This window comes from Wolffia australiana, chromosome 1, assembly GCF_029677425.1.
Source record: "Wolffia australiana isolate 7733 chromosome 1, ASM2967742v1".
NCBI classification, from domain to species: Eukaryota; Viridiplantae; Streptophyta; class Magnoliopsida; order Alismatales; family Araceae; genus Wolffia; species Wolffia australiana.
In genome coordinates this window covers 27,156,370-27,300,548 of record NC_135835.1, presented here as the reverse complement: position 1 = coordinate 27,300,548, position 144,179 = coordinate 27,156,370, and the positions used below count along the sequence as shown (strand labels likewise).

The following is a 144,179-nucleotide window of genomic DNA, read 5'->3' as shown; positions in this document are numbered from 1 at the left end:
TCCCCCTCTTCTCTAATGCTCTTCCCACACACACAAGGCATCCAGACACACTTGATAGATCTCAAAAACTCACTATCTTTCAATCAGTCGACATGAGTTGGAAGCAAGTTGAAGGGTGAATTTCAAAGTGATCTAGGCCTCTATTTATAGATTAGAGGGTATGGATGGAAAGAGGAGGGGGAGACGAAGCAACCCTGATAATTTTAATCAGACCTGTGGATCGTCAGCTATCGCAGTTTGAATTTGGAGCCATCCTAGCCCTTGATTTCTTCTCTCTCCTTGGCAACGGCGCTAAGCTTACTCTTTTTCCATTTCGGTTGAACTATCAAATCATTTTTATTCCTCGTCGCCTCATCTTCCGTGCTCGCACCTTCAAATCTGCCATGTGCACCTGCAATGGAAAAGGATAAAAGATTATTTTTATTTCTTAATTGGTTATTCCATGACATGGAGTCGTGTCAATGCGCGATGCCATAGAATATTCCCCCCTTTTCTCATTTTAAGTGAATGATGTCAGTCTCTAATGCGGCACATTTTTCGCGTGTTGCATCATCATTTTTTCCTTTTTCCTCTATTTTAATAAATTTCGGTGGCACAAGTGAACGCCACATGTACCGCAGCACTTTTCAACTTTTATTACATCATTTTTATATTTTACTTCTCTTGATTCTTGTCAGCATTTATTGCAAAAAATGACTTTTTTATCATTGGTCCATCTTGCCCCCTCTGAGAAAACATGTCAACGAGTCAGATAATGATTGGCCCGTTATGGCATTGCAATCCATGATGACATAATTGCACCTTTTTGCAATGATTAGGGCATCTAATCATTTTGGAAGGGCATGATTGGTCCTCATTTGATAAATCGAATGGTTACATTTGGCTTTTGCATTTTAATTCTTCAAAAATTAATTTACTATTTTAAAATAATTGCAAGTCATATAAATATAATAAATTTATATTTCAACTTAGAGAATTCATATCTCTTTGAATATACGTTCAAAAATTTATAAAAATATATTCTAAATTTAAAATTAATTTCTTTCAGCATATGATGTCAAAAAGATCCTAAGAAGTTCTCTTAAATCTGCAAAAATCAGAATATCAATCTTAAATTAGATTTAAGTCTCTTAATCTTGATAACACACTTATTTAATATGTTAATGCATAAAACATGTAAATATCATAAAATTAAACTCATAATTTGTGTGTTATCACCAGCCAACTATTTCACAAAAAGTGCTCAAGCTAGCCCATTGGCCAGTAAGCGCAGCTGCACTAGAGGCAACAATGGTCACCCAATGCCCGTGCATGTCAGCAAGTGCAGTGCAGCATAGCAGTAGCACAAGGGCCCAATAAGATCAGGTGATGAAACAGAGTGGGCCTTGTAAGTCCCTCGAAGAGAACCCAATATTAAAGACGGTGCTCACGCAACGTAAAGGGGATAGGGTCTTGAAATTTTGAAACATAGTAGGTGAGAAATAAATGTAGGTATTCAAAATTTTGAAATGTCCGATATGGAATTTATGTTATTTTATTTTCTTTTGAATTCAGCATGAGCTAGACCAATTAAGATCAAAATTTTGTATTGCGGAAGAATGGGCCACAATCTAAAGCAAACATGAGATAAAAAATTGAATTTTCTTTGAGCCAACCCGGCCTATAGCCAGCACCTTTATGGGTTATCTTTAAAAAGAAATGATATAATTTAACATGTCAATCTTTCAAAGGATGATAATATGATAAGATTGAATTATCAAAATATTTATTTTTTATTTCATATTTTTTTCTAGTTCACGCTCCTGGTTGGGTGGTGGGCACTAACTAGCACGATGGATGAATCAAAAGGCCCTCTGCCGATAGGGATGGATGCTGACAAAATATGGGGGTTGTGGTGGTACGGTATACCAAAATTAAAGGCTTCATGAATGTGACTTAATTCCATCCATTGGATCCTCTATTAGGGAGATCCGACGACCAAGGGGTAAAGCCTTCCTCCATCCCGGCTATCATTCCTACACTCGACCCATGAAGTCTGGTGATTGGAGGTCTTGATTCAATGACTCCTCTAGACATTTTGTGGTTTTACATGCCATCTACAATCGAGTAAGGTCCCTCTCGTACCCTTAAAGGGCCTTTTCTTGCCTTTATTTTACCATATTTCATCCTAGGAAAAGCAACAATTTTGGAGTACCCGTTCTTCAGCAGCTCAACATGTTCTATGGTGGTGACAGCCTTTTAGAAGCTTTGGAGCCTTGGGACATAACAGTATGCACTTCAACAATAGAACCAGGATGAAAGGGTATATTTAAAGATGATTAACCCTAAAGTAAGGTAAAAATACAGATTAAGTCCTCTCATTTGTGGAAGATAATTTATAAATGTTTCATTAATACATCAACAGGGTAGTATCCACATATAACAGGTAATGAGATAGACCATGCTCAATAAAAAAAATATTTTTGTGATTTGTTTTTACTATTTTGAAGATAAATATAATCAAAAGTAAGAAACTAATGAAAATAATTGAACCATGAGAAATAAATATTGAATATATATAGTTTTTTTAAAAATTTCATAATATTTTGGTCATTTTCTAATAAACGTTAGAGTCAAAAGGAAATTAAAATTAATAAAATAATCTTCATCATTTATTGTTGATGGAGAGTGTTAAGCACATGGAGACTGGTTGACGTGCATTGACAAAGGTGGTTTTTTAGTCTTGAACGGATTCAGTTGGTTGATTGGTTTGGCTGATGATCAGATGTTTTCAAATGTGGTTGGAATTTACAAAAAGCTTAGTGTCGATTATATCCAAGATAACAATAGCATAATAAAAAGGGAGATTAAGTATGATGAAAAAGAGGGAAGGCCACTTTAAGCTTGTTGCAACACGCGTACCAGACATAAAGATGCATTTAAATCAAAACTCTGAATCAACTCTCTAATTGCACTTCATTAATCTTATTAAACAAGAATAAAGTAAATTATTTAATAAATCCAAAAAAAATCAGGAGAAAAATCAAAGAATCAAAATTACAAATGATATAAATGTGTCTTAATCGAGGTGTTCCAAAGCTCAGAGTCCTTGGATTTCATCAACTGATATTTGGAATTCTAGGATGACTTATCTTTAGCATTAGATCCATGTCCTTGATTCTCTGTTTCTAGAAAGTAATTTCCATATCAGAATTTTTAGGATCCACAAAACTTGTCTCCATTTGGCTCACTTTTTAATTATGCTTTACTTAGATCCTAAATTTCATTTCAGGGGTATGGTCCTCCTCAATTGTTCCATGCCCTGATATATGCTTAATACTTATGTCCAAGAAATGGTTTGTCTTCCGAATATATTCTCATTTCATCCACCTATGTTATCAATTAATTTGTATAAAGTTTCACATCTCAATAGACTGCAAACAAATGATATAATTTTATCCTATTAACTCAAAGTAGTCAATTGGGACTAGTCGTACAAATCAATAAATGTAAAAAAATTAGGAGCTAATAAATATTACATTTTCCTATTTTAAAAAAATGGTGAATATTATGAATACAAAAAGCATACAAATCATAAATGCATAAATAAAAGTACAAAACATTAGGTATTTATTTGATGTCCCTTAACAATCACCATTAGGTTCTCTTTTGGAACTGAATTATATGTTCGCTATGAAAATATTCATATGAACTGTAAGATATATCAATTTCATTTCTAGATTGATTCAATCCCATGATATTCATAAACACTAACCATTTTCAGAAATGTGTGAAATCAATCCATCATGGTTTGGGAAAAGCTAATGAGAATGTGCAGACTACTTCTTGCCAGGTATAATATTATGGTCATGGAATATGCATATTGATCACAATTAATTGGTAGGACTCACATCTATCCTAGTAGGATTCCTCTTTCATGGGTTGAGACTATTTTGTATGTGGATTTCCTGCTGACCTTTCTCCTATCGAGCTGTAGAGCTGTAGAGCTGTAAATCATAAATGTGTGAAATTAATAGAGCTGTAGGACGGATGAGGTTTTGTCATGCGTCCGTTCAAAAAGCGTCATCTGTCATCATCTGGAGCGATGGACGGATGACTGAACGGAGAGCTAGAATCTCGCATTCTTGATCCTCTTGGAGACCCAACAATAAACTACATAGCTGTCCAAACCAAAAGGGATTATGATTTTCTGTTTTGTATCATATCAGTCTGAAACCATGTGAGTGTATATATGTACACACATATTTTAAGACCTCCAATGGCCAAAGTGAAGAAATAGCTCCGATTCCAAGCATCTCTTTCTACCAGTCTATAGTATATTTTCCTCTGAATATCCACAACACCAGCCCTACAAAAGCAAAAACCAACCCATAAATGTCAAACTACTCCTAGAAAATTTCTCTGCTTAGAGACCCCTGTGATAATCGACTCATTGAACTGAAATAGCTCATCATAAATTACTAGAAGTTCATATCGTCCCTATTTTAAATACATTTCTAGCCTCAATCTTTCATCAAGACAAGATAATTTCCTCTTGGAAAGTGCAAGTCGATGTAAACAACAAATATTATAACAATTTTAAGACCTTTTTCTACAACAATCAAGATCTTTCTCATCAATTCGTCGGCTATGATTCCAAGCATCCTCTCCAAGACTCTAAGTTTCCAACGAGTCAGTCTACTACAGTATAGTGGGCGATCTCGGAAGAAGAGAATGAAGAGCTGGAGCGGAGGAATCCTCGCTTCAGCTCTCGCCCTCTTCCTCTTCGTCAGCTACGGAAGCTACACGATCTTCGTTCCGGCCAAGTCGCCACCGATCGCCGCCGCCGAGTTCTTCCCCCAGAAAACGAACCGCCGCCGCGCCTCCGCCAAGCGACCGCACCTCCACCGCCGTCTCAGAGGCCTCGACGTCCTCTTCCCTTCTTCGGCCGGCGATAATTCAAAAGGCTCTCCCGGAATTGGTGAGATTTCAACTGGGTCGCCTGAAAATCGAGAGATTTCAAAGGGGTCGCCGGGAAACGGAGAGATTTCTAATGGGTTGCCGAGAAACGGAGAGATTTCTAACGGGTTGCGGAGAATTGAAGAGATTTCAGATGGGTTGCGGAGAAATGGAGAGATTTCAAATGGATCTCTGGGAATCGGAGAGATTTCAGATGGGTTGCGGAGAAATGGAGGGATTTCAAACGGGTTGCCGAGAAATGGAGAGATTTCAAAAGGGTTGCCGAGAAATGGAGAGATTTCAAAAGGGTTGCGGAGAAATGGAGGGATTTCAAAAGGGTTGCAGAGAAACGGAGGGATTTCAAAAGGGTTGCGGAGAAATGGAGGGATTTCAAAAGGGTTGCGGAGAAATGGAGGGATTTCAAAAGGGTTGCGGAGAAATGGAGAGATTTCAAAAGGGTCGATGGGAAATGGGGCAAGAATGGCCTGGCCTCACTTGCGCGACCTCCTTCTCCGCTCCGACGCCCTGCCGGAGACCGCCAACAGCATCAGAGAGGCCGCCGCCGCCTGGAAGGTATCGAAAACCGTCGCCGGATGACGATGACGATGTTCATACTCGTTAACGTCATCGTCTCACGTCCCGTCAATTCAATTTCTTTCATCTTCATCGCCAACGTGATTAGACGACGTCGATCGATTCATCGATTTTTAACCAAAATTTTCCGTCAACCGTTCGTCATCGTCATTTTCAAGTTTCAACTTTGGGCGTTGACGTTGATGGGACGGTTGACGTGGGCTGAATCGCAGGTTCTGCATGCCAGATTATGGTGGTGTGACGATGACTGAAGGTTGTCGTCAACCGCTCGTCATCCATGCTGTTAATGCCGTCGTCAGTCTCAACATCGGTCGATGACGATGACGTTGGGGCTACAGTTGGTGTGTGAGAAATGCAGAAATGTTCTACATGTCCGGATGATGAAGATAGCATCAATGGCAGCATCGCCAATTGAGAACACCTCGAGCTCGTTCACTCAGGGTTAAGCAAAACCCTTATTTTTACAAGGGCAAGCTTCTGCATTTAATCAATATAACTTGGGGTGTATTTAGGGAATTATTTCTTGCCCTTGTAAAAATATGGGTTTTTCTCAACCCCGAGTAAACGAGCTTAACTTCGGGTGTATTTAGGGAATATAGCGCACGTCTACATTTTCCATCATCATCAACATGGGTCAATGATGCCGATGCGGTCGTTTATGTAGTGAAAACAAAGATGAACGGTTGAGTTTGACATCAGTCAACCGTTTGTCATTAAAGGCATTGTTATTTTCAACATGGGTCAATGAGGTTGACGTTGACTTGATGGTTGACGTGTGCTGAACTCTGCTGGAGAAGGCAGGTCATCACCAGAGCCCCACAGCTGACCCGTCCCCGTCTCTGGGAACGTCACTAGCGGTGCTATGATAATCCCCAATCCTACGATTCGGTGCAGTCATTGTCAACGATGGTTGATGATTATGATGCAGTTGACGACTTTTTAACCAAAATTTAACAAAATTACTGATGCCAACCGTTTGTTATCTAAATGTGTCGATTGTATCCTCATTTCGAACGTGGGTCAATGACGTTGACGTTGATGAGACTGTTGACTTGTGCTGAACCCTGCTTAAAGGACTTGCTTTCCGCTGGAGACGAAGGCCGGTCATCACTGGATCGGCAGGGCTGCCCCATCTCCGTCATCGGGAACGTCACAGGCCGTGTGATGAACGTTCCTTGCGGGCTTGTTCAGGGCTCTGCCGTCACTGTCGTCGCCGTGCCTGCTGCAAAAAAGGGTGGCTTTGTGGTGGAGATTTTGATGTCTGAACTCGCAGGCGTCAGGAACGGCTCGGGGATAATCCAATACAGAGTGAGCTTTGGAGGTGGAGAAGAAGGCCTGAGGATCTCTCAGAACTCATGGACTGCTAAGGGAGGATGGGGAGCTGAAGAGAGATGCCCTTCTCTCTCTCCCATGGCCAATGTCACCGGTGACTTCCATCTTCTACATGTTTCTTCTTCTTACACCTGTGATTCTTCTATTACTACTTGTTTCTTCTTACTCTGCATCTTACACTTGCTTCTTCTACATGTTTCTTCTTGCTCTGCATCTTCTACATGTTTCTTCTTGCTCTGCATATTCTACATGTTTCTTCTTGCTCTGCATCTTCTACATGTTTCTTCTTTCTCTAGATCTTCTACTTGCTTCTTCTACATGTTTCTTCTTGCTCTGCATCTTCTACATGTTTCTTCTTGCTCTGCATCTTCTACATGTTTCTTCTTGCTCTGCATCTTCTACATGTTTCTTCTTTCTCTAGATCTTCTACTTGCTTCTTCTACATGTTTCTTATTTCTCTAGATCTTCTACTTGCTTCTTCTACATGTTTCTTCTTGCTCTGCATCTTCTACTTGCTTCATCTACATGTTTCTTCTTACTCTGCATCCTCCGCTTGAATTTTTATACATGTTTAATCATCTGAGTCCTCTGGATGTTATTCTTATTCTAATGCATCATCTGCATGTTTTTTCGTCATGTTTCTTCTTATGCATCTACTGGATGCTTATTTTTCTGATGTATCATCTGCATGTTTTTCTTTGTCATGTTTCTTCTTCATTAGCATCTTCTGCTTCTTTTTTCATGGTTCTTCTTCTGCAACTTCTACGTGTTTTATCTTCATGCTTCTTCTTCATCAGTATTTTCTTCTGCGCCTTTTTACATGTTTTTTTTCATCTGTTATTCTCATTATGACAAGTATTCGGTATGTTTTTTTCTTCATGTTTCTTCGCTTTCTGCATCTTCTTCCAGATTTTTCTTTTTGTTTTTCTTTCTACATGTTTTTCTTCATTTTTTTTATTCTTCCTCTCTTTCCTCTTCTTCTTCTGTATCTTCTGCGTGTTTTTTATTCATGGTTCTTCTTCTGCATGTCTTTTCTTCATGTTCCTTCATCTTCTTCAGCATGGCTTTCTTCCTATTTCTTCTCAACCTGCATCATCTGCATATTTTCGTCATATTTTTCATTCTGCATCTTCTGCATGTTTATCCTTCTTGTTACTTCTTCTTTTACTGAATCTTCTGCCTGTCTTGTACCCATGTCTCCGCTTCTTCTGCATATTTTCTCTTCATTTTCCTCCTCTTCTCCATTTGGTGTTTTTTCCCCCTTAATTTTCTTCCTTCTTCAGCTTCTGCGTATCTTTTGTTCTTATTTATTCGACTTCTTCTTCAATATCGTCTGCATGTTTTTTCTTCATTTTATTTTTATTCTTTATATTCCATATGTTAATTATTCTGCCATCTATGCGCAGTCGATGGGCTCCGCCTCTGCAACGAGCCTGCAGGACAATCTCTACTCAACTCCAGCTCCAGCGGCCATGGTAATGGGTCCTCTTCCATGGGCGCAAACTTCCCATTTGTGGAAGGCCATCCCTTTACTGCAACTCTCTGGGCTGGGATCCATGGCTTCCATATGACCATCAATGGGCAGCATGAAACGTCTTTTCAATACAGAAAGGTGACTCTTTTAAGAGAGGATTAAGGTTTTGATGATTAAAATCATCATTTTCATCCATTAGTCTCCGATGTTTCTCGTCATGTCTTTATCACTGTCATTATCTCTCATCCACATTTTGGATGACAGGGACGATTTTGTTTCATCATTACTTCTTGTCACTCTCCCTCTATTAACCTCACCCAGATGATGAGAGGCGCTGATGATATCATCATTGTCATTAACATGTGGCCAGGATTTTGATGACAATGATAATATTTTCATCGTCTCACATCATCCGAGTTAGGTTAACAAGGAATGGTCTGATCATGGGCAGTTGTGTGGTATGGTTTTAATTTTTAGCGGCCTTTTGCACAGTTGCGTGCAACTGCCCACTGAGCACAACACTTTAGCCCGCTGAGCATTCACCCTGCTCACCGCCTGGGACCTGGGCCAGAGCAAATGGACAGTTTTGATCTGTTATGTAGAGGTTCAGTCTGCGCGCCGAGGTTGGGGTTCAAAACCTGTTCAAAACATTTTTTTTGCTGAATTTTTAGTCTTCTGTAGGCACCAGTGCCCGACTATAATGACAACTTTTTCTCATCACTCCTCGCAAAATAGGGATGGTCGGATGGTGTGCTGCGATGCAAAACCACCTCGCCATCATTTGTCCTCATCAGGATGACAAAAATGAAATCATGATAATCATCATCCTACCAGGGAACAAGGGATGCTGATGATGATGATGACAACGACGATGATGATCATGATTTCATCTTCATCATCCTGATGACTCATCATTTCTCTCTCACTAGCAGTGATGGCAAACACTAGAAGAAGGGTTGCTCTCTCACTGAGACGTGGCCTCTTTGCGCAGGGCCTGGAGCCGTGGGTAGTGAAGGGGGCGAGGGTGGCGGGTGATGTGGAGCTCCTGTCCTTGCTGGCAAGCAGGCTGCCTGCACCGGAGGACATTGACTTGCTTGCTGATGTGGACAAGCTCAGAGCTCCTAGGGCTAACAAAAGTGAGCTTCTTTTACTGGTTGGGGTGTTCTCGACTGGGAACAATTTCAAGCAGAGGATGGCGCTGAGGAGATCCTGGATGCAGTATTCCGCAATAAGATCTGGGGAGGTTGCTGTCAGATTCTTCGCTGGCCTTGTAAGTCAACCCTCTCAAAATATAATTCACCTAATATTGCGTCAGCAGCTGCCTGTTGCTGGGCTGGGTTAAGGGGTTTTATTCATCTGGTCATCTGATTTGTTCTTTCTATATAAACTGAAACCCTTGGAAGGAGTTTAGCTTGGTTCGAGCAATTTTTTAAGCATTTAGATTTATTCACTTTTAAGACAACTGGATTGTTTCGTTCAATTTTGATCTACAGGCCATTGAATTTCGTCATTTCATGATATATATTTAATAGGATAAAACAAGGCAAGTTAATCTTGCGCTGCTGAAGGAAGCACAGACTTACGGGGACATCCAGCTGATGCCATTTGTGGACTATTACAGCCTGCTCACCTTGAAAACAATTGCAATCTGCATCTTTGGGGTACTTTTATTGTTTATATTTTGGAACATCATTGTATATTTTTCTCGGTGTAATTTTACCAACCATAATACCATCATCATCAAAAACTGAAAGAAAAGGAGGGTATACATATAAATATATTTGATGCATTTCTACTTTCCTTCATTTTGGGTTTTTTCCAAATTCTTTATAGACAAAAGTTATGCCTGCCAAGTACATAATGAAGACAGATGATGATGCGTTTGTGAGAATTGATGAGATAACATCTGCTCTACGGTCTAGAAAGCCCTCAAGTATCTTGTACGGCCGCATCGCAGTCGATTCCAGCCCACACCGTGACCAAGATAGCAAGTGGTTCGTCAGTGAACAGGTAACAACAAGTCGCCATTCTCTCTCTCCCTCTATTTCTGTTTCTGTCTCATTACCTCGTCAGGGTTCTACTACTTCGATGATCATATCTATCTCCATGAGTGTTTACTTAATCTGTTGATGGGTTTATAAATCTATTTCAATTTCCTTAAATATCAACCAATATATCCCTCTGTTTGTTTACATCTTTTTTCTCAATTTTTATTTCATATCCATACCTTCCTCTAATCCCCTCCCCCCACCCTTTCGATCTTCATGTCTCACTTTGAATGTGCATGCATGAAATAGGCCTTTCCTTCCTCACCCTCCATTATCTCCTCTCTGCTTTGACCCATATCTATTGAAAGATCCATCTCTTAACCCTTCATATCCACGATCTCTCGCTTTCACTCTCTCTCATGCATGAACACGCTCTCTCTCTCTCTCTATCTCTCTCTCTCTCTCTCTCTCTCTCTCTCTCTCTCTCTCTCTCTCTCTCTCTCTCTCTCTCTCTCTCTCTCTCCCTCTCTATCTCTTTCTCTCTCTCTATCTCTATCTCTTTCTCTCTCTCATTTCTCTCGTTCTCTCCCTCTCTTTCTCTCTCTCATTTCTCTCGTTCTCTCCCTCTCTTCTCTCTCTCCCTCTCTCTCTCTCTCTCTTATTTCTCTCGTTCTCTCCCTCTCTCTCTCTCTCTCTCTCTCTTATTTCTCTCATTCTCTCCCTCTCTTCTCTGTATCTTTCTCTCCTTATTCTCCCTCGCTTCTCTGTATCTTTCTCTCCCACTTCTCCCTCTCGTCTCTCTATCTTTCTCCCCATCTCTTCTACTCTATTCTCCCCCTCTTCTCCCTCTCTTCTCTCTATCTTTCTCTCCATCTCTTCTACTCTATTCTCTCCCTCTTCTCCCTCTCTTCTCTCTATCTTTCTCTCCATCTCTTCTACTCTATTCTCCCCCTCTTCTCCCTCTTTTCTCTGTCTCTTTGCTCTCTCTTCTCTTTCTCCTTTTCTCTATCTCGTTTCCCTCTATTCTCTCTCTTCTCTGTCTACTTCTTCTTCTCTTATCTCTCTCTTCTCTGTCTCTTCCTCTCCATCTCTTCTCCCTCTCTCTTTTCTGTGTACTTCTCTTCCTCTCTTCTCTCTCTCTTCTCTGTCTCTTTCTCTCCATCTCTCTTTTCTGTATACTTCTCTTCCTCTCTTCTCTGTCTCTTTCTCTCCATCTTTTCTCCCTCTCTCTTTTCGGTATATTTCTCTTCCTCTCTTCTCTCTCTCTTCTCTGTCTCTTTCTCTCCATCTTTTCTCCCTCTCTCTTTTCGGTATATTTCTCTTCCTCTCTTCTCTCTCTCTTCTCTGTCTCTTTCTCTCCATCTTTTCTCCCTCTCTCTTTTCGGTATATTTCTCTTCCTCTCTTCTCTCTCTGTCTCTTTCTCTCCATCTCTTCTCCCTCTCTTTTCGGTATATTTCTCTTCCTCTCTTCTCTCTCTGTCTCTTTCTCTCCATCTCTTCTCCCTCTCTTTTCGGTATATTTCTCTTCCTCTCTTCTCTCTCTCTCTTCTCTGTCTCTTTCTCTCTATCTCTTCTCCCTCTCTTCTCTGTCTCCATCTCTCCATCTCTTATCCCCCTCTCTTTTATGTATACTTCTCTTCCTCTCTTCTCTCTCTCTCTTCTCTGTCTCTTTCTCTCTATCTCTTCTCCCTCTCTTCTCTGTCTCCATCTCTTATCCCCCTCTCTTTTATGTATACTTCTCTTCCTCTCTTCCTCTCGTCTCTCTTCTCTGTCTCTTTCTCTCCATCTTTTCTCCCTCTCTCTTTTCTTTATACTTCTATTCGTCTCTTCACTCTCTCTTTTCTATCTCTTTCTCTCCATCTCTTCTACCTCTCTTATCTCTTTCACACATGCACATACTCACTTTATCTCACTCTCTCCCTAAATCTTTCTCTCTCACACCCTCGTTTCTCGCTGCTGTCTCACACACACACCCACTCTCTTGCTTCTCTCAAACTTCTCTCTCTGTCCATCTATCTATCTCTCTGGGAATTTTACTTGTTATAACCCTTGCTCTACAGGAATGGCCGGATTTCACCTACCCTCCATGGGCATATGGTCCTGGATACCTAGTCTCCCAGGACATCGCCAAATTTGTAGTCAAAGGCCACCAAGATCTGTCTCTCCAAGTAAATATCATACCATTTCATCATAGTTTCTGATCTGCTTTTCAATTGTGCACTGACCCAAATCTATGCTGCAGCTGTTCAAGCTGGAGGACGTCGCCATGGGCATCTGGGTTGATCAGTTCAAGAACTCTGGAAGACAAGTGGATTATGTTAATGATGATAGAATTTACAACAATGGCTGTGATGATGGGTATGTTCTGGCCCATTACCAGTCCCCCAGGCTGTTGCTGTGCCTTTGGGAGAAGCTCTTGGCGCGGCTCGATCCATCTGCAATTCCCACTTGCTGTGAATATTAGGGTTTTCTAGGGGCTATGAGCTGCATGGGTTTTGTAAAATGGGCTGGCCTTGAGAGAAGGTGCTTCATTTTCCTCTCTTTCATTATTTTCAGAGGGGTGATATAGTGTAGAATTATTCTTTTTTTTTTAACCCATTCAATGGAGTTGGGATCTGTAGTCATGGTGGTCTGAGTTTGAGTGTGCCTGATGATCAGGAGCAGAATTCGGCGATCAACCCACATTGGATGTTTTGAAGTCGAAATGAGAAAAGATTGTTTTTAAGAACTTGATCGAAGAACAGACTGGCAGAGTAGCCAATGAGTTAAGTTGGCTCATTGGATTGGCTTTGTTGTAGAGTTTGACAATTCATCTGGATCAGCCCATTCGAGGCAAGGCAAAGCTTCCTATCAATTTTACATTGTGGAGTTTATTTCTGAGATTAAGGTTTTTTAGAAAAGAGGGTAAGATTTTTACCTTTCATCTGCCAGCTGCTGGGGAGGCAGAAAAATGTCAAAACTGGAAGGAGATTACAAAGGACATGTAATAGAATTTCCCTTTTTTATTTTTATCTCCCTCCAAGCTCTTTAAATTTCATGATATTATGGGAAAGACTATAAAACAAAATATCAAATAATTTTATTTCCACAATAGTGGTATAGGATAATTGTGAATATGTGTTTTCAATGATTTAGTAGTGCTCTATATAATTGTGAATATGTGTTTTCAACACAGAATTTTCCACCAGTTTGCCACAGAAATTTCTTTATATGCAAATGCTAAATATAAATGAAGTTCAAGCCAAAAAAGTTTATTTTTTCAAAGTCATTAAAATAAATGGGTCAATGGCTAATTATTTGTAGAGAGGTGTTCCAAAAAGAGGTTTCGACTCATGTTTGGATAAAAGACAAACATCTGAGACCAGTAATTCTAGAGAGAGAGGGGAGAGAGAGAGAGAGACTAAATAAATGATTTTCTGTAAAAAAAACTTGGTTCTGAGGTAAAACGTTATATTTTTAAGGGGTATTCTGAAATATCCATGCCTGATACCATCTGATGTGATGTCCAGCCATAGAAACAAGGTCAAACCAGCGTCAATGTTTCCTAAATTACAATTATACCCTCTTATCTATCCAGAAGAGTCTTCCTCCCGACCTTATCTTAAGGAGATACTAAAAATCTGCAAATGGACAATAAAATTATTAATTGCGTTAAAATTTTTGAAAAATCACTAATAATATTATAAAATATCTTTATTGGAATAAACACTGGGGAAAAATAGTCGACAAGGCATAATTTAATGTCAATATACTCTTTCTCTTAAACATTCAAGAAAAACAAGATATTCCTCCAAATAAGAATTCTTTTCTCATAAAAAACAGGATCTTGAAAAAAAGTAGTTTTAAAAAAAAAGATACTTATTTTTAGTGGTAAATGCCAGGAAAAGTCAAACATACTCTTTGTATTTATTACCCTTGATTTTTCCAAAATATTTCGACTATATTTCGTAAAGGGTGACGTCAGCTGACGTCACGGTTAACACGTGTTAATTCCCACGCGTTTTCACACGTGTCTTCTTTATATACTTCGTTCTCTTCTGGTCAACTTGGAAGAGTTTAGAGAGAGAAAAGAAGAGTTTAGAGAGAGAAACAGCTAGCGAAGAAGAAGAAGAGAAGAGAAGAAGAAGAAAAGAGAAAGAACTGATCTTGAGAAGAAGATCGAAGATGGGGGCAGAAGTGGAGGTCTTGCGCAGTAGTTTTTCAGAAGTAGAGATCGTCGCGGCGGAGTTGGATTTGGTGATTTCTGATAACCCTTTACTTTCTGTTCTTGTATAATCTATCTTTCCAACGATTTCTTTTGCGTTTTTGCGTTTCGGGTCTTTCGTTAGATTTCGGAATTTTTATTTCGTTTTGATTTGTCCTGTTCAATTTTCAATTTTTGTGTTTAATTCTGGTTCTTGAAGCGGATTTCCGCCGGTTCAATCCCCAGATCTTCCTTTATTGTGTTTGGTCTCGGATTTCGAGTGGACGCTTAGAATTCTTGAGAATTAAAGAATTCTGTGCTTAGATTTTTATTTTTTTGTGATTTTGAAGTTGGGGCGGACATTTGAAGCGTTTCTTTGAATGAAATTGGGCAGGATTTGAGGTCATCCGATGAAGCCACGATCTTGTGTGATGAAGAGGAGCCGTCAGCGAGCGAGTTCGTCCCGTTCGTCCGCTCCGGCTGCTTTGCCGACGTCGGCCCGAGGAGGCTCATGGAGGATCAGCACATAATCATCGACGACCTTGCCGGCCAGCTTGGCCCCTCCTTCACTTGTCCTAGCCCCTTTGCCTTCTACGGGGTACCCATCATTACCATCATCATAATCATCATCATAATCATCATCATAATCATCATCATAATCATCATCATGATTATTAACTTTATTATCACCATTATTATCAGTTGCTTCCATACCATAATAATTATTGTCATGAATGTGTCCAAAGACAATTATCATCATCATTATTTCATCGTGTTCATCACCATTTTCGGCAGATTATCATCACTACTATCATCATGGTCATCACCATGGTCGTTATCATTACTATCATCATCATGTTCATCGTCATTATCGTCCTCACTCTCATCATCATAGTCATCACCATGGTAGTCATCATAGTGTTTACCATCATCATTATTTCAAAGTCAATTATCATCATCATTATTTCATCGTGTTCATCACCATTTTCCGCAGATTATCATCACTACTATCATCATCACGGTCGTCATCATTACTATCATCATTATGTTCATCCTCAATCTCGTCATCAGATTCATCACCATGGTAGTCATCATAATGTTTACCATCATGGTCATCTCCACTGTCATCATTGTTATTGTCATCGCACCCATCATCAATATTCATCGTCATCACAATTATCATCATCATCATAATTATCACTGTGCTCGTCTCAATTATAATCATCATTATAACTGTCATCATCATTTTCTTCAAAAAAAAAACATTATCTTCATCATTACTATCACTGTGCACTGTCCTGCCTATGAAGCTTCTGGGAGGTCGCCATACTGAATTTTTCCGGCCTATTCATGCTTAACTGTGGAGTTTCCTGTTCCTGATATTCACTCTGACCAGCCTGGTGGAAAATTTACTCCAGATAGTCCATAATTATCATTTTCATTTTGGTCATCACCAATGTCATCACCATTTGCATCATTAAGGTCATCACCATGATGATGATCATCATCGTCGTCATCGTCGTCATCACCAATGTCCATCTCCATCATCATCGTCATAGCTATCAGCTGGTTCATCGGTGATACCATAATCTTCATTTTTACGCTTAAAAAGAACCATCTTCATTATTTTCATCGTGTGCATGCTGTGGTATTGGTTCAGGTGTTTGACGGGCATGGAGGCGCCGACGCGGCCGAGTACGTGAAGAAGAATGCACTGAGAATCTTCTTCGAAGACGCGGAGTTTCCGCGGTCGACAGAGGCAGATGAGGAGTTCCTCGACCATGTCACGAGCTCCATCCGCCGTGCTTTTCTTCTAGCAGATGATGCCCTTGCAGACGACTGCTCTGTCTGCTCCTCCTCTGGCACCACCGCCCTCACTGCTCTTGTCCTTGGCAGGTCTCTCTCTCTCTATCTCTATCTATCAATCTATCTAGCCATCTCTCTCTCTCTACATCTATCAATCATTCTACCCATCATCTTTATGTATATACCCGTCTCTCTATCTATCAATCTATCCAACTATCTATCTCCCTATCTATCAATCTATCCAGCCATCTATCTCTTTATCTAGGCATCTCTCTCTCTACATCTACCCATCATTCTACCCATCATTCTACCCATCGGTCTATATGTATATACCCATCTCTCTTTATCTATCAATCTTTCTAGCCATCTTTCTCTCTCTCTACATCTACCTATCATTCTACCCATCGGTATGTATGTATCTACCCATCTCTCTTTATCTATCAATCTTTCTAGCCGTCTCTTTCTTTATCTATCAATCTTTCTAGCCTTCTCTCTCTTTATCTATCAATCTATCCAGCCATCTCTCTCCCAAACTATCCATCTATCTACTCATATCTCTCAATCTATCTATCCATCTATCTTACCTTTTTTCGGTCTATTTATCTATCTCTATGTATCTATCTCTGTGTATCAATCCTTCTTGATCTATCAGTCAATCTATTCTACGCATCTTATTTATATATCCCTCTTTAAAACAAAATTTATGTTAATATTCAGTTGTCTCTATTTTTTTACATGTGGATTCAGTTGTCTCTTTCTTTCCAAACTTTTGCCAAGGGGAGTCCTTCTGATGAAGTTCCTGGGAGGTCACCCATGCTGAATTCCTCCCTTTTTAGCATCCTTAACTGTGGAGTTTCCTACTCCCGATATTCACTCTGGAAAGCCTAGTGGATCTATATCTTTCTCTATTTAACATCTCTCTTTATCTTTCTATCTACCCGTATCTATCTCTATTTATCAGTCCATCTCTCGATATACAAGTCTATCTAGACATCTCTCTCTATATCTACCCGTCTCCCTAATGTCGCTATTCACCCCGTCTCATCCTTCCTCTACATCAGTCCTGCATCATCTGGATTACATCTCTCGTCATCCTCACCCTCATCATTATGACCACCGCCATCATCTCTCGCAGGCTCTCTTTCTCTATACAGTTTTCATACCATTCATCTTTATTCTCATCCCATTTTTTTCTTCCTATTCTGTCTTCTTCTTCTTTTCAACCCTTCTCATAACCATATCATCATCACCACCACCTCCTCCATGACCATCTTTATCAGTCTCTCTAGATTTTAAAACATTCAATCCATTCGTCCATCTGCTACCTACGTCATCATCAAACCCTGATGTTTCTGGTTATCATGATCATCATCGTCGTCGTCATCATCATGCTCTGATGCTGTGCAGGGCCCTGGTGGTGGCAAATGCAGGGGACTGCCGGGCAGTGCTATGCCGCGACGGCGAGGCAGTGGAGCTCTCATCGGACCACCGGCCCACTGATGCTGCCGAGCGCTGCCGCCTCGAGGCTGCTGGTGGCACTGTCGATGATGCCGGCTACCTAAATGGCGTCCTCTCCCTGTCGCGCGCCCTCGGCGACTGGGACCTGAAGCCGCCACTTACTGCCGAGCCAGAATTGCGACATTTCCTCCTTCGGCCCGGGCACGATGAGTTCCTTATCCTTGCCTGCGACGGCGTCTGGGATGTGATGAGCAGTGCCCATGCAGTCGGCATCGTCCGCCGTGGCCTTCGCCGCCACGACGACCCATCCAAGTGCGCCAGGGAGCTGGTCATGGAGGCGCTCCGCCTTCGGACCTTTGACAATCTCACTGCCATCGTCGTCTGCTTCACCCCTGAGCACCACGAGAGGGCAGCTGCCACACTGCGGTACTGCTCTCTTTCAGCCCAGGCTCTTTCTCAGCTCAAGACCTGGATCTGCGATAACGCCCCTAGCCGCTAAGTGTTTGACTTCCATCATTCCATCATTCTCTTTCTCCATTGTTTTTCTGATGGGTGTCACTGTATGTCTCTCGCATCATCCATTTGTCTAGTTTAGTCTTCTTTATGTAAGTAATTGTGGCGCCCTTCTCTGTATTGGTCTATGGCTAATATTGTCTCTCCAGTTCTGTCTTCCTCTCTCTTCTTCTTTCCAATGGCATTTTTTGAACCGCACATCATCCATTTTTTCCAGTTTAGTCCTCTCCAGGTACGCAACTGGGTTACCCGTCTCTGTATTTGTCTATGACTATCTTTATCTCTCCAGATATCTCTTTCTCTCCCTCTTTACATTGTTTCTCTGGTTGTTGTCACTGTATGTCTATCACATCATTTTTCCAGCATAGTCCTCTCCATGAACAAATTTGTGTTACACTTCTCTGTGCTTGTCCATGATTATCTTTATATCTCTCTCTTTCTATTTCCATTATTTCTCTAGTGGGTGTCAATTTGTCTCTCACATCATCCATTTTTTTCAGTTTTGTCCTCTCCTCTCCTTGTAAATAATTGTGTCACACTTATCTGTATTTGTCCATGACTATATTCATCTCTCCAGCCCTCTCTTTATCTCTATCTCTTTCTCTTACCATTGTTTCTCTGATGGGTGTTACTGTATGTCTTTCACATCGTCCAAGTGATTATGTTACCCTTCCCTGTATTTGTCTATGACTATCTTTATCTCTCCATATCTTTCTCCATCTCTTCGTTTCATGATGCCTCTGATGGGTGTCACTGTATGGCAGTCATCATCCATTTGTCTGGTTAATTCGTCATCTCCTTAATGTAAGTAATAATATTATCTGTCTCCTTAACTGTCTATAATTATCTTTTCCTCTTGCACGTTCCCTCTATTTCTCTCTCTTACTCTCATTCATGTAAGTAAGAGTGTTAATCTCTTTCAATATTTGTCAACTATCTTCATCTCCCTCTCTTGGAAGAGTATGTACAAAATACATGCTCTTTCAAGAATTAACCTTTCGCCAGTTTTCCTTTATTACTCTGTAGGGTACTGACGGAGGCAAATTGTGTAATTAATTTTAAATGCCGTTGTTATTAATTTGCCTTCAATCAAATAAATTTATAAAAATATAGAAACTTACTCATGTATAGCGTGAGCAAGGTCGTCTCCTCAGGGACTGGCCTTTAGGTTTAAATTCGATAGTTGAGTTATCTTTATTAAATTGTAATAATGATACTAAAGATAATAAGAAGTGTTAAGTAATTAATAACTATATAGTTTAATAGGGTAGTAAGAAGAATAAGAGGAAGAAGAAGTATACTTAGAGAAGATAATATTATAATAAGATAGGTATAAAGGGAAAGTATTAGATATATGGCTATGTACTTATGGCTACTAAATGGGAATATTAGATATACGGATCATATTTTATAGCTACTAAGAGTAGGAAAGAATTAAGGTTTTAAGTATTATATTTAAGAATAGAGGTAATGTAATTAGTAAAGAAATATAGAGTACTTAATAAGATTACTTAGTAATAAGAAGATAGAAGTAAGAAGAATTATATAGATAGGTATCTAACTATAATTTGACAACTAAGAATTTAGGTAAGTATAGAGGGATATTCGGAAGGGCTGAAGGGGTAGAATACTATTTAAACTTAGTTTATATGTTTATTTATATGATTTATACTCTTATATATATAGTTTATATCATCGATTCCAATATTAGTAAGTCTATTTAGTCAAACACCCCAAAGATGTTCGACTCAATGCTTGATAGGGGTCGACGCTAGAGGAATATGCTTAGTATTTACGTATTAGTAAGTTTTATATATGTTTTATATATGTTTTATAAGGGGATATCGATTTTAGAGGGGTGTTTCTGTCGAACACCTGAGAGGTGTTCGACAGAATGTCTGATAGAATACCAATAGTAGTAAAGATGAGATAAGAGAGCAGATTGTGTCGAACCCCCGTGAGGTGTTCGACAGAATTCTCAAGAGAAAGCATGCTTAGTATATAAATATATATATATATATATATATATATATATATATTTTATAAGGTTTAATGGCGTAAACTTAGGAAAATCGAGTATCGTTCATCGAACACATTAGGTGTTCGATGAAATGCCAGAACGAGCATGCGAGTCAGAATTTAACTAAATTACGATCACGGATTATGTTGAGTGAGGATTTAATTGTCCAGTTTGATATGAAAACATGTGAAGATGAGGGAACACTCGAATTGACCTGAATCGCCCTGATTTGAAGACGAGATGGGTGGCGCCGATCGTCGCCACCGAGCTTCAGTTTAAGGTTTCTCTCGGTCTTCTCCTCCGTCCAGGTGCGAATCCAAGCTTCTTCAAAGCTTCCTCGGCTCCTCCCCCGCTGGCCACAGCCGCCTGCGCTGTCACGACGCCGCACCCTGCTTCCAAACGCGGAAGGGATCTCCGCCGCCGCAAAGGGCTTAAGGTCGAAAGATGATCGAATTGGGGCTCCTCAACCCCTCTTATCGGCTTGGGAGGGCTTCCCTTGGCCGTCTGATGGATAGGGGCTGCTCGGGGGGTCTTCCTGGGCCGTTGGATCTCCCAGCGGTCCCCCCTCGCCGGTCGAGAACCGCTCCGGCCGGCGGAGTCGACGGCCAGGGGCCAGATTGGATGGGAATGCCCCTGGCCTTCCGATCGTCCCTTTAAAAAGGTTCAACGGCTGCGATTAAATCGCAGCCGTGAACCCGCTCTTAAGGTGCACCCAGGTCCTCACCACGTCAATGCCTCGTCAGCTTGCCTTATCAGCTGCCCCGTCCTATCGAATTCAAATAAACTACTTACCTCTCTCCTTGCGACCGTGGGCCTGCGCGGGCTCTCCGTGTGCTCGACTTTTATGGGCCTGCTGTTTGCGCGGTGTTGGGCTTCCTTGTTTCCTTGTGCATGGGCCTCGCCGGCGGCTGGGCCGGCTTGAGCGTCGTGCGCTCGCTGGCCTGGCTGCTAGCTTGAGGCCCTGTGCTTGAGATACCCCATAGCCCATAAAAAGCAATTTTTTTAATTTTTATATATAATACTTCTCTATCTTTTCTGCAAATTCAATACATATTTTTCTCCTGCGATTTCATACAAAACATACTAAATAGAACACGAGACAATTTAATATGTATTAAATGTATATTTCAACTAAAAAATATTTAAGTTGTATAATGTGCATAAAATTGATATTAAAATGCATCATTTTCATAATTTGTTCTATTTAGTGCATGACATGCAATATTTCATGAAATAGAGTTAAATACACATGAATTTATCCCAAAATGCCCTTAAAATATGTATAAATACATGACATATAATAGGTTTATCAGGTACCAATCTATTTCTCGTGGTTCATATGCTTGTTCTACCTTTAGTCAATGACTCTTTATCTATCTCTCTGGATTTCATGTACATATGATTACTTTTTAAATAATATTGATAAAAAGATAAATTAAATTAACAAGATCAAAGAATGATTAGGAAATCTGTTTCAACAACCTGTATATATAAATCTAGCTTATCTTCAAGAAATAAGTGGAACCCCACAGGACCTATTCAGCAATAATATTTAAAGATTTATTATTTGACAAAAAGTGCCAGTATCAAAACATGTTTTAATGATGTTAAAATTTTCAGCATATCAGAAAACCGGAAGGAACCTCATTTCACATTTTTTTCTTCAAAATTTTCAAAATTAATTAATTTTTCCAGTACCAAAATACACTTGTCCAGTGGAGAAAATATTCATGAAGTGAGGGGAATTTTAAGAGGTTTTCTTAGAGTAAGAGAGAGAAAAAGGGGGGGGGGATAAAGGAGATATCATTTTGAGATGAAGAGGGATAAATATAAAATGGAATCTAGCTGAAGATACGGTATGGCTATCACGGGGGAGGGAAGCAGATTGCCAAACTAGAGTGGGCTGACGATGATGAATTCATCATCTTCTCTGACATCCCCCGATTTCTTCATCTGTCTTTGGTGCAAGGAGAATGATGCTATGACGACATAATGATAACAAATTTGTCATTAAGATGATTGGTTTTTTTTTAAGTAAAAGAGGGAAGACCACCCGGAACTCGGTGGTCAACCCAAATCATTAAGATGACTGGTAAAAAATAAAATTATGATGATTCATCATCGCTGTCGTCCATGATAAACCCAAAATATGGCATGCAGTCATACACATTTTAAAAGTCATTTTGGGATCATTTCATGTGTACTATCTTAAACTTTATACAGATATTCATTTCATGCACTAAATGGAGAAAATGATAAAATAATGCATTTCAATGTTACTTTTACATATTTTACAATTCCAAGTATTTCTTAGTAAAAATGTATTTTCAAACATTGTTAACTTTATTGAGATTAAAGCTCCCTCTAGTATGTCAGTTTATATATATATATATATATTTGTGGGGAAGAAATCAAAGTTGAAGAAGGAAATAAAAGGGAGAAAGATAGAGGAACAAAAGATGTACATATATAAAAAGAACAAAAAAGATTGACTTAGGTGGGCACCTAGGCGGGCTGAGCCAAGGCACAACAGTGCCCAAGCCAGCCACAGGCCGGAAAATGCACGGCGCTCAAGTCCACCTGCAGCCAGCAATGGGCAGCACCAGGCACAACCAACAAAAGAGCCCACCAAGGAGTCACGAGGGCCCCACGAGGAACTCGCGAAGAATCATGCATGTGTGTGAGGTAAGTCTTTAGTTATTTTAACCAATAATATTAGTCAGAATTTTTAACCGTTCTCTGAGTTAACCTTTTCTGATATTGGATTAGATTTGAATGTTTCTTCCAGCTCTGTCTCGGGCCGGGATCAGAAATATAAAAACAACTGAGGCCCAATGGGCCGCAATCTTAAGAAATGAAAAGATAAATTGTAATGGGGCTTCGAGCCAACTCGGCCCCAAGCCCATGTAATTTCAGGGCCATTTTAAATAAATGGACCTACCTCATTAGATTTAAATTGTTTTCTTTCTTTTTAAGGCCCTCTGATTGGCCATGATGGCTGATGTGGACCGGGCGCCACCCGAACAAGTGAATCACAAGGAAGAATATTGATGGGACAGCTGACGGGGAAAGCTGACATGGCTCAATGGGTGCACAATATTAGTCAGGGTCCGTGACTGCAATTTAATTGCAGCCGTCAGACCCCAAATGAAGAGGATTGGACGGCCAGGGCCAGTTCTGTCCATCCCTTCCCTTGCCATCAAGGCTGCTGCTGGACAGCAGTTTTCGGCGGGGGCGGACTGCTAAGGCTATGCGATGGACAGGGAGGACCCTAGGGCCGTCCCCTCCATCAACGGCCCTGGGAGGTCCTTCCCAAGCCATTAAAGGGGCCCTAAGGCCCCTAATTTCACTAGCTTCCGATTGAGATTTCAGAACAGCGGAGGACCCTTCTTGTGCCTATGGGAGCAAGAGGAGGGGCATGACACCCGTCTGACCACTCTTAGAGTTCAGGACGGCACCAGAGAGAGCCTAGGGAGACAAGGATTTGTGCCAGGACGGAGCAGAGGAGCCAGGCAGCTGCACACCAAGGTTAGACGGCAGCGATCGGTGCCTCCACCCTTGCTCATCGACTCAGGGAAAATCAGGTTGAATCCCTGCTCGATTCAGTAGAAAATCATTTGATGCACACTATTGTTTTGATTAATTTTGATTTGAATAGAAGAGAATATCAATTTTGTTAAATTTTCGTGAATCGCTTTCAATTAGGCATTTTTTCAAGCATCTAGTGTGTATTCAAAGATATCCATCGATTTATATAAGTTCTTCCTCGATTTTACTTATGATAAGTGTATATGTATGTACCTAAATATTTAAAAAACTCTGTTTTCAGTCTCTTTCGGGCATTATGTTGAACACCTCTCTGGTGCGAACAGAATTTCCCTTATTTCTCTTGAATTTTAGCCATAAAATATTATATACAAATACATATAGCTATATAATAAACACTGCATCTATATAAGCCATAATCAACTTATTAATCATATGGATTTACTCTTAATTACTCTTATTAGTGCCCTTATCTTCTTCTACTCCCTCTATCTCTCTCCACGTAGTTACCTAATTATACTATAAATTAAACAATTCTTGCTTTCTTAACTATCTATATCAATCTTAATCTTAACTTCTTAACAGATATAAATATTTTCTCCAGCTCACTAATCTACACTTAAATAACATATCCTTATCTATCAAAGTTACACTCCCATTGTTCTTCATTCCTCTTATTAAAGTAACTCCTTATAAAGTATCAAAGTAAGACTTAATATCCGTTCTTATTATACCTATCTCCTATATAAGGTATAGCATATTAATAATTAAGTATATAATCTCCTATCCTCTATCAATAGTACCTTATTATTCTATATATATACATATAGATCTATTCTTCTCTACTTCTTTCACTATTTCAATTAACATCCTTCACTAGTCATTACTATTAAATATTATCTTAACTCTCTTATTCATTATATTCTACCTCCTACCTACTAAATTACTGGTCTTCTATTATGTTCACGTTCTTCATTATTATTATTATTATCCCTTAACTACTCAATTATTAAATACATCTCTAAAAGCCATTCCATGTGGAGACAACCTTGCTCTAAACTATATGTATGTGTGAGTTTATATCTTTTATCAAATTTATTTGATTTTAGGCAAATTAAAAAGACAACGGCATTAAAAATTAACACGCAATTTTCCTTCATCAGGCCGTCATCATTATCATCCTGAATAAATCAAACCCTACGTTGAACAGACAAGGGGGGTTAACCACATGGAATTTCAATTTCAACTCATTCTTCTTTGCTGTCCATCTAAAATTAAAGGGACACATTCAAAAATGAAAAGACTGGAGTACCCTCTGCCTGCCACCCCCAGAAGAGTAAAATGACCAAAATACCCTTGTTGGGGATATGGGGATGGAATCATCATCAGAAGCAGTTGCCATAATTATTGAAGACGTTTGAGGCACTCCATTAGGATATCTGTGTGTTCAGGTTTCCCAACAGAGATCCTGACATAACCCCTGAGCTCCTTGTTCATGTAATGACGAATCATCACTCCCATTTCGGCAAGATCTTCCTGAAAAGGATATTATTATAATTTGATTCCGATATAATTTCCAATTTTTAAAATTTAACGATTTGAGAAAGGAAAAAAAGTTATTGTGGACGTGCCAACATGAATAAGCAGGAACTGAACGAATACATGGGAGAGTAAAGAAACTAAACAAATTTCCATGATTTGATTTAATCTGACAAGAGGATTAGGTAACTATCCCTTCTTGAGAATGGAAATCAAAAATGGGTTTTTATGAGGCAAAAAACTTAGCCTTTGATTGTCATTTTTTCCATTGAATGATGAAATACAATTGGATTATTTTAATGTTTCAACTTTTTAGTAAATAATAACATTAGTAGACAAAGATCAAAGAAGGAGCAGCAAGCCAGACCACAGGAGTGGGTAATTATGACCTCGAAAATTGGAATAACTTGTATAGAAGTAATGTACAAAAAATGGAACTATAAACCACTGGGGAACAGCGTCGTCTGTGATTATAATTTTCTCCACTTAGTCATGCAAGCTGAGTTAATTATTTTTATTTTGGAATAATATTTTTTTTTGAAGAAATTATTTTGGAATAATATAACAGGCAAGAAATATTTGGTAGATGAAGATAAAAAAATAACAGCACACAATAACACAGGACTAGGTACTCTGACCTCCTTGAAAATTGGAATAACAAATCGGTATCAAAGCCATGCACAAAATATTGAAATAGTGAACCCCAGTAGTGTAATGTCGTCTTTGACTACTAAATATGAGGTAACTATGCCCTTTTCTTCATTTAGAGATGAAATATGATTTAACTAATTTAATATTTGGATATCATAATAAATATAAATAATTACCAGACAGAGATAATTAAAAAAAGGAGCAGAAAGCGTGAACCTTGAGCTTCTTGGGGTCCTTTCCGGAGGTTACTTCACAGAGAATAAAGTTTGAGAAACTGGGAAATGGCTTCAAGAAGGGCACGCCCTGGAGAAGACCAAACAGCCTCTCTCTTTCATCCACTAGAGCGTTCTTCACCTCCTAGGGAGAGAAGCAAAAGACAAGAACATAGGCCTAAGCTTTGATGCAGAAATCTAGAGAGAGAAACTTGGTGGACTTTTAACCCTACCTCCAAGTACGCCTGGTTCTGCAGAGCTGCACAGGCAGAGATTTCAGCAGCAACTGAGACGTTGTATGGCTGCTTAGCACGCCATAAAAAAGGAATTATACTGAGAGGGAATGCTCCATATCCCACTCGAAGTCCAGCCAAACCTATAAAAAGAAACAATTTAATCAGTTTAAAGTCTAATAGAAAAGAGAGAAAAAATTATACCCAAAACAGGTAAGAAAAGGGAGAAAAAACAAAGAATGAGTAGTTTGAGTTGATTTCCAACAACTCAAACTATAAATTATTTAAAGTCTTTTTAATATTTTTTAAAGCGTGGTTCAAAAACCACGAGATGTCACAGTATCATGGAAATGCATCTAATTACTGATGTTTAAATTTTGAAATGGAATCACTAAAACTTAAAAAACATCTTAAACAGTGGAATTGGTACATATACATAAAAAAACATTATTTTGATATCATGACCTGACCTGCCCTCTTGCTGAATGTCCTTAGAATGATCAAATTATCATGCTTCTTCACCCATCCCATCCTTGAATCCATGCCGGAAAATTCAATGTACGCTTCATCCAACACAACTAACACAGGAAGCTCAAGAACCTTCAAAAGATCTTCATCACTAATGATACTGAAAGAAAGAAAAGTAAAAAATAGGATTAAAAAAATTAGCACTGGGTTTTTCAGGGTAAGCCTTTAGCTGATGAATCGAACCTCCCATCAGGATTGTTCGGAGAAGTCAAAAAGACGCATTTGGGCCTTTCCCGTTCCACGGCTTCAACAATCCCAGAAAGGTCAAGAGAGAAATCAGATCTCCTTGGAACTACACAAATGATAAAGTTTGTCATTCCTCAAAAGTTCAGGATAGGGGTAAAATTTTAAAAATATCATGAGTCATCCATTAAAAAGGGAAAAAACGACAATAGTTTCAATAATGTGTCTCTTAAAGTTGACGATCAACATTCCAGGTATGTTACAGGATTTTTGGCAGGTATCAGAGTGATGATGAAGCCAGTCAGATATCAAATGCAGGGTTATAGCTAATGAAAAAATGTCCGCACAATAATTGTGAAAAACCTTGATGCAATACGGAGACGCATATAGGAATGGAAAGTCGCCCTCGGCCCAAACAGGGGGTTAGCGGCCCGGCCCATGACAGGCCAGGCCTCAGTAGTTCTTAAGCCCTCCAACGCCAAAGAGAGGGCAGCTTTTGGTGATCACTCGAGTACAGTGATCAACCTGATGCTATAAAAATGATGGACGTCAACAACACTGGATTACTAGAATCCTCCCCTTCACTCCCGTCTCAACCAATATGAAAACAAGACTCTCCATGTCATGAATAACGCTGTCCATGAAAGCAATCCATCCTTTGAAAATCACTTCATTACTGTGCACACATGTCGCCCAAAGCACTGCTAGAGGTCTTTCATATTCTGTCCTCCCAGATCCGCCTTCCCTGAGAGATCCCCAGAAGGCCTCGTCTGAGTAGACTTCCAACTCTGAGATCTGCTGTGAGGCCCATATTGCCTGGGTGAACTGTCATGCAAATAAAACGTGGAAGCAGTCTTCCTGTCCCCTTGTGCACAAAGTGCATTCTGTTGAGGCTTCCGGGAATGTTCTCTTCCGGAGGGCTCCAGTCACAAGTCACTGCCTAAGCAACAATCATCCCAAAAATCCACACATTTATTGGAAATTTCTGTTCCCATTGAAGGCTACATGCGTTGATGGTTGTCGAATCCTCTAACAATCCCCCTCTAAACTTCATATACGCATTCCCGGCTGAAAAAGAGGTGTCTATGCACTCCCAGCCATATTGTGCCTTGCTTAAAGGTTTGAGATGTAAGAGCGACTATTGCATGCCCACTAACCTTTCCACCCTCTGATCTGACAGAGCACCCTCCAAGACCGAATTCCATTTGCCATTCCAGCATTCCCTAACTGTGGCATGGGGATTCCACGCAAGGTCGAACAGGCATGGAAACCCCCCATAGGATGCCTCGAACCGACCATTTGTTCAACCACTATCGAAAAAAGATCCATCCTTGAGTTTGGCGCCAAAAATTTCTCCAGCTTGAGGGAAGGTCTGTCTCATGCTGGACCAGAAAGTAGATTCCCTTCAGACTACAACTACATGCCTGTCTCAGTTCAGCCATGACCCATAACTATCCTTCAGGATGTTCAGGACCAGGTCCTCCTCTGAACTCATGATTCTGGCCGCCCATTTCATCAACAGCGCAAGCTTCATACATTGGATACGGAGGAACCCCAACCCCCTCACTCTGTTGGTCAGCACACAACATCCCTGGAGACAAATGATATTTCCTTGTCGTTCCCCGACCTGGATCCTTTCCAAAAAGAACCTCCTCATCAATCCTCCCAGTCGCCTTCCGACACATGTAGGTATCTTAAATACTGAGAGGTAGAAGATCAATATAGCCGAATGGATCAGTCGCAACAGCACCAAGCAGTCCCCTTGGACATCACTCTGTTCTGCCACCCTCCAATCTCCTCCCTATCTTCTCAATCACCCATTGATAATCTGTGTTGGAGAGCATAAGTAATGGCCCAATGGTCATCCCCCATAATGGCAGGCCTAAGTAGCACACAGGTAATGGTCCGATGGTCATCCCCAAGGAGTCGGAGCACTGAGTTAGTCCTCAATCTATTTGTATTAGTCCTGCTCATTAGGCTTTGATTATAATTCAGAAAATTCATCAAATCCCTAAACCCTATGTGGAATATTTTAAGGCATTTTCTCTTAGAGAAGTTCCCATTAAATATGTGTAGCCCTCTCAAAGGGGAAAACAAGTCTAGAATTTTCAGTTGAATTGGCTCCAAGATCCTCCCAAAGGAGAATCAGGTGCGGACCAGAGCCCGTCACCATTTGGTTTATTCTCTCTGTCTCTCCCTTCCAATATCACATATGAAATGTCTAACATAATGTAACTAAAATTTAATTAACTTATACTACATAGCAATAGGACAACGAAATATTTCATGAGTCATCTAAAAGAGAAGATAAGCGTACCCTTAACGACCAGGGCACCATTTACAGCTGCATCAAATTCATACATCGTAAATGTTGGGGGGCAGTCCAATATTTTATCGCCTGGATCAAGAACACATCTGCAGTACCTCAACAAGAACATTTATAAAATTAACAGAATTTGGTAAAAACGGTTTTAGTTTTTGAAGGAAATCAGCACCAACCTCATAATGAGATCAATCAGCTCATCTGCCCCACACCCCACTAGTATGTACTTCGCATCAAGTCCAGAATCTTCAGCAAGTGCCGCGCGCAAGCGTCTACTCTCTGGGTCAGGATAAATGTATGGGAATTTCATAGATCCCAAAGCTTCAGCGACCTATACATGATCTAGACTGTGATTTCCACTTAAACACCTCCTTATAAGCTGAAAAATCTATAATTCTGTGGTAAAGAATCTTATACTAGCTTTGTTTGGACTCCCTGAGCAGTGTTTTCTTAAGCTGCACTTCAACAGAACAGAGGATGAATTCTGTTCCATTCAATGAGCTTTGAATTAGGATGTGATGTCTTCCCTTGTCGACAATGAATGCTGACATTGATGAGATAAGTAGCGGAATTGACCATGACATCAGCAACTGTCATACAAATCTTTCTTGCTGTCAACCTCAACCACCCATGGGTTAAAATTTTCTGCTACTCCAAACATGAACATCCAGGTCTTGTCATCATCATTATCAATGAGACAGGTGGCTGAGGTTATTATCCCCCACCAATTAAGTGTATCTTTAAAATTAAAAAAATTATTTTTAATATAATTTTTATCAGGGCTGATTGATATTATATATTTCACTCTTCTCTCTCTCTCCCTCCCTTCCCTTCTCCCTTGCTTTCTCCCTATCCCTCATCTTCACTCTCTCTCTCTCCGGACTAACTTTTTTCTAACCATCAATGCCGTCATCACAATAGACAGTACCTCAAGTGTCCATGATATCCCATCAACCGTACCACCGTCAATGCCACTGTCAACCATCCCAAATGGCATCAATGTCAATGGCAATGATTGATGTTGACGTTTGACAAGACGTTGCCAGCCGAAATTCTACGTTGAATGATGATTGGCCTGACTTTTCCTCAAGGTCTATACAGTGATGTTAGCTGAGGCAAACCCCAGAAAGTAAATCTTACTTTTTCCATTTCCATACTGCGGTGTGCCAGAGATTGATATTTCATTAAAAATACAGATTCAGAGGAAATTTATCTTGCCTCAGGGGGAGGACCATAAGGGTTCTCATTGGCATCAAGTTTAATGATGTCCTCTGGTTTTCTTCCAAGTTTCGTAGACAAGACCTACAAAAAATTGAGAAGCACCAGATCAAGTACATATAAAATTGTCAATAGAAACAGTGATATTGAGCATCGTATTGTGCAATTAATTTGGTATGCTTCATCTGTAGCCTATTCTTAAAGGTACAACGCAAAATAAAATTTAAACAATAATTGTTCAAAAATATATATATAAACGAGAAAGAACCAGTTGCAATGCTGTACCTGGGCAGCGATTGGAGAAAATAGAAAAAGCTGAAACACTAAAAGGCTATACAAACCCTCTCTTATAGTAAGCCTACTAGGGGCCTTATTGGCTTTTCATTTCCCTTTGAAACATGTACCTCTCCTTGATGGAGGTTACAATTTTGGTCATACATGAATCTCCCCTTTGGTAATGATGATCCCACCAACATGGTCCACTCTACCAACTCTCCTTGCCCTTGACTCTCTTCAGCAGTGTCAATCACACTGGAGTCCCTCTCCCCCTCTCTTGTTTACAATACGTCTCGGCAAGGACCGTATCATTGGTATCAGAGCCATAGTGTGCGGCCACCATGGCCCATTTGCCATTGCCCTCAGCATCAGTCCATACTCCACCCATGTCAAGCGAAGCTCTGCAGCTCACTGTGGAAGACCTGGCAGTCCAGGTGGCTGCCCTCGAGACTTCTCAGACCACCACTCTGAAAGCCATAGAAGAGGGCCTTGAGCGACAGTTAGAGGCATCCTCTGAGAAACTCACCACACTCATGACCCACCTGCAGGCGTTCGTGACGATTGTCGCCATCCAACTGGCATCCCCCACCTGCTGCGTACCCGCCGTCCCTGCCATTTGAACCATCCCTGCCACTCCCCTCTCCACCGTTAGAGCCTGCACCAGCGCATGGCCGACATTCCAATCTTTACAGGGGTTGAACCTGAGTGTTGGCTGAGACGTGAGGAGCAACGCTTCTAGATTTACCCAGCGGCTGACCCGGACTGGATCCATTTGATTTCAAAGGATGTGGACGGAACAACCCCTCCCGGTTTTGCTCTTCCTTGACAACTTTATGGGATTTCAGAGCTGGACTAATTTCACATGCCCGCCTAACCGACGCTTTGGACTCAAACCCCGGGACGCCTACCACCACTTGTTCAACCTGTGCCAAGCCATCAAGGTGGATGAGTTGGAGACTGAATTCATGGAGCTTGTAGGCTTTCTCCCGGAGCTAACCGAAGAGACAGCCATTAACATTCTCCATGCCACTTGGCATCCCAAGATCTGAGTCAAAGTCAACTGCTACAACCCTCAAAACACAACAACCTCATCAACTGCACCTTGGCAGCCGAAGCCATTTTGCAAGAAATCGATGAACCTTCGGCTCTGTCCCATGGGATCCCCTGTGCAAGCAATGGACAACATTCAACGAGCAAACATCGCGCACTCCTGACGCCTGAACCTAACCAAAGAGGAATTTCTTGCACACAAAGCCCAGGAGCTCCGTTATCAGTGCAACGAGAGTTTATGTCCAGTCATCGTTGCCAGAAAAACATCTATATTCACATTGGCATGCCAGATGGCAAGCTGCAAGACAGAGACATCACATACAAGAATACACCAGTTTGAGGACAATCTTGGATGTTGATAGAGGGAGCAACGATTCGACCCGTCTAGTACTGTAAGCCCACTAGGGGCCTTCTAGTTTGTTCATTTCCCTTTGAAACATGTAGCCCTCCTCATTGGAGGGTAGGATTTCATTCATACATGAATCTTCCATTTGGTAAGAACAACCCCACCGACGATGTCCACTTCATCTGTCCTCAAGCTGGGGACACTCTCCCTCTCTCTCGCTCACAATATGCCTCTGTAAGGACTGCGTCATGTTTCACCTGTAGCCTATTATTGAAATTACAACACAACATAACCTATAAACGAGAAAAAATCAGTATCAATGACGTAGCTGAACAGCCATTAGAGAAAATAGAAAAAATTGGAACGTTAAAAGGCAAAGCCTGATTCCTGAAAATTTTCGATCCTAAAAAATTCAGAAGCCAAAAGAATAACTTCCTGCAAAAGATTTCCAACCAAAGGACAGGATAATGCCCCGTTCCAGAACTGAAATTCAATAAATTTCACTCTTAAAATTTACCACCCAACCGTGAGAGGCCAAAGAGCAGCTCCAACCTACCATCAGTAATCAAATCACAAGAACAGAAAACAAAAACCTTATCCGCAAAAACCATTCACCGAGATCATCAGAATTAACCGTTCCTAGACTGCTAATTATTCAAAAAAAAAAAGGAACCCCATTGGCGGTGGCATACTTCGAAGGGCAAAATAGGTTGGTACGGCGCCAGCTTTCTCAAATGATTCCGAATGAAGGAATCACCAGTAATTCCAGCCGCAGCGCCTCTATCCTCGGGCTGCTGTTCCTGCTGTCGCTCCGTCGTCGTCGTCGCCGACGCCGTGCAATTCCTGCGGCCACCCCGAGCAAATTTCAAGCAAGGGATCGACATTCCAGCAGAGATTGCGCTGGAAATGCTGATCGCATCCATGGATAACCGCGAGGAAGAACTGCAACAACGCAGAGAAGATGAAAAGAGTAGATTTTTTCTGGAAAAAAATTATAGAACGAGAGTAAGAACAAAACAGGCCAGGTATTTATGCATGGTCGGAAGTACGGACGCGGACGGGACGGTAATTTCGTCCTGGGACGAAAAAATCGTCCTATCACGGACGCGGACACGTGACGGTGACGGAGTGCCCAAGACGCGTGACACGATGGAACGGCCATCACGGATGACGGCCATGACGGAATTTTTGAAAAGTTAAAACGGACAGAAAATATGTATCAAAATCATAATTTTTAGTATTTCAGATGGCTGAGATTTCGCCACGTGACATGGCCGTTTCGATTTCCTGGCATTTTGCACAGAAGTCCTTGCTTTTTTTTCGCGCGCAAACTGACGCCGCCTATAAATAATCAGATATATACCCCTCAGTTCAAGTAGGGTTTTATTCATGTCAACGTCCGTCACGTTTCGTCTTCCGTTCTGTCACGTCCAGGGCGTCGCGTCCCGGACATGGCGTTCCCTATTAACAGGACGAAGAATCATCCCACGGTCCCTGGACGGGACTATTGTTTCATCCATTAGACGAAATAATTGCCCCGTACAGGGCCTTGGACGGCAGACGGGACAGTTTCTGCGTCCTGCGAGAGTCGTGTAACAGCATGAGAGCTCCATCTGAAATGTGACACGCGATGTGCCACGTATCAAATTCCGAGTGGTGTAATGTGCTACTTCATCCCAGACGTGGGGCAGGACGAGAATGTCTTGGATGGGACAGTTTTTGGACGGGACGGGACGTGGACGAAAGTATTAGGGATGGGACGAAAGTAGTTTTGTCACCGAAAAAATCGTCACATCCTGGAGTTCAGACAATTGCCCGCACGAAGAATCGTCTGCCAGTCCCCCGATGGGACGATTGTTTCGTCCATGGACGAAATATCTGTACCCTCCAGGATCTTGGACGGCGGACTGGACAGTTTCTGCGTCCTGCAAGAGTCGTGTAACAGCATGAGAGCTCCATCTGGAATTCAACATGTGCTGTGTAGGGAAGGTCGTGCGGTCCGGTCCCATTTTTTCGGCCGGCGTGCGATTTTTTTGATCTATGTGCGGTCCAAATTTGTGCGACGAAATCAGACCACACATCGCACAAAATCGGACAAAAGATGAGCGGGCCAGAAGAATGTGAGAACGAGAGAGGACCGAGCTGCATACTCAAGAGAGGGAGGGAAGAATGAGCAGAAGAGAGAATAGTGAGCAAGAGAGAGAAGAGAGACTGAGAGATAGAGGGAGAGAGACAAGAGTGAGAGAGAGCGAGAAAGAGGATGAGAGAGTTGAGCGCGAGAAAGGGATAAGAGAGAGAGAGAGGAAGAGAGAGAAGAGCGCGAGAGAGAGGAGCGTCGTTCTATTGTCTTAAACGAGAAAAACAGAGTGGAACTAGAGAGAGAAGAGCTCGAGAGAGAATCAGAGAAAGAGGGAGAGAGAGGAACGAGAGAGCAAGAGAAGAACGCCAGACGAGACGACGAGAGTGATAGAGAGAGGAACGAGAGAGAGAGAGAGAGAGAGAGAAGAGCACCAGAGAGAAAGAGAAGAGCGATAGAGTGAGTAACGAGAGAGAGAAGAGGGAGAGAGAGAGAGAGAGGAACGAGAGAGCGAGAGAAGAGTGCCAGAGAGAAAGAGAAGAGTGATAAAGAGAGGAACGAGAGAGAGAGAGAGAGACAAGAGCACCAGATGCCACAGCATGCAGACCCTTAATCCCTTATTCAAAACCTTAGAAAAAACCGGCCCAAAATCGCACAATCGCACCACACACGACCTTGGCCGATGTACGGTGCGATTTAATATAACGCTGTCCGATGTGCAGTCCGAAAATTTGAACCGGACCACACATCGGCCTATAATCGCACCGGTCGCACCAAAGGACCAACCCTAGTGCTGTGCCATGTATCAAATTCCGAGTGGTGTAATGCACTGCTTCATCTCGGACATGGGGCAGGACTGGAATGTCTTGGATGGGAAGGTTTTCGAACGGGATGGGACGTGGACGAAAGTATTAGGGATGGGACGAAAGTAATTTCGTAATCGAAAAAATCATCACATTCCGGAGTTCAGACAATTGCCCGCACGAAGAATCGTCCGCCAGTCCCCGGAAGGGATGATTGTTTCGTCCATGGACGAAATAACTGTACCGTACGGGCCACTTGGACGGCGGACGGGACGGTTTCTGTGTCCTGCGAGAGTCGTGTAACCGCATGAGAGCTCCAGCTGGAATTCGACTCATGCTGTGCCATGTATCAAATTCCGAGTGGTGTAATGCACTGCTTCATCCCGGATGTTGGACAGAATGAGAACATCTTGGATGAGACGATACGGACGAACTTCTAAAAAATTGGGACATAGAAGGGAACGATCTTCGTCCTGTCTTGTCCTTGGCCTTTGTCCTAGAGGATCGTGCACTATAGATGGAAGTTCTTATTTCTGACTTAACTAACCTCATACTTCTTGAAATTGGAATTTTAAGTTTTATTCAATTATAATGAGAGAGGAGTTTTATTCCAATTTCAAGAAGTTTTTGTTTGTTTAAAAAAAAAACTTCTTGAAATGGGAATAAAACTCCTCTTTAATTATAATTGAATGACTATGGGTAAAGAGGTCCCCTAGTTATTTGAATTCAGTTACATGATATTAGTATAACTATGTCAAATGTACTGCAAAGGCTATTTTTCATCAGTATAGAATTTATTGAAGTTGGTTTATTGTTTTGAGAAGACATTTTGAAATTATTCTTGGATTTTTAACTTGTAAACTGCCTGGTTAGTCTCTGCATGTTAAATAAAATAATTTGGCTAATCTCAAAGAGTTTTTTCTATGATTACTATAGAGCATGAGGAACTTTTATATAATTTTGACGCAAGTATTCTCAATCTCACCAATGCTTAATCGTTCAAATTTCTTGCCACTGAATAAATTTTCTGGGTTTGGGCACCATGGAGTAAATATATATGTTGCTGATGATTTTTTTACTACAGTTACGATGTCTAAACATTGTAGAATGACTGTTTATGCCATTACGAGTCAATTCATTGTGTTCTAATAAATCCAATTATACTATTTGAATAGAGGCGAGTCCCAAGTGATTGATAACATGAGGTTTACAGTGCTAATCTACATGGATCATTATTTGTTCATTCAAAAAATTAATTCATTCATTATTTATTTGCAAATTAATTATAAGAGATATGTATTATTTCCTATTGTCCATAGTTGAGGAGATGTGTCAAAAAATCAAGCATATCCCATTTCATCAGCTTGCAAAAAAATTGTCTCTGCAGATAGCCGCTTATATTTTCTCCTCTTTGTGAATCTACACGCGATAAACAATAATTTAGGATTAAAATGTCATTTTAAGGCTCTTATTTCTTCAACAAACTTTGAATATTTTCATTAATCGTCATTGAGTGAGTAAGAACATGAATGGAGAAAGTAAATTTACAGCTAAGATAAATATGTGTGTGTGTAGTTTTAATATACTGCATTTTTAATGATTTACAAAGAATTAATTGAATAAATTGTAATGAAAGACTGTTAAAAAAATGAAAAAAATACTAATTCTTTATTTTAATATTTTAAATACAAATTTTGAATCATTAGTGAAATATATTAATGGGAAATAACTAAAATGCACCCACTATTGTATTGCAAGCCATAGTTGCGGGTTTTTGTGCACAAGGCAGGCGACAGTTGGTGTCGGCAGCATATGGCGAGCAGCAGAATTTGTTTTTGGTGTGTGATTTATGCAAAAACTATTGCTACATGAGGAATTTTGAGATGTGGTTGTTTACTTCCTAAATGATAACCTAGAGACAATATGATGCAAACAAGTGAAAAATTAGATTGAGCATACTGACATTGTTGTCACACTACGTGGGACATTTGATAGATTGTTGTTTTTATTATTATCTAGATAAAAAATTTGGATTTTCTGCTCTATCAAAGTGTGAAACCTAGAAAACTGATGCGCTAAGGCCAAAAACAATGTATTCGATCAGAACTTAATGATAGGAAACAAAAGGGGGAAGGTAGTTTTAAATTGGGGGCCCAAATGTTCTTATCCTATGGATCAAACCCCAGAAAATTATGGACTGCGATAGAATGATTTTATTAATTATAACTTGTGAATGTTTAAGAGAATATGTCACATCAGTCCAATTCGAGTTCCTAATCTCACTGATTTCCATGCAAGTGTATTTAGAATCTATTACAATTATTAGAGTATTTATCTCAACTTCATAAAATTCAACAAAATGTACTAACTGAAGAACATTCTTATTGTCATGTGGGCAAGAATTACAAGATTTAATTGTGAATTTATCTATATTGTAGCCACCTTATGTAAGATAGAAGATGATCTAGCGGGAGAGTTAGGCAAAGGATCGGAAGCAAATTTGGGTTTTAAAGGAGAAGTTAGACAGCTATGAACCGCAACCTAAACCGACCTATTAATATTACCATGTTCCTTCTAAATGTGGAGTGTGAAATTGAAAATATGGAGCTATTAGCTAATGCAAAAATGAGATGCAGAGGCAAAGGTAATATATTAGGGAAGTTGAGAGGGGAAATTTTATAATCATGCCTGATATATGGCTATTATCACAAATGTTTTTTTTGGATCTAGGTTTATACACTTGGTTGAGGTCTGAGTTTATGCAATATTTTCTGGATTATTTGATTCAACTTAAATAAAAATATTATTGGCCTCTAAAAAATACTAAGACCTAAGGTTGAGTCTCATGATCTAATAAAGCCATTTACCATCTCATTAACATATTTGTATAATATAAAACAATCTCTCATCATTTTTATTTTCCATTCTTCAAGAATCTTAGAATTTTTTCCATCAACACCAGCATTGATCGTCGCCAATTACCAACCTTCATATTTTAAGCAGAGAATTATGTGCCGCCTTGGTACCACGTTCTGCTATTCCAAGCACTGCCTTTTGGTGTGGATTTGCGTTTTACACCTTCATGTGTGTGTCCAGCCTTTTCAGACAACTATCACAATTTCAGTCACCTCCTACTCCTGACCTAATTATTTTGTGTTTCTAGTCCTAAATATAGTAAGGAATCATTTTCCAACATCCATGTGGATGGGCTTTACTTTCCCTATATTTAATGTATAATACCTCAGGTACATTTTATGTAAATATTTTTACTGAATTTGGACTTTTTAGCGATTCTACAACTCACGGATCCTAATTACTTAAATATAGTAATATTGGACCAATTAGTGTGAGACATTGGGTAGCATTTCAAAATCACGAACCAACTTGGTGTGAAAGAAGATAACTATTTGTGAAGGAGATATATGGGTACAGCAAGCCAATCAAAAATTCCATGAATCATTTAAGGTTCATGATATACATTCGTTATAATGCACACGGGATGTTTATAATGAAGTTTATGTATGCATTATCTGATTAATTCAATTATTATGATATCATATTATGGAGATCACTAGTATTTCAGGTAATCTAAATATTCCCGTTCAAATGACAACGTATTCATTTCTAAATGATACTTAAGATGGACATCAAAATATATAGTTATAATGACACCATTTAGTCACATTCATATGATGAATATGTCAGCTTATAGAGCTTTTGGTGTTGGGAAGCTACGGACATATAGGGGTTGCTCTTTAGGGACATAGTTCGATGAATTTATCCATAGGGATCCCTTTTTATACCCAACTATCAGTCATGTTGATTCACATCATGATCGACTAAGAGATCCTTTGGCCTAATACACCAACAACATCACATGGATGGGTTGTTGTGTTTTGATTATGGCATGTGATTTCATATTAATGGAATTCCAAAACACCTTAGTTCAAATGCAGTGAGAATTACACAAAGGCGATTGAGTGATCAAGATTTGATTATACAACCTTGGTATAAGAGAGGAGAGCTCAAGGAAGTGATGTGATCAAGTCCTTAGCCAAGTGGAATACCAAAGAAAATTTATCATCTTGTATCAATACTAACTGGGATGCTTGATTTGTGTATAATAATTAACCATATTCTAAGTTGTTCTAAAATCAACAGTGGATGAGGGACTATATGTACGCAGAAGCCTGTGACAGTAAGGTTCTATGAAAGAGTCGATCCTTTTTATCTTCAAGAGCTCAAAGCATAGGTTGCCACCCCACGGGCTAAAATCATAACCTATCTATTGTCTTAAATTAATCATTTATTAATTAATCTATATGTTAATAATAATAAGACTGGCAAGTAAATGTTATTGAACCATTAAATAAATGAACTATATAAATACATGGCCTCAAGGGTCACACACAAATGGTATTTGGACGTTAGAATACATAATGTTTAGGTGCTATATTATAAATTCAAATTAAGTGTAAATCGGAGAAAGCCTTAAATGAAATTCACTTAAGGACAAATTCTTAAGATAATCATCCTTCCTCTCCTTTTTTTATTAGGTACCCTCCCTCCCCAATGTGATCAAAATGATGTAATAATAACAGTAGTTCGAAAATGGCTCTCGTCAAGATGGATAAGATTTCACGTACTAATGATCGATTGGATATATATAGGGTATGGACACATGAACAAAACAACATGTTTCACTTTAAGGAACTGATAAATTTCAGATTTGATCCATGCCAAGATGAATTGATAATTGATTTTAAAGGTCCATTGTGATCTTGTTATATGTCTTTGATTGTGAGAATCATTAAAGTTTCATTCCAATCACAACATTGAAACCCAACAGTTTGGTGTTATTGTTTTTACTATAGTCATCATGTGAATGTCCTTTTACTCTATTTTTTTATTTTTTAAAATTTATAATTTCAAAACATTATGCACCCTTTCTCGAACCCTCCTCCCAATAACAAATTAAACGTCTCTTCTATCTCTCATAACATTATGTTATCTCTCAAACTTTTTCTCCTGCTTTCAATCTCTCTCATAATAATATGACATATCTCCAACTTTGTCTGATGCTCTCTCTCTGTCTCATAAAGTTGTGGCATATCTTTCCAACTTTGTCTCATGCTATTTCTCTCCCTGCCTCATAATTTTGTGGCATCTCTCAAAGGCTGTGTATTACTCTCTTTCTCTATCATAATATTACAACGTCTCTCTCCAACTTTGTCTCATGCTCAATCTCTTTCTGTCTTCTCACATTATGATATCTCTCTCTTACTTTGTCTCAAGCTCTCTCTACCTCGTAAAATTGTGGCATCTCTCTCCAACTTTAACTCCTACTCCCTCTCTCTCTCTCTCATAATAGTGAGGCATCTCTCCCCAACTTTGTCTCCTACTCTCTCTCTATCTCATAATACTGAGGCATCTCTCTCCAACTTTGTTTCCTACTCTCTATATCATAATACTGAGGCATCTCTCTCCAACTTTGTCTCCTGCTCTCTCTATCTCATTATACTATGACATCTCTATCCTATTTTATCTCTCGCTCTCTCTATCCCATATGTTATGACACCTATCTCCAACTTCATCTCTCTATTTATCTCACAATACTGTGACATCTCTCCAGATTTATCTCTTTATATCTATTAATCTCATAATATTATGACATCTCTCTCGAACTTTATATAGTTTTCTCTATTTATCTCATAAAATGATTACATCTCTCTCCAACTTTATATAGTTTTCTCTATTTATCTCATAATATTATTACATCTCTGTCCCATTTTATCTACTGTTCTCTCTATCTTGTAATAGTATGACATCTCTCTCTCCAACTTTTTCTCATGCTCTCTCTCCATCTCCCTCTCTCCCTCTCTGCCTGAAGGGGTCTTTCATCGAAATCTAATGAATTTAGTCTCTCTCTCTCTCTCTCTATATATATATATATATAAATGGGTCATTCTTATTCTAAATCTAACTAGGGGGGCCCGCTCGCAATGCTCGCATGACTGTGTCACTATCTTGTCAACCAATCGGCCTCACTTTCTTATCTGTGCACCGCGGCGTGGGGTGAATAGACAGCAGTTGACTCAAGTCCCCCACCGCATCCCCCCACCCGTAGTGAGTCTCAGCCCTTCCACACAAACATATAGAGAGATATAATAATGAAAAGTCAATGACGCAAGCCTGAGATGTTGACTGACTCGTCGTGGGTCTCCTCGTCGACGATAATGTTCCGGCTCTCCCCCGTCATGTTCTTCACGCATTGATGAACATTTTGCGAATGGAGAAGCGCCATGACTAACTGAAAACCTAATCAAGGATATGGACAATCAGCTGGAAGATAGAGAGAGAGATATATATGAGAAAAGATGGAGTTAAAAAGCAGGAAGACACACATATAGAGAGAGAGAATAAAGAAAAAGTCAACGATGCGAGCCTGAGATGTTGACTTACTCGTAGTCGGTCTCCTCATTGACGATAATGTTCCAGCTCTCCGCCATTGTGCTCCTCCCGTAATTGTGAACATTCTGCAAACAGAGAAGCTCCATGACTAACAAAAAACGTAATCAAGGATAGCGAGCCAAGGAGCTACCCATTTCCAAGGTGCTCTTCTCCTCAAGCTCTCGACCACCCTAGAGATATTTTAAAAACAAATTATTACTCAATATTCATGAACCAGTGGAGGAGCGTACGGTCATCGGTGGGAGATATATGTCACGTCTTTCTTTTCCGGGCGCCAAAGGCAGAGAAGAATCTCTCTTCCCACTTGTCCCCCCACTTAGTGCCGGTTTCTGATTCCGCTCCTCTGTAATCAAGGGAATTTTAAAAATCATCTGTCAGCATATTATCGGATAAACTATTTTGTTCTCCTTTGATTCAGAGCATGAGCCGGATCCACGTTAGGCAATTTCAGCTTTAATGTCTACATCTTTTGAGAAATTTAATGAATTAAAAACTGGGAAAAATTTAGAATTTGGAATCCTCAATGACATTGTTCTTCACTGCATTTCATATGCACAATTTCGCACAAAAACTCACATAGTATTCATTAGTAATCCCTAAATTGTTGTATTATTATGCATTAACCCTTCTCAGTCTTCTGAGCTGACTATTTCTAAGATCTTGCTTTTATGTCAAAAGACCTTTGAACTTTGGGTTCCATAATATTTAGATCTTGAAATACCATTATATAACTTTCTAACTTCTTGGATAACGTTCCACTCATTGATGCTCTATGTTTGGCTACTAAAATTAAAACGGGAAATTACAAATAAAAAGAATAAAACAGGAAATAGGAAATAAAAGTTGTCTGCATCTTGAAAATTGTATTACTCTCACTTTGACGCTGCCACTAATAGGCATACATAGTGACAAATGGGTCTCTGTTTCATCTCCTCTAGTATAATTGAAGTCGAATTCTTCACTAAAGTCAACTGAATTCCACAATAATTCAATGGCAAAGAAAAATCCACCGAATCAAATCCAAGAATCTAACGAAGAATAAAAGAGAGCAGGATACAAAACCCGCCCACCATTCCAACCACTTGCTTCAATTAAATTCCACAATAACTCAGTTGAAAATAAAAAACCACCAAAATCGAATCCTATGATTCAACGAAGAATAAAAGAAAGAGCAGGATAAAAAAAATGCCCACCATTCCAACCACTCGCTTCAAGTGAATTCGACAATAGCTCAATGGCAAAGAAAAAACCACCAAAATCAAATCCAAGAATTCAAGGAAGAACAAAAGATAGAACAGTGAAAAGAAAAAAACGCCAACGTTTCCAACCACTCTCTTTGACCGAATTCCGAAACAGCTCAATGGCAGAGAAAAAACCGCCAAAATTAAATCCAGTGATTCAACGAAGAACAAAAGATAAAAAAGTAAAAAAAAAAGCCAACAGTTCCAACCACTCGCTTCAACAGAATTCCCAAACAGTTCAATGGCAAAGAAAAGACCACCAAAATTAGATGGAAGGATTAAACGAAGAACAAAAGATTGGACAGTTAAAAAAAATGCCAACAATTCCAACCACTCGATTCAACAGAATTCCCAAATAGCTCAATGCAAAAGAGAAAACCCAGCAAATCAAATGGAAGGATTAAACGATGCACAACAGATAGAACAATTAAAAAAAACGCCAACAACTCCAACCACTCGCTTCAACAGAACTCCCAAACAGCTCACTGGAAAATAAAAAACCACCAAATCCAATCCAATGATCCAACGAAGAACAAAATACAGAGCAGGGAAAAAAAATTAAAATACGCGAACAATTCCAAGGTCAGTATCGCACTCACCTAGCGAGTCGATGCAGGCCTGAATCTCTTCTCTCCAGGCCTCCGCGGCCAGCTTCATGGCGGCCTCGAGAACAACCTCCTTCCTCAGTATCGCCTTCTCTCCGCCGTGGGCGACGCCCTCTCCGCACCGCACTCTATCTTCCTTGTCCAGCGCGCTGATTCTGACCTTGTCTCTCTCTCTTCGCAGTCCGAGCACCTCCCTCCCCAAATTCAAACTCTTCTCCCCAAATTCCTTCTTTTTGGTTTCCGAACAGAACAAAAACGAATTCGAACAGAACGAATAGACCCGTGTGCGGTTCTTTTGTTCGCTTTGTGCGAATTTTAGTCTAATTTTGTGCGAATGTGCGAATTTGTGCGAATGTGTAAATTTCGTTCGTTTTTGAAAAAAAAAAAAACAGAACAAAGAACAAGGCCTTGTGCGGTTCTTTTGTGCGAATTTTCTGTTCGTTTTAAATGAACAGCACATGACGACCATGTCTACTCGCCAACAAATTTCGTTTGTTTTTGAAAAAGAAAAATAACAGAACAGAACAGGCCTTCTACGTTCTGTTCGGTTTTCCGAGCAGAACAAAAACGAATTCGAACAGAACATCTCATAGACCCGTGTGCGGTTCTTTTGTTCGCTGTGTGCGAATTTTTGTCTAATTTTGTGCGAATGTGCGAATTTGTGCGAATGTGCGAATTTCGTTCGTTTTTGAAAAAGAAAAATAACAGAACAAAGAACAAGGCCTTGTGCGGTTCTTTTGTGCGAATTTTTTGTTCGTTTCAAACGAACAGCACATAACGACCATGTCTACTCGCCAGCGTAGCCTCCCCCCCATGGTCGCCTTCTCGAGCTCGGCCTCCGCCTTAACTCCGTTCACCTTCACCTCCTTTGGCGCTATGGCCAGAGCACCTCGCTAGAGAGAGAGAGAGAGCAGAGGTAGAGAGAGAGAGGGAGGGAGAGAATGAAGAAACACAGTAGTCGAGTTTGGGTTACGTGGGAATGATACGCGGGTCTCTTCTTCTCACTCACTCTCTTTCTTCTCTCTCACTCTCTTGTCAGCCAATCAGCGTTGAAAAGGGTACATGAATTCCTATTATTAGCAGTTGAGATTAGCTTTCACCTCTATCTCTGTCTCTCTAAGAGGGTCATTCTTATTCCAAATCTCGCTCTCTCTCTCTTTGTGGGTCTCATTCTTATTATAAGTCTCACCGAGTTTTGTCTCTCCCTCTCTTTCAGTGGGTCATTCTTATTAAATCTGACCGTCTCTCTCTATCTCTTTTTTTGAGTGGAATATTCTTATTATAAAAATCACCAAGTTTATTCTCTCCCTATCTATCTCTCTTTGAAGTGGGTCATTCTTTTCATAAATCTATTCAAGTTTAGTCTGACTTTTCAGTGGGTCACTCTTACTCTAAATCTCACTAACTTTAGTCTCTCTTTCTCTCTATGAGTCGCTCATTCTTATTCTAAATCTCACCAAGTTTATTCTCTCTCTCTCTTTCTATGATTGACTCACTCTTATTCTAAATCTCACCAAGTTATCCTCTCTCTCTCTCTATGAGTATCTCATTCTTATTCTAAATCTCACCAAGTCTATTCTCTCTCTCTCTATGATTGACTCACTCTTACTCTAAATCTCACCAAGTTTGTTCTCTCTTAGTGGGTCACTCTTATCATATATCTTACTCTTTCTCTCTCTCTCTCTCTCTCTCTATCTTTCTAACTTCAGTTGAACTTGCTCTTCTTCTCCTTAAACTTTGCAGGACTCTCTCTCTCACTCTGAAATCTGAATACATCTCGTTTCCCGCCACTCCCCTCTTCCAGAATCCAGTTTTTCTTCATCTCTTTTACTCAGAAGAAGAAGAAGAAGAAGAAGCTGCAGTTTGAGCTCTTACAAGGGTTGAAGGAGGCTATGGAGGATGCCTTGTTCTTGGAGATTGCCCGGCTTTTGGATGACACGCTCAGCCCAGATAAGAACCTGATATCTTCAGCAACGGAGGGCCTTGATCGTTTTACTAGAACACCCGGTTTCCCGGAGACCCTCATTGCTCTATCTATAGGTGCGTGGAGAGATTTCCTTTTTTTTTTTAGTTTTTGAAGATCGTTTGGGACTACCCTTTAGATTGGTTGCTTGAATGCCCGAAAGAAAATAAAGAAGAATAAAGCGAATATCATGGAATTCGTTCATGAAAAGCCCAATCTTTTGTAATTTTATTGCTATATCTATTGGTGCGTGGAAGATTACTTTTTAAAGTTTTTGAAGATCGTTTGAGACTACCCTTTAGATTGACTGCTCGAATGCCCGAAAGAAAATAAAGAAGAATCAAGCGAAGATCATGGAATTCGTTCATGAAAAACCCAAACTTTTGTAATTTTATTCCGGTAAAGAGGAAACAGTCGGAGAGAGGACACTTAGATCTCCAAATAACACGTCCTTTAGAAAGATGACCCACTTAGGCAGAGAGGTAGACAGTTAGAGAGAGATGCTACAATGTTATGAGATGGAGAGTTCATAGATATCCGAATAACATGTCTAGTTTTTCAATGATCTTTATTTTTAGCAATGAGATACTAATGTTCCTCTGCAACGGAACGTATGATTTATCATCAAGTTTGGGTATCTATGATCTGTCCTCTCTATGAAGAATCTGAATTACCTTGCTTATGTTTCATTGAGAATTGCATTTGCAGAGAAGCCAATGCAACCCAGATAAGCGTCTCGACTGGTTTTATTAAAGCTGTTGTTTTTGCTATTACTTGATTGGAAGTTTTAGTTACACATAATTGGAATTTGTTTCCTACTTTGAAGGAAATATCACAAAATCATATCTATTGGGTAATGTTCACGAACTGTTTCAAATTTTATGCATAAATCTTCTATGCAGATATATCACTTAAAATATTTTTGTCAAAATCAGGTGGAACGACGGGCAGCCAGAGAATGGCGGCAGCAACATATCTGAAAAATTATACGAAACGTTTGATGGCTAGAGATAATTCATCTCCCGAGGGTCGTTTTGCGTACAGGAATCAGCTTGCTCAGGCATTGCTTCAGAGTGAACCTGCCATTCTGAAGATTTTGGTTGAGGCAGTACGTGCTTGATATCCAACTCTGCATTCATTCTTCAGATATCTATTACTAGAAAGTGCCATTTTCTTAATCTGGGCGTGTGGAAAGATGTCAGAAGGCGCTCCTTTTCTTTTTACTCTTTTTCTCGCTTTTTTTTTTTTGAAGAATTTTCGTACTAAATTTTGTATCTCAGTATATTGTATAACTATCCTTATGAGATCCGTTTAGTTCAGATCCACCATATGGGGTCCTTGGAGACCCAATCAATGCAACGCGGTATAAGGACCGGGTAACTGTCCTTAATCAAATATAAGTCATTTTCTGGTTGAGTCTCTCTCTCTTTCTCTTGGCGGTTAGTGTTACGACAGCTAGAGGAGGCAGTGGGAAGAACAACAAGTCTCACTTGCTGATCCTTCTCCTCAGTGATCAGCTGAAAACTGACAAAATACTAGATTTTATTTTTTGATATGAGTACTCAATCTATGAACTTCCTCCTGCCATGTTACTTTAACGTCACCCTTAAATTCCTCTTGTATTTTCAACTCACTTGATGTTAAGCTGGATGCAGTTGGTTGTAGGATTAAGTTTAAATATTTGCTTATGCCAAAAAATATTCTCACTATGAGAAATTCGTTTTTGCAGTTTCATTTTGTTGTCCTCAAGGACTTTGTTGAGAAAAACTCCTGGCCTGAACTTATTCCGCAAATGAAAGCTATCATCCTGAAAAGCCTTTCAGCTTACCCCACTGGATCAGAATGGAACCCCATAAATACCCTCGAAGTTCTTAAATCGATTATCAAGCCCTTCCAGGTGTGCATCACTCTCCCTTGTGTTTATGTAGTTGATTTTTCATTTTAAAATGGTTCATCATTTTGGGTTTCATGAAGGGCTGCGTTTTGTTCAGTATAACTTTTATCGGCATTCATCTTCAGGTAACGTAGTTTGCATATATGACCCTCACGTCATGTAATTATAGAATATTATTGGTTTTGTTGAACTCCATAGGGGAAGGAGATAGAGTGCAGAGTTAGACAAAAAAATGAAGAGGGGGGTAAGAAAAGAAAAGAGCTAGGTGGTTGGAACACTTTGGTCCTGACAAATATGCAGATTCTTCCCAAGGATGCAGAGACTTGAGACATTTACCGCATAACATATATCTGGTCTCGTATGTGAGAAATATAACAATTCCTACAATACTCTGATATGATCTAATTTCTATTCTAGGTTCTTCCTCATTAATAGTTAACTTATGGTTAACCTCAATTGGTGTCTCATTGACATGGCAGTTTTTATGTTTAGTTTCATCAAGGAGATCAAATATATATTTCTGCAGAGTCATTAAAATACCTTCATTTGATCGCATAAATTCAATTCCTAAGAAATAATTAAGGGGTCCTAACTGTTTGACTCGAAAATTCTTATCCAGATGCTTTCCTAGTAATCCTATTTCTTCTAGATCATTTCCAGTAATTATAATATCATCTACATATACTATCAAAATAGTAATCAGATTTAAATTCTGATTCTTGAAGAATAATGTGTGTTCCCCATTACACTGTTTATATCCCGACACTTTCATAGCTTGAGTGAATCTTCCAAACCACGCCCTAGGAGATTGCTTTAAACCATAGAGTGCTTTCTTAAGTCTACATACCTTACCTTGTTTTTCTTCATCTTTGTATCCTGGGGGAACCTCCATGTAGATCTCTTCCTTTAAATCTCCATGGAGAAAAGCATTTTTAATATCATATTGGTTTAATGGCCAGTTTAGATTAACTGCTAGGGAGATTAATATTCTAATAGTGTTAATCTTTGCTACTGGAGCAAAGGTTTCTTGATAATCAATTCCATAGGTCTGAGTATAACTTCGAGCTACAAGCCGTGCCTTATATCTGTCTAGACTGCCATCTGATTTGCATTTAATTGTATATACCCATCTACAACCTATGGGTCTTTTGTCTTTCGGACATTCAACTACTTCCCAAGTATTATTTTCTAACAAGGCTCTCATCTCTTCATCCATTCCTTCCTTCCACCTAATGTTCTTCATTGCATCCTTGGGATTCTTTGGAATGGGAACATCTTGGACGTTCGTAAGAAATACTTTGTGTTCAAGTGGAATATTCTGATAATTCAGGTAATTTACCATGTCATAAGGTACAGGTTTCACACATGCTGTAGTTCCTTTTCTCAAGGCAATTGGCCATTCATTTTCTTTACCATCAGCAATCTCTCCCCCTTCTGAAGCTATTACTCCCCCTACTTGGGATATTCCTCCTCCTTAAGCAGGAAAAACAATCCATGGAAGAAGCATATTGATAAAACTAGATAATCAGCGTTAACATAAAGGCTGACTGGATAATCAGACCATACATAAAAATACAACAAATGATGCGCAACACAATAAAAACATGACATGCTCAAAATAATTTGAAGTTGTCGCAAGAATCGGCCAGAACTAGCAGACAAAATAACAGCAGGGAACAGAAATCAGGAGGCAAAAGGGAATAATGCACATGAAAAGGGGATATGTGAAAAAAGATCATCTAAAAAGAAGACTGCAAATAATGCACAGCATGCAAAGATCATTTACCTCACACCACCTTCATTCTGACCAGGCATGTTGGTATTACAAATGTTGCATTTCAATTGCTTTAGCCCAATTAATGTTTCCACACATTGGGCAGGGCCAATCATTTGGGCCAAAAAGGCCAGTAGGCCCACCAACTTCTTTACCACGCCCTCCAGCATCGCTGCCAGGTTGAGCCCTTCCTAAACCGCCTCCCGAAGCTTTACCTCCGTGCCCAGCAGACCGAGCAGTCCCACATCGATTGCAAACGCCATGGAAGGCAAAAGTCACATTTCCACAGCTTGTATTTGGGCATGGCCAATCCCCATCTTGCTGCCAAGGTTTTCCTTCTCCTCTCCCTCTCCCTCTTCCTAAACTACATCCCTTCAAGTCCCGGTTCTCTTCTTGTCCACCGAGCGAGCCAACAGCCTTCGAAACTTGAATATTTTGATGATCAAATGAGTCTTTTCCCTTTGAATCGGCAATACAAACTTCAATATTGTTCCCATGGAATTCCTTGTCATGTGACGAATATGCAGATTCTTCCCAAGGATGCAGGGAATAAAGCAAGAGTATAGAGAAAACACACAAAACGTCAAACTTTCATTTTACACAAAGAGTACATTATATAGCCTGTTTTATAACGGCTAGTCAACGGCTATTAATGGCTAGTTTAAACTAGCCGTTACTTATCCGTTATTGGACTTATCCAATACAGGTGGACGGCCCAATCTGGTAATGGGCCAAGTAACCCGACACATGACTGAACTTGTACAAACACCATGTTTTACATACATATATATATATAAATAGATATATATATATATATTCAGCAGGTCCCGAGAGCATGCTATCAGATCAAAGACAAAACCCTGCCATTTATAGGGATAAAAATTCCAAGAAAGAAAAAATACGGCGATACACCTACTGCTAATCACTCCCGCTAGCTGATGATTGTTGTTCCGTTTGAATCTTGGAGGACATACAAAGAAGAGGGATAGAAGAAAGAAAAATCTCTAGAAGGCTGAGAGAGAATGAATGCCGTGAGAAGATCACTTGAAGAAGACATCCGATCAGAGGAAGACATTGGATCATGCATGATATATTTGAGAAGTTTGTTTCGCATAGTACCTAATCATCATGTTGGACGATGTTTGGTGCTCGTCCATTTCTAGTTCAGTCAAGCCTCAAGTGTCTCCATTCCTGCCAGTGTGGGATTAAATATTACTCCTTGTGCCGCATCTCCCTAAACGGGTTCTTACCCACTGTTCAGAGTCTTCTGATCTCTGAAATAGGCTTTTGCATGACTAAATTTGACATCTAAGAAGATGTAGAATCTTCTGTTAACTGGATTAAAACATCTTTACCGCTTGTGTGTAAATGAGTATCCCACCATAACACACCTCACTGATCGTGTACATATACCACAGCCAAATTTTGGAGGCCTCAATTCAGTCCTCAACTTCTCATGGTGGTGCGTTGCGTCCATCAGCTCCAGTGAACTTCTTAATGACAGGGCTGCGGAGGGCATCCTGTTAATCAGATGTGTTATCGTTATAACAGCTTCTTCTCAAAACATTTTGGGAGCATGTTTCTGGAAAAGCAACACCCGTGCAGTCTCAACTATATGACCGATCTGCTGCGATCCCAAGAAAGAATACTGAACGAGTCAACATGATTGTCGATTCTATATTGATGCCTTGAGAAGAGAGTGAAAAAGACGAGAAGAGTAGAGGAACAGAATCGCGAAAAGAACATTTCATTAAGATGACACATGGTCTATGATACGATCCTTGATCTGGGCTCGTATCGGAGGGACGATAGAGGACAAGAAGAGGTAGAAGTTCCCGGGGTAGACAGGAGAAACGGGAAGGATCGGAGAGGAGGCCGAGCAGAGGAGGTGGGGATCAGCCTGGGACGAGCCGCCCGAAGACGCGGTGAGGTAGAGACGATCTCGAGAACGGGGATCGTAGAGGGAGAGAGGGAGACCAGGCCTAGAAGAGGAGAGGAGAGACAAGGGACTACTTCATTCTTCTTCTTCTTTCTTGGCTGCCCTCCTAAAGGGAGGGCATCCCTATTTCAAGGGAAATACATAACAGCAAATGGCTAGAACGTCCCTGTGGGCTAACATGACGATATTATCCCTAGATAGGTTGAGGATCCTCTCAAGGATCTTATCAGTCAATATATACATGTTTCAAAAAAAAAATCAGTCTATATATACAAGTGCCATACTGGCTCGCCATAATGGCTAATTTGTAACAGCTAGTTTGACTAGCCATTACTTACACGATCTGGCATTTGAGCCGATCGGCTAATGTGATAATAAGCCCATTACACAGTTAACTAATGTGCCTATTAAAAAACACTTTTACATCTTTATTGGCATATACATTCATCAATGACCAATGGTTGTAACGCCCAATAAGGTGGGAAAATGTACCGCCAATGAACCTATATAAATAAAGGGAAGATGGGGATTATGGGGGCATCTTCTTGGAATGTACCAGAAGAGGAGAAGGGAAGGCCGATGAGGTTAGGGAGAGGGCGGCGCTTGGTGATTCCGATTATGAGCACGAGAGACAGCATTCTTGAGGCAAGAGGCTGCATCGGGATTGCTTGTTCGAGGAGACTGTATCAGTTGGCGATCAACTTCATCAGTGGGGGTTCTTCCTAGCTTCTTGAAGAAGATTTGGATGCTTTCTGTAAATCGATCTTGAATTGGTACGTACTATTGCATTATATCTACCATTGGATTCATGCAGATTGCGGTTGGTTTGCGTCGCAATCTTCGTGTTGGGAATCCATTCTGCTTCGGCATTTATACGCATGATGGCTCATGCATTATCCTTTTTTGATTAAAATACGTTGAGTTCATTCAAAACAAAAATTAAAATACGTTGAGGTGGTGTAACTAATAAAGTCGTGTGCATTATCCAATCTGAAATGTCGGACAACCACTCCAAATTGGGTACGTCTCATCTGCACGAATCTTACAGTAATGTCCCCCACTTCTGACTTAGACTTGAGTAGATACACCCATATGAACTTGGTGTCTATCATCAATGAAAATGGATGTCCGGATACTTTTGTAATTGGATAGGACACCGTACATTATTATGTATCTGATACAGAGGAACCTTACTCTTCTGCAATTTCATAAAACATTTTGACCAACCCGCTACTCATTAAACAATTTCGGGAACCTGTTTTTCAAAATATAAGAAGGATGTCCAAGTCGACTGTGATAAAGGCAAATACACTCCAGCTTCGGCTCCGTTCTGCATCCTGCCACCTCATCGACCAACAGGTTGACTCATCTTACAGGTACAGTAGCCCATTGTCTTTTAGCATGCCCACTCATCTGGCCCTGATCTGTCACGATCAATCATAAGTTTATAGGGACTATCGTTTGCTAATCTCTGTGACACAGGTGCGTTTCATTCATTCTTTTCAAGAATGGACTGCATGAGGCACAAGAGGAAGGTCGTCTGCTGGACACATGTGCGGATAAACTGGCACATGTGGGAGAACGTTTTAAATAAAGCATGGGGGGAAGAAGAAAGTCAGAATTTCGTTTTCAAGACGTTTTTAAAGTCATTCCATGCAATCAAGAGACTAGAGCAGCAGGAGCAGCTGCCTCTTGGAGGAGATCTCTTGATGGAGATATCATTTAGTCTTTTGTTTCATCGTGTAGTCATGATCTGTACAAGAGATACATTGTGATTCTATTTGAGATCCTAAGCCAAATTTTCATATTTGGAAACATTGCTCCAAGGTCAAATTTCATAGATCTTTTAGATGTAAGGAAAACAAGAGTTCCAAGGGAAACAATATCTCACATGCCAGCAAGGTTAAACTGATTCTTCAGATTTTTCAGCTCTTCCTTTATCTTCATGATGTCTTTGACCCAACCTTGGCCTCCTGTTCCTTCCTTCACCCTTGATCGTCCCTCTGACTTCTCTGGAGGTTGAGTTACTGCCACATAGACCTTTCCTTAGTGATTTAATATCCCATAGAGCTTCCAAAAGTTATCCTTGACACATCTTCTTTTCTTGAAATGAAGACGCCACAAGTTGTCTTTGGCATCACCTTTGAGACCTTTTGCCTTGTTTTGCTCCATTGCAGATCTTTTCTTCGGATTGCTCAGCATCCCGTGTGGTTTCCATCCGCCTTCTTTGTTACAATTCCTTCCATTGAAGCATAGTTTCTCCCGGATACTTGTCAAGGTAACAAGCACATGCTCTTTCTCCTCAGGTGCCGACACTGAGGAGATGGCAGGGAGCAACTCCTGCTATGCTTCCTGCTATGCTTACATGCTCCCATGCTCCATTTAATGCTATCCTTCCATGCTCCCAAAGTCTCTAAACTACCAGTTGCCAAACAAGAGCAACTCATGTGCAATAAAAAACAGCCAACCACACCTTAATGTCATGTGCAGGTTCCATCTACCTCTTCCACTTGCAGAGATGATACAGGCAAAGAAGAGGATGAAGACAAAGAAGTCCTGATCAACCGGCTTTAAGCTCTAAAACCATGTCAGACCCCCAGGGAGCTGTTTTCACTCTCTCTTCTCTCTGGGGAACAGATGCCGATGCCTTTGGGTCGCTGAATGAAAAATCTCACTCTATTAATTTTAGAAGACCTGTATAAATACAAGTTACAACAAAACAGGCCGGCCCCAGTTATATCTGTATGTAGACCCATAAACAAAGTTAAGATATTCATAAGGTATATCTCGAAATACCCAAACTTCAGGGTTGTAAGATAAAGAAGATAAAAATCCTGCACATGAATGTACAGGAAAAGGAGCATGGACGGAGCTGCCTAACATTAACACAACTTCTTTTAGAATATCTATTTTCTTATGTCATATTTTCTTATCTAGTTTGCTTGATCTGTAGTGGGAAAACTTGGGCATGTTTGAGTCTAATATAAACGTTAAATATCATTTTTTTCCTTGATGAAATTTTCAGTACTTCCTGAATCCAAAACTTCCCAAGGAGCCCGTGCCTGTGCAGCTAGAGCTTATCACGAAGGAGATCATTGTGACGCTGCAACCATTATTTGGTCTTCTAATTGATAAGGTAATGGAAGAAAGTTTCTATTATGCCTTTTCATTTCTTTGTTTTCCTCAGTTTAATAAAAAACACGCTTCGCAGGTTTTGTCAATTAGAGGACCTAGCATGAAGGAGGAGGAGCAAATGATACTCATTATATGCAAGTTCTTGTATTTCACTGTAAGTTTTCATCAAACACCCAGTTAAAAATTTATTTAAGATTTTCTTTTTTAGGTTCTTGATGTGTTATTGTTTCTTCCTCTCTGGCATTTCCTCTCTCCCTGACATTTTCTTCCTTAGATGCGCGATCTGTTTGACACTCTCCCTCTTCATGTCTCTATCTAATTTTTTCTTGTAACTCTCCTTTTAATCTTTTCTATCATAGTTTGCTCCCTTACTGTCTGCCTCTCTTCCTCATGTCTTTTTACTTCTTTACTTCCCATATTTCCCCTTTTCTTATCTCTCAGAATATTTGGTCTTTAACTGGTTCTCCTTTGTATCATCTCTATTTGTCGATCATTTTCCTCAATTCATCCTTCCCTTCTGTGTCTCCTCTGGCCTTCTTTTTTCCTCCTCTTTCTGCTTTCTTTCCTTTCCTTTTTTCAAAGAAAATGAAGAAGATCACCTGAGATCATTGATCAACCTGATGCTATTAATACATATGGACTTGCAATGCAACAGATGACCAGAAAGTATTATCACACAAATCTCTCCAGGTCATGAAGAACATTGTCTGTTGAGGCAGCTTGGCCTTTAATAATGACCTCATTACGATGCAGCCATATAACCCTAGCATCGCGAGGAGCCTTCTCACTTTGTTTTCCTCCTGGACCTGCCTCTTCTGAGAGAGCCCCAGAAAGCCTTTCCAGAGAAGACATCCACCCGTGGGATCTTCTGAGAGGCCCATTTCTCATGGACAAATTAAAATGCAAAGAAAGGGTGAGAGCAGTCTTCCTCACCCTTGTGCACATAGCGCATTCTGCCGAGACATCTGGTAACATTGTCTTCTGGTGGACTTGTATCACAAGTTCCCACCTAAACAGGAGGTTTCCAAGGATCCACTCCTGTATATGCCCACATGTGTTGATGGTTTGCGATTCCTCCATCAGTGACACTCTTAATGTAGACATCCTGGATGAAAAAGGAGGTGTCTCTCCACTCTCATCCATCTCGTGTCCTGCTCAAAGGTCTGAGATGTAATATTGACTGCAGTAGAACAATTCACCCACCCTCTGGTTCGACAGAGCACCCTCCAAGATCAGATTCCATGTGCCATTCCTACATTCCTTAACAGTAGCATGAAATTCCATGCAAAGAGAAAGGTGTGAAAAATCCATTTGTAGGATTCTTCGAACTGACCAGTCGTCCCACCAATATCCACATATGAAGACATCCTCATGTTTGGCACGGAAAAGTTCTTGGGTTTGGGTGGAAGATCTGTCACCTGCCCTGCCAAAAAGAAGATTCCCCCTCTCTAATCCATGGGTCTACAAATCACGTCCCAGGAGACCAAGGACATCCCCTACCATTCCCTAACCTGGATCCTTTCTCAAAGGGTCTCCTCATTGATACATTCCTCACGGGATGGTTGTTGACGTAATTCTGATAATAAAAATCTCAAATGGATAGAGATGGGAAGAGGTCAGGGAAGACGAGGAGGGTTCCAGGGATGGAGAGGGAAATGGGAGTGATCAGGGAAGAGGACGGACAGAGGAGGTATGGATCGACCAGGGACGAGCTGCCTGAGGACGTGGTGAAGAGTTGACGAGCACGAGGACGAGGATTGTAGAGGACAAGTGAGGGACTGAGATGGCGAGGGGAGAAGAGGCAAAGAGGTCGAACTTCGTAATACTTCCTGCTTAGTGCCCTTTCCGCAGCATAATGCCCTTTTCTCAGAGAGAAGAAATAGGGGGGCTGCCCTCTCTGATGTTGTCGACCACCAATGGCCAATATGCATCGTCCTCTCCTCTGATGGCCCCTCCGTAGCGTCCTTTCGTCCGATTGCCTGCTACAGCATCCTATCCTCCGATGGCCTCTCTGCAGCATCCTTTCCTCTGATGGCCTGCCACTGCATCCTCTCCTCCAATGGCCTCTTGGCAGTAACCTCTCCTATGTCCTTTCCCCGGACTATTCTTGCTACCGTTAACCCTTCCATCAAAATTCGTCACATGTCATGAAGTTAGATCCAAATGAAGTCCTAGGATAGGTCCCCCTGCAGGCCCAAGGAAGGGGACTTGTTCAGGCCCAGCCAAGGCCCATGAGGGACCTTATGCCTGCCTCGCAGGGCCCTCGATTAGGCTCAAAGCATGGGCCAAAGAAAAAGGTGCTCTTGGGTTCAAACCTGGCAGCCAGTAACCATAGGCAGGGGCAGTGTCGTTATCTGTAGTAGAGGCCTCAAGGCCAGCACAGGAGGGTGCTGACACAAGAAAAGAGTGTTGTGAGAAAAATCTTGTATTCCTGTGCTCTGCGGTCAGCACGCCTCCAGCTCCCGGCTGCTAGGGTTTTGACAAATAAAAGGAATAGAGCCTCATTTTTCCATTTAGGTGAAAACTGGTTTGAAAACCAGTGTACATAAAATTGGGCCCGGGCCCTCTAGCTGAAGTCACTTATTCCTCATGTGGAGAATAAGTGGCTGAAAGAAGAAAAGTCTCATGAATCTCTTAAGATATGCGACCCATGAACCTGAGTTTGTTTAAAATTGAATTAAGGTTGTCCGCTAATAACATTGATATGATACCATGCCGGTATCACACTAAATGGCGGCCCGATATCGTGTCATGACCCGTCTATCAGCGCAAGGAGGCCAAGGCCCGTGACTTCGCAACTGTATAAACACTTAAAAGTAAATTATCCCCAGGCAGAAAAATCATCATGAGTTATCCTTCCCTTGTTTTCTTTGATTCCCTCTTTGTTCTCTCTCTCTCTCTCCATCTCTTCCTTCTCTCTGTCTCTCTCTACATTTGTTGGAGTTCTCCCATCGATCAGTGGACAACTGCACCATGAGGGCGATCACAAGATTCTCTCTTTCTCTCTTGCTTGGTCACTCCTCTCCTCATCTCCTCCTAGCTACATCATTCTGTCAATTGTAATTGACACTTTGATTCTGGATATTTCAAGAATCATTGCCAATATTTCTGTTACATTCTGCAAGATCAACAGATACAATTCAATATCATGTCACACATGGCCCGCTTAGATAAAATAAATATTGACTAAGAACAGGAAAGGGCCCAAAACTAACAAATGCCATCACAGTAACGAGGCGACAGTTGCAGCAGAGGTGGTGACAACAAGAGGGGAAGCGTCTACATTTGCTTCTATGAGGATTATAATGGTGATGGAGGCTCGGTGCAAATGAAAGTGGCCATGGCAGCATCTGAGCCATGGTTATTGTGAGAATGGCCACGACAGCTTGGTAAGCCGAACTCAGCCAGAGAGAGAAACTCCAAAATATGATGCTAATAAATAAATAAAAATCACAAAGTCCACAATTTCCAGTATCCTTCCCTCACTGACGAGTGACAAACGAGTAAGGAACCATCTGAGTGATGGAACCCCCACGTGGTGCGTGTATGTGAGAGATCAAGAGAGGTGGAGGGAGGGATACAGGGGGACAGGGAGAGAGGGCCAATGGACCTTGGTGTCGACCTGATCTTCCTGTCTACAATTTCCTTCCAGCCAGATGCCACCCTAATATCAGCCCCCTCACCCAATAGCCTCCCCTCTTAAAAGCACTGGCCCAGACTGGCCCACTCCCCTGGCCGGCTGCTGATAGGTTATTATCAGGGGCCTATCAGTCTGGTAATAACACATGGTTCACTTAGAGGAAATAATGACTAAAAACAAGAAATGACCCAAAACTAAAAAATGCCATCACAATAAAGAGTCGTCAGTCGCAGCAGAGGCAGTAGCAGTAAGAGGGAAAGCAGTAAGAAGGAAAGTGTCTGGATTTGTGGATTTAAGGACTGCCAAGATATAGGGAAGATAGATGCAGACGTAGAGAGCTATCGAGAAGGAGAAAGAATCTTAGGGCAATGAGAGAAAGAAAACCAAAGAAGAGCAAACTAAAAACCATATGAGAGTATTTGATTTCAGGTGAATATAGATACAGGTGTCGTTGTAATGGCTAGTTTCATATTTCAGATGATGTATCACGTGACGTGCATGTGATACACTTTAACAAGGACTATAATGGTGTTGGAAGCTTGATACGAACCTGTTGGTTCGTATCAGGGAGAAGGCGGGGAGGGAGGGAGAAGGCGCCGGGATGGTTGTTGGCGTGCCGGGATGGATTACGGCAGGTGGGGGCAGGCGGAGTGGACGTCGCCTACGGAAGGGGTCCGGCGGAATCGACGTCGTCGGTGGGAGCCAGAAACATTCTTTGTGATACTTGGCGGGCTGCCCTCCTCAAGGGAGGGCTGCTCTATTTAAAGGGATTGCAAAGGTCCAAATGACCTAAATGCCCCTATTGTGCTAAATGGCGAAAGAGGCCTAGATACGTCGGGGTCGTATCAAAGCTCGATTTCAAATGAAAGTGGTCGTGGCGGCATCTGAGAGTAGTTGAGTGTGGGAATAGCCACAAAATCTGTGCAGACAGTGAAAGATGAAGTGGATCGTGGTAAAGGAGGCAGAGAAGGGCAACATCAGGAGTGACACATGATGTTGGACATTTCATGGATTGGTAATATGAGAGTATTGTTTCAATTTAAGGTTGTGGTCCATGTCTGTTCACTGGAGTTTGGGGCTTCATATTGTTTCCTTTTTTGCTCAAGCTATTTTATCAAATATTTTGTTTTTGTTATCTCATTTACCAAGTGTTGTTTCCATGAAACTAAGTAAACTTTAACATGTTGAATTTGATTTCAGGTGAGATCATATATGCCATCAGAGTTGATCCCAGTTTTGCCTTTGTTTTGTCGGGACCTATTCAGGATCTTGGATTCTGTGGACCTGTCGAATGAGGAATTAGTTGGTACAAACATTCTGAGGCTAAAAACTGGAAAGAGGATTTTAATTATTTTTTCAGCATTAGTTACAAGGCACCGGAGATATTCTGACAAGTAATTTCAAGTTGTCATTTAAAACTTTCCTTTTGATTATACAAACATGTGGGTCTTCATTTGATTCTAATTCTTCCTTTTTTCCCAGGCTGATGAGAAATATTATCGACTTGGCTTTTAAGATAGCAAGATATACTCCTAATGTCTGTGTAAGTTTCTCTTTTCTATTCTACAGTTAGCGGCCAAATATATGTTATTTCAAGTTAAAGTATTTTTACTATTGTATTTGGTACAAATCCGCTGGTTCGTATCGGTGAGAAGACGTGAAGGGAGGGAGATGGCGCCCGGGATGGAGGTAGGCGTGCCGGGATGGACTACGGCAGGTGGGGGCAGGCGGAGTGGACGTCGCCTATGTTAGGGGTCCGGCGGAGTGGACGTTGCCGGAGGGAGCCAAATGCATTTCTAGCGTACTTCTTGGCGGGCTGCCCTCCTCAAGGGAGGGCTGCTCTATTTAAAGGAATTACAAAGAGGTCCCAATGACCTAAATGCCCCTATTGGGCTAAATGAAGAAAGAGGCCTAGATATGCTGGGGTCGTATCAGTATTGCCTATAAAAATGGAAACATGTGTCTCAAATAATTATGTCACATGGGAAAACTTCATATGTTAGTTTGAAACACTTTCTCGCCGTGTTCCACCCACCCACCACTAGGGAAACGAGGATTTGAAAGTAAAATCCTATGCATTAATAGAAGAGACAACTAAACTGGCTGAAGTACCGGTTACACAAATTGGCTGTGTACGTAAGCCTGATAAGACAAATTTGCTGTTAACAGTGTAACTAGCATAAGCATAATGAGGCTTACCTGAGGATGCATTTGGGGGTGCCACTGGTGCATCCAGTCAAGTTCTTGTCACACCGTGGAAAATGGGAGATGGTGGGCGATCCCAATAAATGACCCCTGTGGTTGTCTGATGGTGCTTGCCAGAGCTTGCTCCTGTGGGAACCTCCATGCGAACTCCTGATGCGTCTCACTTCTTCTGACCAAACAAGGGCTTCGGATGCAGTTTCCAACAAGCCTCTTTAATGAGTCGCCCCATTTTGCAGAGGCTACACCATGAGTCCACCTCAGGATCATCATCTGTGGGGGATCATCTGACCTTTGGAGAGATGGGACCTCTCTGACACGTTTTCTTATTTATTGCCTTGATCCCAAAGACAGTGGTCTCTTTTATAGGGTCCTCTGTCAAAGTTTGCTGCTGGCTCTCCTCTCTAATGGCTAGGCCACCTCTTAAAATGTTGGGATCCTTTTTTTGTTGATTAATAGAGTCTTGAGGGTATCAAACTGTGAGTCAATCATAAGTCTCTCCCGAGGATATATCAAACAAAGAAGAGGAGGTTGGGAAATTCCACACGTGCGGACTGATCCGACACGTGAGAGCATTTGAATAAAAGCATGGGAAACATCGCGGAAGGCAGAGGCTATAAATAGAAGAGAAGGATCTGAGAAAGGGGGTATGAAGAAAGTCTAGAGTCATCTGTAGCGTCGGAGATTCTCCCAGCCTGCTGCGTCGCCGATCTTCAGGGCAGTTACTCGTCAGATCTATCCTTAACTCCATCTATTCTTGTTTTGGTTGTATAAGCTTGAATTGAGTCATCGAACTGTCCAATTCTTGATCATCAAATTGAAACGTGAATTCTTGTTACATCAAGTGAGGAAGCAATATATCCGTCATACTACGTTTTGGTGAGTTAAGATTCGAAATCTTAACAGTCTAGTCCTGAAATAAATTTTGTGAACAGTCTTCTAAAACATAAGTTCTCTCCTCTGGGTCAAGATTTTTAATGGGCTGCTACTGCTTAGACATATTCAGGCCTTTCATACTCCCATGAATGAGGGTAATTTCTTATGAACAGGGGCTGCTATTTATGCTTTATCATTGTGTTTGGAGTTTGTCTGGTGCACTTTTTCCCTTGCAACCTTAGCATCAGGTGAATGTTACAGGTTCTGGCTGACGGCAGGTTCATCCATCTCAATGAGCCTCACCCTATGTCATAATGGCCTCACCTGGGCTTCCGACTCTGATACCATGTAGAAATAGAGATTCTTATAGGGCATCAAACCTGGAAATGAGCCTCAGATTTTCACAGAAACCTTGACAAAGCAACAACTTGAAGCAGGGATCTCCTAGGCTGCCAAGCAAAGGGTTTTTGAGGGAGAAAGAGGCCAAAAAAAACGAACATTTTGTACCTCAGGTTATTGGATCCACTATCCATTGGTGAGGTCTGTGTGTTATGAGTTACAAGGCACATCAGTCAAAAGAATGGCATAGGTTTCAGGGTAAAAAATAAAGCAATATTATTTATCTTCTCTAAGAAGTGTCATTTCAGCCAAAGGGATTTTGAGTTTTCCTTCGCAATTACCTTCTCTATTTCTAACCTAAACATGTGGCAACACCATGAAAACAAATCTCTTTTGATACTCATGTACCAAGGCTTTTTGCTCTGGCACGTAACCCCAGTGCTGTAGTCAGGGAATGTTGGGACGGGGCTTGGGTCCCCAACCTCTCGGGGTCACTATCAGATCTCCGGTTCGGGGAGTTTGTGGGGAGTTTTTGGGGATGCAATGCAGTGGATTCTCGTGACAGTTGGGTATGGAGGGGGCCAGTCTTTCTCGGTAGAAGACTCTAATTTGAAGATCCGAGGGAACGCGAGGGACGACACAGCAACCGGTAGGACATGCCATCTAATAATGAAGCAAATGCTTCCCCTTAAAGTGAGACTCTTCGGGTGGTTGTTGAGGAGACGGCGACTGGTCATGTGCATCTATCGTCAGAGATGGGCACCGACGGAACCCGTTGTTTGTTCGATGTGCGACAGGGGCGAGGGCTCACACTTATTCTTCATGTGTCCTCTTGCCCAGGGAGTATGGGCATCACAGAAGATTTCAGGGGTGAACATCTCCTCAGACGACGATTTCTGGGCATCAGTCATGACTGGTCGATACCGGAGCAAAATGGAATGGGGCAGACTACTAGCAGTTCTTTGGGCGGAATGGCTGCACCGAAAGGAAGTGGTATTCAAGGGGGGGAAGGCTTCGGTGGAGAATATCATGTCTGACGTCGAGGCCCTTGTATCTTTTTGGGGTTTAGGGGGGTAAAGAGAAGGCCATAATGGCCATGGATGTATATGGTATGTACATAACTTTGTATTTTTAATAGTTACAGGTGGGCCACCGGTTCCGGGTGGTCTGCCTACTTTCTTCAAAAAAAAGGAAAATTGTTCCAAGGATCAAAAAAATGATACTCATGTACCAGTATTCCTACCAGAAAATATTTAAAGGTTAAGCTTTTATGAAAAAGTTTAAAATTTATCATGTGACAGATGATTCCTCAATTGGATATGAGAGTGAAAATCAAAATAGTATTTCTCTATGATATGACTGATTCTTTCGTAAATCTTTAGATTTCACCTTAGCTCTGCGTTGTATACTGGTCAAAATATTGTGTCATAAGACCAGAGAACACTATTATTTTTTTGGTTCATTCAATCCATCTGCACATGCTTTCATTTGTTCTTGTACTCTTATATTCTAGAGTTTTTTGTTGTGGACCACTACTCAAACAATGTTTAACCTGTCTTCAAATTTTTTGACAGAGGATGGATGCCCTATCAGAGAGGGTTGTTTCATTGGCGCTCGATCTTATCTCAAATGTGTTGGAGACGGGTCCTGTGAGTTCAAATTTGATTAAATTTTAGTCCGAGCTGCTTTCTTTTTTGTGCTGAAACTATTAACAAGTCTTCTGGTCAATTTTCATGACTTAGGTTATGGAATGTTAGTTAATTCTGTCAGTGTATCTACATAGGTGAACCCTTTGGAAGTTTAGGAGTCCCTGTGATTGTCACTTTCTTGGAACTGTACATATATATTATTATGTTCCAAGGCTTTTCCATAAATGCTGAAGCTTTTGATCTTTAGTCTAACAGAGCGAGATTTCAACTAGTCAAGAGAGTGGACACATCTCTCTCTGTCAATATCTGTGTTACACTATTCCTAATGTGGACTAGGATTCTACAGAAAGAAACAGAATTAGGTTCCAAAGGAGGAATAGCACATTTTTCTCATTTTATTTATCTTGTTTTCATGGGACTATTATCCGAAAGATTTGTTAGAGATTCTTGTTGACTTTTCAAATTTGTCAGTTATCTTCTGAAGACTTCCATTTGTCCTCTCTTTTGTCTTCTGTTAGCGGAATATTTTTCATCAATTTAAAGGCCTGCTATGTACCCTGTTGAACTTCCCTGTATTTCAGTATTGATCTCTTTTCTTTCGCGTGGAACTTTATGTTTCAATAGTACCCGGAGGTCCTCAAGGATGCCTTTCATCCCCTGATACTTTTCAAATTCCATGTATAAATGACCTGAGCTTTGTCTTGGTGCTTGATCTTGCAATCATTTTCAGCTTCTTTCAGTTGACCTTTAGAAGTTTCCGGAAGAAATGCCAATGAAAGTTCCACACGAGGTCAACTACGTATACCGCAGGATGTACCATGTTTTGTGAGATGAAATGCAAAAGTTTTCAGTTGACCTTTAGAGAGTACGGTCACCGTTACTCTGCCAGAATGGGATGATTTTCCAAACCAACCTCTTGGGGACTTCTTCAATCCATATATTGCTCTCTTGGATCGACACAACTTACTTCAGGAGATTAAGAACAATACCATGGTTGGATCTCCTTGTATATCTTTGAAAATTTTTCCTGCTCCAGCCTCCCTCAGCAGCCAGATTGTCAGATTAGGGTTTCGACTAATGGTTCTTCACTAACCAATGAAATTCTGTATAAATGCAATTTACAAAATTATTGGGCCTGCACTGTTCGATTATTTATGATGCAGTACAGCCAAGGAAGAAACTTTCAATAGAACTCCATTGCATCAAGTGGGTGCCCACATATAGTCAAATATATGGCAGCTACACTAAGCTCAATATAAACCTCTCGGACAAGTTGGATTTAATATTTTTAAAAATTTATGAAAAAAATTAAAAAATATTTAATAATTTACTTCGGGTTCCGGTCCTGTTTGACCCTTGGACCTAAATCTACCCAACCAACCGGTGCACCCTCAAATAGAGGACGAACGGTTCTGATTCTAAATGTCTAGCCCTAACTGAGACCTTAGATTGTGTTCTGCCCCTCCAGGGGCAAACATTGCTTTTTTCTTCTCTTTCTCTACACCACTCAAACGATGAGAAGGGGCTTCAAGTTAATGGCGCAAAGTCAACGCCCTCTGCAAAGTTAAGGGAAGGCTTGAAGGGGCTTGAAGTTAACATAGACAGTGTTATGCATGACTACTAAAGATTGTGAGAGAGTTACAATTGTGCTTGCAGATGTCCAGGTGAAGTTGAGTGGGAAGAATATTTACAGATGAAGCAAACTTGGGGAGCTTTCTCTTGTTGGGAAGGACTCGGAAATCATCTGATGGAGGATCCAATTTCTCTGTTAGAACATACAAGACACTGAAATCTTTGACGACATTTTTTCATTGTTGGATTCTTGCTTGATGTGATTATCAGTTTTCTTCATGTGGAAACAGTGAGGGAATCAGATACAATCCTCTAACCCCAATGGTATCTTAGGCATTTAAGCCCGCTAGGAGCACTTAAGTCATGTCATGTTTAGGGTAGATTGCTTCCTTTTCTTATAAATATGTGTAGCCCTCCCTTGAGGTTGGCAGTCAAGACCAAAAGGTAAGATTGGCCTCTTGGCTGACTATCTCGATCCTCCTTGTCTCGGTCCCGTCCCCTTGACCGTCCAACAATCCCCTATCCCTGTGGTCATCTCACCTGATCTTCAGCCGGCTTGTCCCTGATCGACCCCTACCCTCACTGTTCGACCTCCTCTCGTATCCTTCCCGTTTCTCCTCTCCACTGTTCCATGCCTAAATGGAACATGCGATGAAATATTCCAAACCTTTGGCGGCAACGGCAGAAACCTTCGGCCACAATAAATTATAATTTCTTCTTTGGATATATCAATCGCAGGTCTATTACCTTGGTCTATGATTACTGTTTCTCAGATCACTGCCTTTGAAGTATTTTTATGTACTTGATTCTAAAAATTCCTCAAAATCTCAAAGTTATGAAGTGATTGACTTCAGCAATATGCATATGATGCACATAATATATTTCCAAAAACATGAAAATTTTTCATCTAACTGTCTGTCATGAAAATGTTTCATTTTTCAAAAGCAACCTCAGTCCACTGGCAGGTTTGCTCCCTCAATGAAAAAACTTGCTGTGTAGAATTGTTCTACTAGAACTTTAATCATGTCACCATACAAAAGGATTCCCACACCATGTGGATCTAACTTCTTTCAGACTTCAGTTTTTCCATTTTTTTATTTATCTTCCGGCCATAACTCAATAAACACTTTTTTTAGTGGAAATGCTTTCGTCACGAGCTTTCTATTCCATCAATCAGGGCATTGAGTGGCACATAAGATGTTCAAAGAAGTGGGTTTCTGGTAGGATTGAGTGAAAGGACAAACGATGATTGAAACATCTTCCCCAGTATTCTATAGATGTTTTAGTGCCATTAGAAATCTATAATTGTGGGAAGCATAATTTCAGGTTTTTAATATTTGGTTAAAAATAAAGAATAATGTGATGAAATATGTACGAAATCTGCAGGGATGGAGGTTAGTCTCGCCTCATTTTTCGATGCTTCTTGAGTCATGTATCTTCCCCGCCCTAGTGCTTAATGAGAAGGTTAGTTTTGATGCGCTTTTGTATAACTGGCTTATCCTAATATTTTCGGAGTATATTGACATGTAAAAAGTTTAGGTCATCTCCAGACAGAAATTTGTAGCAAATATCTTAAATTAAAAATGCGTGTTGTTTTTATAATTTTGGGATTCTTTTCAGTGTATTGAGAAAAAATGCGTAATAAACATGGGATGAGCAGATAAATGTATCTTTTATCCAAATCTTGTGACATCAGATAGTCTCATTAATTTTTTCGGAAATTACTTTCCCGTACCATTTATTTACCTTACCATGACTTTGAGATTTTCTTTCTACTTTTTTGAAGGATATATCTGAATGGGACGAGGACCACGAAGAGTACATGAGGAAAAATCATCCATCTGATCTTGTCTGTATCATCGTTTCTTCACGATCTTCTCTGCTATGATTTCTTTGAACTTTTGTTGAAACGTGTTGATCAATCTGCACATTTAGGAAATCTTAGCTTGGGCAGAGGATTTGTTTACCGCTAGGAAAAGTGCTGTGAACCTCATTGGCATAATTGCAATATCAAAGGTTTGCATCTGCCATGATCATTTTATTTCTAATTAATGTGAAGATGTGATCCTATATCTATCTATGATTGCCTTCTCAATTATTATCAAAATTCACTCAGTGGGTGCTGTATCTCAGGCTCCACCAATGGTTTCTCCTGCTGCAATAAAACGCAAAAAAGGAGAAAAGAGTAAAAGAAAAGATAAAGCTTCATCTATCGGAGAGTTATTAATCTTACCTTTTTTATCAAAGTTTCAACTTCCTTCAAATGTCATGGACTTCCGAGCTACATCTGAGTGAGTTTGTTATACCAATAAAACTGCTGAAAGTTCAGCTATACTTGTTTTTAACAAATTTCTGAGACATGCAGATATTTTGGAGCTTTAATGGCTTATGGAAGCTTGCAAGATGTAAGTATGATTTTCTCTAGTTTCATAGATGATGTTTATTTCACGTCGATAATTTAGTACTATCAAACTGATGGGTTCATTATTATTTTTCTTGATTTTAAAGACAAAACGCTGAGCAATTGACTCGAATTTGGGAACCTGCAGTTCTTAAAAGAGAGAAATTCAGCTTATACAACGGCGTTGATCCAAAGGAGGATTTTGCCAATTTACTCATTGCCCCTTCAACATCCTTGTTTAGTGACTGCTGCAAATTGGGTTATAGGAGAGCTTGCATCGTGCTTGCCTCAGGTTGTTCCTTTTGAATCTCATTAATTGATCTCATTTATTTGTTCACATTTGTAGTGGCAGGTATTTTATCATCTCACTTTTTTCTGATTAGAACTTGGGCCCTAAATAAAGTTATAAATTTGGGTACCCATATGCTTCATCTCTGATGGATGTACTCAGATTGTGTATAATTTTAAGACGCCTGTTCCTACTGTCATTTTACTTTTCCTAAAGCTTAAGGATTTACTCTCTTTCTCATCTCTTATTCTTTGAGGTCTGGCCTCTCTGCTCAATTAAGGTTTTCAAGTACCAAAACCATAAATTTTATGTTAACGCGAACCATCTTTGCTCATACTATTTTGTAATATTTTATCTTACCCAAATACTAGAGTTTCAGAGGTGTTCATTCTGTAGTTCAAAATCATGACTTACAATTTGCAATATTCTTAGGAGATTAACCATGACATATATACATCTCTAGTGATGGCATTGGCCGTCCCAGATCAAGACGATCGTTCGTGTTATCCAGTTCGCATTTCTTCTGCATGTGCCATCTCACAACTCCTCCAAGTAAGAATGTCTCAGTCACATCACTCATCGTGCATTTTTCCGTGTGATCTGACAAAAGCATCTGGCAGAATGATTATCATCCTCTTGTCTGGTTGCCTCTCCTGGAAATCTTGGCTAAAAGGATGCGTGAGGTGGATGAAAGTGAGGTTTCTGTGCTGTTTCAGCTTCTCTGTACTGTGGTTGAAGCTGGTCAGCAAAAGGTTTACACCCACATTCCGATGATTATCTCGAGTATTGTGAACATCCTACTAAAGTATCTGGGTCCCAGTCTTGAACCTTGGCCACAGGTATTCTCCAATGTGATTTCTCTCATCATGCCATTGTTGCATTTAGGGTTTGGCAATTTTTAATATCACCACCATCGTCAACATCATCGACCCCCATTGACTTTCTTAAGAAAATCAATCCTCATTGACAGTGACAAACTTTAGGGTGGTTGATGATGATGATGACGTTTCCAGGGTTTCTGCTGACGATACAAATGTTAGGGTGGTTGATGATGATGATTTCATTGTCAAGGTTTCTGTTGATGGTTGATGTTGACCACGGAAGGATCTCAAATACAGTTGCAGCCGTAGGTCAACATAAGCCATCAACTTGTACAATTCTTGTTAAAATATTGACATCAATGTCAACAGCATTATCGTCAAGTTGATGATGATGATGACGTTGACAGAAATTTTCTTGAAATGTGGATGGTAGACAGTGACGGTAAGTTGATGCCCACTGTCTCCGATGACTTCATCAGCAAACTGTCAACCAACAAAATATGTCAACTCTATGTGGAGGTGCCGAACCCTAGTTGCAAATGAATTGATTCTCTTATGATCATTCGTCTTGGTTTCTAACTCTGTTAGATATATTTATCTTCTTTTGAGTGTTAGGTTGTTGAGCATGGATTTTCTAGTTTATCTTCAATTACAGACATCTGGGAGGAGTATTTGGTCATCGAAGCTGGCCAGGAAAAAACAGAAAGTGCAGAGCTTGGCTGCTCAACAATAGCTGCTTCCTTCTCAAACCTGTTACAGAAGGCTTGGCTGGGACCAATACAGGTATTCTTTCACTTGCTTGATAGATAAAATCACTCATTAGTTTTGTTACTCAATCTTAATTAGTTGGATCACCCCAAAGCAAGGATACTTGAATATTTGGCTCAGAACAAGATGATAATATGTTAGGTGCCATATTTATGATGTTAATGTTACTCTCCTCTCTCCTCTCTCCTTTCTCTCTCCTCTCCTCCCTAAGTCACGTTTATATTTTCCTCTTTTTCTTCTCTTCGGGACGTATCGGCAGAATGCCCTAAAAACATATTCATCTTCTCGTTGACTTGGTATCAGAGCTCCTCTCCAGCGGTCTCCACTCCGGCATTCAGCCATCCGGCCGCCATCTCCGTCCAGTCTGGTCGTCCTCTCCCGCTTCAGTCCAGCCGCCGTCTCTCGATACACTCTTCCGGCTGTCTCCCTCATCTCTCCGAAAATTCTGCAGATTTCCGGCGATCTCTCATCCGGTGTCTCTCCTCATCTGAATCTTGAATTTCTCCAAATTTGAAATTCAGAATTTCCCAATTCCCTCTCTCATCACTCAATTTCCGGCAATTGACTCAATTCCCTCTCCATTCCCTCTCAATTCCCTCTCGACCCCTCTCAATTCCCTCTCGATCGCTCAATTGCCTCTTGATCTCAACTCTCCTTATATCCCCATCCGACCAACAAACTGTCCTTATGGGCGATTCGACGTTCTTGGGCGATTCTTCACTAGCGGTCGTCTCCGCTCCAGTTGGCAATCCAACTGCTGGGAAGCACTCTATAGTCACTGCGCTCACTCAACCGGCCTATACGTTTGACGGGACTATGGTTCGTTGTCCACGGCCTTCATGGAGTTTCTCAATGCCCATCGTCTTTGCCATCACTTGACCGACCCTCCGTTGATAGAATCAGACCCGTCATATGCTGAGTGGAGCTCCCTCGAATCCGCCTTGTGCACGTGGATGTGCCAAAGCGTCGTGAATAGTATCATGGAAACAATCAGCCGGACCTGACCAGCGCGTGCTCTTTGGCAGCGTCTTGCCGCAATGTATGCGAACAAGAGCAATGTGAGCAAGACTGTACGCCTATATGAAGATCTCTTCGCCTGCAAACAAGGCTTGCGGTCACTCCAGGCGTACTACGGTGCCATGGAATCTATCTTCACCGACCTAGCTGTATATCAGCCTCCGTCTGCGAATCTCGAGACATTGACCCGATACAGGGATGAACTACGGGCTGGAGCTTTTCTCAGCGGCCTACGATCTGAGCTCGCGGATATGATCCATGGCCAAGTACTCGGAGGTGCCCGGGTTATGCCTATTGAGGAGATTTTCTCAGCTGCACTCCGAGTACAAGACAGTGTGCCGCCACCATCTGGTATTCCATCTACTGAGGTATCAGCACTTGCTGCCTCAGGATGTCCTCCGAAGCCCTCCAGGAAGGGGATTGCGTCAGGCAAATCCCGGAATTCCTTCCCTCCCTGCAAGTATTGCGGGAAGATGTCACATCCTGCTGAGAAGTGTTGGAAGGAGTTCAGGAAGCCGGTATGGGTATTAGCTGCTGCTGGGGGCAAGTCGGTGTCCGCCTCGTCGAGTGTGTCTACACCACTTATGACGGCAGTCCCAGAGCCAGCTGCCCCCTCTTCCAGGAATTATCAGATCTCGGTCTCTCCAGCTGAACTGGCTTATCTCCAGGCCTCCTGAGCTTCAGCTATGCACACTCCACTGTCGGCGTCGTGCCTGGCCTCGCTAACCGCTAGCCTTGCTTCTTATGCTGGAGGGAATGCATCCACTCCAGGTACGTCCGCCCCTGCCCTCTTAGCTTCTAATAATATGTCTTGGGTTATTGACTCGGGGACTTCGACTCATGTACCCCCTCTATCCTCACCTCTTATCATCCTAATTCTTCCATTCCCCACGTCCATATAGCCGATGGATGTTCATGTCACGTAAACGGTTCCGGTACCACCCAACCCACCTCCACCTTGCCCCTGCACAACGTCCTTCATGTTCCGGGCTTTCCCACTAATCTCCTCTCTATTAGTGCTATAACCAAATCTCTCAACTGTGGAGTGTTCTTCTATCCTTATCACTGCATCTTCCAGGATCTTCGTACAGGAAAGAGGATTGGACTGGGCTGTGAGAATGGATGCGGCATCTACGAGCTCGTGGCAGACTCTCCTTCCGTTGGCCTTCAAGCTCTCTCTTCACTCTCTGCCCCTTCATGTTCTTCCCAAACCTCCTTTTTGTGGCATTGCCGATTGGGCCATCCTAGTTTCTCAAAACCTAAAGACGTCTTACCATGGTTAAATCTGTGTGGTTTCAAATGTGAATTGTGTGAATTGGGGAAACACCATCGATCTTCCTACCCAGCGCGCACGAGTATTCCCTCCTCTCACCCATTCGATCTCGTGCACTGTGACGTATGGGGCCCTGCGCAGCATGTCTCACCTTCCGGAGGCCGATACTATATTGTTTTTGTGGATGACTATACCCGACTTAGCTGGACCTATATCATCAAGAGCTGCAAGGAAGTTCTTACCCGTGTCCAACAGTTTGTGACGGAGGTTGCCACACAATATGACACTACTCTGAAGGTTCTTCGTACTGATAATGCTCTCGAGTTCACCCAACATGCTATCGAAGCATTCTGTGCAGAAAAGGGAATTCTTCATCAGACCACGTGCCCATACACATCCCAGCAAAATGGAGTTGCTGAACGGAAACATCGTCATCTGCTAGATATGGTGCGCACTCTGTTGGTTGATATGAACGTTCCTATGTATCTATGGTCTGATGCTGTGCTTACTGCTACCTTTTTGGTGAACCGCCTACCCTCCGCTGCGCTTAGTGGTGCCATTCCGGTTCAGAGACTTGCACCCAATGTCGAATTATTTTCTCTATCTCCACGTGTGTTTGGGTGCACGACCTTTGTCCAAGATCATACACCAGGCCTATCGAAGCTTGCCCCTCGTGCACTAAAGGGGGTGTTTGTGGGCTATGCTAGGACTCAGAAAGGATATCGGGTGTACTTCCCCTCCACAAGTCACTACATCACGTCTGCCGATGTCACATTTCACGAGGATGTCCCCTTCTTCTTGCCCTCTTCTCTAGTTCCTATCCCTCGTCCCGTCACGGGTTCTACGTCTTTGGCCCCCGTAGCCCTTGTCCCTGTCTCTTCACCTGAGCCGCACCTTCCTGACGCATCATCTCCCACGACTACCACCTCTTCACCTACTCCGCCTGAGTCTTCCCCACCCGTGCAGTCCCTTCCGGCCATTCCTCAGCCATCCCCGACCATATTTCTCCCGTTTCCGCCTCCTCTCCCCATCCACCCACTGACCTCCACCTTCCTATTGCTCTCCGCAAGGGTACTCGCCAATGCACACAACACCCCATCGGCAACTATGTTTCATCTTCCCGTCTCTCCTCACCCTATTTTGCCTTTGTCCTCTCTATTCTCTCTGGGTCCAATCCCAAGACATATCTAGAAGCTTTGCAGGTATCAGAGTGGAAGGCCGCTATGGACGCAGAATATGCTGCGTTTTGTCAACGAGAGACGTGGACGCTGGTTCCTTGCCTGACGGATGTCAATTACGTCTCTTGTAAGTGGGTGTACTCCCTCAAGTACAATCCTGATGGCTCTATTGCTTATCACAAGGCACGCCTTATAGCTCGGGGATTTTCTCAAGCCTATGGTCTCAACTATACTGAGACTTTCTCGCCCGAGGCTCGCCTCAGGTCCATCCGGGTCCTTCTCTCCGTCGCCCTTAATCAGGCCTGGCCTCTTCATCAACTTGACGTAGCTAGTGCTTTTCTTTATGGTGATCTTGACGAGCTAGTGTATATGGAGCAACCTCCTGGGTATGTTGCTCAGGGGGAGCCCTCGAAGGTGTGTCTCCTAAAGAAGGCTATCTATGAGTCTGAAACAGAGTCCATGTGCCTGGTTTTATAAGTTCTCCAAATAGCTGTTCACGTATGGCTTCGTCTCTACTGTGTCTGATCCTACGGTGATGCGCAAGCATACTCCTCGCGGGTACCTTGTGTTGGCTGTTTACGTTGATGATATCATTCTCACTGGCAGGGATGAAGCCGCACTTGTTGCAACCAAGGCCTATCTACGTCAACATTTTGTAACGTGTGATCTCTCTCCACCACAGTACTTTCTTGGCATTGAAATTGCTTATAGGCGGGATCAGATGGTCTTATGCCAACGGAAGTATGCCTTAGACCTCCTGGAGGAGACGGGCATGCTCGGTCGCAAACCCACTGCCTCTCCTATGGAGGCGAATATCAATTGGTGGGCCGAGTCGACAGCACCACTGGAGGACGCAGGCTTGTACCGTCACTTGGTGGGTAAGCTGATATATTTGACCGTGACATGCCCTGATATTGCATATGCAGTGAGTGTCTTGAGTCAGTTCATGCAAGCTCCTCGGATGGTCCATCTTGACGGGGTGTAACGTGTCCTCGCCTACATCAAGCAAACCCCTGGAAAGGGCTTGCTTTACCGGAGACTGGGGCATCTACATATTGAGGCTTACTCTGATGCAGGCTATGCGGGTGATAAAGCCGATCGGAAGTCTCATAGTGGTTACGCCACATACGTTGGGGGCAACCTCGTCACTTGGAGATCACAAAAACAATCTGTGGTCTCTCGCACCAGCGCAAAATCAGAGTACAGAGCTATGGCTGATACCGCAGCAGAGATGCTCTGGCTGCGGTCTCTTCTTATTGAGCTTGGTTTCCCCCCTCCATTGCCTATGAAGATGTACTGTGACAATGAAGCTGCCACCTTCATCGCAAGCAATGAGACTTTTCACACGAGGACTAAACACATTGAGATTGACTGTCATTTCATTCGGCAGTATGTTATTGACGGCACTATTTGTACTCCTCATGTCGCTTCCGCACATCAACTTGCTGACATCTTTACGAAGGCACTTGCTGGGACGACGTATGAGACTATTGGAGGCAAGCTGGGCATGTTTGAACTCTACGCGCCAGCTTGAGGGAGAGTGTTAATGTTACTCTCCTCTCTCCTCTCTCCTCTCTCTCCTCTCTCCTCTCTCTCCTCACTCCTCTCTCTCTCCTCTCCTCCCTAAGTCACGTTTATATTTTCCTCTTTTTCTTCTCTTCGGGACGTATCAGCAGAATGCCCTACAAACATATTCATCTTCTTGTCGACTTATGAGAAAGAGAACGAAGAAGGAAGTAAAACTTGAAGAAGACATTGTCTCTCCATTTCTTGAGAATGGGAGTGGGAGTTTTGTTTAATTTTCTAATCAAACAAAGACATGGTCCATCAATGCAACAATGCTTCTCTGTTTTTCTTACTTAACTAAAGTTATTAATCAATCATGCCAACTCAAGCCCACTAAGTAGGCTACAGTATCACAGTCTGGCGACTAGTAAAACTGGTTTATGAAGTACTACTTTATTATTTTTACCAACTTAAGGTCCTTTCTGATTCATTTTATCTATAAATACCTCTTTTGTTTTGAGATCTTACATAATCTCTATTACTAGTCTCTTGTGTATCTTGGCGTTCCTACCTGTCCACTCATTTTTTATTGATCTCCCATATTGTATCGAAGGTTATATTGCAGATATTCTGTATCCGTTTCATGTTGGTGAGAAGATCCATGAGGGGGGAGGTGAGAGGATCTTTTCCATTAGGGATTTGATAAGAACCCAGGAGTTCTTATTGGAGAAGATAGGGATAAAGGAGAACCAGCAGTAAAGATCATTGCCGTGAACTCAGACAGAGAGAGAGGGAGCATGTCAGGAACATCATCAGTGGAGGGAGAAGAGAGACCTGTGGAATGGACATTGCATGGGAGAATGATACAGCGCCAAAAATGCTTTAACTTACTTCTTGGCTACCTTCCTAAAGAAGAACACATGCAGAGCCAAATGTCCCTATCAGGTAAAGTGACAAAAATACCCCGAGTGTGTAATGAAATGCCCTAGCAGACAAAATGATGGAAATATCCCCCCTCTGGTAAAATGATGAAAATACCCCGAGCAGGTAAAATGACGTACAATGGGATCACATCAGGTTTTGACCCTCATCAACGCCAACGTCATCTACCCATCATTGATAGTGCCTGAGTACCTGGATGAGTTTACTGATGCCAGTTGAAAATGACGGTATCACAGTTTATTGTCTGTCAGTCAGTCGTCAATGTCAGAGTCATCATCAGCTAGCCTGGTTGATGTTACCCATGAAAATTTTCTAAACCTATGGATGGTTGACTGTGGTGATGATGTCGATGCCCATTGAGGTTGGTGAGGTCATTGGCATACGATCAACCATATCCAAGATCAATGCCACTACCACACGGCAACTTCCTTGGGACATGTTAAACCCTGCTTTCAATTTAAAAATTGAAAAATATATAAGGAAGAAGACGGGAATATCACTTTGGTCTCAACCAAAGTGATGAAGTGAAGAGCTGACACAGTGAACTACATGGAACCCAGCAGAATTCCTGATCTTCGGCTGTCATAAGATCCCATGACTTAACGAGAGTAGTCCCCTTCGAGTAAGCTTCTAAACTATTCATAGGCTTTTTTCCCTTTACTTGATGGTCTAATCATTGTCCCCCGAGACAATACCTTGGCATTTGGGTGTTTTCCTTTGGTACTGGATCAAGGTTTTTGTGTCTGATAATCTTTTTTTTGTTTGAATACGGGTTTTATCTAGTTATTTAGGGAAATGTCTGCCTAGGCTTTAAAAAGACTTGGATTTAATGTTCTATTTTTTAAGTTTTTTTCCTTATTCCTTCCTGCTTTCCATGGATAGATCCATACTAACCATTGATTTCTCCTCCTGCTTAGAGTATCGATCCTTCCATTGAGGGCAATATGCCCCCTCCATCCTGGTTAGACGATGCATCAAAATTATTGGGATTCATTCTACGTGTTGTTCACGCAATGAAAGATTTATCAAACTTGAGAGTTGCTGAATTACTGCTTGTCTGGGCCTCACTGATTGCCGAGTATGATGCTTGGGAAGAAATGGAGGACTTGAAAGTTTTCAATGCCATCAATGAAGCAATTCTTGTTCACAAAAAGTATGACAATGATAACTTTTTTATGATGAGAACGCCTCCATACTCATTGTCTATAATTGAGGGAATGGGAAACTTTGTTTGCAAGGCTTTCTCAGCCTACCCATTTGCAAAGAGGCGGGCTTGCTACTCTGTGCATTTACTGTTACATACACCTCGGTTCCCCCAAGGGAGTGAAACTTTGAAGCAGGCCCTTTCTCTCTCCTTCACTCGAGCGGCATTTCCTCCCTTCATGTGCATCTGCCGGAAGCCCACTCGACTGTGGAAGCCTTTGCTTCTCGCGGTTTCTTCATGCTACCTTTGTTATCCAGTTAAGGTCCAAGAAACCTTGGAAGAAATTGAAGGGAATGGATACATTTCTTGGGTCTGCGCATTGGCACAGATGTCTAACAGCACTTTTGAGCATAGCCTAGCATCTGAGTCTGAGCTGAAGTTGGCAGGTGACTTTCCTAGCATACTTCTTAATGCATGTTATTTTTTGTCATTCTCCTTTCCGCGGAGTTGTTGCTTTGATTCCTTTTCTCATGTAGTTTTCTTTTTGGATATCTGCGGATAATTATACATGTATCGAAGTAATGAAATGACTCTTGTTTATTTTTACAGTGACCTGTATTCTCAAATAATCAAATCAGTTCTATCTGAATAATTTAATGATTCTATGGTTACTCTATATAGTGCTCTCCACTGAATTTTGCTGTATTTATTAATTTAATGCTACATTCCTTGAAATTTACCTTAAGATTATTCCCTTCCACTATTTCAGATTCCTATCTTTGGAATAAATAAGCTGACGTTAAACTTAAATTTAATATCCCTGATTAGGGGTCAGAAATGACAATGATAATGACGAATCATCATTGTCATTCATCAGTTGGTGATCGACCAGCATCATCATTTGTCTGACCCCAAACTTGGATGATGGTGATGAGATTCTGGAATTACAATCATGAAACTTGGATAAATTCCATAATTTGTCATGTGATTTTAACCGTTGCTTATATTCGTCATCATCAACTACCTTCTCATCCTAGCCGTCTTTGGATGATGATGAAGTCAGGGGATGATGATGATGAATTTATCGCCTCCCATTCCTATATCAGATTATGGAGTCTTTGTTTGATTTTCATTAACTGAGGATGTCACCAGTTATTTTCAAATTATTCAGTGATGACTCTGAGCAAGGTTATGGAAAGATTTCTGCTTTCTAGCATGGACATGGGATCTGACGTAGTGCACGACTGCTTTATCTCTCTAATGGAGGCTTCAGTTAGACTAAAGGAAGTCGAAGAAGAGGAGGAAGAGGAGGAAGAAGAGGAAGAAGAGGAAGAAGAGGGAGAAGATGGGGAGGATGATGATGACGATGAGACGAGTGAAGACATTGATGAGGTGAGCATGATTTCCACATTAAAGATTGAATCAACTGACATCGAATGGGGAAAATTTGTTTTTAAAACATATGTATGATGACCAGGATTCAGATGATGAAGGGCGTGAAGAGACTGAAGATGAATTCCTGGATAGATATGCAAAGGCAGCTGCCATGGCAGTTGAGTGTGAGGAGCTTGAAGAGGGTAATGTGGAGGATGAAACTGAAGAACTTGATCTTGGTTAGTATCTAGAGTAGAGAAACATTATCCCACACCTTTAAATATAATCTATGTCGGCCTGAAGCTGCATATTTCAATGTTGTCCTATTATACTCACTTTTTGTAGTTTATTTCTTTTGTTCCTCCTGGCGTGAAAATTACAGATGACATTTTCAAAGGCATTACATTGATTAAAAATGTTAATTTTAGAATTTGCTTACTTTAAAGGATAGCATTTATTATTATTAAAGGTCCAAACTGTGGAAGTTCTAAAGAAGCTTTAGTCATACCCTTGGAAAAGGATGTACTGATGAATTTGACTTTTCAAATGAATGGAATCCCCTGTCTCTTCACTTTCATTAGGCGTTCCAAATTTGAATATAATTACCTTATTTTCGATGCAGTTATGTTTAATAATAGACCTGATCTTCATGATCCTCAGCCTGAAATATTTTTTCTTTCATTCCATTCAACAAATCACATCTTGACCCTCTATTGAGGTCATGTAAATGAATCAAAATGTGCACTATGAAAAATTTACATTAGGAGATGAATATATTTGCATGCAATTTTTTTGATGATTCTGAGGTTTTGCAGGTGCATTGTGTCAAGTAGATGTTCATAGAGAAGTACTCTCACTGCTCCAGAGGCACCACTGTGTCTGGGACCAAGGCTCGTTGCCCCCCCAGCTCATGGCCAACATCTTGAACACGTTCCCAGAGTATGAGCCATATCTTCAACGCTTCTGATTAATTTGGTGGAATTTCTCATGTTTTGCTAATGTTTTAAGAGAAAGAGGAGCCCATAGCAACTGTATTTATCTTTTTGTAGATCTTTTACAAATTTAAAAACTGGGCTTGTTTTTATTTTATTCTTTTAATGGGCTCATTAAATTTGTATATTATTTTTCCTCTTCATCTATTGCGGTTATATTATATATCTTAGAGGCACAAACTAATAAAGGAGTTTACAGAATTTTTTTTGTTGTACGAGAGCCTCTACAGTGATGGATTTATTTGGCTGTCAAGCGAATCTTACCACCATGCTAATTTAAGTTCATTGAAAAAAATATAGATTCATTATTATTCTCGTGCGCTGTTTAAAATGAAGTATGTGAATACATGCAATGACGTAGTGAATTATGATGATATCATAATGCAGAGATCTCTACTCTAGAAACATATTCTAAAATTTCATATTCAATAGATAATCAAGATGGATATTGAACTATGTGGATGGAAAAATGCCATTTGATCTAACTTAGATGTTAAGTGTGACTGATCTTCTAGTCGTCAGTGTGGATACACTAAGGACATATGGTGGGTGCTTTTCAGAGAAAGAGTTCACTGAATTGACCTGTATGAACCCTCGAATGATGTTTTACCTAAACATTTGTATAAGTAATCTATTGACCTAAAAATCAAGGACATCTCATGCTTGGATGACTATGTTCTGACTACGCTTACAAGTCTTCGCTCGAATGTAGTAAGAAGTACACAGATGTGATTCAGTAGTCAATACAGAATTGTTTGCCCTAGATATAATAAGATATCAACCGTAGGAATACGATGCAAATAAACCATTGGCCAGAGTGGTGAGGAAATAGGATAGGGTGTTTTCCAACGATCCCCATGACACATCAGTAAAAACCGGATTACAGATTAAGGTTTGACGAGTAACCATACCTTAGGTTGTACGGGAGTCTTGCACTGATGAAGGATTACACATGTACATTAAAGGATGACAGACTAGGTTCCATAACAGAATTCAAAGAATACTCTACATTTGCTAGAACTTGAGGTGTAGCTTGTCATCCCACGATTGGAAACTTAATCGATCTATTGGGTTAAATTGATCCTTGATTAGTTAATTCATGCATTGATGTAGTTAATAAATAAGGCTGGTCAATAAATTTTATTGAACCTGCAAGGTTATTAACTTGAAGGATACATGGGCATAGAAGGTCACACACATAATACGAGAAGGACATTGCAAGATATAACAATTTTTATGAAAAGTTACTGATATGTATAAACAAAACCTTGTTGATGGTGAGAAGATCCACAAGATCTTCTAGAAGTGGGGAAGGAATGGAGATCTAGATACCTTCTAGTTGCATTGAGATTAGATGTTGTGTAATTAAACAACTTGAAGGAGCACTTGTATGAAACAAGTCAAGGGTGGAAAAAGTTTCCCACAAGGTAGACAACATCTTCTACGTTTTAGAGAACAACTATGGATTGATATTTTCATGCACCAAATCATAGCCCCGCAAACAAAGATCCAGTTCATTTTAAAACCACTACTTGGATAAAGGATATGTAGTAATAAGTTGATGGATCTCAAACTCACTTTGTTTCACTACACCCACAAATGGTGGAGAAAATTTAAGATAGTTTTTGCATAGATACATAGTCTACTTATAGCAGGTTATCATATCAATGCAGGTATCATATTAATTTCTAGAATCCCTTTTGTCCCTTTTCCCACATTTCGTCTCCCTTGGAGAAAATCTTCTTTGTGTCCAACTCACAAGCTTGTAACATACCACAAGCTTTTTGATCTTTCATTCACATTTTTCTCGGATATTTTTGTGTTTCATTTAGGAGGGTCTTATTGGTGTTGCAAATAGGAGTAACAAGCCCAATGGATTAATTTGCCTATATGTTCTTATATCTCTCACGACTGTTATGTTATTTTTATTTTGTCTCTTGTAGCCCTATATGAGAGTGTATAATATATGCCAATCTAATCTGTCTTCTTTCTCTCACATCCTTTGTGTACAATGGTTTGTAGAGGAGCTCCTCCACACAAGGGCATTGGGGCTCTATTGCCACCATACCACCGCCTCATGCTCATTCTTACTTCTCAGGGTAACAATATCTAAATTTATATTTCATACAGCCAAATGTTACTTAAATAGAGAAACATTAATTCTACCAAATGTTGAGAAGTTGAGGAAATTTTTTTGACAGATGGCCTTGATTAATTTGAACCTAAATAGGGTAAGACCTCAAGAGGACACCAACTGTAGAAGCATTGGAATTTTTTTGGAAACCTGAGAATTTAGAAACTATAAAATATAATTACTTTTAATCCATAATTTGAATATGAACATGTTTTGTGGAAGGTGAACCCATGATAAGGCTAATAATATGGAATTTATAATTGAGAACATAAATAAGCATTTCACCCAATCCATTAAGGTGAGTTAGAGATATAAAACAATTAGTTTATTATAACTGAGAACAAAGCTATGCATTTTCCCCAATCCATGAAGGTGATTTAGAGATAGGAAACCATTGGTTTATTGAAATCTTTAGGATGTAAATCTAATTTATCCATACTATCATGTATGTAGAGATTTTTCCCAAAAAACCTTGAATTTCTCCCCGTTATTATAGTTTGATAACAATGATAAATTGCAAACATAGTATCAAAGGAAGCTAAATATAGAAAACTACTCCGAATACCGTGAAATGATATAGGTTGTGTTTCCTAAAAAATGCAAATTTTTAAAAATCAGTCACACTTTTAATGGAGACATATATATGTCCTACAATGGGGTTTTAGGTATCTTTCTACTATCAACATATTATTCTTTTTGATATATGTAATATCTAAAATAATTTTCTATACTGGTAAATGACAACCTTGTGGAATATTAGAAATGCCATAAAATTTGAATGCCTAGAGTCAAGTAAAGATATAATCTAAATTTACATAGAACTGAATTAGGTGGAACCTTAGGTGGAAAAAAGACTTCAATACTTGTCCATTGTGAAACAATGATTCCTCCAAGACTTTACCATTTTTCATCATGTGATTATGATGTCTTTAATGTAGAATCAGTTTCAAGAACATCCTGTAACAATGTATCTACAGGACTTTATCACAATATTCATTTTGAGTTTAAATTTATACATATGTGCCCAAAGGAAATGACTTTTTTCTCAACAGTGTTCACTTTCATCATCTCATGTTGATACTGGCGATTATATGCATCCGATGTCATTTCTAATATAGTTTTCTTAGAAAGATTCCACATTCATACTACCCTTGTTTTCTTCAGAGTGGGATGGCCTAAAGTTCCCGTCTATCTATCTTAGAATAATATATTTTAAAAAGATCAAAGTCAATGTAGGTTTTAGGGATAGAAGCTTGACTAGGCTGCAATGTAATGTTACAGAACACATAATGTTTAAACTATAATTATTATTTTTATCAAAATAATAAATTCCAGATTTATTCATATGGATTAAGATTGATTAATATGATGCTGTTGAATATATATTGCTAAAAAATACAATAGAGATTTTGATACTTCTGAGAAATATACTCCTAACCGTAAGGAAATTGATACAACCCTCTACTATCAAGATATGACGACTCATGGATAGAGAACTCATTCATCTAAAATAAAATAGGCTTAGGAATATCTTGATGCATCTATCATATCCCGTGTTATATCTTGTTCAGAATATTTGACCATTATATGTCATATTGTTTTATATAGTAGCCTATTGAAATATGGATGTACTTATGTTATTGGAGCTGTTTTTTGCTTGTTTTTTCTTGGGATCTCTCTCTCCAAGGGAGAGAGGCTCCCCCCATCACCCTAACTCTATTTGCCTTATTTTTATATTGTCTACATTTCATCCATATTATATATATATATGTGCCTTCTCTCTCTCTATCATTTTTTCACATTTTTCTCATAAATACTAACCAAAAGCCTCAAATATGATTCTATAAAAAATGAGGTAGTATAAAATAAAAACATTTATCAGTGAAAGTAAAACATATATCAACTTTGCTTCATTCAATAAATGAAAAAATATAAAATAAAATTAAATCCGACCCTGTAATAAAATAAGTCATTCTATGTGAAGAATAAAAGTAGGGATCAAGATAGCACCTGAACTCTGCAGAAAAAAATAGATCCATAATTGCACTGTAGAAAATATAAAGTTAATCAAAACTTATCTGGATCCTTCCAATATTCATCTGATTAATCCATACAATGAAGCATTCTGAAGGTGATCTTGAAAATGATGTTTATATGAATCCTTAACACCAAATTCAGCTAAAATGAAGACGATCAAAAAAATATCTTGCTTTGATTGAATTGTTAATATCTAATGAAATTATATTTAATTTCATAAAAATGTATAAATTATAATATCTCACTGAGCTAGGTAACTAGTAGGTGAGCAAGAGTTACCTCCACATGGATTAGCACTAAATTTTGATGGATTGGATGTGATGGTATGATTGGAGTAATTAAAACATAAAACTCAGCTAATGTGAAGATGGAGGTGATTATTTTGATTTTTTCATCCCTAAAATTCAGCAGTCCATCATTAAAATTTATTTCATTTCAATGTTGAACAGATTATGATTTAATCACAAAAATATTAAATGTCTTCCGAGAACATCAAAACAAATCAATGAATATTCATTCTAAATTATATTAGAGGGGTGATGTACTTGGGAAAATGATTCAATCATCTAACTTACTTTAGGTTCTCACCTAATGTTTGAGAGAGAAGGTGATACCTTATACAGAGTGATAACATGCAAATAAGAGCTGATAAACTGTTAATTTCATCATATTTTTGGGCTTTTAATGCTTAAAATATTAATTTTTAATGCATGTTATCATGATTTTAGGTAAAAGAATAATTTTCTTAAAATTCAAGTTAAACAATACGTTTGATAGAGAATTAGGTCAAAATATACATTTTAAACATTTTTAAATTGAATGTTAAAGGAAATCAAATGTTAATTGACATATTTCTATTAATAAAAAGAAAGTAAACAATAAAACATATCTTTAGAAATGAATAAATTTATTTTGAGGCATTAAGAAAAAAAAGTAACAATTTAATTTAAATTTTTTTTATAAAATTCTTTTTTTATTTAAACTGGCCGTTATTGAGCCGGTTTAAGCACTAAACGTTTGTTATGTGTGCAGGGAACCTCACCGATCAGCGCGTGGACGAATCAGAAGCCAGATGCAGAGTTTAGTGCATGACACCCACGCACGCAGGCACCGTGTGTGTCGCGCACCGCGTCAAGCATGACGCGCAGCACATGACACACGACGTGGACCAATCACGCTCGACATAATGCTGTTGCGTGCATCACGCGATGAGGATGAATCAAATGTAGATAGAGATGAAGCTCGCAAAGTTCTTCTATGCGTTTCATATGCACGCACTGCTGTGCGCATGATGTCCCACCGTGCAACGTGGACCAATTAGTGTGCTCCGTGTGACCTGCATGAAAAGCAAAAAAGTTGAAGTTAATAACAGAATCAGAAGAACAAGTTCTTCCGATTCTGCGGCAATAAAAGGGGAAACCAAAAAATTGGAAAAGCGTTCTTGATTTGAAGCTCAAGGAAAGACCGCCCAGCTCCCTTGAAGTCTCAAGAATCCACCAGAAGTGATTTGGAGCTCAATTTTTGCTTCAATTTTGCAGATCCGTCGCCACAATTCTTCCCCAAATTCAAGCAAACATCCATGGAAAATTGGTTGTTTGTTTCCTGGAATCAGCCCAGATTGATTCTCTGATAATCTCTGGTAGCTCTAGGCCTATTTTTTATGCATTTTACATTTGAATTGTCGTTCAATTTTCTCATTTTCGTAATTTTGTTCACGTTCGCCATTTTCCCAAATCCCGATTTTAATCACCTTAATTTGTAAAATTTACCTTGTTTTTTTATTCAGTTAGTATCCCTTGGTTCTCAATTAAAAATTTTGAATTATATTCTTCCCATAAATCATCTAATTTAATCTCGTGTTTCTTAAATTTGCAAATCGTGAATCGTATTCACGATTTGCCAAATTTAGACATCTTTAAAATTTCGAATCAATTAGATGAAATAAAAATATAATTAAAATCTTCTTAACATTCTAAATCCATGAGAAATAAATCAAATAAAAAATGCAAAACACTAGAAAATATTACCTTAGGGTTTCTATTCCATAAGAAATTTCGATCAATCCTTATGAAAAGATTGGTAATAAATCAATTATGATTTAAAATCTTTTCTCTAACATTTCTAATTAACTAAAAAACTCCAAAAAAATTATTCAAGCTGAATTAAGTATCTTTGTTAAATAAATGAGCAAAAGCATGGTTAACGATAACCTATTGATCTAGATTTTTGTGAAGCTCACATCATAAAAATCTAAGATCAATTGAATACTTAAACAGTCTAGTAAGGGGATTAGTTAGTAATTCTTATCAAGAATTGCTAACTACATAAAATCTGTCAAAATCTGAGAAAAAAAAATTATATCTGTTAAAACCTAGAGTGCTAATCCCTAATCCGATGAAAATTGAATTTCCCTATCGTCTCCCTAGGGTTCGACCACTAAATTAAACACTAAGGGATAACAAAATTTTATTTATTAAGTTCAGAAAACCCTTAAATAATGATCTATAAACACGTATTTTTGAACTTATCACAGAGGCACCACCTGCCTCAAATTCTATCATTTCTTCCTAGGATATGCTTTTTACGTGAGTATTATTTTTCCCTGGTCTGATTCTTCCATTTTTTCAGTTATTGCCTCCTCCTGCAACAGTGGTCGCTGCCTGTTTCTTGGACACATCCCATGTGTAAATCTACATGTACGATGGCATTTTATCATAGGAAGATGAGATTTTATAGATATACCTGTATAATGGCATTTTATCATTGGAAGATGAGAACATATGGGCAAATATCTGCATAAAAAATTATAAGTGAAAATAGAACAATTTATGAGTCCCTTTAGTCATTAAAAATTAATCATTAAGCAATTTGATACCTGAACCGACATCGGCAATTAATGCCTCCAGGATGAAATAGTTTGCATCTGTCAGAACAAGAAGAGATTGAGACATTTGGTTGCTTATGAAATTGATAGTGATAAGTATGTACCATTATGAATTATTTAATATTTTATGTTTAGTGATACATTGTGATTAATATTTTTAGATTGTTCTTGATCAGAATACCACACCTTTTATTCTTTCTCATTTTGAGGTTTGGGTCCCTCTTGAACCACTCTTTTGAGCATATATTTTATGTCTCTATTGTGGGTTATCGCACATGAATCCGGAGTATGCTTGTTTAAGGATTTGACCTGATTTCTATCCATGGGGAAAGTACTTATGCAATGGATTATTATCTAATTGAAAGATATTGTGTAAACACAATCTCTAGAATTTTATACGCGAAAATTTGAAAATATTTTAAGGCGTTAAGCATTCTCTGTTCAACTGTGTCCTCACATTCCCCTCACTCAGTTTTTTCTGGAAATAGTAAGCAGTCACTGATACAACGAAAGTTTTAAATTAAATTTGTTATTTGAGTTAATAGATGAAACAATAGTTTTAAATTTACTTTTTTAAAATTATTGAAAATATAGGATGAGAAAGGAGTCTGTCCAAAAGGAGGTAATAATTCAAAAAAATTGAAAATTAATTTTTGATTAAAAATGTTTTGAAAAGTAGAAAAAATAATTAAGATATTTTTTAAGATTTTTAGAATTTCAAATGAAATTATAGTTTTTAGTTTTGTTTTAAGAACAAAAATCTGTTTTGTATAAAATTTGAATTTTTTCTAATTTTTAATGAAAATATGTTGACAACTATGCTAATTTGAGATAACCTGAAAAATACAACATGGAAAGCTCAAAATTTGAAGGTTATCGTTTCATAATTTGCAGGAAAAGATTTATATAGTGAGAAGAGAAGTTAGTCTAGAATGAAATGTGATAACATGGATGCTTAAAGAAGTGTTATGTCTCTCGAGATAGTCTACTAGAAAGATTGAAAGTGTTATTTGAATATAATATGCAATTAAAGTTTTCACTCGAGGAGCAACTATCCTTTCTGGCCAACTAGGTTGAGGCTAACTTAAAAGTACTTCTCTCTCTCTATCTCTCTCTTCCCAGATGCTTTTAATCACTTTAACTATACATATGAATAGAGGGTCAAAAGACAAGAAAGCTCTCAGGCCCAATCAAACTGTTATATTTCCAGACATGAAATTTTTTATTTCGTTAAATGTGAGCAATTGGATCTCATTTATGTATCTTACATGCATGCACGAGCTGGATTGGATTCGTAGCTCAGACTGTTTACCAGCCTTCTCCTTGTTTCTCCAACAAGCACTGATCTTGGGCCACCTGTCTCTGCGGTAATCATTTAGTAATAATGTTGCATTGCGAATCACTTCCTCTATCATATCCTCATGCATTGTGCCACATGTACCGGAACACTGTGGAACTCCACTGTTTCATGTGCTCTAAAAAAATATCCATTTTTTTCATGGACTCGGTCACATTTATTGCAAAATATTGGATATCATATTTGTCCGTGTCACTACAGCACATTAATACAATAAATGCTAAAGGTCTAATGATACACACCTTGGTGGTAATGTAATTATGGTATCGCCAATTGTGATGCAATAATGATTGTTGTCTAATAATTGGTTGGGCCAATCATTGATGAAAGCAGAATGTCAAATTGGCGAGACATAACTGAATCATATAAAATAATTTAAATCCATTAAAAACATGAAATAAATATTTTCTGATGAGTGAATTTAATTTTTCTGAAAAGATCTTTTCAGAAAGTTTCATGACGTATAAACTATATTTTTAATGAATTGGGTGCTAAAAAATTTGGTAAAACATGGAAAGTATGGAAAAGTTATTAATTGTCTTTAGTAATTAAAAAATATCCTGAGTTATAAAATTAATTTTTCAGTGAATCCAAAGTCAGGAAATAATTTAAAATAGGACAAAAATGAGCATTGTAAAATCAAATTTTATACAAAAAATGAGCACTGTAAAATTCTATCAAAATTTCATGACGTATATACTAAATTTTTAATGAATTGGGTGCTAAAAAATTTGGTAAAAAATGGAAAGTATGGAAAAGGTATTAATTTTCTATAGTAATTAAAAAATATCCTGACTTATCAAATTAATTTTTCAGTGAAGCCAAAGTCAGGAAATAATTTAAAATAGGACAAAAATGAGCATTGTAAAATCACATGTAAAGTTATTATAATTATTTTAAAGTCATGATAACATGAAATATGGAAAATGTGATCAGTATATTTGTATAATGTACATGTAATAATATGAAACTTTTCAGGAATGTGGAAACCACCTTTGTTGGTTCGGCCAAAGGTAGTGAAATGAAGTTGAGATATTTAATTTTCTGTAGATGTGACACTATTATCCTAATGTACATTTCTAAAGCTGTGTGGCGGGCCTCATGTCGTGAATATTGAGGGCACTCTCTTTTGGGTTGCGGCACCTTCCTGCTTAAACATTCTTGTTAAACTTCATCCTACCTGAACCTAGAAGGATGAAAATTTCCTCTATTTTATGACAGAATTTCTAAATTGTATCGTAAGTAAATGGGATGGTGAGGATGAAAAGCATAAAAGTTAATAAGAATGAACATGAGAAGAGAAGGAAGTCTAGAAAGAAATATGGTACGATGGATGCTTAAAGAAGTGTTATGTCTATGGAAATAGTCTACTATATGGATGAGATGAACGGTTTATAGATGTCCTTACTAGACTTATTAAGGACTTCAATGGTTTTTATTAGATAATAAAACGATAAACCCTTTGATGATGATGGGAAAAAAATTAAGATGTCTTAACCAAGCCATTCATATTTGGATCCTTAGGTTTTACTTGATGTTGAAATTTATTGATGGGGGTGAGTAGAAAAAAATATTAGTTTATTCTAAGTGATCTTATAAAATAGTGATTATCCAAATATTACCATGGAAAATGGACACAGGGTAGATGAATGGACTTTGAGGTGGCTACCATCAACAACGTGATAACAGATGTGGATGTTTCCTAAGGGTGAGATGATGAGGAGGTATGATCGAGAAAAGTTTGGTGATTGGGTTTATTGGCAGATTGAAAAGACGGAATTATGTCTCTTTAAGAGCAGGATAACTGATGAACCAGAACCTGGGGTTAAATATGCAGTTATATGTTTATTGTTTATGCATCAATATTTATTATTTTCCTAGTGAGCTTAAGGGTTGGATCCAGAGGAGTAAGTATTAAATAAATGAATTTGTCTTTAACATTTATTTTTTGAACTTTATATTTATTTCTGGAGTTAATATAATTTAATGAAAGAAAACTAGTGAGAAGAAAATATGAATAATTCTAGGAGTTCAGGAAATATTAATCCTGTTTAAAGTATTTTACTCAAATTTTATAGAATAATGTTGGATTTTTTTTGAATAGCAAAGGGCAAAAAATCAATCATGCTATGCTCACATGACTTATTTAAATGGTGCCACCTTTTGTGGATCTGGCCAGGATTCAGATTAAAAACCAATTTTTAAGATCTGAGTGAAGCAAGGATGTAGATGTAAGGATAATATTAACTCATCATTCCCTCCATTCCTAGTGCATCCACTTAGAGGAGATATGGAACATTACTGGGTGCTATATAATCTATTTTTAACATTTGGATATATTTCTTTCTAACTATCACTCTAAAAATAGCTATCCAAGTGAAATAGTAAGAAATTGAAGGCATGGAGAAGAAGATGTGGATTTTTTTCAATTTAGAAGGAGGCCTAGAATCAAGTGAAGTTTGAACACCCCCATTACCTGACATCCAAAGATGAGGAATAAGAAGGCAGTGCTTCAACACTCTCACTCTGACATGCCTTTTTTGCTCTCTCACTTCTTCTCTCTCACTCTCTCTCCCTCTCTTCCCCTCACGCTCTCTCCCTCTCTCATTCTCTCATTTTATTTTCCTCTCCCTCTCTCCCTCTTTCCCTCCCAGACTCTCACTGTCTCACTCTCTTCCTCGCACATTCTCACTCCCTAAATGTATATTTAAAAATATTTATTAATTCTACTTAAAATAGTTTAGATCATGACAGGGGCTTTGGGATCGTCCAGTGATGGCTCATAGTGGTGGTGTGAAGTGATTAAATGAAATATCAATGCTGATTGTAGTGCAGATGGTGGAACATATCAAGCCACAAGCAGAGGACTGGGCATAGAAATTTACCATCACTCGTAGCGACATAGGTGAGGGGGTATGCACTGTCAACTGACAAAGTTTTGTGCAGGGGACTGGGATGATGAAAACCCAGCCTATCTATACAATAACCAAGGAAAGGAGGATGAAGGCATAAGTAAAAAAAGACGAAGATCACGATAACGTTGTTATCATGTGTCCAACGGATTGAGTGGTACTTTTTGCATGTGTCTTCATCTGAATGTCCCTCCTTCAATCCTTTGATTTTAGAATGCAAGAATGGACCCACAAAACATTTTGAATGAGCGAATCACTCAGTTAAGCTTAATGAGAAACATACTTCTAGGGTGCTTTTTCATAGAAAATGGAGGGTTCTCTGTAGATGCAAGATGGTTTGGATAGATGATATAACTATTTTAGTACACCAAAAAATTCATCCTGATAATCCTTATAGGTTTTTACATAGCATCGTATAACTTCAGAGCAATCCAATTCATCCTGATTTTCTATCTCCTTCAATTTTCTCTTTCCTTGGATACTAGTGGTGGAGTGACAGGATGGCATGAAAGTCTAGGAGGACATGTAAAATTAAAAAATATATATTAAAGATATTTAAATAAATTAAAATTTCCATTATTTTATTTATTTAATTATTTAATTTTTAATTATATATTTACTGTAAGAAAATTCCATATAAAAATTTATAAAATCTAGAAAACTCAGAATATCATTTTAAAATAGCAAAAAACCTTAATAAGATCGGAATAAATAGAAGTAAATAAAAATAAAAATTTCGAATCATATAAGTTTTTTATTTGGAATATAATGTCACAAAAGTACGTAAACTATTTCATAATCAAGAATAGTTAGAAATTCAACTTAAAAGTGCAATACATAATTTTTACTTAATGAACACATTTGTGAAAATTCCAATAAAAATAACCATATAAATACAGGAAATTACTGGTAAATATCATGATATGTCTGAATCTTAATAACTGATGTAGAGCTGGCACTGGTCTTGGAAAGGAGTACAAATATTTTTATTCCTGGACTATAAGGAAAAAATCAACAAAAAGATAATCTTGGGAATAAAGTTAGCTCCCATTACTTTAAACTAATACAAAGAAAAAATAAATTATAAAAATTAATGCAATCATGATAATTTCAAGAGATGGATCAGGTAGTGGATCAAGATCGTCACAATCATTTTGAAGCGCCTCCTAGTGCTTTTTTAAAGAGTACTAAAAATAAAAAATCCTTAGATTCTAGAATAGATCCCAGTCTCGATGAAGGATATACAACAGGTACAAGAGACAAAAATAACACAATGAACTAAAAACTAGTGAAATGAAAGTCAGTACATATAACATTACTTGTAAATATATTCTATAACCGGGCGGAAAAATTGTATTTCATATATGATTGAATTTCTCTCTTAGTCACTAATATCATGTGATTGACATTGCAATATATTTGGAAATTCAACCAGCATGAAGTCATTCTGGGAGATTGACATTTAGTAAAATAGTTATCATCTAGAGAAAAACGTTTTGACACTTTTGGAATGAATGTAGAGCCATTAAATTTCATATAGTCCATGTTCAAAATTTTAATAGCAATAATTTGATCATGGTAATATGTAAATATATTTTCTTCAAAACTGGTTTGACTCCTTCTCCATCACTAACATTCATATTTATAAATGGGTGCTAAAAATGAAAATCCTTCACATTTTAAATTTTAGAAATTCATTTCAAATGAATATAAGGAATAACAGTCAGCTGAGAATCTTTAAATTGAATCAAATAATTACATATGCACGTATTTATATGACCACAAAAAGCTTTTGTTTATTTCTCTTTCGAATGGCTGGCAAATATATATTACAATACCTCCTTAGTACTTTAAGTGCTTAAACTGTAGCATAAAAAATTAATTAATTAATTCGTGGAACATTTATTTTGGTTTACTTAATTGAAATTATACAATTAGAATGATTACATTAACCATTTCATAATTAATAGATAGTAAATAAATTTCATAAATAATATCATTCATACACAAAGTAGGAAAATTTGATTTTCTTAAACTTGTTCTCAATGATTTCAGATAGACATATTTCCTATAATGTTTATTCATATCACTCCAACAGGATTTGTGATGCCGGACGTCATTCTAAGACGTCGTCCGGTCGGCACCGAGTATGATGGCTGGGTACCGATAAGAGATGGTTGTATTGAACGTCGATGGTTTCATCCTCCGAAGGATAAAACCCTAACGGGTGGATGTGACTACAATGCAATGAATGTTCTACGTGTTGTACGTGCAGGTTCCGACTCGAGGGAGGTGCCGAGGTCCAAGCTTGGACGGGGTCGCTAGGTGACGGCGACGAAGGTTTCGGAGCGATGAAGGCGTCTACAGCCGATGGAATTTTTCTGTAGGGCTCGCACATAATGAACATACTCGTCCGTACCGGTAAGGCACTCAAATGTTGTAGTTTCTCTCAAAACCTCTCTCACCTACCTAACCCAAGCGCGGTGGAGTTAAGACAAAAATGTACTGCTAAGGAATAATTAAACGAGCAACGGGAGAGGACGGCGTACCTCGTCGGCGCGTAGCTCGTGATGCAGGATTCGTCAATGATCAGGGCAGTTGAAGTGGGTGGAGCGGAGAGGCTCCGGAGAGCGTACGGCGGCTCGACGAGCGATGTAGGTGCCGGAGCGATAATAAAGGCTGGAGGAAGAGGAGTCGGCGGAGGAACCAGCGGAATCGGCACTGCTCAAGTCAATTTGCTTTGATGGCTGGTGGCGGTGGTGAAGGAGAGAGGGGGGGGGGTTACTCGTTGGGGATGGCAGCTCCGTGGGGCGTTCAATCGACGATCCGACTCCAGGACGTTGAGCAGGAAGATGGTCGTAGCCAGATGCTGTCATCGGTCAATGAATTGGGGGGGGGGGGCGAAGGTTGGTCCCCGTCAATGGGCCAGGACCTTGCAAGGTCTAGGCATGAAGTTGTAGATGTTCAGAAGGTTGCAGTCTAACGGCCCCGCCGATAAGAATAATTACAAGGGGGGGCAGAAACTCCTGATCAGTTGCTGACAAAGACTTCCGAGCGCCCAGCATGGGGAAGAATCAATTCGTCGACCGTTCACAATCCCAGTGGGGAATACACGTCTGAATCCTCAAGCCCTACGAATGGGCGAGAACCTTCCCACACCAGAAACAAGGAGAAATGATCAAATGGGACGACCGTTGACTGTCACGGGCGGAAGGGGCTCTGAAATCATGCTAATTCGCAGATGGGGGGGGGGGCGCCGTTGACTGGGGTTCTCCGGCGGTGGAGATCGCCGTCCAGGAGTCTCAGCGCAGATCGACAAAATTACTAACCTTTCATGGGTGAAGGAATCCCAATAGTGAGTGGGGAAGATTGCCGACTCCACTCAGGCGACGGGGGGAGAGGGAGGCTTCCATTATCTTCAGATGCCCAGATCAGCCCTTCCAATCCTTCTCTTCCTCCCTCTTTCTAGATTCCTCGATGGAGGGGGAGTTGAGATAAAAAAAACAACGCTTCTTTCTTTCTTGTTCCTTCTGGTCCGACGATTTAGGGCGCCCCCCTCTTCCCTTATAAAGGGGGAAGAAGGTCAATTGGGCCCCTAGGGTGGGTCAACAAGGGGCGGATGGGTCCATTAAGGGGGCCCTTATATAATAGGCCCCCTCATTACAAAATAAAGGGGAGGGATAATTAAAATAATAAGAAGAAAGATAAAGATAAAGGGACAAGGAAGGGGATCCAAAAGACGAGGGTCCCCTCCCCGTGACGACGACAAAGGATGTATGGGACCCGTCGCAAACACGATGAAAACACAACAAAGAGAGCGAGAAAAACACAAAACACGAGAAAAGAATGATGAAAAACAAAATGCGATAATCGAGCAATTTCACCCAGCTTTCAATGACAGTGGCCGGCGGCGTGGACGACGTCGTTGGGTGATCCTCGATGGTGTGTGCCATCAATTTGTCATCTGCTTTTGATATCACATCTACCCGGCTTCTTTCAAACATTTTAAGTCACAAGCTTGGAAATCCATTGCATTGCACTAAATATCAGTATGAACCATAAACTGGGAGTTTGATTCTAGAACTTTTATAAGACATTCATGAGCTCATTTTCTCTCCTTCGTAATAAATTTTCTTAATACGGAGCCCTAGGCAAAACAATGCCATCATTTGAAGCTGGGTATCTGATAGAATTTACAGTCCAGGTTTGAGGTGTGTTTCAAAATCATTTATTATAATTTTTTTGGTATATGAAATTAAAAATATACTTAAATTAGAATATATATATATATATATATTTTTAAAATTGGAATCGCTAGTTTTATCTAATATTTCTCTAACTTTTGTATAGTTCAAAAAAAAATTCTCTAGTTTTTGTTAACTGGCTTGATTAGGTATGTTAGTTGGAAAATGTTAGTTGTGAAATGTGAATACTTATATAGTTTGTTTCTCACCTATAATATATTAACTCAAATATGATTTATTTTGGTTTTATGTGTTGGAAAATATATTTTTCTAATGGAACAACTAGGGTGGGTCAACAATTAATTATATTATATTATAATTAATATTTTAAGGGAACAACTAATTATATTATTTATATTTTAAGTGTTTCTTATCATCCTAAAATTTAAAGGTAAAAATAAAATCTATACACCATGATATTGAAATCACATCATAAATTTAAAAAAATGTAACTATAATATATTTGAATATATTTTCATAATTTTAATGTTTTTAAATAAAATTTATATACGTAAGGCTACCAAAATATTGATTCAAGTCTAAATATTAAATTTTATGCCTAATTATCTGAATCAGAAACCAAAACGGCCTCATCTCTGTGTTAATTTGAGCCACATATAGAATATTTTTAATTCCAGTTTATTAGGATGAATGTTTAATCATATTGGATCATCTTGTTATTCATGTGAAACAGAAATTAGAATTCTAAAATTTATTCTAATATATAATAACTGAAAATGATTAGTTATTTATTTATTAAATTTATATCAAAAATTTTGAATTATGATTCAATATTATGGAACCTAATCGGTAACATGAAATAATTGATGATGATAATGCACCAAATGAATTTATTATGTCATCTGAAAATAGTTAAAGACAGTCTATCTCATTTGTGTCAATTGAATGAATATCACAATAATTAACTATGTCCTGAATTATCAGATTTTATGTGCTTACTTAATGTTTTTAACTCATCAAGTCAAGTGGATTTATTCTCACATGTTAAGACACATGAGTTAGGATATTTAAAATACGTTCTCGTATCTTAAGAATGTGGAGTATGTGAAAGCCCACGAGAGAGGACCCAATTGAGTTTCAATACATACTCTTACATGTATCCCTATTTTTAAGGATGAAATTTAGTTTCAAATGGGTCCGAAATTTAGGATTTCAGAAAGGTTGAGAATGTGGATCTAAAGAAATTCTGACCACCCAAAGTTAGGCTGTTTGAAGTTTTTTATTTAAACTCCCTCTTTCCCATTTCGAGTTTGTTCTCTGTCTCATTTTGGTGCAGTGAAATGTCAAATAGGAATCTCACTTAAGTCCATCATTGATCATCAAGAGTGAGGTGGAAGTGGTTTGAATCTTGGAGAAGGAGGTCTGGAAGAGAAGCACCAAAGTTTAAGGGACTACTTCTATACAGCTTCATGTTATCATCCACCTTTTCCACTCGATTTAGTTTTTGATTTTTTCTTGGAAGAAGAATTACAACTTTTGGCTGATATGAATCTTGTAAAAATGCATTGTCCAGGTAGATAGCCTAGAGCCATAGCTCTCCAGAACCTCCAATAGTATATAATATTACCTACTATATCAAGAGTGACATCATTTTTGTATAGCAGAAGCTGCAACCCATAAATACCAGCTGTCATGCGCGGTTTCCCACGATATTGTGTACTCTCACTAGAAAAAATGTGAGTGAAATTAGATTAGTTATGGTTAAATTATGCCCTGAACAACTACAAAATTACTAAAATACTAGATATTTTTAAATAAACAAAATAAAAAATGCAATTTATTGATTTATTTAAATTAATTTAAGTTAATTTTATTTTTGCTTTGTTTGAATTTAATATCTATCCATATATAAATGAATGAAAATTTATGATTTCAATAACTGTTTCCTGTGGTTATATTCATAATATTTTACTAAATAAAAGTTAGATTATTTATGCATAAACTAGAACATTAAGATATCATTTTTATGATATATTTCTGATTTATCACTGGTGTGATATGAAGAAGGCATATTTGGGTGTTAATTATAATGTCATTTGAAATTTAATTTCCTTGGTCAAATAAATATTTTATTATCTAAACTCACTCGGATAGGTATATAGTGGTGAGTGAGGTCACATCTGCAAGTACTGGCCTTCAGAGATAGATCTAATAGTTGAGTTATGCTGTAGAAGAATTAGGATTATGAAATAAACTAGTTATATAGTAGAATAGATGAAGAGGGAACATGGTAAAATAGAAGATTGTGAAAGGTGAGCAGATAGGTGAGGTGTAAAATTAAGTAGTATGAGTTATGAGAAAGTGGAGAAAGGTACAAAAAATATAAGTCTTATATTATTATGATGATTATTTTTACAGATATTAGAAAATAGAGAAAACATAGGGTGATGAGGTATGTGTATAGTATGATGATGAAGAAGGAATTAAGATACAAAGTGGAATAATTACATTGAGATTTTTATTCTAATGCCGGGGTAATGAGATAGAGAGAAATTAGTTAAGATAATATTATCAGAAGTCATCTTTAGGATGAGTTTTTATTTTGATTCATACTTAGGTTATATGTAAGACATAATCTATACATAATCATTGAATATTTAATGAGATACTAATTAGGGATATTTTAAGAGGAAAGATTGAGTGGAAAATGGATAAATAATAGAAAGAGAATGGTTATTTATGTATAGATTAATGAAATGAAGGAAGGCTTGTTGAAATGAAGCAAGTCTTTGTTGAAATTCCTCAAAGATGCTGTTTCAAGAAACTTGATTCAAAACTCAAATACAAACTTTATTTTGTATTACATACATTAAAAAAATAAATCTAATATTTAGATTTCTACTTCAGGGGTTCATTACTGTCACTGGAAGTGTGCTGATTCAGACAACCTCAGGATGGGGGTGCTGTTTGCTACCTTTTGTCTTTGGCATATTCCTCTATACTCACACACCTTTGTGGCAATCTAGAGCTCCTAAGGTGTTTTCCTAAGCTGAAAAAGGTGCTTGAGAGCTTTCACCACCCCTATTAGAGCAAGGTAAATTCTCTGACAGGTCTCGCCTTAGTGTTGTGAATTTTCATCTGAAGATGATGAAATTAGATTGAGAGGACTCATTTTAGGACTTTAAGAGGACTCCCTCCACTGTCGATGGCTAGATACAACCTTGAGGGTCCTATGTGGGATGTAGGATTGGTTCTGGCTGTCCCCCTTGGCTGAAAACTGCCGTTTGACCCGAGGAGGACGATGGCCATGGGTAGATTTTGATTGCTTTACCCTGGCCATTATATCTTTGTCACAGAGTTATTACAAGTTGTGATTAGGTCGCAGCTGTGGAAACCTTTAATTTTTTTGTATCCCATACTCTATGTCAGCTTGCCCCAGTAGCCTCTGAGTCAGCCACTCCATCAGAAAATAACATTTTACTTTGCTATCGGATGGCCCCTCTATCCTTGTGAACATCCACGACTAATCCCATGTTTACAATAATAAATAATTTTCATATTAATAAATATATAGTTACTTATTTCTCCTATCTTTAAAATACTTGTTATCTCTGTTTTATCAGGCTTCATCTTACTTCTTACTAAACTAAATATTTCTATAAACTAATTTCTAACATCTTATTACCTTAAGATCCTTATTCTGTATCTAACTGAAATCTTAATATTATTATCCACTTCCTATTTTCATATAGCTTACTAGTAATTAAATAAATAACCTCCTAGACCCTATTCACAGAATTTTACTACTCTATATATCTTATTAATCTTCTCAACTTCTTCCACACTTACATTAACATCACCCTTAACTACAGCTCTATTACTTAATCTCAGTATCCTACTTTCTTATTATCTTTAAGATCTATAAAAGCTATTAATCATATCTTCTATTTTCTCTCTTTGTGTTGTTCTCTTTCTTATCATTTACTTCTCATGATTATTGAATATGATCATAAATTCTCTAATCCATGAGATACTATTCCCTAATTACTAAAAAATTCTCCTAGCTTACATTCACTAACTTTAGTACCATTATTACTGCTCCTTAACAACAACTCAATTATTAAATTCACATCTAAAGGCCAGTCCCTGTGGAGAAAACCTTACTCTAATTATAAATCTGAGTGACTTTACATATTTTAACAAATTTATTTGATTTAGTCAAATTAGAATTACAAGGACTTTAAATATTGATACATAATTTGCTTTCATCAGATGCCCCAATATATTTACCCTATTTCAGAAGTGGTCTCTCTTCTAGCTTCTCGCTGGATAGATCATGTGCCCTTTAATCATCTCCTTCAACCATCAGCAACCCCACCTCACAAATGATGAAAATTCACTATAGTTTTGTGCAAAGCCACTCAGAAATCTTAATTTACTCCTCTCATGGCAGAACATTCATGTATTTGGGATTATATGTACCTTAGTTGATGCCCTCAATGATAGACCAAAGTTGAGTGACTTATGAAAGCTCAATGAACAGGTGCAACATGGGAACTTGTTTCACTTATGTGGAAAGTGGTAAAAAAAACTGCTTTTTGATATTTTTGTGCCATTATTTTCATAATGTACAGTAAAATACTGCATCTAAGATCATTATAAATAGATTGAGGTTTTTCCATGGTAACCTTATCTCAACATAGAAATGTGGTTTTGTAAAATGAAGGTAGATCCACAATAGCAATCTAGGGGGACATAAACTTGCAGATACCTTGACTCCCACATTCCTAGCTCTAATATCACCTTCAAGCTTAAAATGGAGAAGGGATTTTACCTGATACAGTAAAGTTTCATTGACTACGCACAAAATTATGAGATTTGTTGGATTTCCAATGAGTTCGTCAATGTTATTTATACTTAACCAGTAGATAGAATCACTTCCCCCTATTGGGGAATATAAATTCCACATCTTATTTCAAAGCCACTCAAGGTCTTAGGTACTTGGGTTCTTTCTTACCTATTGTCTTCATGCTGAATGAAGAGGTTCTCAATCAATCCCTTTCAAAACTGATCATTCAAGGACTTACTCAACCATACCACTCAACGATAAATTGCCTGATTATCTCATATTCTCCATTTTTTCATGTACTAAATTTGATGATTCATTCATGTACTTCAATATAACCATCACACATGCACTATAAAAAATACATTTTATTAATGCCATGGAACAAGATATGGAGTGTGTGCTTAGCTTGTCGACTAAAGATATTTTCATCAAACTGGTGATTCATTAATTATAAGATCACAAATTTATCATCTCACCATTGTAAGATATTAAAGAATTACATGTAAGCATATGGATATTAATTTGTTTGATCACATATGGATATTAATTGTTTATTATGAAGGATATCACTACATTAACTTTCATAAAATATAAAAATTAGGCTCATTATACCTGATTCGCACATACCCACCACTTGATAATTATGTACAAAGGTGCAGGGCCATGGCCACTAGGTGGCCGAAGCATTACGTCCTACTTGGGCTGGTTTCTATTTGTGTTGGATAACTTGAAATACAACTGATTGACATTATCTATGAATATCAAGCCGTTGAATCCTGAGCAAGGAAAAATGCTCAGATTGAGTGCGTGCTGGCCTCAATGATGGAGCAGGAATACTGAGCAGCGTTGCTTTGTCGCAGCAAAAATCTATGCAATAGCTTAAGAATGCTTGAGGGGGTTAGGGAGAGAAAGTGGGGACGCAGCCCTATACATGAATTGGGCCATTGCATTATCTATCATAAAAAGGATTACATCATAGTCGTAGTCATTACATGGGGGATTACTTGGGAATATATCCAAATAACGATATGAGGTGCCAAACACCTGAGTAGTGTCTCTCTTGCGCCTTGAGGCCCGCATGCGTGCCTACCAGCACCGCCGATTCAGGCATGCCCCTGGCCAGCCGCCATGTGCCCGTGGGCCTTAGCACTTGATACACCTGACGTTCCAACCCCAGCCTTGGTGGTTCGTATGCCAAGCACCCACGCTGACACTATAGTGTGCAGTCTGCCTAGGCGCCGCCGTGCTTGGCGTCCCAAATTGGACGTAGCACGCACTAAAACCGTCTCGGCTCTCTTTGTGCGCCAGTGCCATAATCTCTAGGCAAAAAGTCTCCCACCTTACACTCTGCACACGCAGTATGCGCGACCTGTGCATGACATCCCCAGAGTGTATGAGCGCATTTCCTGCGCATGACGCCCCCGCCTTTTCTGCCCAACCTGCTTGTCCCTCTCGCAAGTGCATACATTTAGCAACCTCAAGCACCCAGCCCGTGCGCGGCCTTGCCATAATCCACTACCATTGCGCGTACCTCTGGTGGCCTCGCATGCCCAGCCTGTGCGCCGCCTTTCCCTGATCTGCCACCATTGTGCGCAATGAGAATGAGCACCAAAAAGGCCTTGGCTTTAAAGATCAATATCGGGTGACACTACCCCAATGCACATTGTGTTTCACTCTTAAGGATTCGATCTCAAAATCTTGAGTGCAATACATGACATGTCCCCGCAATAAGCATACATGCCTCTGTGCAGGACATGCCGCCTACAATGGGGCTTACAATGGGGCATAGATTTGACTTTTATCAGGACCCTATTTGATTTGCCACCTTTTAAATAAAGCCACAAGGCATCTGGAACCATTCGAAATGAGTTTTTTTTAAGTTGATAATGATGATTGTTTTGTATTTAATGATTACATATATAAAAATAATAGATATTAGTCAATTCATAGTTATATTGGTTTTCAAAAGCATATTTAAATAAAAATTAGCCTCTAACAAATGGTATTTGTGGTATTATTGAGATGTCCATAATTTGAATGGATCACATGTTGGTGTCTGATGAGGTTAATTTAAAGAATGACATGTTAGCTTCGATAAATCAAGACAATTATTAAATGTAGGCGTATGAAAAATAGCTTCATTTTGGTCACTTACTTACACTTACATTATGTCATGATTTAAGGTTAAAATTGTAAAATAAATTGTATTTTTTTTTTGAATTTTGAGATAAATGCCACTTGACTCCCTAGATCCAAATGAGTAAACCACTTGAAAAACTTTCTAATGATACCCGACATGTATAAAAGTTGTTCCTTTAACAAAGTTTGACATGGTTTGGTAATCCCCGTTTGGCCTGATATGATCGATCTTGGTGTAATAGACCTTGCGTGGATATCTGAGTTGATAGCTAGCTCACATGATTAGGAGCCTGATTTTGCCTAATGTGGATTTGTTTTCTTGTCCTTCATCCTCATCTATTTTAGCCTCAAGCTCCTAATACATCAGGCAACACATTTAGAACATTTAGATATCTTGAGAAAAATGTACAATTGTTCAAGTGACCATAATATTCCCAAGAATATAATGAGATGGACTAGTGGCACCTTTCCACTAAGTGATGTTTGTTATGTATTGTGATAAGCTGATTCATCAATCTATTGTGTCATAATCTACCATATTTATCTAGAGGCTGCCAAGTGACAACCCAACTATCGTAGGCATCTGAAACAATCTTCTTCCCCCTCGTTCTTTATAATGAGTACATTTTAGAGGCACGCAATATACTACATGACCCTTGTTATACCCATTATCTGGCGACTACTTTTTGATACATGTACCATCCTTAAGTTTTTAAAAGGTTGTACAAGGTGACTAATGGTCTCCACATTTCATTATAATTCACATAGTTGGATAATACATTTATGGACTTCAACATAAACATCACACATGGACTATAATGAATAGATGTATTAAATTACAATCTATTGTGTGATTGTATTGCCGGCCACATATATTTCTGTCAACTACATCATACAATATCAATTACCTAATGATGAAATGAAGAATGGAACATGTCTATTGATAATCCTTGAATAAGATCTGATTATTCTAGACCAGATAGTATTCATTAGAGTTATTTTTGGAAGGGACTCACTAAGCTTCCTTCTCTATGTCATGTGCCTGACAACCTAATATCCTCAAACTTGTATATGCGTCTCATGGACAACTAATGTGTGAGGCGTTAGAGGAGGAAATCACATTGTATATACAAGACTACCCTAGGCTTGTTAATCTCCCTTGATTTATAGTTTGGTATTTCAACTGCATACACATAGATAATGATGAGTTTGGCCATCGAACGAAGCCGTCAGGTTTCAATTGAGAGCATTTCTATGATGTAATGCTCTATTATAAATGGTTCTATCATGGTATTAGTCTAATCACTCACCAATCCTCCTTTTCCTAAACATAAATTCTAGTCCATGTACCTCCTTTTTTAGAGTCTCTTCTTCATTTAAAGAGAACTTCAGTTATAGATTGGGAATATCATATTATACATGAAATGGTGGAATATGCATGTATTCAAAGATGCACACACACTAGTAGAGGCCTTGAAGATGGAGCTTGTTGCGGTTGAGCACCAACTTCAGGACTCTTGGATAAATGCACCTTAGAATCAGAAGGTTAGGATCATCCAGTAGTTGGAGGCGAGCAGAACAGCAAGGTACAACCCACTGAATCCACAATGTTTTGTACAATCTCTATCTCTATCCTCCTCTCTCCTCCGAAATTGACGATTTGCTCATAACTTCTGCGTCTGACCTAAGAACGAGCTGAAATTGGTCCCATTGGATTCAGATGGTCAAAATCTATTGGAATCAACTCAAAATTGCCTCGAACATATCATTATAGCTCGTTCTAGAAGGAATTGAAGATCAAAGGTGAGTTTTAGTTCCGAACTTTCTTTTCTAAATTTTAGGAGTTATACACATCCCAATTGCGTCAAATTTGGACTTGCATTGTTCGTCTTGGGGAGAAGAACAGCAAGGCATAATAAATTTTTATTTATCTATATGTTTATCCCTTAATTATTGATGTTTTAGAGGTATTTAGCGCGAAATCAAAAACATTCCTTCGCGGCCCGAAATCCCATGCGGGCCATTGAGTTAGAAGGGGCTTCTAGCTGGCCGTCAGACGTGCCAAACACGTTAAACGGAAAGCCCGCCCACCAAGGCGAGCTAACGCTGCCAGCTCGCCTCCCATCTGACGTGTACGCCACGTCAGCTATTGGCGAGTCAGAAGCGCCAACCACAAGATCAATCGAGGCCGTCAAATCTGACAGGTTGGATGGATCCAATGCTCCAAGAAATCGAAAAAAAAAAGAAAAAAAAAATTAAGGAAAACCCAAAAAAATTTGGCTAGAATGCCGCCCGCAATCATTATGGCGGGCGATCTTTGTCCATCAATCTCGACCGTCGGCGACTACACGTGTCGCGCAGACTACCTAAAAGTTAAAAAAAAAGTGCCGTTGGCATTAAGTGCCAATGGCACCATAAGTGTACATTTTGGCCGCGAATTGCCATCCATTGCCACGTCAGATCTCACAGTTGGAATCGAATAAACAATCCAGATCAATCCACTTCCGACCGTCGGATCAGACCGACCCCTCCATGTGGATGGAGGGTCCGACAAAGCATTCAATGCGCTGTCGGTAACTTCACCTCCTATGGCGCCTACAATATTTGACTATTCCACGCCTCTCCCGCCGTTGGATCTCCATGTGGTACACCAAATGGAGAGCTGCGATTGCGCCATGTCGCCAATTCCTGAACTTTTAAATACACCCGCTAACGTGGCCAGTTTAGATCGCCCGCTTACCGATACACGTGGCCAAAATGAGGACCATGGATTGGCCCACGTGGATTCGAGTGGCGCGCCATCTCAGCAAAATGCCATGCTGGTGCTAAATGGGCAGGCTGAGGCGGACCATGGCCGAGTTGACCTGGTCGGCTCGGTTGCTCTAGCCCGAGTTGACCAGGTTGAAAACGGTGAATCGACCTGGTCGACTTGGCTCTGGTCCACTGCGTCGACCCGATCGAAAATGACCGATTCGACCCGGTCAAGCCCGACCAAGGCGAACTGGTCGACTCAGTCAACCAAGACCGAGTCGAACCAGTTGACTCGATCAATATAGACCCAGTCAAATTGGTTGACTCAGTCAACCAAGACCAAGTTAAATTGGTTGACTCAGTCAACCATGACCGAGCCGAACCAGTTGACTCAGTCAAGGCTTACCGAGTCAAACGAGCTGCCTCGATCAACCTGGACCGAAGCGCACTAGTCGACTCAGTCAATGAAGGACGAGTCATACCGATCGCCCCGATCAACCTTGACCGACCCGAACCGGTTGACTCACTGAGCACCGATGGAGTCCAACCTGTCGACTTGGTCAATCATGACTGTCTTGAATCGCACATCTCAGTCAACTCGGTCAACCCGGTCCAGCCAGTCAACGTCGACGGAGTCACACGTGCCATCCTGGTCAACTTTGATAGACAAGAAACGATTGACTCCGTCACTGATGATGGAGTCCACACCGTCAACTTTGTCAACCCGGTCCAAGACATATTGATTTCTCCGGTCATCCCTGACCGAGTTGAGCCAACCAACTCGGTCATCTCTGACTGAGTTCACCCGGTCGACTTGGTCAATTGTGACCAAGTCGAACGCGCACCTCCAACGACCTGGGCGGCGAGAGTGGAAGGACCTACACACACGACTACAACTCAACCACTCCCCAAGCCTACACTTCTCCCCTATACTATGACACGACCCCAAAGCAGGGTTTTACGAACTTGGAAGGGGTGAGAGTGGTCACCTTTTCCAAAGAGGAGGTCTCTCAAATGGCTGCGCCATTTGCATACACACTGATCGGGCGATTCGCTACGAAGCGCCCACTTATGGAAAACATCATGCGGGTATACTTAGTGTCAGAGCACTTCATCGGACATGTGATTATTGGGGCACGTAACCACCGGAGAGTCTTTATTGGCTTCCAACTGGAAGATGACTTTAGGAAGGCATGGAGCCGTACCACGTGGACAATTAGTGGTTCTGTGATGCATACTTACCGATGGATAGCTGAGCAGACGAGCAGCTCACGAGAGCATTCCCCCCACACTATCCCGGTATGGATAGGCTTTCCAGGGCTCCGGCCACATCTCTTCACCCCCACTGCTTTGGAGTCGCTAGTTAGTGCTGTCAGAACATTTATACGTCTGGACAAAGACGTACATCTGTTCAACCGTCCAGGATACGCAAGGGTCTGTGTAGAGATAGACCTACTAGAGCCGATCCACCGCATGATCCTCATTCGTAATGGGGATGAGCTGATTCGCCAACCTATTGTGTCTGAGAACCTCTTGCAGTTATGTACGCATTATACCCTTTTGGGCCACACTCCTCATACGTGTCGCCAAAATATGTCGCAGACTACGTGGACCCCCTTAGAGGAGTACCTCCCACCTTTGCCTTATAATGACTATATAATAGAGACAAAGTCTACTTCCCAAGGGCGATGACCCACACAAAGACTGACTCAGACTACACGCCCCGCTCCCGCAGCCCAAGGCGCACCCACCACCACTCTTCCCCTACCTAGGGACTCTATGTCGGTCAGGCCTGCCACGACGAAACCTACACCCTCAGTTTCACAATGGGTAAAGAAGGGTGCTGATAAGCGCCCATGCCCTCAGGATGCACCTCATATTAGTACTAGGACGCGCAAAGGTAAGGATGTATCTACACCTACACGTACGTCTAACACTTTTGCTCTCTTAGATGCAACTAATGGTCTTGTTGGAGGCTGTGTGGAGTGGGGAAAGAGTGGCCAGGTTAGCACTTCCCGTCCGCCCCCAACCTCCCACCCCTTATCGACGCCTCGATCCACATCCCCCCGCACCACACCATCCCTGCCCCGTTCTCCTCCACCTTCCCCTATGGCCCCTACCCTAGCGCCCCGTTCCCCTCCACTAGCTTCATGCCTCTCACATTCCCCCTCCGCCATTCCATCCCCCACTATCACACCTTGCTCCCCCGCTGCCCCATCATCCCGCTCTTCCCCTTCGGCCCCACTCCTACCTTTGTCACTCCCCCCTCGGACCCCCTCCTCCCCCTACCCTACTCACCCCCCTTGGACCCACCGCCCGACCGTGGCTACTCTCCCCCCCACCTGATATACATACCTCCCTGCCTGACCCCTACCTATCACATACCCCCTCTGAGCGGGAGGACTGCTTGACTAACCGTCAAGCCGCACCTCCTAGCTCAAACGATACGTGTGGGGATACTAGTGGTCATGCCTCCAAGGGCGAGGAGGAGGACGATGCCTCCATCTCTGAGGAGTCAGACATCGACACCCCTTTCGCAAAGAAAAAAACAGTAAGATTATGGAAGTAAATATTCTCGCATTTATTGCTACTGCACTGTTCATTCTAGTCCCTTCAAAACATCATTCAAATGATCCTTATCCACCTCGCATCTACAACACTCGATCACGGGCGTGTCACGCGAGCCAATGGCTTTATGATTCCAAGCCTTCTTTGGAATTATAGAGGGATAGGCAACCCTCTAACCCAGTCACATCTCCTCTCCCTAATCAAGAAGTATAACTTAGGAATAGTTGGACTTATTGAGCTGATGACTACATTGGACCACTCCCATTTCATTGTGAGGAAACTCAAAATGGATCGTGTTTATTGTCACCCCTCGAATAAGCTATGGCTTTTGTGGAAGCGGGATTATTCGTTGGAACTACTGGTCGAAGGGACCCCTTACGCCACTTTTGATGTATTGTATTCCCCGAAGCCTTACACGCTTACCGTAGTCTATGCCTCACATAGACACCTTGTGCGGGAGGCCCTTTGGGAGGAACTCGCCTTACACATTCGTACTCACTCACAACTTGTTGATCTTCCTTGGTTTTTAGCTGGGATTTCAACTGCATACGGGCAGTCAGAGAATGCCATGGAGGTCGGCCCCCTAGGTTGCAATCTATGCAAGCGTTCAATGACTTCATTCACCAGATATCACTTGTGGAGCCTCTACCATCGGGGAGAAGTGGACATGGTGTAATGAATGTCAAGCAGATGCACGTATGTACGAATGGATCGACCGTTGTTTCACAAATAGCACTGCACTAATGCAGCGTACCATCATGATTGAGATCCTACCGAGATATTACTCGAACCACTCACCGATCCTCCTTCTCCTAGACTCGAGTAATCGAGTTCGTCACCCTCCGTTTTGCTTTCAAGCCATGTGGTGAGAGCACAACGACTTCCATCGTTTTGTACACAGCCATTGGCATGGAACGATCTTGACATCACCTATGGAGGACTTCAATTATCTACTGAGGAATCTCAAGTTCCACCTGAAATGGTGGAATCGACATGTCTTCGGAGACATACACACACTTGTCAAAGCAATCATGACAGAACTAGCTACTGTCGAATGATAGTTGCAAGAGGTTTGGACGGGTGACGTGGGAGAGCGCCAGCTTCAACTTAGGGAACAGCTTGAGGATGCTATGCGGCGTCACGAGATTTTCTATCTCAAGAAATCACAAGTCCAATGGCTGAGAGAAGGTGATAGAAACACATGTTTCTTTCACGCCTTTATTCGTCACAAAGCGCGTCCTAATTATACAACCCTATTAGAGACGTATGATCAGGACCCCACCCAGCTAGCGGGCGCAAGAGTGGAGTTTTATCGATCACTCATCTCCTCATAACCAACTGTTGTGAACGAGGAGCTCCTTGCATCTATCCCTCACTTGGTGACCGACCAAGAAAACGCCCTCCTCACAGCCCTTCCTACTCGAGCAGAGATCAAGGAGGTTGTCTTTTCCTTGGCTAGGAACAAGGCCCCGGAACCGGATGGGTTCTCAACGGAATTTTATACCACATGTTGGGATATTCTAGGCACAGATTTAGTGCTTGCCATAAAGGAAGCGTTTACGCAAAAAGTCTTCCCTCGAAGTTGGAAATCCACTTTTTTGGTGCTCATTCCAAAAGTGGACACCCCAACTACCTTTAGGGACTTTCGCCCGATTAGTCTTTGTAATGTATGCTACAAAGTTGCATCCAAAATCATTACAAATTGACTAGGGGACTTCCTTGATTGCCTTATCTCACCTGAATAGTGGGGTTTTGCCAAGGGTCGACAAATCCATGACAATATCATGCTCGTTCAAAACCTAGCCCAGTCCTTAAACGTTCATATTCCAGGCTCAAATGTCATCATCAAACTAGAAATGGAGAAGGCCTTTGATCGAGTTGAGTGGAACTTCCTTACCCAAGTGTTGAGGCGCTTTGGATTCACAGATACGTTCATCGATCTTGTCGATGCCTGCATTAGAGAGAATCATTTCTCTCTCCTGATGGATGGAAACTCCATTGGCTGCTTCACGGCCACAAGAGGTCTAAGGCAAGGTGATCCTATCTCGCCCACCCTTTGTATATTGATGGAGGAGGTATTCACCCGATCGCTCACACGTGCGATCGACCACGGTCTCATCCAACCGTATTTTACAAAAAGGGGCTGCCCAATCCTCTCACACTCTCTATTTGCCGATGATGCCATCATCTTCCTCAATGGATCCAAAAAAATATATTAAGGAATTTATGAGTGTCCTTACAACATACGAGCAAGCTTCGGGGCAGGTCGTTAATGCCTCGAAGAGCAGCTTCATAGTTGGTACTTAGACCACTATAAAGCGCTCTGAGATACTCCAGCACTATACCTGCTACTCACGAGGATGCCTCCCGTTCAACTATCTTGGATACCCTATCTTTTGAGGGCCAGCTAGGCATCATTACTTCGATGCCTTGTTGGGCAAACTTAGAAAGAAACTAGAGGGATGGAAACTTCGGTCCCTATCCCCTAGAGGACGTATCCAACTTATTCGACATGTCTTCATGAGTATCCCACTACACATCCTCGCGGTCCACTCACTATCTCTTACAGTCCTCTGCTCAGTGGAACGACTATGCGCATGTATCTTATGGTCCGATCACCTCGAGGGAGAGAGTCGTCATCACTGGGTTTCTTGGGAGAAAGCATGTTGGCCGACGGCCGAGGGGGGTCTAGGGATCAGACGCCTCACAGGCGTCCAGGACATGCTTCAAAAGAAGCTCGTATGGCGTATGTACACCACACACTCCCTAGCGGGCAATTTTTATTTCAGCCAAGTATGGCGAGTGGGCCCATCGAGAGATAGATATCCGGGGCCATCATAGATGACAAACGTGGCAGCGCCACTGGCTTGAGATCGCTCAGGTTACGCGCTAGCATATTGGTCAAGGAGAGATTAGCACCTGGTTTGATACCTGGCATGTTGACGAGCCGTTTGCTCGCCACCCATAGTTTGTACCACGGCGAGTGCGACTCACAGTTGCCCAACAACTTCTGGGTAACAAACAACACCTATGGGAGCAGCATGGGCTCCCTTCAGCCACGTTATCTGAGGTCCAGACTACCCCAATCGGGTTGACTCCCGACTGTGCCATTTGGACGCTCACACTCAATGGTGCCTACTCATGCAAATCTTCTTGGGAGCATTTCAGTGAGAAAGCCCCCATCCAGCACTAGGGTCGCTGCATATGGCATCCAGCGATCCTTACTCGCGTCTCCTTTTTCCTCATAGACTCTTACATCGTGGCCTTCCAGCCGATGATCGAGTGATCCGTATAGGTCATTCTCTTAGCCCTCGTTGCCACTGCTGTCCCACATCCCCACACACTAAGACCATGAATTAATTTTGCAATTAATAAATCTTAATTATGCTTAATAATGTTTTTAATTAATTAAAATCAAGTAAGACTTAATTTTGATTTTAAATATTTCGGTCAAAAAGCTCAAGATAGAAATATTTCAATTTTAAGATCAGATTAATTCGGATTATTAATTTCCCAATTATTATAAAATTTTAAGACAATTTTTTATGGATCAAAATTGGGAATGAAATAATCGAGAAAGGGATTTTTAAATTGGACTTCATGATGGATGAAATTTAGAATCAAATTTCATTTTTCGATTTTTTATATATAAAATTAAATTCCCGAACAATAAAAATCAAAATCTAGAGAGATAAACTAGACAAATTAACCTAGAGAGAGAAAGTGAAGAATTTGGGGAAAAGATGAAATCCGACCCTAAATTAAAAATCTAATGATGCAAAAATGTTCTAAATTGATGTAGAACTAAAGATCAAAAATCAGATCTTGAATCAGAATCAAAATGCAGTGCTAATTTCATTCAAAACCAACTTCAAGGGCATCTACATTTTGCCCATGCCTTGGCGTTTTAGAATTGTTCAAGAAGAAGATTGAAATACAAATCAGAAACTTATAATTTTGAGTGCAGAATCAAGAACTGTCGACTTCCAAAGCATCCCTTGTGTCTTTCCTGGCCAAATCCTTGGAGAGAGCTTCAAAAAGTCATTTTTGCCCATTTCCAGATCTCCATTTAAAGATCCAACCGTCTGGATTGTAGAGGGAGAAAAGACGAACCTACCCTCAAAATTGCAGCCCAATGGGACGTCTAGATCTCAAGATATCAAGGTTTTAGTGAGGATTAATCTAGGCCGTTGGATGTATTTATCTCTCCTCCAAGAAGGTAGGAAAATGGATTTTTCTATTGGTCGGAATATTTTTTCTCGTTTTCTGCGTTCGTCGCCCTCAATCATTGGAAAGTGATTCCTATGTTTAAATGGACCTAAAAAATGCCACATCACCCTTTTATTATTGTTTTTTCTATGAAATAAGAGAAAAAGACAAATGCAGCCGCATATTTTGACACTTGCATCGTTGATTTCCGTGTGCATTTAATGCACGCGGCAAATCGACGCCGCATGCGTCTTTAATCACGTGTGTCGGTTGTCCCGTGCATTAAATGCATGCGGCTAACCTATTCACGTGCGAAGAACCAATCACGCATGTCGGGTGCCGTGTGCATTTAATGCATGCGGCTGACCGACGAGGTAATAATAATAATAAATAAAAGGTTACCTTTTTTGCCGCCCGTGCCATGGTAGCTTCAAATTATTTGCTCATTAAGGCATCGCGATTCGCGATGCCACAATGAGCTAATCATTGATAAAATCTGGCACTCCAATCATTCGCCCGAATTTTTGGGCGAATGACGTGGACGCCACCCATTTAATAGAAAATTCATTTTAAAATATTAAATAAATTAATAAATATCAATTCTTTTAGTCCAAAATCATTTCTTGACTAAATAATGGTCAGAAAGTTATAAAAAGAATATGGAAAAATTCCAGAAAAATCAGGAAAGCCCTTACCTACCTTTAGCCAAGTATTTAAGGCCCTGTAAAAAATATTTATTCACTGAAATGAGGTTAAATTCCATGTAAAAAATGATAAAAAATCAGAAATAATAATAAATTCAAAGTGGAAGTGATTTATCTTCATTTTAATATGATAACATGAAAATATAATCATTAAAACACATAAATATAATGTAAAATTCAATAATTAATCATGTTAATTTTCAAGTTATCACCTACCCCTATCCGCATTCAGCTAAAGGTTGTCCGTTAGTACCCACCTCCAATCGACACCCTCAAATTGAATGTGGATGGCGCGGCTAAAGGGAACCCGATGCCAGCAGGGGGAGGGGTTATCCTCCGCGATCATACAAGGAGTATTCTCTTTGCTTTTTCCTCTTTCTATGGCATCCAAACTAATATAATAGCTGAAGCTACGGCGATATGTGATGGTTTACTCCTCTGCGAGGAACGAAACCTTCATAATATCGTCGTAGAATCAGACTCACAAGTGTTAGTTGACATGCTCGGTGCAGGTACATGCTCCCAGTGGAGTTTACACCAGGTATGGCAGGACATCATGCGTTGAAGACCTCGCACAATTAGCGTTCGCCATCAATTGCGAGAAGGCAACCAGACAGCAGATGTCCTCACCAACCACGAGGTACACACACACCTCTTCTTCCCTTTTCCTTTCTTGGCAGGCGCTCCCTCCGACAGCTAGGGACTGCTATCGTTTTGACCGTCTCTGCTTGGCAACTCTCCGCACGCGTCGCATACTCACACCAGCAGGCCCGCAGGATTGGCGGATTGCGTGGAACACTTGAGGTGGGAGCGTTCATCTTTCCGCCTAATCCGAAACTGTATCATCTCAAGCTAGCGGGGTGGACTACGCCCACCTCGAATGGATCCTCGCCACGCACCTCATCGTTGCCACTTGTAGGAAGCGAGGAGAGCTCCAACACTAGTCTGTCATCGTCACTCAGGACGCTCTGGTGAGACGTCGACGCGATCACTTCTCCGAGCGCATGCCAGGTATCACTTATGTATCTTTTTCTTTTATGCACATGGGCGTGGACGAATGGGATCCAAGTGTAATTGGGATATTTATACTCGCTCCACGCCTATAAACATCGATAAACACTTCACTTTATAATTAAAATCCCCAGAGTGGCGTCCAGGGCACAGATGGATCGGTCTTCGGGCACAACCCCAGGGTTGGCCGTACCTGGCACCATGTTTTTTGCCAAAAAAACAAAAAAAAAAGTAGTTAGAGGGGAGCATGTGGCAAGAGTATATTTACTATCTCCAAAAAATGTGTACCTAGTGGCTTCAAGAGGGAGTAGAAACACGTGTTTCTTCTGCACCTGAATAGAGCCAAAAATATATATCCCTACTAGAGACATGTAATTAAGAACCTGATCAGGTGGTAGAGGTTGGGGTCGACTATTTCCTTACTATTCTTACATTGTAGCTGATGGTGATGACTGATGATGTATTATCCTCAATTCCACACTTGATGAACGACGCAGAAAACATCATCCTCAAGGCACAGCTAATGCGAGAGGTGATCAAGTTTGCTACATTATTGCTTAATAGGAAGAAGGCCCCACATCCTGATCGCTTTTCATAATAATTTTTAAGCCATCTCCGGATATCATCCTCACTGACATAGAATAGTCTATCAAGGAAATATTCAAATATTAAGTTTTTCCATGAAGTTATAACCCACTTTCTTTACAGTTTTCTTGAAAGTGGATCATCTAGTTTTGTTTTGAAAAGTTTGACCCATAATCTTTATAATGTGATCTACAAAGTTGCATTTAAAATAATTACAAATCATGATTAGGTTGAAAAATCATGATAGTATTATGATAGTGATGGATGTTATGTGGTCGTCAAGCCAATCAAACTACCATGTTTATTTAAGTTCATTGAAAATTATTTCTATTCATTATGATTCCTTGTGATGTTTATAATGAAGTCCATGAATGCATGCAATGACTTAGTAAATTATGATGAGATCATATAAAGTGATCACTTTTCTTTAAACATGTATTCTAAATATTCCTATTCTATGGATAGTCAAGACAGACATCGAATTATCCAGATAGAATAACTCTAGCTAATCCTACTCATACGATAAGTACCGGTGATCTTGTGGCTATTAGTGTGGCAACACTAAGGACAAAGGTGATGCTCTTTGGAGAAATAGCTCACCAAATTGATCCATCCCTGAATGGTATTATACCTAAACATCAATCAGGTTGATTCAAGTCACGATTGTATAAGTGATGCATTGACCTGAGACACCAATGACATCTCATGAGTGGACGACTACTTTTTGACTATGACTTATGAGCATTTAACCATGGGATTCAAATAAGTTATAGATTGGATGTAGTAAGAAGCTTACGGAGATGATTGAGTGGTCAAGACGGGATCATCTGTCTTTGGTATAAGAGGAGATTGACTCATGGAAGACGATGTAGAAAATTCTCTTGCTAGGGTAGTGAGGATATTGGATAAGGTGTTCTCCAATGATCCCCGTTATGCATCAGTGCTAATCAAATGTCAGATTAGGATTTGACGATAAACCATACCCTAAGTCGTTCGATAGTCTTGTGCGGATGATGAATTATACATATATGGTAACCGATGAGGGTAAAGGTTCCATGAGAGAGCTCATGACTACGTGGTATCTTCTAAAGCACGACGTGTAGCTTGGCACTACACGGGCTGGAAACTTAACCTATCGATTGAGTTAAATGGATCATTATTTAATTAATCTATATGTTGATATAGTTAATTAATAAGGTTGGTCAATAAATGTTATTGGGCCATTTAAGTTATTAACTAGAATGATACATGGGTCTAGAAGGTCACATGCACAAGATCATAAGGGCATTGGTGGATATATTTTACTTTGGAGGGTTTTTGAGAAAAACCTTAATTAAAATATAAAGAGGGAAAGGGGTCTCATTTTAAGCACCCATGCAAGCCTGATTTGAGAGCTCCCTCCTTTGTTCATTCTCTACATCAACCAAGGAGAGAGTCTCCAAGAAGAGTTGAAGAGGAAGAGGTGGAGATCCAAGCGCCGAGTGATTGTGTGGATACTTCTAGAAGCCGGATGCGTGAACGGCTTTGGAACGATCTCAAAGTGAGGGCATGTCAAGGTTGGAATAAGTTCCCCAAAAAGGAACACTCAATATATTGCTTGAAAGATTGATTGTGAATCGATCGACGCGCTTCTGCATCCATGGAACATGTTTTCCATGAACAAACCAAGGCACCAAACCCAACAAATAGTTCATAAACTATCACAATCACTACTATACACAATCACATTCCTGGATCAAACATCACCACCCAGCTTGATATGGAGAAGGCTGCTGATAGAGTCAACTAGACTTTTCTAATCAAACTGTTACAATGCTTTGGTTAATGCATTCCTCGATTGCAATGATGTTTCTATTATAAATAATCATTTACTTTTGGTGAATAGAAATTCTAGTCGCGTCTTGACTGCCATGCATGGTCTATGGTTAGGCAATCCTATCACACCCATCCTTTTCATGTTGATCGAAGAGGTCCTTAATCAATCATTCATGTGATGAATCATTCAAGATTTCGTCCAACCATATTTTTTGGAATTTCTTGACTATCTTACATTGTTTATTCGTCGATCATGTGATCATGTTACTTAATGGATCTAAAAAAATCCATGAAGGGGCTTGTGCGTGTGCTTACTACGTGGTAGATAGCTTTATACTAACTTTTTAACACCCCGAAGAGCAGTTTCCCGGTAAGAGAATCTATTTTGATAAAACACTCACATATTATCTATACATACATACATCACTCACAATGATGCCTACCCTTTGACTATCTTGTATGTCCCATCTTTCTTGGTCCTGGCCGACATAACTACTTTGATGCCACGCTGGACAAGTGATAATCTCAATTGTATGTTTTTAACTTGTTGTTGCTATTATTGAGATCATCCAATAAAAAATATAAACATGTACTCACTTAGTAATCATAGTGGATGATGAATACAGATCGCCTCCATAGGGACTGTGATTAAGGATTTAACATTCTTAATGTGGTAATGATTGAGATGAGAAGAGATAATTCCTAAATATAAAATCAAGTGACAAGAAAATACCAGGCGAGATAGTGATGTTAAGTTGAGGAGAGTAGTTAGTAAAGGGTGATAATTCGGGTTTGGGAAGAGCGAGCAATTGCGAGAATAAAATAACAATGGCACAAAGAGTGATGGGATGGGTTAGAGAATAAGTGAATTATGAGAATTGACGACTAAGTTAATGGTATGGTGATGATGTGAATGTTGTAAGACATGATTTGGAGAATGTATAGAGGTAATGGATTGGTGAGATGTGTACTAAAAGTGAACTAAGCAACTGACAATGTCGAAAAAGAGTAATGTAAGGCAAACATGCTTACCGTAGATCCTTACATGCTGCCAGGATCACAAAAAATTGTGAGTGTAGGTAAGCTCCCCCTCTTCTTTATTGCTTCTTCCCACACACCCAAGGCACCGAGAACACACTTGATGGATCTCAAAGACACTACTTTCAATCAGCCCACATGAATAGGAAGAAATTTTAAGGATGATTTTGAAAGCGATCTAAACTTGTACTTATGTATCAGAGGGGTTGATGGAAAGAAGAGGGAAGATAAACTATTCCTGAAAATTTTAGCTCAATTAGACAACTAGATCATCGAATATTATGCTTTGAATTTTGAAGAATACTAACCATCCATGTTTTTCTCTTTCCTCGTCATTGGCGCTAATGCTTTCTCTTTTCCCACTTTCAGTTAAACCACCCACTTTTTAAGGATTAATCATTGGCACAATTCCTCGTCTTCTGCAATCACGTGATCTGAGACATTCATGCGTACTTGCAGTAGAAAAGACAAAAAATGCATTTTTTGGTTCTTATTTAATTGTGATGTGGTGACATGTCGCCACGTGCCACACCACTTTCTCTTTCTCCTTGTTTTTTTCCTAATGAATGGCTTTCTGTCGCATGTCATTCACATCAAAAAGAGGGGAAGATTCCTCCATGATTTCCTGTTGTGGCACACATTTCCTTGCACCACGTCAGGATATAAATATATCTTTATTTAATCGCGGTGGTACACGTGTGCGCCATGTGTATTGCTGCACATTTGGCCTTTGCATTTATTAAGATTTAAATAATTTCTTATTTTATATTGGTCCACATCAGCTCTTGCAAAAAAGTATATCAGATTGTCAGATAATTATTGGTGCACTATGGCATGGCAATTCATGATGACATAATTGCACTTTTTTGCAATGATTAGGGCAGCTAATCATCGTGTATATTCATGATTGATCACCATTCAGCGAATCAAATGGTGATGCATGGTGGGTGAATATCACAGACTAAGAATATATTAATAAATCATTATAAATAAATACTAAGTATAAAAATATAATAAATATATATTTCAACTTAGAAAATTCACATCTTTGAACATAAGTCCACAGAATTGATAAAAAATATTTTCGGAATCTGAAAATTAAGTTCTTTAAGGATATGATGTTGAAAAAATCATTAAAAATATGATTAAATCCACAAAAATCAGAATATCAATCTAAAAATAAGTTTAACCATTTAGAGGATGATAAAAATCATTAATATTCATTTAAATTTACAAAAGGAGTAATTTCCCCATAATTAACCCCATTATTTATGTGTAATCAACAAGTTAGGAAGAAAACTATTGAAATTAATGAGTCACACCCTAATGAGCATGCCACTACATATTGTAGAGGTAAATTATATGTCGCTCAAAGTTATTCTAGGTATGGGCCATCTCTATGTGTAATTCACATGATTAAGTTAACTCAAGGGTGCCGAAGGTTTGGGCAGAAAATTTGTTGTCTGAAGAAGTGAGGGGAGGGTTATAGGGATCACGCATCCCTAGACATACAAGACATGCATAAAAAAAACTAATGTGCCGAATATGTACAATGAACTCCCCATTGGGACTCTTTAAATTGATCAAGTATGGCTAGTGGACTTTCCAGGAAGAGAATATCAAAGTGCCTAAATGGTGGCATATTTGGATTCCTCTAGCTAGAGATTTCTACAATGACCGTCAAATCGGCCATGGCATTATTAGTGCATTGGGTTGTTATCCCCTTAGCTAGCCATCATAAATTTTTCCCTCAGGGCATCTAGTTGACATTGGCTTAGTTGAGACCTGGCGATGTGACTATTATGGAAGCAGTAGAAACCCCAATAGCATCCTGGTCAGCCCTGTAACGATTGGCGACGTGACTTAATCCTTGATTGTAATTACCCTCACGGTTCCTCTTGGGACCACTTTCGAGAGAGATTCCCTACGCAAGCTCAAGGTCATTGCATATTGCATCCCCGGATTATCCCTTGCTTATCTTTCTTCCATTGGAGATTCATGCCTTTTGGACTCCCCCCAAAAAAGCAAGTCACACATATTGGTCACTACATCAGTTAACAATGCCACTGCTGTTCCAACTTTCCCAAGGTGAATCTATGGAACACATCTTTTCCATAGTTACATTGCTATGGCATGGTTGCACCAATTTATTCTCTATTGGTGTCCATGACTCCACACCCATACTACTCAAAGATCGCTCGATTTTTTCAGTAGGACATTGGTCTCATCAACATGCTCTAAGCTTAGCCCTTATCTACACATCGCCATAGCCTGCTTACTATAGGAGCAATGGAGAGGGAAAAATTCATATCATTTTGTAGCTTCACCCATGAGTGCACAAGATATGATGTGATAAATCAAGCAATGGCCAAAATCCATCACCTAGTCCCCCTTACTGTGTTCCTCATTTTTTATGCGTGAGGCAGTACTGATTCATCTTTATCGCTGGGGTACAGATTATTCATCGGCACCTACAACCAATTGGATCTCACAAGCTCAATGTGAAAAGTGCGGCCAAAGAGAATCTAGGCCCCACCAACGATGACAACCTCATGCACGAACACATAGAGAGCATTATCTCACAGTCGAGACTATGAAAATACATGGCAGCTTGTTCCTTTGCAAGGACTACATCCTTCACGGTACCAACATATAATCTAACTCACCATTATTTCTTGATATGCTATTTGCAGATGCTTGCTCATAGTGGTATTTAGAGTGCATTTGTAAGGACATCAGATTTTGTAGAGCTTGACCTATTGATTACCTTTCACCAGCCACAAGAGGGGAATTAGATGACAACTACGCCCGCCAGCCACACAATACATTCTTATACCCGTTCTATATTCATTACCTTGATGGACCTTCATCAAAATTTACAAGGTAAACATCACATCAAGAGAGTTGGTTTGTCAGCTATTTGCACAGAACGTGCCCTTCTACTCAATGGCCCTCACGAGTGTCAAATTACATGGAGTGTGGGAGGCAGGCATCCATTACATGCCAAGTTATTGTCCACATTTTGAGTTCCTCTGATGATATTAAAAGAGGATGGAAATTGTGCCTCCTCCAAATGCTGAAGAGGGTGAGGCGTTCTTATACCAGCTAATGGCACCCTAGGTCTCTTTAGAGACATGCCTATGTATCCCTATTATTTATCTTTACTTTGTGTCATGAACATGCGTGAGTGAGGTCTGTGTGTAATTGGGATATTTATGCTTGCTGCATGCCAACAATTTAAAAACACTAAAACACCCTTGAGTGGTGTTCAGGGCATCGATGAATCCATCTATGAGCACGACCCTCGGGTCAGTCATGCCCGATACCATGTTTTTGTCAATATGGAGTTTTTCACTATGCGTGTGATAAGATTAGCAACTAGGATTCAATGTTATTGGTCTTAAGCTAATTTTAAGCTTAAAACTTATTGGTCCACAAAAAACTCCATATTGCTGATTGGGCTGCTAATGAGGTTCCAAGTTGCTCACTCCTTATCACTAAGAGAGCAGTTATGAACGTGTATAATTCATGGATTAAAATCTTGTGAACACATTTAAATAACAAAAATAACACAGTTCATATATAAAAATTGTATATTTGAGATGAAGAAGAAAATTAATCTATAGATAATACCAAAAACTTTTGACATGAGATATCAATATTACAATCTCAGTTATGTTTTTATGGTAAGAAATTGGGGTTACCACATGCATTGGGAAGAAGGAAGAGAGGAAATGGCTTAGACCAATCTATAGAAGGATAATTATTATGATCGTCAAGAGAGCACTAGAATGGGAAAACATACACCAGTATGAAAAAACACCGAGAGGATTACAGAGGGAAGAATTTTTTTTCCAAAAAGCTAGAATGGGCAAGTTCATAACAGAAAAGCTCATATGCACACTTCTTAGAAGCTCTTCCTATGAAAGATGCAGCGATTTACAAATTCTATTTTTTTATCAAAAAATGATGCAGAGAGAGGGAACGATAAATAATATGTCCATAAAAGAAAATACTTATATAGGGAGACAGAGGAAAAGGGAGAGCGAGAGATACTATGGGATGGTGCCAATAGAGAGAGAGAAATATAGAGGGAGAGAAATAGAGAGAGAGAGAGGGAGAGGGAGAGATACTAAGGGATGGTGCCAATAGAGAGAGAGATAGCGAGAGATGTGGAGCAGGGAACGAGGAGTAGCCGAGCAGGAGTGGGAAGGGGGAGCAGGAGTGGGAGGGCTCAATTGAATTTGGCATTTAATAAAACAAAATTAAGATATATATTCAAGGGTGGTGATCCTGGTTTAATCCAACAGAACTGGTCAGTCGTTAAATAGTAGAATGGCATTCCTAATTTAATCTACTCGGACCAGTCCCTAGAGCTAAATGTCTAACCCTATTGTTTCTGGACAATATCGGATCAACACCCTTTGTACATGATGTGGAAAAATCAAGAAAGATGATCCAATGAAGTCCATTAAAATAATAGAAATATCAGGGAGAGAGGAGAGAGGGAGAGGGAGAGAGAGGGAGAAGGAGAGAGAGAGATAGATAGAGAGAGGGAGAGGGAGAGAGGAATAGGGAGAAGGAGAGAGATAGATAGATAGAGAGAGGGAGAGGGAGAGAGGAAGAGGGAGAAGGAGAGAGATAGATAGATAGAGAGAGGGAGAGGGAGAGAGGAAGAGGGAGAAGGAGAGAGATAGATAGATAGAGAGAGGGAGAGGGAGAGAGGAAGAGGGAGAGAGAGAGAGGGAGAGAGAGAGAGATAGATAGAGAGAGAAAGAGAGGGAGAGAGAGAGGGAGAGGGAGAGAGAGAGAAAGTTTGCTGGGAATTTCTAAATGCATCAATACTAAATAAGATGAATGACTAGGTTTGAAACTTGACCAAACCATAAGTTGTTCCTGGCATATCATTCTGATGGGGGATCTCAAATACACAGTAGCTTAGATCCCCATGTGTTGGCCAGCCAGCCTATCAGTTGCATTATACTAATATATACATATACTGTATTATTAAATTAATTACATAATCAAGTAAATGGTTATTAGGCTTATCGAGGTATCAACTAGACTTATGCAGTTTTTATTGCTCATTTGAGGGACCAAATGGATATAATGTTTGGTTCTACTACACGTGGTTTTCGATCATCATTGTTTTGTAATTATTTCTTCCCTTGTGCAAATAATACTTGGACATATTAATCAGGGCCATGAAATCTGATACTTATTCTATTTTTATAATTTATAATTTTTATTTAAAGGGATTTATTAAAAATCCAATAATTACCTCTTTAAAATATGGACTAATGCAATAAATGTCATTAGCTTTGCATGATTTTGCCATACGATGATAACAATATTATGTTTTCATCTTATAATCAGGGGGCTGATGACTGTGCCAACCTTACTTCTTAAGTGAAGGGATTATTTTATTTATGATTGAAGTTAGTGCTCTATGATCTATTTCAGACATGGAGTAGACATAAGATAATGCAATATACATGTGAGTCCACTTGTCCATACCTATTGTAAAAGGATAAAGATGCATTGATTTACTATTACCCTAAATAAGTCATACCAATGTGTGTCAGTATCATATAGATGAGGTCATCCATGCTGGGGATGATTAATACTTCCTTATCAGGGATAGCTCCTACATTGGTTGTGTTGATCTGGGGTGTGTTGCCTTCATTATCCTTGAGGATCTTCTACTAATGCATTTATGGTGAAACAATATTCTTTATTTTCACTTGAAGGACACTTTACCTCTAATATTAACACTTCAACCTCATATAATTCATCTCTGACATAGTCCTTTGAAATTGACAGTGTGTTTAATGGATATTTATGGCATGCTGAGTTTCTCCATGTAGTTGATCTATGAGGGTCTCAAGGTGCATCCTACTAAGAGCTTGAGGGCTTACTCCTAACTCTAAAATTTGGCTATTATGCCTTTATTTTTTTAGGCTAAACAAACAATATGCAGTGCGACTAATATCTAAATGAATATTCAATTAGTTTAGACTAATACTCGGATGAATAATACAACACGAGGGTCGATTCATGTTGGCAGATTTTTCAATTACAGAATTAATTGAAGCTTGGATATGAAAAATAAACAAGATCACAATTCAAATTTTATGGAATTTTTGGGATTTAGTAGAATTTATATTCAATCTGAAAGGTAAGAAAATTATTAAAATATTCTACTTCATCCTATATTTATTTAAAATTTAAAAACGGGAATTTTTTTTGGATTTTTAAAGATTTTTCTATAATTTAGGGCAAAAGAAAAAAATGACTGTAATTGATGATTTATTTAATTTTTTTTATATAGTTTATTTGAAGGTGAACATAACTAAAATATTAAATATGATTTTTATATATTTTTCAATTTTATATTTAACTTTAATGTTACAAGCTAAATAGACAATTTTTTGGTTTAGGAATGGACCATGAGTCAAAGGGCTCCCCCACAGAGACCCAGACTTGGGAAAGTTTTGGGTAAGGTTTGATATTAGTACGGGGCTGGGTACACTAAAACCGAGTAAAATTTGAACAATAGATGAAATGTGAGTAAAATTTGTGAGGGTAAATGGCTGAATTTTTAATGAAATTTCAGGTGAAGAAACTAGAGTCAGAGTGGAAAGTTTATAATGAGGCATTTTTGGATTCTAGAGGGAGAAAATGTGTGGATAAAAAGACAAAGTAATATAAAATGAAGGAAAGATAGGAGAAATAGATGGGGTAAAATGATGAAAATTTAGATATATGATCCTTAAGTGTAATACTTGTATCTCAAGAGCCCAATGCATCTTACTAAATTTTAATCAACATATTTTGCAATGATCTGGCCTTTTTCTATGCAAGAAAAGCATGAGCAAAGGAAGAACACTTCGAAACACTTTTTTAAACCAGGTCGAACAATCTGGACCTTGGAGAGTCTTGTCCTGATGGATGTCTAATGCAAGAGCACTTCGAGAAATGAAGTAGAGAAATAGAGATGAAGAGAATATTTATGCGTAGAGCATGATCTAAATGTCATTCAGTTTTCCCTATTTTCTTTCCTTACCATTACTTCCTCTTTTACCAATGGTTGAATTTGAGTTTCTAGAGATCCTTCATTTGAATTTCATGGATCTCATTTTGCCCAAATTTTATCTAAAAGCCCAAATAAATAGCTCTAAAAATCACATGGTCTCATTATTAAATTTGATTCCATTAATTTTTTACACTCATGGGACTAAAAAATATTCATAAGTAATCTATACTTTTTCACATATAAATCATGCAAGGTTAGTTAAAAAAGCCCAAAATTTGAAATTAAAAAATGTTCAAATAATATAGTTTAAAACAAGATTAATTTGATATTTAAATGTTTAAAGTCATATTAAGTGCATAGAACTACAGTCAGAATCATTATTTTTACACTTATGCATTTATTGGTGAGTGCGTGGCAATTTGGTTCCCATCCAAAAAGTGGTGTGAAGTACATGCTATTCAACCCCTCATGATGCCCTCACCTGTCCTTATGAGTGTCATTTCTCAAAGTTTCCTGCATGGAGTATACTAAGAAATATATTTCTATCAGATTCTAAGACTATGCCATGTAGGTTCTTCTCTTCAGAAAGGATGAAATTGCCTACAATCACCATAGCTTTTGCTGCAATAATAGTCTGATTAGCATACAAATATGAACCATTTGCTGGATGTAGCCACTCAGCCCAATAACCATCAACTTCTGTCTAAAAGGAAAAGAATTCAGTCCAACTCAAGATCTCTTAACCAACACGAAAACAACATGAAACAGTAGGAGTAAATTTTACTGAAAATTTTTCAAAAATTTAAATAAACATACTTTAGATATAAATGTCTCTCTCTCTCTATCTATCTATCTATCTATCTATCTGTCTATCTATCTATCTATCTATCTGTCTATCTATCTGTCTATCTATCTATCTATCTATCTATCTATCTATCTATCTATCTATCTATCTATCTATCTATCTATCTATCTCTTCTTTAACAAAAAGGAGATTCCATTTATATAAACGTTAGTTTACAGAGTATCTTTTTGCTATGTGGCTGCCATCTGTGATATGAGTGTTAATAATCCGGTGGATATGTTACATAAAAAATAAAATTGATAAAGCCTCCTTGTATTAATGTCTCTGGCGGTGATGACAACAGTGATTCTTTCTTCATCTTGTGTACCTAGAAGGTTGATTTCCAGATGTGTTTTGTTGTGTAGCAGTCTCCACCGTGACTTTCTCTTGGCTTCATCCTCTCTATGCGGAGGCATTTTCAGAAATATGCCATATGTTTTCCTCCCTCTATCTGTCTAAATATGCCATATCTCGGTATGCTTCAGATATTGCATTTTTGAATCATGGCAAGTAATGATCTTTCCTGGACTCATGCTTCATCATTTCTGTTGAATACTTGATCTGCACCTAAAAGGTACACCATGGCATGCACAAATGCATCTCATGTAAAACTTGGATATTGGTTAGGATTTGTATTAGATCCCTTGGTTCAAGTAAACTTTAGAAATTGTTCAAGTAAAAAATGAGATGCCATGCAAAAGTATTTATTTATTTATTGTTCTTTTCATAGGACTGTATTAGAATACCTTTGACTATGACGCTTGTAGCCTGGTTAGGAATTGACATTTGACTTGGAGGCATAAACAAGGCTAACCAAGCAGTAATAGAATTTGACTCTCAAAACAGCAACACAGAAACTGTAGCAGTGTACAGCAAGGATATGTTCCTCAGTCCATTGACTTGGTATCCTAGGATGTGCATTTGATGAGGGTTAGCATTGACTTTTGGGGGGGGGAAGGCTTATTTCACCCTTGGTTTGTGCTTAAACACCATAATCAGATGCTTTGATGGTCCCACATTGCTGCATTAACTTCGCTTTGACCTTTGGTTTTCCTCTCTCTCTCTCTCTCTCTCTCTCTTTTTTTGGGGAACTTTTTGAGTTCTTCCTTGACTGATATGTTGCCCTTTCACTTGTTCTTGTTCAAGAAACTTACTTTCTATGGCATTTGCCATGTTGATGGAAATTTTTAGAGGTCATGTTGATGGGCATTTGCCATTTTAGAGATCTTCATGATTGCGATAACATGTGGAATTTCTGTATAAGCCTCTTTCCCCCTTCTAATCGTGGTTCCCGGTCATTTTCACGTACCTCAAATAGCAAACCCCCAGACTAAGACGCATACTCTAGCTGTCCCTGTTACAGAGTCTGTGTTAATTCATTGATGATCTTATATCTATAACTTCATGATTGACCCTCGATATTCTGCTCCTATTCCACTTTCTCTTCTATCAAAGGAATATAAGCTGTCTCATCTTCGGGAATTACCATTTCATCATGTAAGACATTTGGAAAATATATTTCATACTTTTCAGTAAATATAAAATGAAATACATCATGTCTGATGACAGCATAAAAACTTATTGAACAAGATATAATTATATTTCATTTCTTGCATTAAATTTTGAAATAAAAACATACCTCTTGGCTTGCGTCTATCTTCCATATCTTCTCAATGGTTTTATTTTGTGCTCATTGTTTTAAAGTATTTGGGATGTGACATACCTTATTTGTCTATCAATTATCTGCCTTTTGCTTTAGTTGGTAATTGTTCTACCCTGCGAAACACAAAATTCTCATTTTTTTCAGTAGCATAGTTAGCTAACGCATCAGAGACACTATTCCCTTCTCGATAAGTATGCTTTATTTCCGCTATTTGATTTATGTGCCTCATAATCTGTTCCCCCCAATCTTTTAGTTTCCATAGAGAGCAGAGTGATGCAGAATCTTATTCCACAATTATTCTTTTGATACATTTTCTTTCAAATAGTCTTAATCCATCCCGTAGTGCCTAGCCTTCTGCCTCCATATTAGTCCCTCTGGGTATCCATAGGAGAAGGCAAAAATCATTGCATGTTGCGCATTTCTTACTATTCCTCATCCTGCTGCTTTCCCCGGATTTCCTTTTGATGTGCCATCTACATTAAGTTTATATATTGATCCCTGAGGTGGCCTCCAAGTAATGAGTACAATATTGTGTTTGTACGTAAGTGGTGCCGGGTCTATATTCCAGTTTTTTGGGCTTTGAACATCTTTGTTTGCTGTAATTTTTATCCACGCTTGTATCTTTTGAGTGATAGACTGGCATCCCGTGTCTCCATTTTCCCATTTCCTTAGATTTCTTTTCTTTGATATTTCCCACAGTAGTAGTTGGCATGAACATTTTCGTAAGATAGAGGCTTTACTCTCTTTGGATGTAGGCCTCATTATTCTCATTAACCATTCCTTTAGTGACATTTGGGAAGTTTGACTCACATTCCACTTCTGCATTAGCCAAGTCCAGAGATTTCTCGCCCTATCCCCTACAAAAACCAGATGATCTCTATCCTCTATGTGAGGGTTTCTCGGGCAACATTAGACATGGTCGTTATGTTCAGTTCGTTTAAAAGGAACAAAAAATTCACACGAAAGAACCGCACAGGGGTCTGTTCGTTGTTCTGTTCCTTTTTTGTGCAAAAACTAGAACAGATGTTAGAACAATTCGCACAATTCACACAAATTCGCACAAATTTGCGCAATTTGCTCAAAGTTGCACAATTCAAAAAAATTTCACAATTAGAACAATTCGCACAAACCGAACAAATTTGCACAAACCGAACAAAATTTACACAAAGAGAACAAAATTTGCACACTTGCTTAAAAATTGCACAAAAGTATTCATAAATAGCACAAAATTTCACAAAATTGTTATGCATCTACCAAAGTATATTATACTAAAAATATTCTAATTTATTATATATTACACTAATTCGCAACAAACCATCTTTAGTAGAAAAGTTATCAATACAAATCTAACTTTCATTGAATCAAATGATAACGGCATTTATAGTTTAATGGTACCTGATATGTCAGGGGTTTATGTCTTTGTTTTAAGTTGGAGTTAAGAAAAAATATTATATATAAATACACTGTAATATATAGGGCAATCTATAGGTAGACAAGACTTCAATTTCAGAATTATCTTGAGGTTTGGACGAAAAAAAAGGGAGTAAAATGTAAAATAAATATTTGGGGGCTTATGTCTTATTTTCTGAGATGTTATATTATTAAGGATGCATTTTTAAAGAAAACTCAAGAAGAACTAATGAAAAAAGTTTAGATTATTTTACTGAATTCATTTGGTAATTTAATTAAAAGAGGGGATTTTACTGGATTCATTTGAATTAATTTGATGATTTTACTGAATTTATCTGGTATTAAAATAAGGGAATTAATGGATTTAATAGATTTTTAAGAATTAATTTCACTAAAAATGAAAAATGGTGTACTTCTATGATTTTATAGAATTTAGTTAGAGGGTGGAATGATTAGATTTCATTAATAATATATTTAGGTATTTTTTCTTAATTCTTGCACTTTTAATCTCTATCTCTTCAAGTGCTCCACTTTGTAACAGTTTGCCACGGACATATTTGCGATCAAAGATATGTTCAAAAATGAATATCTACAACAGCATTCTTTGCTTGTTCTTACATAGAGAGAGAAATATATACCCTTGACGAATTTGATCTACACTTCATCATCATCTTCTCCGATTTTGAGTAATGTATCTACCCATCTATCTTCCATGTATCCGGATAGATGTCTTGGAAGCTCTGTTTCTTTGTTGTCTCATGAGAAGATAAAAGAGTGTTCTTGCTTGCTTGTCCTTACATAGAGGGAGAGAGATATCCCTTGTTGTTTCATGGGAAGAGAGGGATAAGGTTCTTACATGAAGAGAGAGACATGGTGACTTATGTCGATGTCAGCCGAAGGTGGCGATGAGGAAGCGCTTGTAGATGCTCATGAACTTGGCCACAAAAGCTAACCAAGTGCAAAGAATTGGCATTACACAGTCGTTCTTTCATTTTTTAAATAATAAAAAACCAAATTCTCCATCTCCATCATCATCATCATCATAATAAAATATGGTGGCCAGTCAAACAATCAAGGATGTGACGTGTGTCACGCCTTCTATGTGGAGTATCTCCTTCTGCCTGAGGCGCATCGTGTGCTCCTACGTCCATTCATTCAAATACTAGTTGATAAAGATGACATGGAGAATAGAGAGAGAGATAGGATGAACATCAAGAAAGATAGATATAGAGATGACACGGAGATGTGGGTTTTAAAGCATAACGCGCTCAGTAATATGCTGCCGTGAGGCAGAACATAGATAGAGATAGAAAGAGATGGAAATGGATGGTGATAGAGATGAAGTTCAAAACTAAGCAGTGATGTCCATGTCAGATTTGATCAAGTAAATCCATTCAAAATTTGGAAAGTGGGAGAGTAAACATATGTCAACAAGTCACCAAATAACATCTGAGGATTAACCCAAATATTGGAGGATAGGGGAGAGTCATCACTTGGGCTAAAATGTGATGACTAATCAGGGAATTACTTAAAATATGTAAAAAAGACTGTTGGCCTAGAAATATGGGAGATCTTTGGGGTTTTTAAGGATCTTGGAGCAGGGATGCAAAATGAGAAAGAGCGGTGTTAGGATGAGACTAAAAGGGCTGCTTTAGCTTGCTAGAATCATAAACATCAGAAATGGAAAAGTTTACAAGGGGGTATGTCAACAACAAAAAAATTTGATATAATTTTATCGCATGTATGATCATCAGAATGAAAGTACCAGCATAAAATTGATGCAAAAACTGTCAGAAATAGTCATACTGTTGCTGAAGAAAAGTGTGGGCTAGATTAAGGCCAGTGATAAACAAAAAATATATTTAAATCCACTCTAGATTACGTACAAGATCACACTATTTAAAACGAGATGAGATCTTGGAACGGTGTTGGCAATTGACTGAAAAGATGAAATATTGTGTGCAAGATTCATATTAGTTATACTTGACTATTGACAGAGACTGTTAACTTGCATGAGTCTTCAATGTCAGAACACTTAAGCTGATCATCAAGAAATTGTGGAGCTTGTATTAGGACCATGTAAAATGTACTTTGGGCAATGACATGATTAGGATGTTGGTGAGCTCATCCTCATTGGAAAGAATAAAACGAGAATCTATTGACAGGCAACCTATTTTCATGAAAATTAAAAGTCATTCTGATCCTTTTTGTTGTGGGGATATAAAATGGGATTGATATAAAGATTAGTATCAATGTTGTCCAAAAAAACCATTGGAGATAAGTAGATAAAAATGTAAAGTTCATGTAGAGAATACTGACTTAAAGTAAGATAACTTGTAATGTCTTCCATCACCTTGCATTAATCCTCTACTCTTGATAGGGAGACATTCAATTGTTGGAGCTCCATGAGAAGAGTTAAAAATATAGAAAATGAAGTGGCATTCAATGGACCTGAAATTGGAACTCAATCATGCATAATTTGGATAACAAAGAGAGGCCAATGGTTTCTATCCATTTGAGGAAAAAAATGTGTTTTAAGAACAAAAAATCAGTGGGCGAAGGATTGTTCATAGATGGGCACACTGTTTGAATGCAAAGCCAATGTCAAGTGTTAATAGAGTAATGTAATTAAAGGCATCAACAATTTCTGAAATAGAATTGGAATTGATTTGAAGAGATGGAATGAGAGGTGGGGGGTGAAGTTCAAGGAGTGGAAGTTGGTTTGCAGTGTTCCATGTTGGCTTTTCTAAATAATGAAATCATGTATTTAGATATGGAAAGGATGAAGCCAGATGAACGAACAAAAAATATTATATCTAAATGAATGTCTCATGTATTATTTACCGCCAACATTGTATTCATCAAGTCACTTGCCATGACACATGCCATTAAGAAAAAATCATCAAGTCATTTAGATTCAGCAGTTGTAAAATAGAACTAACTAAGAAAAATCTAGCTCTCAAGACAGAATTAGCAGGAAATAAGGTGAGCAACGGCGAACGATAATGCACATATCAAACTCTATGGTGAAACATCAGTATTAATTTTACTCTTACTTTGGCAAGTGTTTTTTCCCGCAAGGTTTGCCTTGTTCAGCTTAACATCAAATCTGTCAAAGAAATAATAGAGTTCTCTAATTTTAAAAAAACTGATTGTACAATACACCAGTCAAGGATAAATGACAGAGTCTAACTAGTGGGTGCATTCACACGAATGTCAAATGGCCCATCATCTTCATCACCGTCTTTGTCCTCATCTGCTCTCAAGTCATCATTGCTGTACCATGACTTCAACATCATTAGGACTTCAACATGAACCAAAATCCAAATCAAAAACAAAACTTACCAAAAACTTAGCAATCCAAATTCCTAAAAGACTCTGCTTCCTATGCTCTACACCCAAATCCGCTCCAGAACAGCGAGTCTGCCGGGTGCCGACGGAAACCATACAGAGAGAGTGAGAGTTTGGATAACAGAACGACCATGTCTAGAGACAGAGAATTGGAGAAGAAGAGGGAGAGGGAGAGGGAGAGAGTGAGTGGAAGAAAGAAGAAGAGGGAGAGGGAGAGCGAGAGAGTGAGTGGAAGAAAGAAGAAGAGGGCGAGAGAGAGCGTGACAAAGTGTGTGAAGGAAAACAGAATAGGGAGAGGGAGAGGGAGAGGGAGAGAATGAGAGTGACAGTGAGAGTGAGAGACAGAGAGTAAGAGAGAAGGAGAGGGAGAGGGAGAGCAAGAGAAAGAGTGAGTGAGAGAGAGAGGAAGAGGGAGAGGGAGAGTGAGCGGAAGAGTGAGTGAAAGAGAGAAGAAGGGTGAAAGGGAGAGGGAGAGGGAGAGGATGAGTGAAAGAGTGAGTGAAAGAGAGACGAAGAGGGAGAGTTAGAGGGAGAGAGTGAGTGAGAGAGAGGAAGACAGAGAGAATGAGAGTGACGGTGAGAGTGAGAGACAGAGAAATGGAGAAGAAGAGAGAGGGAGAGGGAGAGCAGGAGGGAGTGAGGGAAGTAAAGAAGAATAGGGAGAGGGAGAGGGAGAGAAGGAGAGTGACAGTGAGAGTGAGAGGCAGAGAGTAAGAGAGAAGGAGAGGGAGAGGGAGAGCAAGAGAAAGAGTGAGTGAGAGAGAGAGGAAGAGGGAGAGGGAGAGAGAGGAAGAGTGAGTGAAAGAGAGAAGAAGGGTGAAAGGGAGAGGGAGAGGGAGAGGATGAGTGAAAGAGTGAGTGAAAGAGAGACGAAGAGGGAGAGTTAGAGGAGAGAGGAGTGAGAGAGAGGAAGAAAGGGAGAAGGAGAGGGAGGGGGAGAGTGAGAGACAGAGAAATGGAGAAGAAGAGGGAGAGGGAGAGGGAGAGCATGAGGGAGTGAGTGAAGTAAAGAAGGATAGGGAGAGGGAGAGGGAGAGAAGGAGAGTGACAGTGAGAGTGAGAGGCAGAGAGTAAGAGAGAAGGAGAGGAGAGGGAGAGCAAGAGAAAGAGTGAGTGAGAGAGAGAGGAAGAGGAGAGGGAGAGAGAGGAAGAGTGAGTGAAAGAGAGAAGAAGGGTGAAAGGGAGAGGAGAGGGAGAGGATGAGGAAAGAGTGAGTGAAAGAGAGACGAAGAGGGAGAGTTAGAGGGAGAGAGTGAGTGAGAGAGAGGAAGACAGAGAGAATGAGAGTGACGGTGAGAGTGAGAGACAGAGAAATGGAGAAGAAGAGGGAGAGGGAGAGGGAGAGCATGAGGAAGTGTGTGAAGTAAAGAAGAAGAGGGAGAGGGAGAGGGAGAGAAGGAGGGTGAGAGTGAGAGAGAGAGGGAGTGAGGGAGAGAGGGGGAGAGGGAGGGGGAGGGGGAGAGAGAGAGTGAGGGAGAGAGAGAGGAAGAGGGAGAGGGAGAGAGAGGGAGAGTGAGTGAAAGAGAGAAGAAGGGGGAAAGGGAGAGGGAGAGGGAGAGGATGAGTGAAAGAGTGAGTGAAAGAGAGACGAAGAGGGAGAGTTAGAGGGAGAGAGTGAGTGAGAGAGAGGAAGACAGAGAGAATGAGAGTGACGGTGAGAGTGAGAGACAGAGAAATGGAGAAGAAGAGGGAGAGGAGAGGAGAGCATGAGGAAGTGTGTGAAGTAAAGAAGAATAGGGAGAGGGAGAGGGAGAGCAGGAGAGTGACAGTGAGAGTGAGAGGCAGAGAGTAAGAGAGAAGGAGAGGAGAGGGAGAGCAAGAGAAAGAGGAGTGAGAGAGAGAGGAAGAGGGAGAGGAGAGAGAGGAAGAGTGAGTGAAAGAGAGAAGAAGGGTGAAAGGGAGAGGGAGAGGAGAGGATGAGTGAAAGAGTGAGTGAAAGAGAGACGAAGAGGAGAGTTAGAGGAGAGAGGAGTGAGAGAGAGGAAGACAGAGAGAATGAGAGTGACGTGAGAGTGAGAGACAGAGAAATGGAGAAGAAGAGGAGAGGAGAGGGAGAGCATGAGGAAGTGTGTGAAGTAAAGAAGAATAGGAGAGGGAGAGGAGAGAAGGAGAGTGACAGTGAGAGTGAGAGGCAGAGAGTAAGAGAGAAGGAGAGGGAGAGGAGAGCAAGAGAAAGAGTGAGTGAGAGAGAGAGGAAGAGGGAGAGGGAGAGAGAGGAAGAGTGAGTGAAAGAGAGAAGAAGGTGAAAGGGAGAGGGAGAGGAGAGGATGAGTGAAAGAGTGAGTGAAAGAGAGACGAAGAGGAGAGTTAGAGGGAGAGAGTGAGTGAGAGAGAGGAAGACAGAGAGAATGAGAGTGACGGTGAGAGTGAGAGACAGAGAAATGGAGAAGAAGAGGGAGAGGGAGAGGGAGAGCATGAGGAAGTGTGTGAAGTAAAGAAGAATAGGGAGAGGGAGAGGGAGAGAAGGAGAGTGACAGTGAGAGTGAGAGGCAGAGAGTAAGAGAGAAGGAGAGGGAGAGGGAGAGCAAGAGAAAGAGTGAGTGAGAGAGAGAGGAAGAGGGAGAGGGAGAGTGAGCGGAAGAGTGAGTGAAAGAGAGAAGAAGGGTGAAAGGGAGAGGGAGAGGGAGAGGAGGAGAGAGAGAGTGAGAGAGAGAGGAAGAGGGAGAGTGAGAGAGAGAGAGTGAGGGAGAGAGAGGGAGACAGAGAGAAGGAGAGGGACGGTGAGAGAGAGAGACAGAGAAAAGGAGAAGAAGAGGGAGAGGGAGAGGGAGAGCATGAGGAAGTGTGTGAAGTAAAGAAGAATAGGGAGAGGGAGAGGGAGAGAAGGAGAGTGACAGTGAGAGTGAGAGGCAGAGAGTAAGAGAGAAGGAGAGGGAGAGGGAGAGCAAGAGAAAGAGTGAGTGAGAAAGAGGAAGAGGGAGAGGAGAGGAGCGAAGAGTGAGTGAAAGAGAGAAGAAGGGTGAAAGGGAGAGGGAGAGGAGAGGATGAGTGAAAGAGTGAGTGAAAGAGAGACGAAGAGGAGAGTTAGAGGGAGAGAGTGAGTGAGAGAGAGGAAGACAGAGAGAATGAGAGTGACGGTGAGAGTGAGAGACAGAGAAATGGAGAAGAAGGGAGAGGGAGAGGAGAGCATGAGGAAGTGTGTGAAGTAAAGAAGAATAGGAGAGGGAGAGGAGAGAAGGAGAGTGACAGTGAGAGTGAGAGGCAGAGAGTAAGAGAGAAGGAGAGGGAGAGGGAGAGCAAGAGAAAGAGTGAGAGGGAGAGAGAGGAAGAGGAGAGGAGAGTGAGCGGAAGAGTGAGTGAAAGAGAGAAGAAGGGTGAAAGGGAGAGGGAGAGGGAGAGGATGAGTGAAAGAGTGAGTGAAAGAGAGACGAAGAGGGAGAGTTAGAGGGAGAGAGTGAGTGAGAGAGAGGAAGACAGAGAGAATGAGAGTGACGGTGAGAGTGAGAGACAGAGAAATGGAGAAGAAGCGGGAGAGGGAGAGGGAGAGCATGAGGAAGTGTGGGAAGTAAAGAAGGAAAGGGAGTGAGAGAGGGAGAGAAGGAGAGTGACAGTGAGAGTGAGAGGCAGAGAGTAAGAGAGAAGGAGAGGGAGAGGGAGAGCAAGAGAAAGAGTGAGTGAGAGAGAGAGGAAGAGGGAGAGGGAGAGAGAGGAAGAGTGAGTGAAAGAGAGAAGAAGGGTGAAAGGGAGAGGGAGAGGGAGAGGATGAGTGAAAGAGTGAGTGAAAGAGAGACGAAGAGGGAGAGTTAGAGGGAGAGAGTGAGTGAGAGAGAGGAAGACAGAGAGAATGAGAGTGACGGTGAGAGTGAGAGACAGAGAAATGGAGAAGAAGAGGGAGAGGGAGAGGGAGAGCATGAGGAAGTGTGTGAAGTAAAGAAGAATAGGGAGAGGGAGAGGGAGAGAAGGAGAGTGACAGTGAGAGTGAGAGGCAGAGAGTAAGAGAGAAGGAGAGGGAGAGGGAGAGCAAGAGAAAGAGTGAGTGAGAGAGAGAGGAAGAGGGAGAGGGAGAGTGAGCGGAAGAGTGAGTGAAAGAGAGAAGAAGGGTGAAAGGGAGAGGGAGAGGGAGAGGATGAGTGAAAGAGTGAGTGAAAGAGAGACGAAGAGGGAGAGTTAGAGGGAGAGAGTGAGTGAGAGAGAGGAAGACAGAGAGAATGAGAGTGACGGTGAGAGTGAGAGACAGAGAAATGGAGAAGAAGAGGGAGAGGGAGAGGGAGAGCATGAGGAAGTGTGTGAAGTAAAGAAGAATAGGGAGAGGGAGAGGGAGAGAAGGAGAGTGACAGTGAGAGTGAGAGGCAGAGAGTAAGAGAGAAGGAGAGGGAGAGGGAGAGCAAGAGAAAGAGTGAGTGAGAGAGAGGAAGAGGGAGAGGAGAGTGAGCGGAAGAGTGAGTGAAAGAGAGAAGAAGGGTGAAAGGGAGAGGAGAGGGAGAGGATGAGTGAAAGAGTGAGTGAAAGAGAGACTAAGAGGGAGAGTTAGAGGAGAGAGTGAGTGAGAGAGAGGAAGACAGAGAGAATGAGAGTGACGGTGAGAGTGAGAGACAGAGAAATGGAGAAGAAGAGGGAGAGGGAGAGGGAGAGCATGAGGAAGAGAGTGAGGGAAAGAGGGATAGGGAGAGGGAGAGGGAGAGAAGGAGAGAGAGAGAGAGAGGGAGAGGGAGAGAGAAAGAGAGAAGGAGAGGGAGAGGGAGAGCAAGAGAGTGAGTGAGAGAGAGAGGAAGAGGGAGAGGGAGAGAGAGGGAGAGTGAGGGAAAGAGAGAAGAAGGGTGAAAGGGAGAGGGAGAGGGAGAGGATGAGTGAAAGAGTGAGTGAAAGAGAGACGAAGAGGGAGAGTTAGAGGGAGAGAGTGAGTGAGAGAGAGGAAGACAGAGAGAATGAGAGTGACGGTGAGAGTGAGAGACAGAGAAATGGAGAAGAAGAGGGAGAGGGAGAGGGAGAGCATGAGGAAGTGTGTGAAGTAAAGAAGAATAGGGAGAGGGAGAGGGAGAGAAGGAGAGTGACAGTGAGAGTGAGAGGCAGAGAGTAAGAGAGAAGGAGAGGGAGAGGAGAGCAAGAGAAAGAGGAGTGAGAGAGAGAGGAAGAGGAGAGGGAGAGAGAGGAAGAGTGAGTGAAAGAGAGAAGAAGGGTGAAAGGGAGAGGGAGAGGGAGAGGATGAGTGAAAGAGAGAGGGAAAGAGAGACGAAGAGGGAGAGGGAGAGGGAGAGAGAGAGTGAGAGAGAGGGAGACAGAGAGAGTGAGAGTGACGGTGAGAGTGAGAGACAGAGAAAGGGAGAAGGAGAGGGAGAGGGAGAGGGAGAGCAGGAGGAAGTGCGTGAAGGAAAGAAGAAGAGGGAGAGGGAGAGGGAGAGAAGGAGAGTGACAGTGAGAGTGAGAGGCAGAGAGTAAGAGAGAAGGAGAGGGAGAGGGAGAGCAAGAGAAAGAGTGAGTGAGAGAGAGAGGAAGAGGGAGAGGGAGAGGAGGAAGAGTGAAAGAGAGAAGAAGGGTGAAAGGGAGAGGGAGAGGAGAGGGAGGATGAGTGAAAGAGTGAGTGAAAGAGAGACGAAGAGGGAGAGTTAGAGGAGAGAGTGAGTGAGAGAGAGGAAGACAGAGAGAATGAGAGTGACGGTGAGAGTGAGAGACAGAGAAATGGAGAAGAAGAGGAGAGGGAGAGGAGAGCATGAGGAAGTGTGTGAAGTAAAGAAGAATAGGAGAGGGAGAGGGAGAGAAGGAGAGTGACAGTGAGAGTGAGAGGCAGAGAGTAAGAGAGAAGGAGAGGGAGAGGGAGAGCAAGAGAAAGAGTGAGTGAGAGAGAGAGAGGAAGAGGAGAGGAGAGAGAGGAAGAGTGAGTGAAAGAGAGAAGAAGGGTGAAAGGGAGAGGAGAGGGAGAGGATGAGTGAAAGAGTGAGTGAAAGAGAGACGAAGAGGGAGAGTTAGAGGAGAGAGTGAGTGAGAGAGAGGAAGACAGAGAGAATGAGAGTGACGGTGAGAGTGAGAGACAGAGAAATGGAGAAGAAGAGGGAGAGGGAGAGGGAGAGCATGAGGAAGTGTGTGAAGTAAAGAAGAATAGGGAGAGGGAGAGGGAGAGAAGGAGAGTGACAGTGAGAGTGAGAGGCAGAGAGTGAGAGAGAAGGAGAGGGAGAGGGAGAGCGAGAGAGAGAGTGAGTGAGAGAGAGGAAGAGGAGAGAGAGAGAGAGGAAGAGTGAGTGAAAGAGAGAAGAAGGGTGAAAGGGAGAGGGAGAGGGAGAGGATGAGTGAAAGAGTGAGTGAAAGAGAGACGAAGAGGGAGAGTTAGAGGGAGAGAGTGAGTGAGAGAGAGGAAGACAGAGAGAATGAGAGTGACGGTGAGAGTGAGAGACAGAGAAATGGAGAAGAAGAGGGAGAGGGAGAGGGAGAGCATGAGGAAGTGTGTGAAGTAAAGAAGAATAGGGAGAGGGAGAGGGAGAGAAGGAGAGGGACAGTGAGAGTGAGAGGCAGAGAGTAAGAGAGAAGGAGAGGGAGAGGGAGAGCAAGAGAAAGAGTGAGTGAGAGAGAGAGGAAGAGGGAGAGGGAGAGAGAGGAAGAGTGAGTGAAAGAGAGAAGAAGGGTGAAAGGGAGAGGGAGAGGGAGAGGATGAGTGAAAGAGTGAGTGAAAGAGAGACGAAGAGGGAGAGTTAGAGGGAGAGAGTGAGTGAGAGAGGAAGAAAGAGAGAAAGAGAGTGACGGTGAGAGTGAGAGACAGAGAAATGGAGAAGAAGAGGAGAGGAGAGGGAGAGCGTGGGGAAGTGGGAGAAGGAAAGAAGAAAAGGGAGAGGGAGAGGGAGAGAAGGAGAGTGACAGTGAGAGTGAGAGGCAGAGAGAAAGAGAGAAGGAGAGGGAGAGCAAGAGAAAGAGTGAGTGAGAGAGAGAGGAAGAGGGAGAGGGAGAGAGAGGAAGAGTGAGTGAAAGAGAGAAGAAGGGTGAAAGGGAGAGGGAGGAGAGGATGAGTGAAAAGAGTGAAAGAGAGACGAAGAGGGAGAGTTAGAGGGAGAGAGGAGTGAGAGAGAGGAAGACAGAGAGAATGAGAGTGACGGTGAGAGTGAGAGACAGAGAAATGGAGAAGAAGCGGGAGAGGGAGAGGGAGAGCATGAGGAAGTGTGTGAAGTAAAGAAGAATAGGGAGAGGGAGAGGGAGAGAAGGAGAGTGACAGTGAGAGTGAGAGGCAGAGAGTAAGAGAGAAGGAGAGGGAGAGCAAGAGAAAGAGTGAGGAGAGAGAGAGGAAGAGGAGAGGAGAGAGAGGAAGAGTGAGTGAAAGAGAGAAGAAGGGTGAAAGGGAGAGGAGAGGGAGAGGATGAGGAAAGAGTGAGTGAAAGAGAGACGAAGAGGAGAGTTAGAGGAGAGAGGAGTGAGAGAGAGGAAGACAGAGAGAATGAGAGGACGGTGAGAGTGAGAGACAGAGAAATGGAGAAGAAGCGGGAGAGGGAGAGGAGAGCATGAGGAAGTGTGTGAAGTAAAGAAGAATAGGGAGAGGAGAGGAGAGAAGGAGTGACAGTGAGAGTGAGAGGCAGAGAGTAAGAGAGAAGGAGAGGGAGAGGGAGAGCAAGAGAAAGAGTGAGTGAGAGAGAGAGGAAGAGGGAGAGGGAGAGAGAGGAAGAGTGAGTGAAAGAGAGAAGAAGGGTGAAAGGGAGAGGGAGAGGGAGAGGATGAGTGAAAGAGTGAGTGAAAGAGAGACGAAGAGGGAGAGTTAGAGGGAGAGAGGGAGGGAGAGAGAGGGAGAGAGAGAGAGTGAGAGAGTGACGGTGAGAGTGAGAGACAGAGAAATGGAGAAGAAGAGGGAGAGAGGAGAGGAGAGCATGAGGAAGTGTGTGAAGTAAAGAAGAATAGGGAGAGGGAGAGGGAGAGAAGGAGAGTGACAGTGAGAGTGAGAGGCAGAGAGTAAGAGAGAAGGAGAGGGAGAGGGAGAGCAAGAGAAAGAGTGAGTGAGAGAGAGAGGAAGAGGGAGAGGGAGAGAGAGGAAGAGTGAGTGAAAGAGAGAAGAAGGGTGAAAGGGAGAGGGAGAGGGAGAGGATGAGTGAAAGAGTGAGTGAAAGAGAGACGAAGAGGGAGAGTTAGAGGGAGAGAGTGAGTGAGAGAGAGGAAGACAGAGAGAATGAGAGTGACGGTGAGAGTGAGAGACAGAGAAATGGAGAAGAAGAGGGAGAGGGAGAGGGAGAGCATGAGGAAGTGTGTGAAGTAAAGAAGAATAGGGAGAGGGAGAGGGAGAGAAGGAGAGTGACAGTGAGAGTGAGAGGCAGAGAGTAAGAGAGAAGGAGAGGGAGAGGGAGAGCAAGAGAAAGAGTGAGTGAGAGAGAGGAAGAGGGAGAGGGAGAGTGAGCGGAAGAGTGAGTGAAAGAGAGAAGAAGGGTGAAAGGGAGAGGAGAGGGAGAGGATGAGTGAAAGAGTGAGTGAAAGAGAGACGAAGAGGAGAGTTAGAGGGAGAGAGTGAGTGAGAGAGAGGAAGACAGAGAGAATGAGAGTGACGGTGAGAGTGAGAGACAGAGAAATGGAGAAGAAGAGGGAGAGGGAGAGGGAGAGCATGAGGAAGTGTGTGAAGTAAAGAAGAATAGGGAGAGGGAGAGGGAGAGAAGGAGAGTGACAGTGAGAGTGAGAGGCAGAGAGTAAGAGAGAAGGAGAGGAGAGGGAGAGCAAGAGAAAGAGTGAGTGAGAGAGAGAGGAAGAGGGAGAGGAGAGAGAGGAAGAGTGAGTGAAAGAGAGAAGAAGGTGAAAGGGAGAGGGAGAGGGAGAGGATGAGTGAAAGAGTGAGGGAAAGAGAGACGAAGAGGGAGAGTTAGAGGGAGAGAGTGAGTGAGAGAGATGAAGACAGAGAGAAGGAGAGTGACGGTGAGAGTGAGAGACAGAGAAATGGAGAAGAAGAGGAGAGGAGAGGAGAGCATGAGGAAGTGTGTGAAGTAAAGAAGAATAGGGAGAGGGAGAGGGAGAGAAGGAGAGTGACAGTGAGAGTGAGAGGCAGAGAGTAAGAGAGAAGGAGAGGGAGAGGGAGAGCAAGAGAAAGAGTGAGTGAGAGAGAGAGGAAGAGGGAGAGGGAGAGAGAGGAAGAGTGAGTGAAAGAGAGAAGAAGGGTGAAAGGGAGAGGGAGAGGGAGAGGATGAGAGAAAGAGTGAGAGAAAGAGAGACGAAGAGGGAGAGTTAGAGGGAGAGAGTGAGTGAGAGAGAGGAAGACAGAGAGAATGAGAGTGACGGTGAGAGTGAGAGACAGAGAAATGGAGAAGAAGAGGGAGAGGGAGAGGGAGAGCATGAGGAAGTGTGTGAAGTAAAGAAGAATAGGGAGAGGGAGAGGGAGAGAAGGAGAGTGACAGTGAGAGTGAGAGGCAGAGAGTAAGAGAGAAGGAGAGGGAGAGGGAGAGCAAGAGAAAGAGTGAGTGAGAGAGAGAGGAAGAGGGAGAGGGAGAGAGAGGAAGAGTGAGTGAAAGAGAGAAGAAGGGTGAAAGGGAGAGAGGGAGAGGATGAGTGAAAGAGTGAGTGAAAGAGAGACGAAGAGGGAGAGTTAGAGGAGAGAGTGAGTGAGAGAGGAAGACAGAGAGAATGAGAGTGACGGTGAGAGTGAGAGACAGAGAAATGGAGAAGAAGAGGGAGAGGAGAGGAGAGCATGAGGAAGTGTGTGAAGTAAAGAAGAATAGGGAGAGGGAGAGCAAGAGAAAGAGAGTGACAGTGAGAGTGAGAGGCAGAGAGTAAGAGAGAAGGAGAGAGGAGAGGAGAGCAAGAGAAAGAGTGAGTGAGAGAGAGAGGAAGAGAGGAGAGAGGAGAGAGAGGAAGAGTGAGTGAAAGAGAGAAGAAGGGTGAAAGGGAGAGAGGAGAGGAGAGGATGAAAGAGTGAGTGAAAGAGAGACGAAGAGGAGAGTTAGAGGGAGAGAGGGAGGGAGAGAGAGGGAGGGAGAGAGAAAGAGAGAGAAGGTGAGAGGGAGTGACAGAGAAATGGAGAAGAAGAGGGAGAGGGAGAGGGAGAGCATGAGGAAGTGTGTGAAGTAAAGAAGAATAGGGAGAGGGAGAGGAGAGAAGGAGAGTGACAGTGAGAGTGAGAGGCAGAGAGTAAGAGAGAAGGAGAGGGAGAGCAAGAGAAAGAGTGAGTGAGAGAGAGAGGAAGAGGAGAGGAGAGAGAGGAAGAGTGAGTGAAAGAGAGAAGAAGGGTGAAAGGGAGAGGAGAGGAGAGGATGAGTGAAAGAGTGAGTGAAAGAGAGACGAAGAGGGAGAGTTAGAGGGAGAGAGTGAGTGAGAGAGAGGAAGACAGAGAGAATGAGAGTGACGGTGAGAGTGAGAGACAGAGAAATGGAGAAGAAGCGGGAGAGGGAGAGGGAGAGCATGAGGAAGTGTGTGAAGTAAAGAAGAATAGGGAGAGGGAGAGGGAGAGAAGGAGAGTGACAGTGAGAGTGAGAGGCAGAGAGTAAGAGAGAAGGAGAGGGAGAGGGAGAGCAAGAGAAAGAGTGAGTGAGAGAGAGAGGAAGAGGGAGAGGGAGAGAGAGGAAGAGTGAGTGAAAGAGAGAAGAAGGGTGAAAGGGAGAGGGAGAGGGAGAGGATGAGTGAAAGAGTGAGTGAAAGAGAGACGAAGAGGGAGAGTTAGAGGGAGAGAGTGAGTGAGAGAGAGGAAGACAGAGAGAATGAGAGTGACGGTGAGAGTGAGAGACAGAGAAATGGGGAAGAAGATTGAGAGGGAGAGAGTCAGTGAAAGAAAGAAGAAGAGGGAGAGGGAGAGCATGAGAGAGAGTGTAAAAGAAAGAAGAATAGGGAGAGGGGGAGGGAGACAATGAGAGTGAGAGACAGAGAAATGGAGAGGGAGAGGGAGAGGAAGAGTGAGTGAGAGAGAGGGAGGTAGAGAGAATGAGAGTGACAGTGAGAATGAGAGTGATAGACAGGGAAATGGAGACTGGGAGAGCGATGAGAGCGAGAGGAAGAGAGAGTGATAGAGTGGGCAACTGAGAGAATGAGAGTGATAGTGAGTGTGAGAGACGGAGAAATGGAGAAGAAGAGGGAGAGGGAGAGCGAGAGGAAGAGTGAGTGAAAGAGAGAAGAGGGAGAGGGAGAGGGAGAGGGAGAGAGTGGGCAAGTTTGTACCTCACCGAGAGACTAGGCAGCTGGTGATCCGAGAAGGTTCAGTGCTGGAAAAAGTTCTGGTATGCTCCTCATCCGACGGCCGGAGCAACGAGCGAGGGGGCACTGGGAGAGCAACGAGGGACGGAGGGAGTAAGGGGGACTGGGAGAGCGACGGCCGACGAGGGACAGAGGGAGCAGGGGGGGCTGGGAGAGCGACGACCGACAAGGGACGGCCCGTGCAACTCGCTGAAAAAATACCTAAAAATCTAGAAGGGGGACAAGGGACGTCGGGAGAGCGACGAGGGACAGAGGAACTGAGGGAGTAGGGGCCAGGGGGGAACTGGGACAGCGACGAGCCGACGAGGGAGGGACTGAGAGAGGGATATATTATTTTTTAAAAAAATACGAAAAAATTCACACAATTTTTACAAACCAATCTGCACACAGGTCTATGCGATGTTCTGTGCGAATTTGATTTTGTTCTGTTTGGAAAACCGAACAGAACGAACAATTTGCACAAAGTGAACAGAACACCCATGTCTAGGCAACATGAACACTTAGATACATGATGGACCCAATTTTGTGTGTATTTTTTTCCATCGCAAAGACATCATTGAAAAATCTTCACATAAAAAACTTAATCTTAGTAGGTATCCTAGTTTTCCATACTGTTGTGTTTAGGATGTCTTGGGGTTTCTTGTTGCGAAAATGTTGCCATGCTGGCTTTGTAGTAAATTCTCCATGAGTAGTAAGAGTCCAAATTCCTGAATCAGATATAATAGATAATTTATACTCCTTGGTTCTTATGCGTGTGATAATCTGTTCAGGAATACCGTGATGTCGAAGATAGAGTTCCCAATCTTGGGTGAGTAGATCTTTGATGGCTAGTGTTGATTCTCGCCTGCTGCAGCCTGGAACTGTTCAAGTTGACCCATTCCACTCCAGTTTTTAGTTTACATATCAATATTTCCATGACCCAAATCCCATTGTAAGACATCCTCCATCTCTTGCCATATGACCTTGAGGTTTTGTATTCGTTGGGGCAGCGGTCAGTCAGATTGCATGATGTCCCAACTTCTAAATTTTGCTCAAATAAGTCTGGCCCAAAGAGAAATACTCTTATGAAATGACCATGCCCCTTTCATTCGAAGAATTTTCATTGTGTCCTCTAACGACCGTATTCCAAGTCCATTCTCTTCCGTTGTAAATCAAAGTTTTGACCAAGCCACCTAGTGTCTCTTCTTGGCTCCCTCATTGCTTGACCATAAGAGTTGTTCCATAATCCTATTTATCCTTGCAATAAACTTTTGGGGAACATCATATACAGAGAGTGTATGAATAGGCATGCTTTATCAAAATAAGGCGCCCTCGTGGAGATAGCCATTTTCCTTTCCTCCCTTCCAACCTTCGTCTGATATTTTTTAGTGTGCCATCAAAATATATACTTTTAGCTTGACCAGTAAATATGGGACAACCCAAATAGAAAAAACAAAAAAAACTAGCAGAAAAAGAAGTGTGTTCTTTTATTTCATTTTCCTGTGTAAATATGTTTTATCAGCCGCATAAAATGTACTTTTAGTTATATTAATCCTCGGCCCTGAAGTACGCTCATATCTGTCTTATAGATACATCATATTTCTCAATGATTTCTTTTTTCCATTGAGGAATATGATAGTATCATCTGCAAATAACCAATGGGATATGAATGGCGCTCCGTGTTTTGTAAAATAATGACCAATTTGATTAGTAGCATTGATGTAGGACAGCTAATGAGAAGGGAGACTGAGGGGTGGATACGACAACAACAGGTAAAGGGTGCTAGATGGGTTTGTATGGAGGGATAAAACAGACCACATAAATCCACACGGTCGAATTCGGAGTTTAAAATCGATGAAATACTGGTGGTGCAGCTCCGATCCTCGTCGAGGGCGGGAGTACTGTCTTCAACCACCGCGACAATGCCAAGGCACCAAAATCAATACCCGAATTCACGTCACGAAAGAAACTCTCAAAGCGAATGGTAGCGAAATCCAAATAAAATTAGATTTGACGGCGGTGGAGACTTCTCGTGGAATACTGGACGGAGAACACTTCGACACCAAAGAGTTCAGGCGTACCTCGGCACCGTAGTGCGTGAAGAGGCTGTGGGGAATTCTCACCGTGACAAGTCTGGGCGAATCCGGGTGTTGAGCGGCCTACTGGACGAAAGAGTCTGGGTGTTCCAGGCGTTGTACGGCCCCGGCAGAGAGCGAGACGGTCGGAGCGAGCGGGCGCGGGCATCAGTCCTGGGCGGTCTGGGGTGGCTGCCGTGGGTGCCCTTGGGCGGCGCCTTGGGCGGCCCTGGGCGGGCTGCCCTGGGTGGCCTGGGGTGGCTGCCTTGGGCGGCCCTGGGCAGCGGCCTTGGGCAGCCTAGGGCGGGCTGCCTTGGGCAGCCTGGGGCGGCGCCTTAGGCGGCCTAGGGCGGGCTGCCCTGGGCGGCCTGGGGTGGCTGCCTTGGGCGGCCCTGGGCGGCCTAGGGCTGGCTGCCCTGGGCGGCTTGGGGTGGCGCCTTGGGCGGCCTAAGGCGGGCTGCCCTGGGTGGCCTGGGGTGGCTGCCTTAGGCGGCGGCCCTGGGCGGCCTGGGGTGGCGCTCTGGCGGCCTAGGGCGGGCTGCCCTGGGCGGCCTGGGGTGGCTGCCTTGGGCGGCCTTGGGCGGCGGTCCTGGGTGGCCTAGGGTGGCGCCTTGGGCGGCCTAGGGCGGGCTGCCCTGGGCAGTCTGGGGTGGCTGCCTTGGGCGGCCATGGGCGACGGCCCTGGGTGGCCTGGGCGGCGGCCTAGGCCGGGCTGCCCTGGGCGGCCTGGGGTGACTGCCTTGAGTGGTTTTGGGCAGCCGCCCTGGGTGTCCTAGGCGGCAGTCTTGGGCGGCCAAGGGTGGCCTCCTTGGGTGGCCCTAGGTGGTTTGCTTGGGCGAGGGATGAGAGGGGAAGAGAAAGAAGAGGGAAAGAGAGGAAGAGAGGAATGGAGAGGAAGGGAATAGAGGGGGAAGAAGGACGAGGAGGTGGAAGGCCGACGACGCAAGGTGGCGGCAGTGGTAGGGTGAGAGGAAGGATAGGGGAGGCTGGGCAGTCCTCCAAGAAGAGTTAAAGCAAACTCAATTCTTGAATAATGACTGCCAACTGTTTCTTGAAACAATGGCCTATACATATAGGCCTTGGATGAAAGAGAAAATACAACTTAACGATGAGAAATTAAAGACGAGAGACGTGCTTCATGTCACATCAAGGGGCAGTTGTTGATCTGCCGTTGGCGACGTGTCATGATGCGTGACGGGGCGTGGGTGCATGGAGATGTGTGTGATGCCGGAGTGTTGATTTTGTCCGATGACGGTGGTG

At 40.7% G+C, this 144,179-nt stretch overlaps 5 protein-coding genes across 7 annotated transcripts; 3 read left to right on the top strand and 2 right to left on the bottom strand.

The window, feature by feature from the left end:
• The first annotated feature begins 4,614 nt into the window (after nucleotides 1–4,614).
• Nucleotides 4,615–13,337, top strand: LOC144713140 (hydroxyproline O-galactosyltransferase GALT3-like). Of its 2 annotated transcripts, XR_013583962.1 has the most exons (9): nucleotides 4,615–5,511; nucleotides 6,607–6,958; nucleotides 8,271–8,476; nucleotides 9,330–9,608; nucleotides 9,871–9,999; nucleotides 10,172–10,348; nucleotides 12,387–12,494; nucleotides 12,569–12,849; nucleotides 12,985–13,337. XR_013583962.1 is itself a non-coding variant. In XM_078587644.1 (8 exons), the coding sequence occupies exons 1-8, from the start codon at nucleotides 4,630–4,632 to the stop codon at nucleotides 12,788–12,790; spliced, it is 2,355 nt and encodes a 784-aa protein (XP_078443770.1). In that variant the 5' UTR covers nucleotides 4,615–4,629; the 3' UTR covers nucleotides 12,791–12,946. The 2 variants fall into 2 exon arrangements, 1 of the variants encoding a protein (XP_078443770.1); XM_078587644.1 differs by lacking the exon at nucleotides 12,985–13,337 and having other exon boundaries at nucleotides 12,569–12,946.
• Nucleotides 13,338–14,380: 1,043 nt separating this feature from the next.
• Nucleotides 14,381–18,446, top strand: LOC144713135 (putative protein phosphatase 2C 2). Its single transcript, XM_078587638.1, has 4 exons — nucleotides 14,381–14,562; nucleotides 14,904–15,107; nucleotides 16,170–16,405; nucleotides 17,723–18,446. The coding sequence occupies exons 1-4, from the start codon at nucleotides 14,491–14,493 to the stop codon at nucleotides 18,270–18,272; spliced, it is 1,062 nt and encodes a 353-aa protein (XP_078443764.1). The 5' UTR covers nucleotides 14,381–14,490; the 3' UTR covers nucleotides 18,273–18,446.
• A 6,626-nt stretch (nucleotides 18,447–25,072) lies between these two features.
• On the bottom strand, nucleotides 25,073–33,407 carry LOC144713131 (histidinol-phosphate aminotransferase, chloroplastic-like). The gene is made up of 9 exons (XM_078587628.1): nucleotides 33,104–33,407; nucleotides 30,740–30,823; nucleotides 29,698–29,852; nucleotides 29,516–29,613; nucleotides 27,199–27,307; nucleotides 26,958–27,115; nucleotides 26,488–26,630; nucleotides 26,259–26,399; nucleotides 25,073–25,388 (listed from the first exon to the last, which is right to left on the bottom strand). Exons 1-9 carry the CDS (start codon nucleotides 33,332–33,334, stop codon nucleotides 25,257–25,259), a joined length of 1,251 nt encoding a protein of 416 aa, XP_078443754.1. The 5' UTR covers nucleotides 33,335–33,407; the 3' UTR covers nucleotides 25,073–25,256.
• A 7,889-nt stretch (nucleotides 33,408–41,296) lies between these two features.
• Nucleotides 41,297–43,845, bottom strand: LOC144716977 (uncharacterized). The gene is made up of 4 exons (XM_078592271.1): nucleotides 43,603–43,845; nucleotides 41,993–42,105; nucleotides 41,754–41,827; nucleotides 41,297–41,609 (listed from the first exon to the last, which is right to left on the bottom strand). Exons 1-4 carry the CDS (start codon nucleotides 43,658–43,660, stop codon nucleotides 41,387–41,389), a joined length of 468 nt encoding a protein of 155 aa, XP_078448397.1. The 5' UTR covers nucleotides 43,661–43,845; the 3' UTR covers nucleotides 41,297–41,386.
• A 1,353-nt stretch (nucleotides 43,846–45,198) lies between these two features.
• On the top strand, nucleotides 45,199–78,426 carry LOC144713120 (ARM repeat superfamily protein). 2 transcript variants are annotated; one of them, XM_078587625.1, is made up of 21 exons: nucleotides 45,199–45,648; nucleotides 46,507–46,679; nucleotides 47,301–47,468; nucleotides 54,204–54,314; nucleotides 54,390–54,467; nucleotides 59,154–59,347; nucleotides 59,436–59,496; nucleotides 62,945–63,019; nucleotides 65,978–66,055; nucleotides 66,378–66,440; nucleotides 66,527–66,607; nucleotides 66,725–66,882; nucleotides 66,957–66,996; nucleotides 67,141–67,284; nucleotides 67,714–67,833; nucleotides 67,902–68,120; nucleotides 68,718–68,885; nucleotides 75,704–76,376; nucleotides 77,102–77,322; nucleotides 77,415–77,543; nucleotides 78,120–78,275. In XM_078587625.1, the coding sequence occupies exons 1-21, from the start codon at nucleotides 45,501–45,503 to the stop codon at nucleotides 78,135–78,137; spliced, it is 3,120 nt and encodes a 1,039-aa protein (XP_078443751.1). In that variant the 5' UTR covers nucleotides 45,199–45,500; the 3' UTR covers nucleotides 78,138–78,275. The 2 variants fall into 2 exon arrangements, with proteins under 2 accessions (XP_078443751.1, XP_078443743.1); XM_078587617.1 differs by having other exon boundaries at nucleotides 45,205–45,648; nucleotides 77,408–77,543; nucleotides 78,120–78,426.
• The last annotated feature ends 65,753 nt before the right edge of the window (nucleotides 78,427–144,179 follow it).

Coding starts and splice junctions, on each gene's coding strand:
- LOC144713135 (XM_078587638.1), top strand. CDS start 14,491: ATGGGGGCAGAAGTGGAGGTCTTGCGCAGTAGTTTTTCAGAAGTAGAG. Junction 15,108..16,169: donor GCCCCTTTGCCTTCTACGGG/GTACCCATCATT, acceptor GTATTGGTTCAG/GTGTTTGACGGGCATGGAGG. Junction 16,406..17,722: donor ACTGCTCTTGTCCTTGGCAG/GTCTCTCTCTCT, acceptor GATGCTGTGCAG/GGCCCTGGTGGTGGCAAATG.
- LOC144716977 (XM_078592271.1), bottom strand. CDS start 43,660: ATGAAGCTGGCCGCGGAGGCCTGGAGAGAAGAGATTCAGGCCTGCATC. Junction 42,106..43,602: donor GGCCTGCATCGACTCGCTAG/GTGAGTGCGATA, acceptor CCTTGATTACAG/AGGAGCGGAATCAGAAACCG. Junction 41,610..41,753: donor AATGAGGAGACCGACTACGA/GTAAGTCAACAT, acceptor ATCCTTGATTAG/GTTTTCAGTTAGTCATGGCG.
- LOC144713120 (XM_078587617.1), top strand. CDS start 45,501: ATGGAGGATGCCTTGTTCTTGGAGATTGCCCGGCTTTTGGATGACACG. Junction 66,883..66,956: donor GACTTCCGAGCTACATCTGA/GTGAGTTTGTTA, acceptor TGAGACATGCAG/ATATTTTGGAGCTTTAATGG. Junction 77,323..77,407: donor CGAGTGAAGACATTGATGAG/GTGAGCATGATT, acceptor TATGATGACCAG/GATTCAGATGATGAAGGGCG.
- LOC144713131 (XM_078587628.1), bottom strand. CDS start 33,334: ATGGATGCGATCAGCATTTCCAGCGCAATCTCTGCTGGAATGTCGATC. Junction 30,824..33,103: donor AACCTATTTTGCCCTTCGAA/GTATGCCACCGC, acceptor AATTTTTTGTAG/GTCTTGTCTACGAAACTTGG. Junction 29,853..30,739: donor CTTATGGTCCTCCCCCTGAG/GCAAGATAAATT, acceptor GATCATGTATAG/GTCGCTGAAGCTTTGGGATC.
- LOC144713140 (XM_078587644.1), top strand. CDS start 4,630: ATGATTCCAAGCATCCTCTCCAAGACTCTAAGTTTCCAACGAGTCAGT. Junction 10,000..10,171: donor TTGCAATCTGCATCTTTGGG/GTACTTTTATTG, acceptor AATTCTTTATAG/ACAAAAGTTATGCCTGCCAA. Junction 10,349..12,386: donor AGTGGTTCGTCAGTGAACAG/GTAACAACAAGT, acceptor CTTGCTCTACAG/GAATGGCCGGATTTCACCTA.